The 122,908-nt window shown below is 32.2% G+C and overlaps 7 protein-coding genes, 2 long non-coding RNA genes and 2 pseudogenes across 16 annotated transcripts; 5 read left to right on the plus strand and 6 right to left on the minus strand.

The window, feature by feature from the left end:
- The first annotated feature begins 210 nt into the window (after positions 1-210).
- LOC136999251 (uncharacterized) lies at positions 211-2,725 on the plus strand (annotated as a pseudogene).
- A 4,725-nt stretch (positions 2,726-7,450) lies between these two features.
- LOC136999292 (uncharacterized) lies at positions 7,451-12,997 on the plus strand. The gene is made up of 4 exons (XR_010889662.1): positions 7,451-9,802; positions 9,920-10,349; positions 10,634-10,732; positions 11,017-12,997. It is a non-coding gene; the product is annotated as an uncharacterized lncRNA (long non-coding RNA).
- Positions 12,998-13,026: 29 nt separating this feature from the next.
- On the plus strand, positions 13,027-25,175 carry LOC136999291 (uncharacterized). Its single transcript, XM_067352929.1, has 5 exons — positions 13,027-13,781; positions 13,884-13,899; positions 16,345-16,543; positions 19,404-19,529; positions 21,576-25,175. Exon 5 carries the CDS (start codon positions 23,156-23,158, stop codon positions 24,992-24,994), a length of 1,839 nt encoding a protein of 612 aa, XP_067209030.1. The 5' UTR covers positions 13,027-13,781; positions 13,884-13,899; positions 16,345-16,543; positions 19,404-19,529; positions 21,576-23,155; the 3' UTR covers positions 24,995-25,175.
- A 6,938-nt stretch (positions 25,176-32,113) lies between these two features.
- LOC136999232 (uncharacterized) lies at positions 32,114-37,210 on the plus strand. Its single transcript, XM_067352776.1, has 4 exons — positions 32,114-32,387; positions 35,242-35,606; positions 35,697-36,302; positions 36,853-37,210. Exons 2-4 carry the CDS (start codon positions 35,258-35,260, stop codon positions 36,969-36,971), a joined length of 1,074 nt encoding a protein of 357 aa, XP_067208877.1. The 5' UTR covers positions 32,114-32,387; positions 35,242-35,257; the 3' UTR covers positions 36,972-37,210.
- A 23,304-nt stretch (positions 37,211-60,514) lies between these two features.
- Positions 60,515-62,469, minus strand: LOC136999619 (uncharacterized). The gene is made up of 3 exons (XR_010889935.1): positions 61,581-62,469; positions 60,943-61,167; positions 60,515-60,621 (listed from the first exon to the last, which is right to left on the minus strand). It is a non-coding gene; the product is annotated as an uncharacterized lncRNA (long non-coding RNA).
- Positions 62,470-68,233: 5,764 nt separating this feature from the next.
- LOC136999331 (uncharacterized) lies at positions 68,234-70,012 on the minus strand. The gene has a single exon (XM_067353043.1). It carries the CDS (start codon positions 70,010-70,012, stop codon positions 68,234-68,236), a length of 1,779 nt encoding a protein of 592 aa, XP_067209144.1.
- A 2,948-nt stretch (positions 70,013-72,960) lies between these two features.
- LOC105668590 (calcium load-activated calcium channel-like) lies at positions 72,961-78,117 on the plus strand. 2 transcript variants are annotated; one of them, XM_067354463.1, is made up of 3 exons: positions 75,042-75,930; positions 76,049-76,126; positions 76,232-78,117. In XM_067354463.1, the coding sequence occupies exons 1-3, from the start codon at positions 75,870-75,872 to the stop codon at positions 76,537-76,539; spliced, it is 447 nt and encodes a 148-aa protein (XP_067210564.1). In that variant the 5' UTR covers positions 75,042-75,869; the 3' UTR covers positions 76,540-78,117. The 2 variants fall into 2 exon arrangements, 1 of the variants encoding a protein (XP_067210564.1); XR_010890084.1 differs by lacking the exon at positions 76,232-78,117 and having other exon boundaries at positions 72,961-75,930; positions 76,049-76,125.
- A 2,506-nt stretch (positions 78,118-80,623) lies between these two features.
- Positions 80,624-84,805, minus strand: LOC136999766 (uncharacterized; annotated as a pseudogene).
- A 120-nt stretch (positions 84,806-84,925) lies between these two features.
- On the minus strand, positions 84,926-98,752 carry LOC105669270 (uncharacterized). 7 transcript variants are annotated; one of them, XM_012362161.2, is made up of 6 exons: positions 95,748-98,751; positions 94,825-95,016; positions 94,215-94,415; positions 93,049-93,435; positions 92,622-92,729; positions 84,926-85,025 (listed from the first exon to the last, which is right to left on the minus strand). In XM_012362161.2, exons 1-6 carry the CDS (start codon positions 95,761-95,763, stop codon positions 85,012-85,014), a joined length of 918 nt encoding a protein of 305 aa, XP_012217584.1. In that variant the 5' UTR covers positions 95,764-98,751; the 3' UTR covers positions 84,926-85,011. The 7 variants fall into 7 exon arrangements, with proteins under 7 accessions (XP_012217584.1, XP_067210567.1, XP_067210566.1 ...); XM_067354466.1 differs by lacking the exon at positions 84,926-85,025 and adding an exon at positions 86,838-89,121 and having other exon boundaries at positions 95,748-98,752; XM_067354465.1 differs by lacking the exon at positions 84,926-85,025 and having other exon boundaries at positions 91,634-92,729; positions 95,748-96,546; positions 98,435-98,740.
- Positions 98,753-107,163: 8,411 nt separating this feature from the next.
- Positions 107,164-107,691, minus strand: LOC136999332 (uncharacterized). Its single transcript, XM_067353044.1, has one exon. It carries the CDS (start codon positions 107,689-107,691, stop codon positions 107,164-107,166), a length of 528 nt encoding a protein of 175 aa, XP_067209145.1.
- A 118-nt stretch (positions 107,692-107,809) lies between these two features.
- LOC105669264 (uncharacterized) lies at positions 107,810-112,397 on the minus strand. The gene is made up of 3 exons (XM_012362135.2): positions 112,357-112,397; positions 109,015-110,505; positions 107,810-108,773 (listed from the first exon to the last, which is right to left on the minus strand). The coding sequence occupies exons 1-3, from the start codon at positions 112,395-112,397 to the stop codon at positions 107,810-107,812; spliced, it is 2,496 nt and encodes an 831-aa protein (XP_012217558.2).
- Positions 112,398-122,908: the final 10,511 nt, after the last annotated feature.

The raw sequence follows: 122,908 nt of genomic DNA on the forward strand, positions 1-122,908 counted from the left end.
TACATTTTGTGATTTGTGACACTGGAGACATTTTTCCTTCTCATCATTCACTGGCTCTAACTTAACGTTTCTAATGGATTATTGTTTCATTTTTGACATTCATTGATAAAGAATGCTTCTTTGTTTAAATCAATTCCTATTAATTTCGATCACGATTTATTTCATCAGTGGTAAGATCCAATCAGAACATCCGTTTTGCCAACTGTCTGTAGAGATAACTTTACCGCAAACAAATGTGTTTGTTTAATTGTACGTATTTTCAATCATTTTATACTTAACACTATTTTATTCTTAATTCACAGGTCAGATTGCTGAGATAATTACAACAAACGAGGTTTGTGTAATTTATTGCAGGTATTTTATTTTATTTTTATTTATTGAGTATATGCAATTGTTTTCCGATAGACTCCTGATATATTATTTTCTTCAATTACTTGCAAGCACATTGTTAATACATAATTTAATTGTTATTCCTTTCAAGATTTCATTACATATTATTGAGTTTTAAGTTGACTAAAAAAACTTGTCTTTTTTTTTGTTTAGGCTTTTCCACTTCAGACTTCATTTATTCTTTCTCGAGTTATTTTTTCGTCTCGTTCATTTATTTCATTCATATTTTACTTTATTGATATGTTACGTTTGGCGAACAGGCGCAGTCGCAAGTCTTATCATTTACTATCTGCAGTCTATTGTCGTCGTTTGGAAAAATTAGAAAGAACTGCACGTAATGAATATGAATGTTTACAAGAGCAGAATTTAGATATTGCTAATGCTAGAGCCGATTCAGACTTTGTCGACGAAGGTCAAATTCTTGCGGAATGCAATCAGACTGAGGAAGATGAAATTTTTGTATCTTCTGATGCATCAGCTGATGATGTGCAATTTGCTTTTAATGATGAGGCATTAAGTTCTTCAGACGTTGCTGAATCCATTTCAGATCGTGATGATGCGGTAGATATTGAGCCTCAAAGTACTATTGATAATTTTCAAGAACGCCTTGCTGAAGTCTTCGTACGCAGTAATATGTCTCATACGCAAGTAAATGCTGTTTTACAGGTTGTTCGAACGCATCCTTGTTTATCCACATTGCCAAAGGATTGTAGAACGCTTTTAAAAACTCCACGGATCGCACATCCCACACTTAACATTGCAGGAGGTGAATATCTCCACTTAGGATTTGAAGCAGGAATTCTTTCCATTCTTCAACAAACCTTTCCGGAACTGATTCCACTTGACACTTTGATGGTAGACTTTAACACAGATGGTGCCACACTTGATGGACAGGGCAAAATTCAAATGTGGCCGATACAAATTAGGATTGCAAATATTCCTCGAAATAAACCTAAAATCGTAGACGTTTGGCGAGGTTTATCGAAACCAACTAACGCGAAGGAATTATTTCAATATTTTGTGGATAAAGTTCGAGATGTATTAAATCGTGGAGGAGTTGTTTTCCATAATCAACTAAAATTGATTAAATTGAGGTGTTTCATAGCTGATTCTTCTGCACGGGCTTTTGTATTGGGTTATAAAGATCACGGTAGTCTATTTCCGTGTTTGAAATGTTGGATTCGGGGAAATTGGCTTCGTCGTGGAGTCGTAGCTTATTCAGCATAGGCCTTGTACAGACGAAGAGTACAGACATTACATTGATGGAGAACATCATACAGATTCTGACTCTGCTCTGCTTCCTTTGGGAATGGGGTTGGTAACTCAAACGGTCTTCGACTACATGCACACCGTTTGTCTTGGTGTCGTTCCCAAAATAAATAACGTTCTTGTCGATGGAAAATGTAATCCAAATTTAAAATTTTCAGCCAGATCACTTGAAATTATGACGATACGTCTACAGCAAGTTAAGAATTACTGTCCTAAGGTATTTTCGCGAAAACCGCAATTAATGAAAAAGTATGGAGGGTTTAAGGCCACGGAAAATCGCCAACTTCTTTTATATACTGCCCCAGTTATTTATTACGGACTCATAAATCCTGTTGCGTACAAACATTTTCTTTTATTACATTCCGCCATTCGAGTTCTAGTCAGTTTTTCCTTATCGGAAGACCGTCTTGATTTTGCACAGACAGCATTAAATATTTTTGTAAATAAAGCAGAAGATATATATGGTCCAGAATTTTTTTCATACATTACTCATTGTCTTTTACATCTCGTAGATGACGTGAGACGCTTTGGCTCATTGAATGAATTGTCTATGTTTCCATATGAAAATAATATGACGTATTTCCGCAATGCTTGCCGCAAGCCTCATCAACATTTGCAACAAATCGTAAATAGGCGACATGAAAAGTTACAAATTACACCAAATATAAATTTAATTAAGGAAGTGGTGCGTTTCAGTAGACCCTGGGTTAGTCCTGTAGTTTTTGATGCTCCGCTAGATAGTCGCCAGTTTCAGATCTTAGACACAGGAAAATTTCGTATATCGGTGAAGGATCAGGATAATACGATAATATTGCAGAACTCAAAGATTTGTCTCGTTCAGAACATCATTCTCTCACGTGATAATTATCAGTTGGCGGTTAAAGAATTTTGCAGAGTTGAAGATTTTTTCGATGTTGGTTTGCCATTGTCATCAGTAGGTATCTTCCGATGTTCTTTATTATCTGATAAAGTTGTTATAATAGATCTCAATAAAGTGCAGAATAAGTGTTTCCGCATGCCTTATTGGCACACTGAAGGGCAAATAGATCCAATTATTGATGTCTGAGTAGTTGCAGTCATTCTACATACTATGAATTAGGATACCATAGCTTTTATTAGGTGAATTCTCTTTAAAGCATTCTGCACAAGCTCTTCCGTAACGCGTTGCGTTACGTTAAGTACTGATCATAAACCTAAACCTAAACCCGTACATAAACTTGAACTTCAGTCAACAAACAAAAACGTAACGTAGCAAAAGCGTCACGCGTTACGATTTTCTTTGTACGTTGACTGAAGTTCAAGTTTATGTGCGGGTTTATTTTATGGTCAGTACTAACGTAATGCATTACGGAAGAGCTTGTACGGATGGCCAAATTTTTCTTAAGATGAGTCAACGAGGACGAGGAAGAGGAAAAAAAGGGACAAAACATTTAAAGCGTTGCAATTGCTGGTTAAGAATATTGAACAATATCGCAAATCTCAGTAAAAAAGGGACGACAGACACGTACAAAAACATAAAACACAAAACATGACCCACTCAAAACTACACAAAAACAGACAGCACCATTATCGCATTTCCCAGCATCATCATCATCCTTGCATGTTCGATCATCATCATTCTTATCTAAACAATCATATAAACACATGCCGCCTCCATCAGCATCATTACAATATAAACCCATCTTATCACACTCACCTTCAGTAGCCACTCAATCATTTGTACGAAACATTCCTCCAGCATCAAAACCACTATTATAACACAGACAAATATTATCACGCTCGCCTTCATCATTTAAACAATCATTCACACAAAACATTCATCCACCATCAAAACCACATAAACAAACAACATTAGGACCATCTCCTGTACAATGCAATCGCCTATCACCAGCTAGACAAGGATACGAAGAAGGGTGGACAAAAGAGGAGGGAACATCCCGTGATATAATGCGGTTTCTAAAGTAAGTTTTAAAAATGATTACAAGATAGTCGTTTATGTGCACGAATGAAGACATCAAATTTTATTTTAAAATGATCATGGCGCAACTACGTCGTATAGAAAAGCGACAAATTTCTATTAAAAATAAAACCGAGTAAGTATTAATTTTATGATTTTACTAAGGAATAGCAAGCAACTTATTAAGCAAGTACTATAAATGAATTTTTAATCCCATAATTTTATTTTTTTCCTACAGTGAAAATGCAAGAACCATTAAACGGTTATTACGAGAGTCTGCAGTGAGGAGACCAGCAAAACCACAGGGGATTTTGTTTAGAACTGTGGACGATTTCTTGGCCTTCGAAGAAGTTGACGAAGAAATTTACAATGATTTGGTAAGAATTTTTTCTAAATATGCAGGATGTCTCACCAAAAGTGACCACCCTCTTTTATCTTTTATTGTAAATTAAAAGAGATAGATCATAACAAATATATATCAAATTAAATGATTCAAACTGAACTTTATTGTGAGTATAATAATTGCTTACAAAAGCTATTCGTGTTAACGAACGGAGAGGTATGCATAATTTTTTTATAATAATGTAGATATTTTGATGTAAGAAAAGTTGTAGCGCTGTTTGAAAAGAATACAACGATGTATATATTAATATAAATATTTTCAGGGTTGGGAAAGTTATTTTGTAAAAGTATCTAGTTAAAGTTACAGTTCTTATCATTGAAAAAACAACTAGTTACAGTTACAAGTTACCGATTCTAAAAAGTAACACGTTACAGTTACAGTTACTCAAAAAGTAACGAGTCGTTACTTTTCAGTTACTTTTTTGCAATAAATGTGCACTACTATTCTAAATATACGAATCTTACATTTCAAGATTTATTAACTTATTATATACTACATAGGTACTTAATTTTATGTTTTATTATTTTATATGTAATAAATCACAATTGTTTTAAACTTAAAATAAAAATACATTTAAAATATTAAATTAATTAATAATTTAAAATATATTATTATACATTTAGAATAAAAATTATAGGATTAAGATTTTTCAGTTTAAAAATTCACGAATTTCATACAAACAGTCGTAACTTTCCGAAAAATCGTAGACTAATGTTTCAGTTCTTCTTAAAGTCTCTTTATGCTTATATGATAATCATCCTCAAAGATAATTTATTACTGAGTGGCAGTGCATTTTTTAAATGAGAATTTGTTTATTTCTGTTGAATTTTATAATTAATATCTATACGGTTATCCGTCTATTTATTTAAATATCGAATCTACACTTAATATGACAAATCCCATGACAATTTTGTTCCTTTCCTTATGCATATGTTTATGCGACTATGGAAGTTTGTCTGGATAGGCCTTAATTCTTACAATTAATACAACCGTATATAGAATATTAAATTAACTGTTAAACTAATTACTAGTTACCATAAATATGTAACTAAGTTAAGTTACAGTTATAGATGAAGAAAAAGGAACGAAGTTAAGTTAGAGTTACCGAAAAAAAATAACTGTAACTGTAACTTCGTTACAAGTAACGAGTTATTTCCCAACCCTGAATATTTTACATATACGAATTTTATTGGCTTGAAGTATTGCGGGTGACGCGACATCTACCTTTTCACTTTCGGCCTTGCGATATGGCTTACTTCTGACTCGTGCGTTAGAGATTGACGTATATCAATTGAAATTGTAGCGCTGTTAATTATTAATTAATTATTGAAGTTGGCCATATCACAGGGTCGAAAGTGAAAAAGTAGACGTCGCCCGCGATATTTCAAGCCGATAAAACTCGTATAATATGTAAAATATTTATATTAAATTATACATTGCTGTATTCTTTTCAAACAGCGCTACAACTTTTCTTACATCAAAATATCTACATTATTATAAAAAAATTATGCATACCTCTTCGTTCGTTAACACGAATAGCTTTTGTAAGCAACTATTATGCTCACAATAGAGTTCAGTTTGAACCATTTAATTTGATATATATTTGTTATGGTCTATCTCTTTTAATTTAAAAAATAAAAGGGGGTGGCCACTTTTGGTGGGACACTCTGTATATTTACAGTAATTCAGTTTGCTACAAACATTTTGTATTAGGTGGGGTACTTTATTTACCTTGGACGGGCCAATCCAGTTGATTGCGCTGCAGAATATTTTCGCAGTGTATTTCCAGAAGATGAGGAGGTTTCATCACACCTCATCTTAAATGGAAGAACTGGACCAGGGGGATGTAAACTGCGAGACAGTCGCTTCGCACAAGCATGTCAAGGTTCGTAAAAAATACTGTTAGTGTTTATATTCTATATTGATTACGTTTACACGTCAAACTTAATCGGGTTTAGTAACATTCGTAGTTCTGAGGTTGGTTAATCACAGCCACTCTTCTAAAAAAATGGAACGGTTGTCATTGACTAGCCTTGGAACAACGGATCCCAGTAAACCAGAAAGTATTAAAAGTTCAGAAATAGGATTGAAAATTATTGAGAAAATTTATTTACGATGATGCCGAATTCTGTTTAATTCTTCTCAATAATTTTCAATCCTATTTCTGAACTTTTAATATTTTCTCGTTTATTGGGATGTCATTAAATTTGATTAAGAGTGACATGTAAACGTAGTCATTGAATACATGACGATAACTAAGGTGTTTCTCATCGATTTTTCCAGATGCTATGAACTCAAATAACATTTTTCCAATCCCAACAACGTCGAATTTCATGAAGCCCTGGAAAAGACTCTAAAAAGCCTCAAAACCAGAAAATGACGTTACAATAAAAAACGACGACAAGAAAATGAGAAGGAATTCTTACCAACGCCGGCGAATGGACAACAAAGATGAGATCTGTGCTCTTTTTTTTTACTAGTTGTACTAGTTCAGAATTTATCTTTAACTTCCAATGTGGAGGGAAAAAGATAAACTCTGAACTAGTGCAGCCAGTTCAGCTAAAAAAAACAGATCTATGATCTACAGGAAACTACAGGATTCGAGGACATCCCGGAGGAAACCGAAGATGGCAACGAAATGGAAGAGACCCAGCACACGGAGGAAACTGAAGAGACCGACGAAATGGAGAACACTCAGCTCTGGTAAAAAAATGTCATATTTTCCTATAAATCTTTCAATTTTAGAAATTTTTTATAATTTAAATTTATGAAGAATTCTGAAAAAAGTATAAAAATTCAGATTTTTTAATATTTTTTAGAAAATTATAGAATAAAAAATCTACTATAGAATACGAAATTTACTATAAAATATGAAATATATTGATCTCATTATCGAAAATCTGAATGTACGAATTAAAAAGAGGAAGGAAGTTTTTTGAAGGAAGGAAAAACGAGAGAAAAAACATCAGGGCACGATATGACTAAGCGAATGACTAAAGCCGGGAATTGAACCCGGGTCTTCCGCTTTTCGGGCGACTGTTCTCTAGCCACTCGCGCCCTGATATTTTTTTTTCTCGTTCTTCCTTCCTTCAAATAACTTCCTTCCTTCCTTTAATTCGTACATTCAGATTCTCGATAATGAGATAGATGTACGCAATTTTCGTACACTTTAGTACCTCGAATCCGAGATCAGTGTACACTTAATATGTCTCTGTAGATGAATTGAAATTTCTACATGGAAAACATTAGTAATTTTCGCACTATCAACCAGCGATAGCTTGAGAAGTTCTGTAATATATATTAATTTTTTTAGAAAGTTTTAGAATTTTTATAGAAAATATAAAAAATTTTATTTTTTACCAGGGAGGACAACAACAATATCGAGGACACCCAATACATAGATGAAGATGACGCCGATGAAACCGAGGACAACGTGGACGACAACAAGATCCTAGAGGAAATGGCACAGGACGAAGATCTGCAGCTGCCATTGGAACAGCAGGAAAATTTGATAGAAGATACAGAATATTTGTGGTAAATTTTGTATTTTTTTTGGTACCTTGGAAAAGCAGTATCAAATTTGGATGTGCTTCACAGAGAACGGCGGGGTGGGGCCGTTCTCACCCTTAATTAATTTTTCTTTTTCAGGTATAAAATATGGAGGGGCAAAAGATTGGTTGTGCCTCACAGAAAAGATCAGGGATGGGGCCCTTTTGCTTTCATATTAAAGATATTTATTTTAAAAATTATAATTTTTTTATAATTTATAATTTAATTAATTTGTTAATTGTAATTTTAAATTTAAATTATAATTAACAAATTAATTATATACATTATTATATAAATATGCATATACATATATACATAATTATATAAATTAAGAAAATAAAAAAGAGATAAGTACGAAATAATAACAAAAAATAAAAATAGTGGATATTTGTGCCTAAATCGCTGGTTATTATTCGCTAATTTTTACAATCTTGTAACGATGCAGCCCGCTGCATCGTTACGGCTACGGACCGTCCATCGTCCGTAGCCCACCAAGGGCGCATCGCGCGCCGATAAATTTCCTATCAAAAACAGCGGCGGTCAACCGCCGAAAATCCCCCACACCCGACCGTTTCCGTTTTGTGGGGGACTCGCCGCCGAAACCGCCGATGCTTGCCGATTCGAAATCATTCGGCCGCCAGCCGGGTATAAAAGAGGCCCGGCTGAACGTCTTCTCACCAGACTCCGTTCGCTGATCGACAGCGAACAACCCTGCTACGAGCGTCCTCGTAGTCCCGACCGAGCATACTCGGACTCTATACCTGTGCCAGCACACGAGTATCCTCGTGTACCGCCGAGCGTCCTCGGTATTCTTTGATTCCAGGATATATATTCGTATACCCGCCAAGCGTACTTGGTTCCTCTAGGCCACCGAACTTTGTATTGCGGGCATTTCCGCATACCTAGCCAGGTCGCTGTTCTAAATTCCGTCTTCGTACGAGCATCCTCGTACTCCCGCCGAACGTAATCGGCAGCCTAAGTCCGCATACCGCGTTTATTCGCCGGGATTTCATAATTGTAATCCGTCCGGCAAGCAACACCGCGTCGACCAATCCGCGCCGCCGAATAGTCCGCATCGATCTACGATCGAACAGACTCGCGATACTATGAACGCACTCACCGACAAGCGCTCCGTCTTGTACCAACCGTTGCGACACGATCGCCCGCGCTTGCGCTCTCGCCGACCGCACCAGGACGCCTCACGTCATACTAAATAATTATTCCACCGTCGCCTCAAATAATTATTTCATTATTACGATACTTCGCATTTATTTTTACGTATACTTCGCATTTATTTTACGCCGCCTTAAATAATTATTTCACCGCCGCTCGAATAATTATTTCATTTTTGCCGATACCTCGCATTTATTTTCACGTTGCTTTCGCTTCTATTTTGCGCCGCTTTAAAATAATTATTTCACCATTGCTTAAATAATTATTTTGCCTTTGCCGATATCTTGCATTTATTTTCACGTTGCTTTCGCTTTTCTTTTGCGCCGCTTTAAAATAATTATTCCACCGTTGCTCAAATAATTATTTTACCAGTAACGATACTTCGCATTTATCTCACGCTACTTATATGTTCTTTCGAATTCGCTTCGCACACGCTTCACATGTACACACGAGCATTGAAGCAGATCATTCGAAACAAATCGTATCAACGTCTTTCTCAATAAACGCTGTTTCATTATTTTGTTATAAACGAGCATTTGGTTTATTTGACATACCCCCAACCGACCGAACCTGGATTCCGGCGAGCTACTCCGCGTCCGCCGAAGCTCACACGGTTTCAATCTTCTTGTTTGATACATGAATGTGTATAAGCAAAAAAAATACAACAAATGTCACATATAAAAAGCGTCTTAAGTAACCAAATGTTATTGCAAAATATGGTAATTCAAAATATTTTTAGCATTTACATTGTTATTACACCATTATTAAAAAAGATATTATTTTAAACAATGCAATTTTTATAGAAGAAGCAAAGCAAAACGTTAAAATAGATGTACCACATGTATTATTGGACAAACAATTTCAAATATTGGATATTATATTTATAGTTTCCATATTATTCATTATTGCTGAATAAAATTCCAAAATATTAACTATTAATGATAATAATATATTTACAGAATCTACATCTCCAATACGAAATACACATACATCCAATACGAGAGAAGAATCTCTAACTTTTAAAGATATTGAAGTTCTAGACAGCGATATTTCTTTATCTAGTAGGTAACATTTATTATATTTTGATTCAACAATAATTTAATAATATATATTTTATAATGTGAAACACATTGTTTACATTATATAAATATAATCGTTTTTCTATTTTTATATTATAGACTTACTTGATAGATCTATACCATTAAATTTAAATTGTGGCAAGAGATTAACTTTTGACAGCTTTGATATGTAAAGATTGTATTTGTATATTTGGGATATCTGAATTATTAAAGCTTGAAATGTGTGTGTGTTATTTATAAAAACAAGTTTCTTAATTTGAATGTTTATATCAAATAATATTAAATTTATAGACAATATAATAATATATTTTTATAATATTAGATAAAATTTTATATATATTTATAAATGATTATTTTTTTAATTTTTAAGATAGCTATATTTTTCTAATTGACTTATCTCATTCTGATTTTAATTTCTCAACAAATTTAGAAGAAGGAACGGTATCTGAAAATGCCTGTATCTCTAAGTGTGATAATGTGAGTCACAAGTGCAATGAAGCAAATGTTGATGCAATTTCATTACCACTTGGTATGTATACTTTAATTGATAACTATATTACACTTGAGAGTTACACTTGAGAGATGTTTAAAATATTATAGTCTACTATTATAAACAAGTGATTAAATTAAATAATGACAATGTCAAATATTAATGTGAAATTTATATACAGTATAATATTTTGATAGTAATTAAATGTTTTCATAGTATCAAATAATTGTCTTATAAATAATGGATTATTATTTAAAATATTCTTTTTTTGTTATTGATAATCTAATTTGGTTTTGATTATAACAATTTATAATTATCTACAGAAATGATGGTACCAGAAAATGTATGCATTTCTACTAACTGTGCTAATGTGAACCAAATGTGTAATGAAGAAAATATTAATGTAATTTCATTACCACTTGGTATGTATATTTTAATTATTTTGATAATTATGTTACACTTGAGTTACATTTGCGAGATGTTTAAAATATTAAAGTTTAATATTATAAACAAATGATTAATTTAAATAATGACAACATCAAATATTAATGTGAAATTTATATACAGTATAATATTTTGATAGTAATGAAACGTTTTCATATCAAATAATTGCCTTATAAATAATGAATCATTATTTAGATATTCTTTTTTTTATAATTGATAATCTAATTTAGTTTTAATTACAACAATTTATAATTATCTACAGAAGAAATGACGGTACAAGAAAATGAATGCATTTTTACTAATTGTGATAATGTGAGCCAAATGTGTAATGAAGAATATGTTGATGCAATTTCATTACCACTTGGTATGTATATTTTAATTACTATGATAACTATGTTACACTTGAGAGTTACACTTGAGAGATGTTTAAAATATTAAAATTTAATCACATATAATGTAAAGGCTCTATAAATTCAACAAATATAATAGAAGGGGCGTCCAGAGCCATCGCTGGATGTTAGTGCTACATTTTTAATTTTAATTTCTTAAAGAATTATTTTAATAAATTAATCTACAAGAGACAGTTAAATTGTACACCGATCTCACATCGAGATACGAATGTGTACGAAATTATAAGTATATTGTTCTCATATCGAGAAACATTTACTTACATATAGGAATTATTGGAGAGAAAGGAAGAGAGAAAAAATATCAGGGCGCGAGTGGCTAAGCCGGGAATTGAACCCGGGTCTTCCGCTTGCCGGGCGAATGTTCTGACCTTAAATCACGCGGGCAGCATGACGCGTTTGTCCTACAGAATTGTTGATTTCCTAATATATGAGAGATGAAATGTTAGAATCGTGGGGTCTGAGTAGTTTAGTGGTCAGAACATTCGCCCGGCAAGCGGAAGACCCGGGTTCAATTCCCGGCTTAGCCACTCGCGCCCTGATATTTTTTCTCTCTTCTTTTCTCTCCAATAATTCCTATATGTAAGTAAATGTTTCTCGATATGAGAACAATATACTTATAATTTCGTACACATTCGTATCTCGATGTGAGATCGGTGTACAATTTAACTGTCTCTTGTAGATTAATTTATTAAAATAATTCTTTAAGAAATTAAAATTAAAAATGTAGCACTAACATCCTGCGATGGCTCTGGACGCCCCTTCTATTATATTTGTTAAAATTTAATGTTATAAAAAAAGTGGTTAATTCAAACAATATAATTATACAACGTTTAAAATTGTAATTATATTGAAATAAATACATTTTTGTAGAATAACACGTAATGGATCAAGCTGATATATAAAATACTACGAAAACTTTTCTTTCAATAAATATAATTATTTTAATTTATAATTGAATATAATTATGTTCTTGACTCTTGCTGTTGACTCTTTTATCTATATATAATATATTATGCTATAAAATGTATATTAAAAATTATTGCAAATTAGATTAAAAATACATTTTTGCAAAGTAACACATGATTAATAAAAGATATAAACATATTCTTTCTTTTTAAATAACAATTTAATTTAATTTTTATTATTAAATTACTATAAATTACTATATGTATTGCAATTTTATTTGGTTATACAACAGTTGACATTTTTTTGTTAGCTTTGTACATTATTAAATTTATATATCCCATATAACATCGGACATTCTATGAATATATATTTTTGTTCCATAATATGAAAATAATATCTTGTATGTCAAATGTTTATACATTACATGTACATAATTTGGATGTATATCACAATATATGACATGTATATTTATTAATGTACTTTATATGTATATATAGTACAATGTATGTCAAATGTTCATACATAATATGTATATACTTTGACGTACATAATATGTATATATATTGCTGTACATTATATATACATACAATATGCTATTGCTAAGTACATACATTGCACATACATAATTTGTATATACTTTATTAAACGTAATATGTATATACATTAGACATACATAATTTGTATATACTTTGATGTATATAATATGTATATATATTGCTGTACATTATATATACATACAATATGCTATTGCTAAGTACATACATTGCACATACATAATTTGTATATACTTTATTAAACGTAATATGTATATACATTAGACATACATAATTTGTATATACTTTGATGTATATAATGTGTATATATATTGCTGTATATTATATATACATACAATATGCTATTGCTAAGTACATACATTGCACATACATAATTTGTATATACTTTATTAAACGTAATATGTATATACATCCCAGCAAACACAGAATATTGCAGTAACATTGCGGCAATGTTGCAACATTGTAGCAACATTACAGCAATATTGCAAAATTGCCACAATGTTGCTGCAATGTTCTGTGTTTGCTGGGATTAGACATACATAATTTGTATATACTTTGATGTATATAATGTGTATATATATTGCTGTACATTATATATACATACATTATGCTATTACATTGCACATACATAATTTATATATGCTATACTGTGTATTATGTATATTTATTAATAGATATTATAGTTTATTTTATTATTTATTATATTATTGTATATGTGTGAAGCTCTGGCAATTTTAATTAACTTTTCAACTAACAAAATGAATATTTTTTTATTGCATTAGGCCCAATGCAATAAAGAAAAATATTTAAAGATAGAAATATTAAATAATATAAGAAAAGGAAAAGAAGAATTTATTCTTTTTCTCTTATTTAATATTTATTCCTATTCCTAATATTTTCTCTGTTATGCGTTGGACCTTAGGCCGGTATTCATAGTCCGTTCTTATATTCAAGATTGTCTTAAGTACAGACTTATATTCGCTCTCTTCGTCAGACACAATCTATGTGTGACGAAGAGAGCGAATATAAGTCCGTATTTAAGACGATCTTGAATATAAGAACGGACTATGAATACCGGCCTTAGTATCAGATCACGTGTTCAATCACGCATGCACGTTTCGTCGGGCATATTAATCCCTGCAGTGACACTCCACGTGGTCTGTATTCTTTCGCGTCAAAGTTTCTGTGTAGTAATGATACATACTAATACATTTCAACATTTTACATCATATTATTAGTTTATTCTCTTCGATTATTAGACGAATCTTTCTCAGAGTAAGTACTACAATACATATATTTATAACTTAAATATTTATTTATCCTGTTTAGTCTAACCTCTAATTTTAGCCATGGATAAGTTAGAGAACAAAAATAAAATAAAGTTTCACAGAAAACTTAAAAATAAATTAAATCGATCTCTAGCACTAATTAACAATAATTCTGTATCACTTTATAATTCTCATATCAATGATAACGTTAGAAAAATTACAATTGATAATATTGCTACTGATAGTACAACATTGCATACAAACTCTTGTTATAATAATGATATTAACGTCAATGTTCCATATTACAATGAGTTATCTAATGATGCCGAATCATCAAATAATATTGAATATAATAATAATAGTGCCAAAAATGATGTATCGTTAACTTCAAAATTAGCTACATGGGCGGTAAAAGATAATATAACTTTATCGGCGTTAGGAAATCTACTTTCGATAATACGAGAAATACCGGGATGTGATAATATTCCGAAAGATCCGAGAACGCTTCTAAAAACACCTAATAAAATAATTGTAACACCTTTAGGTTCCGGAACATATTTTTATTTCGGTATAGAAAAAACGTTAAATTTATTTTGTATAAAGCATGGAATCAATATCGAACAAAATAAAGAGTTTTTATTAGCAGTCAATATTGATGGTTTACCTTTAAGCAGAAGTTCTAATAGCTCGTTGTGGCCTATTTTATGCTCGGTAAAATCAATAAAAATTCTTATAAAACAAGTATTTTTAGTTGCTTTATATCATGGTTCAGAAAAACCGAAATCTGCTAATGATTTTCTTAAAAATTTTGTAAATGAATGTATTCATCTATCAAATAATGGAATATTAATAAATTCTTTTAGATATAAATTCCGAATTTTTATGTTAGTTTGTGATTCACCTGCAAAATCATATGCTTTAGCTATTAAAAGTCATACAGGCTATTTTTCTTGCACAAAATGTGATGAAGAGGGTGAAATGTTTAATCATGTACTATGCTTTACGGAAACAGAACGTTTTTGCAAAAGAACCGATATTTTATTTAGAACTGCTGCTCAAGAGGAACATCATATTGGCAAAAGTATATTATTAGATATACCAAACTTTAATATGATAGACAGTGTACCAATAGATTATATGCATAATCTCTTATTAGGTGGCATGAAAAGACTTCTTTGCCATAAACGGTATGGATGGATTTATGGTAAACCACCTCATAAATTACGAGCTTCTAATGTAAATACAATTTCGGAAAATCTTCTAAAATTAAAGCAATATGTTCCTTATGAATTTTCAAGAAAAACACGTTCTATACTTGATTGTAAGAGATATAAAGCTACGGAATTTAGATTTTTTTTGCTCTATGCTGGTCCTATTATTTTAAAAGACGTTTTGTCATCTAAAATTTACAATAATTTTATTACATTAAATCTTGCAAGTTCCATAATGATAAGTCAATATTATTCGAGATTTGAAAACTATGTATTATATGCTCATAATTTGATGAAACATTTTATTTGCCAATCTATTAAAATTTACGGTCCAGACTTTGTATCACACAACATACATAACTTCTTGCATTTAAGTGATTGTGTAAAATTATATGGTTCACTTGATAATTTTAGCGCTTTTCCTTTTGAAAATTACATGCAACAATTAAAGAAAAAGATTCGCAAATCTGCTTTACCTTTACAACAAATCATACATCGTGTGTTTGAGGAAAGTAATATTCAACATAGTTTTTCTATTACGAACAATGATTCTGTAAAGCTATTGATAGAACATTCCAATGGTCCTTTGACAAATAATTGCACATTTCCACAATACAAAAGAATACAAATAAATAATTATTACTTAGATATTTCAAAAAAAGCTGATAAATTTGTAGAATTAAAGAATAATGTAATAGTTAAAATTGAAAATTTTGCTTCTTGTGAAAACTCTATATGTTTATTAGGCTATAGATATAGTAAGCAAGGTAATTTTTATTCAAAGCCATGTTCATCATCCTTATTTAATATCCAATATATAAAGAAGGAAAATAACTCACTTGAGGTATGGAACATTGATTTTATCAAAAGAAAATTGGTAGTGTTACCTTACAAACACAAACTTGTTTCATTTCCATTGTTACATATATAAATTATTGCTAATTTTAAATTGATTTAAAAAATGTATAACATTAATTGTGCTAAAATTTGTAATAATTTTTTTTTAATATAATATATAAATATGTGTATTATTAATTATTATTAATTATTATTAGATTAATTTTTTTCATGTTTTACGTTTTAAAATCTTTACATGCATAAAAATTTTATTCTTTATTATAAATAAGTAAAAATGTGAAATTAGTTGTATTCTATAAACTTGTTTATTTACATATTGTAATATGTAATATGTATTTCTTTTGTTGTAAAATATTCTACAATAACCTAATCGTGATGACAAGATGAGCTGGATTGTCGTAAAATTTGATGGTGAAGAAACAGTAGAAGCTGTACCGAAAACATGGTATATCGAAAAAAATTCACAATGTTATTGGCCACCTGAAGGCACTGTGAAACATGTTATAATAGACTTTATAAAAAAGAAACATCAACCTGCAGCAAATTGGATGCTCTATGAAGCAAGTGTTTTGGGCATTTATGGTAAAAACACACATTTTTATATATATATATATACACTCACCCGAAAAAAAAGCGGTACACTGAAAATGTGGGAAAAATTCATCAAATTTCAACTGACGATAACTTCGTAAATAATAAAGATAGAAAGTTCTATAAAATATGGAAATGAAGCTAAAAATCTCTACTTTAAGAATCAATTTATTTCAATGTTGCAAAATAAATTTATTGAAAATGGCGGATGACAAAGCGCGAGCATGCAAAATTGAAAAATAATGGTTCGAGTTTGCGACGGTGCACGGTATAAACAAAAAATTGTAGCTTATTGGGATCAAAAGCGTACGAAAGTACAGAGTCTCCTCTTTAAAATGCTTTTTTATGCATCTTGATACGATGATTTTTCGCCGAGAGATTCGCATTTGAAGAAAAAGGCAGATTCTTACTTCAAATGCGAATCTCTCGGCGAAAAATCATCGTATCAAGATGCATAAAAAAGCATTTTAAAGAGGAGACTCTGTACTTTCGTACGCTTTTGATCCCAATAAGCTACAATTTTTTGTTTATACCGTGCACCGTCGCAAACTCGAACCATTATTTTTCAATTTCGCATGCTTTTGCTTTGTCATCCGCCATTTTGGAGAAAGTTATCACACATTATTGCGTTATGAATTTTCGAACACTAGACATCCAAACTTTTAAAATGGTTTTTAAAAAATCCTGCTAGCTGTATTACGTGCCGAGATATTCAATTTTGAACCAGACCGAATTGCAAGAATAAGAATTCTGTGGTTATCAGCTCCGCGGTATTTTAAAACTCCAAACTCTCCTTACGGTTATAAGTGTCAATTCTGCTCTTGGCGTTACCCAGGATCAACGGCGTGGACGTGGCAGAAATCTGATCCCGTGTGCACATGTTGGCACGTGTGTATGTGTGTGTGTGTGTGTGTGTGTGTGTGTGTGCGTGCGTGTGTCCGTGCGTCCGTGTGTGTGTATGTGTGTGCGCGTGCGCGTGCGTGCGCGTGCATGCGTGTGTGTGCGCGTGCACCACTGGGATAAGGACCTCATGGCTCGTTAGATCCACGATATTTTACGACTCCAAACCCTCCCGGTGGTGCGTGTACAATTGTGTGTGCGCGCGCGTATATTAATAATGGGTATGACCTCCTCGTGCGCGTATTACCTCATTCATGCGACGAGGCATACTTCTTATTAGTGTTCTAATTTCAGTCTGCGTAATGTCATTCCACTCTATTTCAAGAACTCTTCGAAGTTCTGGCAATGACTGAGGAGCAGGTATATGATTTCGTACTTTTCTGTTAATATTGTCCCATAGGTGTTCAATGGGATTTAAATCTGGACTCATTGCTGGCCATTCGAGTCGATTTATGCCAACTTCATCGCAGAAATCAAGCACTTTTCTCGCAACGTGCGGTCGAGCATTGTCTTGCATAAACAAAAAGTCCTCTCCGATGAAGTGCGCATACGGAACAACGTACGGTATGAGTACGTCTTTCACGTATACATCTGCGTTCATGTTTGCGTCAAAAAAGTGGAGATCTGTGTGAGCATTCGCAGAAATTCCTGCCCAAACCATTACAGAGCCACCATTGTAGCTAGGCCTCTCACTTACAGTACAGTCTGCAAATCGTTCTCCAACGCGACGGTATACTCGTTCTCGTCCGTCTGAAGAATACAGACAAAAACGAGATTCGTCGCTAAAAAGAACGGTACTCCATTCTGCATATGTCCAGCCTGCATGCTCGACAGCAAAATTGAGTCGAGTTACGCGATGGCGACGCATAAGCGAAGGTACATTTGCTGGCCTGCGCGGAAAAAGACCGTGTTCCGCTAATCTGTTTCGAATAGTGTCAACGGATACATTACATTCGCGGACATCTCTTAAATTGTTTCGAATTTGAACAGCCGTTCGATGTCTGTCTCTTAATGAATTTAAAACAATAAATCGGTCATCGTTTTCATTCGTACAACGAGGACGTCCCGAACCAGGTCTTCTTTGGACAGAATTAGTCTCCAAGTACCTAGCATAAGCCCGTTGCACGGTTGACACTGATAAATCAAGTGCCTCAGCAACGTACCTTCGACTTCTCCCATCTTCAATTAACGCTACAACTTGAGCAGCTTTTTCAGGACTTATCGTCGCCATAATTGACCAATAATTTCAATGCGAAAAGATTAATTATTGTTTACTTTGACGAAGTCGTACGAATAAGTAACGCGTCTCGAAAGAAAAAGATCAAGAGAAATCAAGCACTCTTCTCGCAATGTGCGGTCGAGCATAAACAAAAAGTCAGGGCGGAGAAATCACAAAAGATCTGCAGACATCTCCTTCGGATGCAAAACAATTGATTGAAAAATAATGGTTCGAGTTTGCGACGGTGCACGGTATAAACAAAAAATTGAAGAAAAAGGCAGATTCTTACTTCAAATGCGAATCTCTCGGCGAAAAATCATCGTATCAAGATGCATAAAAAAGCATTTTAAAGAGGAGACTCTGTACTTTCGTACGCTTTTGATCCCAATAAGCTACAATTTTTTGTTTATACCGTGCACCGTCGCAAACTCGAACCATTATTTTTCAATTTTGCATGCTCGCGCTTTGTCATCCGCCATTTTCAATAAATTTATTTTGCAACATTGAAATAAATTGATTCTTAAAGTAGAGATTTTTAGCTTCATTTCCATATTTTATAGAACTTTCTATCTTTATTATTTACGAAGTTATCGTCAGTTGAAATTTGATGAATTTTTCCCACATTTTCAGTGTACCGCTTTTTTTTCGGGTGAGTGTATAATTAAATATTCATTATAATACAGCTTATATTTACACTATAAATACATATTAATTTCTTAAATTTTATTAAAGGATAAAAAAACGACGAGAAAGAGAGAGAGAGAGAGAGAGAGAGAGAGAGAGAGGAATAAAATAAAAGTGAAACAACAAAAAAAAAGAAATATAAAGAAGAAATAAGCAGAAAAAGAAAAAGAAAAAGTATGTATATAAATAAATAAATAAATGTAAAAAATGTAAAAAATAATGTAAAAAAAAATATTATACATAAGTCAAAGCGATGAAATTAAAGTACATTGATGATTTAATTTTATACAAATAACAATCTCCATTTGAGAGATCAACTGTGAGAGATATTTGCAATTGCTCGATGATATTTGTTAAAATTCATTTCTTTAAAATTTTAAATACTTAATTACATTATTTAAAAATTTTAAAGAAATGAATTTTAACAAATATCATCCAGCAATTGCAAATATCTCTCAAAGTAGATCTCTCAAATAGATATTGTTGTTTGTATAAAATTAAATCATCAATGTACTTTAATTTCATAAAAATAACAATCTTCATTTGAGAGATCGACTTTGAAAGATATTCGCAATTGCTCGATGATATCTGTTAAAATAATTTTCTCTAAAATTTTTAAATAATGTACGTATAAATAATAACAAAAGGATAGCAGATAATTTTAGCATTAATGATTTTGTGCTTTGATTTGTGTATAATATTTTTCTTTATATTGGCTGGATAACTTAATATTAAAACGGTTTCAGCATTAAAATATTATAGTAAATAGAGTATCAAATTATAATTATTAGCTCAATATTTAGCTATCCAGGCAATGTAAAAAAAAATATTATACATAAGTCAAAGCACAAAATCATTAATGCTAAAATTATTTGCTATCTTTTTGTTATTATGTATACGTACATTATTTAAAAATTTTAGAGAAATTAATTTTAACAGATATCATCGAGCAATTGCGAATATCTTTCAAAGTCGATCTCTCAAATGGAGATTGTTATTTGTATGAAATTAAAGTACATTTATATAATAACAAAATTAAAAATAAATTTTCTAGAGAAACTTATTTTAAATTTTGTTATTTGTATGAAATTAAAGTACATTGATGATTTAATTTTATACAAATAACAATCTCCATTTGAGAGATCGACTTTGAGAGATATTTGCAATTGCTGAATGATATTTGTTAAAATTCATTTCTTTAAAATTTTTAAATAATGTAATTAAGTACTTGAAATTTTAAAGAAATGAATTTTAACAAATATCATCGAACAATTGCAAATATCTTTCAAAGTCGATCTTTCAAATGAAGATTACTTTTTGTATAAAATTAAAATGCATTAATGATTTAATTTCATATAAGAATCTTTATTTGAGAGATCGACTTTGAGAGATATTTGCAATTGCTCGATGATATTTGTTAAAATTCATTTCTTTAAAATTTCAAGTACTTAATTACATTTTAATATTATAATATTTTAATGTTGAAACCGTTTTAATATTAAGTTATCCAGCCAATGTAAAAAAAAAATGTATAAATAATTACAAGAAGATAGCAAATAATTTCAGCATTAACAATTTTGTGCTTTGATTTATGTATAACATTTTTTTTTTACATTGGCTGGATAGCTTAATATTAAAACGGTTTCAGCATTAAAATAGTAAATAGAGTATCAAATTATAATTATTAGCTCAATATTAAGTTATCCAGGCAATGTAAAAAAAATATGATACATAAATCAAAGCATAAAATTATTAATGTTGAAATTATTTGCTATTCTTTTGTTATTATGTATACGTAAATTATTTAAAAATTTTAGAGAAATTAATTTTAACAGATATCATCGAGCAATTGCGAATATCTTTCAAAGTCGATCTCTCAAATGTAGATTGTTATTTGTATGAAATTAAAGTACATTGATGATTTAATTTCATACAAATAACAATCTCCATTTGAGAGATCGACTTAGAGAGATATTTGCAATTGCTCCATGATATTTGTTAAAATTTATTTCTTTAAAATTTCAAGTACTTAATTACATTATTTAAAAATTTTGAAGAAATGAATTTTAACAAATATCATCCAGCAATTGCAAATATCTCTCAAAGTCATATAGTACTTATATTAGTCTTATATTACTTTTTTTGAGTAGTGTATAATAATTTTTTATATTTTTAAAATAAATATAAATATATTAATATTTATTATTTCTTTTGTTTCAGGTACTTTGAGTAAAGTTCTAGAAAAAATTAATAAATATAAACAATAGAGAGACAGAAAAAGAAAAAGGGAAAACAAGAAAAAAGGAGAAGAAAAAAATATCTATTCATATTATAATATTATTAATTAGTTAAATATAATTATTATTATTATATTAAAATGTTTAATTATATTGTGTTGTAATATATAATTACGTTGTATATAAATAGTAATTTTAAACACATAGTTAATATTTTATTACAGTTATATTTATATTATTAATTATTGTGTTGTAATTTATTTTATGTGTAATCTATTATATGTGTAATTGATAATAAATATAATGTTAATCTTAATAAATAATAAATGATAATTGATGGCGATGGCGACGGCGACGGCGACGGCGATGGCGATCGCGATCGCGATCGCGATCACGATCACGATCACGATCACTATGATGATAATAATGTTGATATTTATCATTTTCCTACATATTTGCATGCATTAAAAAAATTCTTTATATATAATTTTTATTGTATACTAACAATTAAAAGAATAAAACAAACTAAATTTTGATAACATATTTGTTTAAATTTAATAAAAAGAATTTTATAATCAATGTAATTATATAAATATATATAATATAATATAAATAATATAAGTATAATATAAAATTAATATAGTGTATACTTATATTTTTGTCAAATGCCGAAGTGTAAGAAAGAGCGAACTTTAAACGAAGAATTTGAATTTCAACGACAATGTCGTGAAAGAATTGCAGAAAATCAACATCGTCGTTATTCAGTTGCTAAAGAAATAAAAAATAAATTAAAAACAGTTGATTATAGAAAATATGCTATAAATGTTACTGGTACAATACATGATAATCATATAACAGAACTGAACAAAGAACATTTTTTAGATATTACACTAATAAACAAACAAATTAGTTGCACTGGTAACATACATACTAATCGCATAATAGAAATAAATAAAGAAATAATTGAAGGAGGTCCTGGAAATACTATATCATTAAATCAGCAAAGTGTCATGCAGAATATCTATCTCATTATCAATCATAGAAAAAACAACCTTGTTTAAATATTAATAGTACAATATTAATTGACAACATAAATGAATACTATATTGTTCTATAGATGTGTCTTGTGTTCATTGCAATGCAAAATATTTTGCAGCCGAAAAAATATCTAATAAAGGCAATTCATTTCACGATTGTTGCAATCATGGCGTAGTATATTTGCAACCATTGCCTGAATTTCCTCAATTTATTCATAATTTATTTGATGGTAGTCATGTAAAATCTAATGATTTTTTTCAACATATTCGCAGTTATAACAGTTCATTTTCATTTGCATCATTTAATGCCAATTTAATTAATTTTCAAAATAGACGACCTGGTCCGTACTGTTTTAAAATACAAGGACAGATTTATTATCAAATTAATACAGCGTTATATGCTGCGCAAAATGAAAGTTCTTCTTACGGTCAACTTTTTATTGTGGATTTAAATGAAGCGATCGATCATCGTCTTAATCAAAATTTGTGTTTAAATTTTGAAATTGTTCAAAACCTTGAACATATAATGCGGAGATCTAATGTATTTGCTCAATCTTATCAAATGATGGGTGAAGAATTAGAAAATCAACGACGTTTGGAAATGGAATCTGGTGATTTGTTACCAGGATTACAATTATCATTTACTTTAAGATCAGGTATGGATCGACGTCGATATAATGCTCAAAGAACTAATGAAGTTGCAGCTGTTTTTCGTACTACTGCTGATGGAGAAATTCCAGAATCATATGTTACAATACGTAATAAAAATACTAAAATTTTGCAAAAAGTAAGTACTATGGATCTAAATGTTGAACCATGGATATATCCATTATTTTATCCATATGGCACTCAAGGTTGGCATCGTGATTTAACAAAATTAAATAGCAATAAACGAATAACAAGAGGACAATATATTAAATATCGTATGGCTATTCGTGATGAATTTAATGTTTTTATATTAGATCGTCGCTTATTTCAACAATGGCTTGTGGATAGTTATGTAAAAATGGAAAAGGATAGAATTGATTATTGCAAAACTTATCAAAAAGAACTACGTTCTGAAACATATCAAGGTTTAAGAGATTATATACAAACTATGGCAAATAATTTAAATGGACGTATTGGCAAAATGGTAATACTTCCTTCCACATTTATTGGATCATTACGTAATATGATGCAAAATTATCAAGATGCAATGGCAATTGTTAGTAAATTTGGAAAACCAGATCTTTTCATTACAATGACTTGTAATCCAAAATGGCGTAAAATTGAAGAAAATCTTTTGCCTGGTCAGCAAGCTTCTGATAGACCTGACATTTGTGCTTGCGTTTTTAACATTAAAAAAAATTATTTAATTGACTTGATTGTTAAGCAAAAATTTTTTGGTGAAGTAGCAGCGTTTATGTATGTTAATGAATTTCAAAAACGTGGTTTGCCTCATGTTTATATGTTGATTACTTTAAAATATAATTTTAAAATAACAACTCCACAGATTGTTGACAAATATATTTCTGCTGAAATTCCTGATCCATCTGACAATCGTATTTTACATGATATAGTTATGAAGCATATGATTCATGGACCTTGTGGTGATTGGTGTTTGGTAGATGGTAAATGTTCGAAACATTATCCGAAATCTTATTTTGAAGAGACTAAAATGGATGAAGATGCTTATCCCTATTATTGTCGACGAAATAATGGTAAAAATTTTAAACGTCCTGGTAGTTATATAGTTGATAATCGTTATGTTGTTCCATATTGTCCTACTTTATCGATTATATTTAATTGTCATATTAATGTTGAAGTAGTTTCAAGTATCAAATCGGTTAAATATCTATATAAATATATTTATAAAGGGCACGATGTTGCTGCTATAACCATTGAACCAATAACAGAAAATGTAATTATTGATCATGATGAGATACACAATTATATCGAAACTCGTTATGTTGGATCTGTAGAAGTTTGTTGGCGTATCCTTGGTAAGAAGTTACAAGATAAAAGCCATACTATAATGCGTTTACCAGTCCATCTTCCTAACGAACAAAATATTATAAATGAAAATGAATCTAATAAAGACACAATAACTTCTGCATCAAGCCAGGTTACTATGTTAATCGATTATTTTTCATTAAATTTGCGTGATGAAGAAGCAAGACAATATTTATATATTGAAATTCCACGCTATTATACATTTAAAAAAGAGAAAATTAATGATAGAAATGTGTCACACTGGGTTAAACGCAAAAGTCACTATAATTGCATAGGACGAATGTATTCTGTTAGTCCATCTCAAACAGAATTATTTCATTTACGATTATTATTACTTACAATAAAGGGGGCTACAAGTTTTAATAATTTATGAACTGTAAATGGAGAATTATATCAATCATTTACGGCAGCATGTTTGGCTTTAGATTTAATCGAAAATGATGATGAATGGAATCGAGCTATGAATGAAGCTGTTGGATGGATGATGCCACGACAACTTTGTAAATTATTTGTACGAATATTATTACATTGTCAGCCATTACATCCTGAAGAATTATGGGATAACTTTAAAACAGCTTTGTCGGAGGATTATGTTCGACATTTTGGTATGTTACAAGGACAAAAGAAAGCATGTATACAAATCAATAATATGCTTTGTACTGAAGGCAAAAGTCTTGCTGATTTTCCACAAATGGAGCAATTATTAGAAATTGAGTTGTTAGACGAAGAGAATGATTATGTGATATTTGAACAAGCTATGGAAATAGGTACCAAACAATATAAACAATTAAATGATAAACAAAAAGAAATAGTTGATCTTGTGTTAAATAAATTAGATAATAATATTTATAATAATAATTATTGTTTTTATATTGATGGTCCAGGTGGATCAGGTAAAACATTTATATATACAACTATTTATCATTTAGCAAAAATTAGAAATAAACACGTGTGTGCAATGGCTTTTACGGGTATTGCAGCGACATTATTACCTGCTGGAAAAACAGTTCATAAGACATTTGGATTGCCGGTTCCATTATTTGCTGATTCAACATCTGCTATTAAAATCCATTTAAAGGAAGCTCAATATTTGAAAAATACAGATATTTTTATCTGGGATGAAGCACCAATGTCACCACGATATGCTTTAGAAATTTTGGATCGAACATTGCGTGATATTATGAACAATAATTTACCTTTCGATGGAAAAATTGTTTTATTAGGTGGTGATTTTAGACAACTTCTGCCTATAAAAGTACATGGTACTCGAAATAAAATTGTGAATCTTTCTATTAAATTTAGTGCTATTTGGAAACATTTTGTAAATTATTCTTTAACACAAAATATGAGAGTTCTTCCAGAAGAAATTCGATTTTCAAAATTTCTTTTAGATATGGGAGATGGCATATTGAATGATTCTACTGATAACATACAAATTCCTGAATGTTGTATAGCACCTATTAATGCTGATATTGTAGAAGATATATATGGCGATTTAATACGGAAAAAATTTAATAGGAAAACATGCTTTGCATGCAAGCCTCTCTCTTTTACCTCTAATAAAAAATATATAATATTTTCAGTAATATAATAATTTATAAAGCATATATTTTGAGAACAAAGAAATCAACAAATGCAAAATAAAATGAAACAAGGCTAGCTACAGTTTTTAATTATTGATGCATTTATATATAAATTGTAACGTAAAATAATATAAAATAATTTTTTTACATTAGTAAAAAGAACAATTTAATAAAAAGATAATTCTATGTTTGCAAGAAAAATAATTTTAAAAATTTTTATAAAAGTTAATTTTATATAAATATATTAAAAATAACTTTCTTCTATATATTAAATAAAATCTTGTTTAGAAATAGATAAAATTTAATAATTAAAAAATTGTAATTAAATAACATTGTTTTATTTATACTATGTTTGTATGTGTATATATAAATATTCTATAAATATCGTTTTAATTTCATGCACAGATAACATACGAAAGGATTAATATATATTTATTATGCTATCGTATACATTTTATATACTTGCTTACAAATGTTCTTGTGCCAGTAATAGATGACATTTTGACAGATGATTGTTCATATAATTCTATAATTTTATAAAGAAAATTATAATTTATTATCATATCTGCAATAACTAAATTATAATAAGTAAATTATTTGAATTTTGTTGAACTGTAAAGAATAATTACTTTATTATTATATGCAACATTTAAAAAATTTCAAGGATATATTTATATATACCTGCAGATTTCCGGTTCTTGTATAATTTCAGATTTATTTTTTTTGTCATTACATGTTACTTCTTTATTAAAATTTGTATCATTTGATAATTTTTTATAAAATGCGCGATTAAACGCAGCAAGTAAAACTGGATAAGCTGTATAAAATAGACAAAAATATTGAAATAAAATATTTAATATTGTAAGCAATGCGGTGCAGCGCCGCCGATTGAGCGTCACTGTACCCCCTTTCCCGCGGTCCTCGCGACCACGCGCGAGTTATCTAATGCGCTGCGTCTAGCGACCTAGGCGTAGGAATATCCTTAATAAGGGCCAATCAGGATTAGCTGATGCAATAGGCGATCCTTGAGCGTGTCACGGCATGTGTGCCGGGCTATTGCCGTTTGAGCAGTTCATGTGACAACACGTCCGTCATGTTTTTCGGTGATCTGTACCACAATGTATGTACGCAAATGTTAATGATATTAATAAATTTCATTATTGTATTATTGTGTTTGCACCTAATATACCGTCCTGCCTTTTGATCCTGACAGATCCTCGATAAGTAACTTCGAGTGGACATTTATGTGATTACCGGTATCGCCATTGCTATTGTGATAATAGTGTCGGTCGTGGATGTACATGCCGTACCCATCGGTGGTGCATCGTACGTATCGCGTAATTACCTAACGTAACGCTTACAATATAATAATAATTTAATAATTTAATTCAAAATAATAGATTAAGAAAAAATCAGCAAATAAATACTGTTACGTCCTACATCCTACACGGTTCTTCTTTGCGCAACTTTCTCACGATCAGTCGGTAAAACTCAAAGAGATCCCTAATGGAAATTTGGCCTTTACAAATAAAAATAAAACCATAAAACTCACTAAGATTATTTCAGACACATATCAAAATTTCCGATAAGATAAATTGTCCTTTGAGTTTCCGGCGATGATCACGTCCGCACCGATAAAATTTTATAACGTCTACACTAAATACCACCACCAGGTACCTCGCCTTATTCCCGCCTATCCTTAAGTTCGATTTCCTATTGGAAATCTATCTTTATTACTTTCCTCCACCCTAAGATTTCCTCAAAGATCCAAAATCTTAAGGAATACCTCCCTTCCAAAACCAAAAAATCTGAGTATAAAAGGAAGGGACCCAGCGAGAGTCAGCGAGTTTTAGTTAGAGAGTCAGCGAGTTTTTAGTTAGAGAGTCAGCCAGTTAGTAGAGAGAGGTTTTTAGTATTACCCGAACAGTTTGAATATTGGAACTTAGAAATAATTCATAACATTTTTAAGTGACTGTAAGTGTTTGTAACAAAATAGATTCAGTAAAGTGTCTGTTAAAACTATTCGATCTCTTTTCTCGTGTACAACCTACACCCTACCTAACACCCAACCACCCAGTTATCTCTCTGAATCAGCACTCAGAACTATTTGCTCCGGTGCGGACCACCGCACGTTGTACTTGGTTTCTGTATCCCCGCTAATCGTGGTGCGGACCACTGCACGCTTTTAGCCTGGAATTTTCGGATTGACAACATTATCCTTCATGCCCAAATCTAAGACGCGACGTGGGGGAGTAAAATACCGTGCGCGCCAATTACTTCTCCAGTACACGAGACCGGTTACGGAAGACAATTCAGAATACATCGGTGCTCAAAGAAACTATTTTGACTACGAATACGAGGATCTGTGCACCGCCTCCGATCAGTTTTCCCGGCGCGAAGGATATAACGCTCATCGGCCGTGGCCCTTCACTCTCATCCCTCTCAGCTGCAATCAGTCTCCGATCGACCCAGTGCGGATACCACTAACTGACCCCAGGAGGATCAAGTACACCTCAAGGCCGACTACACCTGGACTTTAGAATTGGAGATCTAAATACATTTCGAAGACATCCAAGTAGTAAGTCAAATTTTCACAATAATCTCTCTCTCTCTCTCTCTCTCTCTCTCTCTCTCTCTCTCTCTCTCTCTCTCTCTCTCTCTCTCTCTCTCTCTCTCTCTCTCTCTCTCTCTCTCTCTCTCTCCCTCTCCCTCTCTCTCTCTCTCTCTCTCTCCCTCTCTCTCTCTCTCTCTAACACCTCTCCTCCTGAAAATTGCACGAGGTTCCGCCCTTGGTAAAAGGAGTTAATTCTCTTGACCAGAAAAGGGAACCACGAACGATTGGTTGAGGCCTCTAACAGCGTAATATCGATCCTTACGATCGTTGACCTGTTCTCAGCCAAGGGAAATCGTTCGGCTCGCGCGGTCGCCTCCTCTCATACCGACCAGCGAGCAAACACCACAAATTCATACTTTTATTGTTGCGTCCGTTCGTATACCTGACTCCGCCCCTTTCCCTCCTGGTTAGGACATAACATATTATATGCCCATAATTTGATGAAACATTTCATTTGCCGATCTATTAAAAGACTTTGTATCACACAGCATACATAACTTCTTGCATTTAAGTGATTGTGTAAAATTATATGATTCACTTGATATTTTTAGCGCTCTTTCTTTTGAAAATTACATTCAACAATTAAAGAAAAAGATTCGCAAATCTGCTTTACCTTTACAACAAATCATACATCGTGTTTGAGGAAAGTAATATTTAACATAGTTTTTCTAATATTACGAACAATGATTCTGTAAAGCTATTGATAGAACATTCCAATGATCCTTTGACAAATAATTGCATATTTCCACTATACAAAAGAATTCAAATAAATAATTATTACTTAGATATTTCAAAAAAAGCTGATAAATTTGTAGAATTAAACAATAATGTAATAGTTAAAATTGAAAATTTTGCTTCTTGTAAAAACTCTATATGTTTATTAGGTTATAGATATAGTAAGCAAGGTAATTTTTATTCAAAGCCGTGTTTATCATCCTTATTTAATATCCAATATATAAAGAAGGAAAATAACTTACTGAGGTATGGAACATTGACTTTATCAAAAAAAAATTGGTAGTGTTACCTTACAAACACAAACTTGTTTCATTTCCATTGTTACATATATAAATTATTGCTAATTTTAAATTGATTTAAAAAATGTAAAATATTAATTGTGCTAAAATTTGTAATAATCTTTTTTTAATATACAAATATGTCCATTATTTATGGACAATAATGGATATATAAATATATTCATTATTAAAGTATATAAATATGTATTATTAATTATTATTAATTAATAATCATGTTAATATAAAGCCAATAGAGCAAGAGCTGGGTCGAGTTGCTCAAAAATTCATTTTTATTACAAATTAATACATACGTTTCGGCCAAGGAATGTGGCCATCTTCAATGTAAATTTGACAAACAAAAAAAATAAATTTAGTACATAAGTAAAGAAGCGTTGATAATAACAATTAATAAACGTAGTTTTTGATTAAGGAAACGCATCCTGTTAATATAAAACAAAAAAACAACGATTAGGAGCATTCTCAGAGCTCAAACAAATTATTGAAAAAATTATGTGTATAAATACCTCTGATAATATGTGTCGTACAATATTTGTAGTTAGTCTAAATATATATGTGTGAAGCCACAGACCGTCTAACTTGCAAATTAGAGAAACAAACCAGATTTTAAGAAATTAATAAAAAAAAATAAATATAAAATTAGTTAAAAGACAAAATCAAAATACAAGTAAAAGATAAAAACATAAAAAATAATAAATTAATTTTGAAAAATATCTATACCTTGAACGGTTCGTCAAAACTATGTAAAAAGAAATTAGAAATGTGACATGTGTCCACAGCAGTGAGTGGGATTCGACTAGCAAAAATGTAGGACGGAAAGGAAAGAGGGGATAGGTTATAGGAGAGAATTACAGGGTGGGGAATTTTCTAAGTATTGGTAGATATGTATCTGGTAATAATTCGGTGTCCTCCTGTTTATTCAGTCCTATATTCTGTCTTTTTATATGTAGCATTTCGGAAGTTAATCTTTTACTATAGCAAGGTTCTCTGTCTAATATGTCGATTTCGTCCCATTTGAAGTCGTGATTGAATTCCATTCTGTGGCAAGAAATAACTGAGGGAGAGCCTGATTTTTTATTGATATCTGTTCTGTGTTCTTTTATTCTAGTCCGTAATTGTCTTTTTGTTTGTCCTCCGTACGTAGCGTCACAGTCTTGACATGAGATCTTATAGACAATTTCACACTGGTTTATCCTATCCAAAGAATCTTTTCCAGTTTTATTTTTACAAGAGCTGATAAGGGTAATGTCACGGTTGCATTAAACAAAAACGATTATATAAACAAAATGGAAGATATTCTTTCCTACACAGAAACTTATCACATAGTTGAGAAGGACCCAACCAGAAAGTTAACTGAAAACGTGCGAACTCTACTTTTAAGATGGAAGGAAAGGGGCTATATCGACAAGCACACATATTTTCATTTGTTAAAAACTGACGGGATTTTACCGAGAGCTTATGGTCTACCAAAGATCCACAAAACTGGTTTTCCACTTAGACTAATAGTTTCTTCTATTAACAGCCCTCTTTACAATTTAGCCAAATACATACATGAATTACTTTACAATAGTTTTAAAAAACCAAACAGTTATATAAAAAACAGTTTTAGCTTAGTCAAAAAACTTAATGGAAAACATATCAATCCTGATACTTCCCAATCAGCAGACAATGTTTTTTAAATAAATTTTTAATATTTATTTTTTATTAATTGTACATTGTATAAATAATTGTAAAAATAATATTTATCTAATCTTTATTAATAATTTATTTAACATAAAATATTCGTTAAAAATAATAATTTAGAATAAATGTTTATGTAATGTTTATGTAACATTTATTAAACATAAAATATTCGTTTAAGATAACAGTTTTAAAAAAATGTTTAAGTAATGTTTAGTTAACATTTATTAAATATTTACTTATATTTTCACATAATGAAATAATATTCGTTTAAAATAATAACTTAGAATAAATGTTTATATAAGGTTTATTTAACATTTATTTAATATTTATATATTTTCACTTTTACATGAATTATTTATTTGCATAATTGATGAATGAATATTGAAGAAACAATCTAATGTTTATTTAATCTTTATATGCATTAAATTATATAAAATAAATAAAATAACTAACTATTAAAATAAATAAAAAACCTAATAAAATAACTAACAATTATTTTGATATTTATTTCAATCATGTTATTTCCCACACAGCACATGATATCATTCGAATATTCTGTAGTCATACTGTGAATATACGTACTGTACATAATATACTGAGAATATTTCTATAACATCTCTTACAGTATATTATTTTTCGTATATTCTCAGAATAATAATAATGACATAACCTGTGCTAATTGGATGAGCGTGGTCACGTGGTTTTCTTCTCGAGATCGTGCCGACTGCAGCATGCTGCAGGCACATGTTTTGCCATTGTTAAACATTGTATGAGGTTACGTGATTCACGATCCGCTGTGTAGTTGCTGTGATTGTCGAGTAAAAAATCTTTGAAAAGTACCTGAAAATAAGAAAGGTATGTATACTTTTAATTCCTTGCATCTCATGTAAATATATATTTAAATATATTCCTATATTTGTCATTGAAGAATATGCCAAAAGATGTACCGTTTCATGAACTTTCCAAGAAAGCCAAAATACGAAGATTAAACGCTGAACATGAAGAAAAACTTAGTTCAACCGATTCTTCAAATGAATTCGATCAATCGGATATTCAACAATCATATACTTACGTTAGAAACAATAACTGCAAAATACCAGATTTTCTTCATCATCTTCAAAATGAATCAGAACTTTCTCATCATTCTGAACTTTCTCATCATTCTGAACTTTCTCGTCATTCCGAACTTGGTCATTATTATGAATTTTCTGATAACTTTGAATATTCTGAATACTCTAGTTTTGAATACGAGGCTAATGATTCTGGAGATAATATTTTACATGAGAATATCGATCCTAATGATTTCTCGCCGCATTCACCATCTAACTCAAGCAGTTTTCAATCTAGCAAAAATTCGGTTTCTGGGAACTGGAAAGTGCTTAAATTTCTTCGCAGTTGGGCTTTGAAACATAATATAACACACGAAGCTATTTCAGACTTACTTAAAGGTTTGAAAGAAAATCACGAATGTTTTGCTAATGATGAAACTCAATTACCTGTCAGTGCACGAACATTGTTAAAAACAAAAGTAAAGTTAATTAAAAAAGTTGTTGAGCCTGGCTATTATATCCACATTGGATTACAAAAACAATTATTAAAAATTGCTCCTAAGTATTTAAAAACTGTAGATTCTTTTAAATTATTAATAAATATCGATGGATTACCTCTGTTCAAAAGTTCACCTGATCAAGTATATCCTATATTATGCACTGTAGTATCCATTCCACAGTTACGTAACAAAGTGTTTTCTATAGGAATATATTACGGTAAAGATAAACCTTTAAATTTAGAAGATTATTTACAAGATTTTATTACAGAAATTAATACACTTCATGAGAATGGCCTTTCTTTTGGGAGTCGCACTGTACAGTTAAATGGTATTTATTTTGTTTGCGATGCTCCAGCAAAAAATTTAATCATGGGAACAGTATCGCATACAGGTTTTTATTCCTGCACTAGATGCACTGTTCGCGGTGTTACGTCGGACAACCGGCGAATCTTTCTTGATTTAGAAAGTCCTGCTCGCACTTGTGAAGATTTTTTACAATGGAAAGATCCAAAGTTTCGTTGTAAAAATACTCCTCTTACTAATATTGTGGGTTTAGATTTTGTGCATCATTTTGTTCTTGATTATTTACACTTGCAATGCCTTGGAGTAATGCGTTCGATGATAGTAAATATGTGGTACAAGGGAGCAATTCCTCATAGACTTTCGGCTGCTCAAATCGAATTGATGTCAACTCTTCTTGTTCGATTTCAACACTGCATTCCTGTAGAATTTGCAAGGAAACCTAGAGAACTAGACATTGTTTTGCGGTGGAAAGTAACAGAATTTCGATTATTTATTCTGTATATAGGACCAATTATTCTAAAAAGTGTTCTGAGTGAAAAGAAATATATTCATTTCTTAGAATTTAATTTTGCAATGAGAATTTTATTAAACTCAAATCTTTGCAAAGAACAAGAACTTCGTCAATTTGCCAAAGCACTTTTAAAACACTTTGTTCAGTCGACTATAATATTATATAATCAAAACTTTATTGCCCACAATTTTCATAACAATATTCACATAACTGATGATGCAGATTATTTTGTCGACAAATTAGATGATTTTATCTTACATACGGTATCTGCATTTCCCTTCGAATATTATATGCAAAATATTAAGAAAAAAGTTAGAGGACGTAATAAGCCACTTGAACAAATCGGACGACGAATTAAGGAAATAATGTCGTTTGAGTTTAATTATTTCACAGATCTAGATAATAAATTTCCAAAGTTTTTATATCCCCATAATGTTGGTCCGATATTACCAGATTGTACACGTCAGTACCGTGGTGTTGCTCTTGAAAAATTTAAAATATTTAATAAAAGTCCAAATAACTGCTGTGGTACTGCTACCGGAACTATTATTCAAATTGAAAACATAGCTTTTTGTGAGCGTTTGCAGATTCCAATTGTTATCGGTAGAGAATTTATTAACAAACGTAATTTCTATACTATATCTTCCGAGAGTTCCCGCGTAGGAGTATTTAAAGTTAATAAACTGTCTAATCTCAAAAAGTGGCCATTGTCAGAAATTAGTATAAAATATGTACAATTGCCGTACAAAAATAGCTATGTCGTATCTTCCATTTTACACTGTGACACGCTTTAATTGCTTAATTGAGCAATATATAATACATTTTCAAATGCTATATCTTACTTTTCTATTTCACTCTATTCTTTTCTCTTTTTTCTGGTATTTTGTGTATAAATATATATGCATATATAATCGTTAACATATGTAACAAGAAACATATCAGGTAAAAATTATTCATATATATATGTACATTTATATATATAAAATATTAATATTTATACACATATATGTATGTGTGTGTATTAATTTGTCTATAATATATGTATATATATATGTATATATATATATATATATATATATATATATATATATATATATATATTATTATATATAGTATTACAAAATATTATTCAGAACATTATGTATCCAAAAAGCTTATGTAATAAAATATTTTACATAAGCTTATTAGACACATAATGTTCTGAACATGTATATATTCTATACATTCATGTATTCTATACATATTATGTATAAAAAAAAATATATATTTATTTTACATTTATTCTATACATACATATATATATATATATATATATATATATATATATATTTCTTTTGTATTTTCAGAGCAGTTACGATTGCAATGAGTTATTTAATAAATTCGGCAGATACAATTCTGCTGAAAGAGGACGAGAGTTCATTACATGATGTATACGATAATGGTAGTAATGAAAAATCAGTATTTATTGCAAAAACGCATACCGAGGATGATATAGCACAGTGGTCTGTTGTTTATTTTGAAAGTGACGAAGAAGAAGATATTGAGGGTTTCAACGATCTTATTCCGTCTTCATGGATTACATCGAGTGGGACATTGAGTTGGTATCCTATGAATGAACATCAAGCAACAATACATAAATTGGTAAAACAGTGCGCAAAACCTAATTTGAAGTGGAATTGTTTTTCCATCAAAAAGATAGAAGAAAACATTGGTAAATTTTATGACGAGATAATTGTTTCGTTCATGATTTGTCTACCATTTTACGCATTTTTGTCATAACTTTTGTTTATAACTTTTACAGAAAATTATGATCGAGGAATGAAAATGCTCGTAAAAATTGCAAAAAATCCTAATGCCACGTTATATTCAGATATGGAGGAAAAGGGAAAGGGAAAACGATTAAAAAGAGCGAATATTAAATATTTTGATGATTTGGAAGAAAACAACGAAGAAAGAAGCAAAGAAAATAATTTTGAAAAGAAACGAAATATGCAACTGATGTTACCACCACTTCCAAAATTAAAGAAACCGACGCGAGAAAGTCAACCATTGTCTGACAAAATGAACAAAAAAGTGAAACAGTTATGCAGAGACAAAGCCTCATCATCTTTGGATAATAATGAACAACTGCCGAGTGTTGTCTCAGATGAGATAAACATTCCTCATACAGTACCGGAGAACAAAAGTTACATGGAACGTAAGGGATTAAAACTCTTAAAAGAAAGATCCTTTGTGACAGAAATGCATAAATCAACATCTGCAACAATTGCTTCAGAAGAAATATGCAAATTTGTGGATCAAATAAGCGGATGTAAGATACGTTCTAAAATAAATCATAAATGTGCTTACACCTTAGAAGGAACAGTTACATTAGAATCTCTTGCAGATGCAATTTGTCATTTCAATGGTATGTTGACTATCTTTGTCTATATATCAATGTAAGGTTTTATTATTGCATAGTATATATTCTATAGTAAGTCAAGATATATTTTTAATTAAAATATGCAACTCTTAGTGCAGATCACAACTAAAATTTGTTTATTTTATAATTCAATTAGCAAACGGATTGAGTGCAAATTGTAGGCAATAAAATCATTACATAAATCAACTTTAATTTTTGGCAGCTTGTTATTGATTATTCAAATTTAGTAAATGTTAATAAAATATTGTTTTATATATATCAATCCTATCCTATTTTAAAATTATTAATACGATTTTAAAAATAATTTTTTTCTAAAATTATTAATACTATAATAAAATAAATATAATAGTAAAATAATTATTAAAAATAAATCAAATATTTTAATATGTCAATATTTCATATCAAATATTAAATTAGCTTACAATCCAATATTTCATACCAATTATTGAAGTGTCACAAAATCAATAACTTTTGAATCCAATATTAATTTAATATCACTTCTTTTCTTATAATTATTATTTTGTATTATTTTCAGCTGAAATATCATCATGTAAATTAATCTTACGTAAGACGGACAAAAATGTTGAAAGTTTTCTGGAAACACAGACAATAAACAAACCTGAAACTAACAATCCCGCTCCTATTACAATATAAGATTTGGATGAATTTCCATTAACAAATTTAGATGATCTAAAGAAAATCGAGCGGAGACTTAAAAAAGACGAAACTTTTCATTTGAAAATGGTAAGATATTTGATTTTTTCTCAAACTTTATTTCAATTTTATACAATTTCAATTTTATACAATTTCAATTTTATACACAATTAAAATTTTATACCATTTGTAGGTCGAAGCTTTACATTTACAAATTAAGGGAGAATCGATTCAAAAACAAGTAAACTCCGTGCTTCGAATGATTCTACATGATACGTTGGCAAGTCTGTTTAATTGGAAAGGTCAACGAGGAACTAAATTGAAATTAGCAAAACGCCGAATCAGTAAAATAATGATCGGTAAGATCATATTATTTCACAATTAAATCTGTTGAGATTTTTTTGTAATTTATAGGTTTTATTTGTGTGTTTTAATGTTATTTATATTTCTTTTTACAGAAGCAGTGGCTAAGGAATTTCCTATAATAAATGAAACCATGTTTGGTAGGAAAGCGGGACCATGGCTGGCTCAGGCCAGCTTTCGTATAAAAAAGTAAATATTATCACATATTTTACATTATATAACATTTTTGTAATAATTTTTTATAAGTACTTAGAAGTGATCAGATTGCACAATATTGAAATGTTGCAATTTGATTACTTTTGTATGTGTGTGATAGTACTTATAAATCTTTGATTCATATATGCATGCCATTATATTTGTTATTGTTTATTAATATTAATATATTTGTAACATTAACAGATATATGAAGAAAGACAATGAAATTCATTCAAACAACGACGAGAGTTCTGAAAATGAGAGTTTTGTAAACGAAGAGAGTAATGAAGATAGCGAATAAAAAAATAATAATAATTACACGGAAAAAAGATTAATTAATATAGGGACAGCTAAAATCTTAGCTGTCCCTATATTAGCTAATATTTTGCTATAGTAACTAATCTTTTTTTTTCCGTGTAATAATATAAATATACAAAAATGATATTATATTAAAAAAAGCATTTGAATATATTATGAATAAGATGGCAGTAAAGGATTAATATAGTTATTGTGATTGTTATATTAATTAAAGAAAATATATAGATTATTAGTTTAGGATTTAAAATTAATAAGGTATATTTTTAGTTTTAGAATAAATATTAAGCAATTATTAAATTTTTGATACATAAAACATAAGAAATATATTATACATATATATGCATTATATATGTACATTTATATTTTTATATATTATATCAGAGTTATAAATTCAAATGTATAACAAAGTATGTATAACAAAGTTGTATAGCATTTGCACATTAAAAGAATATCTTTAAAATATGTTTATTAATTATTCATCTAAAGCAATTTAAAATATAAAATAAATATTTTTTACAATTATAAATAAACATTTAAAAACATTTGTTTAAATATTAAAATAAATATTTTTTAAATATTAAGAAACATTTTTCCAAATGTTAAAATAAACATTTTTTAATGAATAAAAGAGGACTTAACACATTATTTTAACGTTTTTTAGAATGTTTTAAAAAATGTTTTCCAAAAATTTTTACAAACATTTTAAAAAACATTGTTTGCTGATTGGGTTGCATCGCTTCGTTAGATGTGGTATCTTTGTTCACCAACGTACCGATTGAAAATACGGCTGATAGCATAAAAAAACGATGGGGTCAGATAATAGGTCATACTTCCATACCACTCAATGAATTGGTTATGGGTATCACTCTTGTTCTGAATTCCACGTTTTTTAAGTTTAACAATAAGATGTACAAACAAGTTTTTGGTACACCAATGGGCTCTCCATTATCCCCCATCATAGCAGACATTATTCTGCAAGACTTAGAATGTTTAGCCATAGAACGTTTACCATGCACACCGTCTTTTTATTTTAGATATGTTGACGACATCCTTATTGCAGTCCCTAACGACCTTCTAAATGAAACTTTTTCCATCTTCAATTCCATACATCCAAGATTACAATTCACACTGGAAGTTAGTAATAAAAATCAGATAAATTTTCTCAATATTTTAATTATTAATGACAACTTGAAAATTATTTTTGACATTTTTCACAAACCTACATACTCGGGAAAATATTTAAATTTCTATTCACACCACCCTTTAACGCACAAAAAAGGCGTTATTTTTGGCATGGTTGATATGGTACTATTGTTATCCCATCCACAATTTCAACAGAAGAATTTGGAAAATATATTAACAATTTTGTTAAACAATAGTTATCCAGATTTTATTTTCTCAACTATTAAAAATAGAATAAAATTTCATATACACAAGAATTTTAACAAAAAGGACAACAATAATAATGCAAATACTAATAATAATAACAAAAGAAAGATTTTTACGATTCCATATGTGAAAAATTTATCAGAACAATTTGTTCAAATTTCAAAAAAGAACGATTGCATGTTGGCTTTTTCATGCAACAATAAATTGAACAAATTCATAAAAACTGGAAAAGACTATTTGGATAGAATGAACCAGTGTGAAACTGTCTATAAGATTTCATGTCAAGACTGTGACGCTACGTACGTAGGACAGACAAAAAGACAATTACGGACTAGAATAAAAGAACACAGAACAGATATCAATAAAAAATCAAGCTGTCCCTCAGTTATTTCTTGCCACAGAATGGAATTCAATCACGACTTCCAATAAGACGAAATCGACATATTAGACCAGGGCTCGGAATTATTTCATCTTTTCGGCCGATTCTCATGGTATAAGCCTCCTTTCCTCTCTTTACCGTGCGCGCGGCAGCCGCTAGAGCCAGCGCCGCACAGTGGGGCCAAACGACATTTCGTGTTTCAAAAAAGGCTACAGTCTCGAAATGTTAACCGATTTTGATGCTTTTTTTTTTAAATGAAAGCTAACAAAATTTGCAATAACTTTGTGGAGATAGATGTTTGTTTTTTTTTTTTTTTATTAAATCACATAAAGAAATTAAATTTGTAAAATATAATGACTAAACAGTAAGTAACTCTTCAACAGTAAATATTTTCTGTAACTTAACATCGGGCACTGACATAGTTGAAATTAAACATTCAAATCTTGATTAAGGAATCATAAAGTTTGACATAACTTCACAAAATGTCACCTTAACAAATAAAATTGATATGATAAAAATAATATAAAATTTTAATAATTATTATAAAATTATTATAAATATTTTTATAAAATTATTATTAAATTTAGTGTTACTTTTAATTAATTCACTAATTTACTAATTTATTAAAATTTTATATTATCTTTATCATCAATTTTATTTGTTAAGGTGACATTTTGTGAAGTTATGTCAAACTTTATGGTTCCTAAATCAGGATTTGAATGTTTAATTTCAACTATATCAGTGCCCAATGTTAAGTTACAGAAAATATTTACTGTTCAATCATTATATTTTACAAATTTAATTTCTTTATGTGTAATTTAATAAAAAAAAAAAAAAAAAAACAGAAAATAAAAATCTATCTCCACAAAGTTATTGCAAATTTTGTTAGCTTTCATTTAAAAAAAAAGCATTAAAATCGGTTAACATTTCGAGACTGTAGCCTTTTTTGAAACACGAAATGTCGTTTGGCCCTCTATGCGCCGCCGAGCGTTAGAAGCGGCGCTATCCGATTAATATTAAAAAATTTATTAAAAATATTTTTTTCCTCAATAGCAATAGTACCTCATGGGTGACGTGGAAATCTATTGAAATATTTTCACATAATAAATTTAAAAATGAAAAAAATATTTTTAATAAATTTTTTTAACTTTTAATGATCAAGGGAGAAGAACCTAACATTTATCGGATAGCGCCGCTCCTAACGCTCGGTAGCGCTGGCCCTAGGCCTAAAGGAGAGGAAAAAAGGCGTATACCATAAGAATTGGCCGAAAAAATGAAATAAATCCGAGCCTTGTATTAGACAGAGAACTTTGTTGTAGTAAAAGGTTAACTTCCGAAATGCTACATATAAAAAGACAGAATACAGGACTGAACAAACAGGAGGACACCGAATTATTACCGGATACATATCTACCAATACTTAGAAAATTCCCCACCCTGTAATTCTCTCCTATAACCTATCCCCTCTTTTCTTTTCGTCCTACATCTTTGCCAGTCGAGTCCCACTCACTGCCGTGGACACATGTCACATTTCTAATTTTTTTTTTTTTACATTGTTTTGACGAACCGTTCAAGGTATAGATATTTTTCAAAATTAATTTATTATTTTTTTATGTTTTTATGTCTTTTACTTGTATTTTGATTCTGTCTTTCAACTAATTTTATATATTTTTTTTTTATTAATTTCTTAAAATCTGGTTTGTTTCTCTAATTTGCAAGTTAGACGGTCTGTGGCTTCACACATATATATTTAGACCAACTACAAATAATGTACAACACATATTATCAAAGGTATTTATAATTTTTTCAATAATTTGAGCTCTGAGAATGCTCCTAATCGTTGTTTTTTCGTTTTATATTAACAAGATGCGTTTCCTTAATCAAAAACTACGTTTATTAATTGTTATTATCAACGCTTCTCTACTTATGTACTCTACTTATGTATATTTATTTTTTTTGTTTGTCAAATTTACACTGAAGATAGCCACATTCCTTGGCCGAAACGTATGTATTAATTTGTAATAAAAATGAATTTTTGAACAACTCGACTCAGCTCTTGCTCTATTGGCTTTATATTAACACGATTATTAATTTAATTAAGGAAGAGCAATAACCTAATATTATTTGTAATTTTTATTATTAATTATTATAAGATTAATTTTTTTCATGTTTTACGTTTTAAAATTTTTACACGCATAAAAATTTTATTCTTTATTATAAATAAGTAAAAGTGTGAAATTAGTTGTATTTTATAAACTTGTTTATTTACATATTGTAATATGTAATATGTATTTCTTTTGTTGTAAAATATTCTACAGTAACCTAATTGTGATGACAAGATGAGCTGGATTGTCGTAAAATTTGATGGTTAAGAAACAGTGGAAGTTGTACCGAAAACATGGTATATCGAAAAAAATTTACAATGTTATTGGCCACCTGAAGGCACTGTGAAACATGTTATAATAGACTTTAAAAAAAGAAACATCATCCTGCAGCAAATTGGATGCTCTATGTAGCAAGTGTTTTGGGCACTTATGGTAAAAACACACATTTTTATATATACAACACACACACACACACACACAAATATGTGGCAAATATACAGGGTGTCTGTCATAAGATGTATCACCGAAAAGATACAAATAGATCTCGTTATTCTGAACAAAAAAGTTCTATACCATTTTGCAAACAACCACGTAAAAGTTTTGAGTAATTAATTAAAAATGATTGGCCAATAAGCGCGACAATCCCGGACACGACAGCGCGCGCGAGACAAAAAGTAATTGTTTATGCGTCGCCTTTTTGTGCCGTCTTCCGCCCGATTCGTCGTGAGCAGCAGTCGCGCGTTTCGGGCAGGCGATGAGCCGTATGCCCAGATGTGTCAACAGCGGCGCGCGTTATCGCCGCTACGGTCAGCCCACTGCCCGATCGCGTACTTATTGGCCAATCTTTTTTAATTAATTACTCAAAATTTTACGTGGTTGTTTGCAAAATGGTATAGAACTTTTTTGTTCAGAATAATGAGATCTACTTGTATCTTTTCGGTGAGATACCTTATGACAGACATCCTGTATATATACAGGGTGTATCAGAACTGGCGGAAAAGTTTTTAATGCCAGATTCTTCATAAAATTCTAAGACGAAAAGCTCTTTACAAAAAAATGATCCGATGAATAGAATTTGAATGGTGAAACATTGAAGTTCACATATGGGAGCGCAAGAAACTCCCGCGGTCAGGATCGGCACGACCGAGTTCGGCACTCGTTTCACTCATGACTCGTGTATCGTGGCGATGAGTTCTTCTCATTAATCTACATTATTCTGCTATTAATAATAATAATAATATAACGTAACGGGGGGGCGTTCCTCTTTCGAAACGCCGCCCGCGGCACCCAGACATTGTCCATTGTGCCTCCCCTCATAAACTTACTCATGAGAGACCTGTTTTTCTCCAAAAGAGAATCCAGATCCCTCCAGATCCCTCACCAGCAGCTCCCTGATCTGCTCGGGCCCAAGTAGTGCTGAGCCCAGCATCCTGTGTCTCAACCCTGCATGTGCAGGACAGTCGCTGAGTACGTGAAGGCTTGTTTCCTCGTCGTCTCCACATGCCCTGCACCTGGATGTATCGCTACGCCCAAGCTTGTACATGTGGTAGTTTAAGGTGCCATGACCCATCAGTATGTGTACCGCTGTCCTGGCATCTCTCCTACTCAAAGCCCTAATGCTCCAAACCAGTTCCCTATTAGGAGTATCTCCCATTAGAGCTCTAGCCTGTCTGCATTTGGACTCAGATTCCACTCTCCAGTGTCTTAGATGTTCTCTTCGGAGCCATTCTTTGATCCTCCCCCTTCCTAGACAAAAGGGGATTCCCAGAGCCGGCCCCGGTCCTACCATCGTTGTCTCTGAACCCGCTTTTGCCAGCTGGTCCACACATTCATTACCCTGGATGCCTAAGTGACCAGGCACCCATGTAACGGTGACTTCTCTCTCTCTCGCCAATTCGTTCAGAACGTCTCTGCACTCCTGAACCAACCGTGACGTTATTGTCGGAGCCCCCAGCGCTTTGATGGCTGCCTGGCTGTCCGTACAAATTCTGATGTGCTCTCCCGCTTCTACCTTACTCCGTACGGTCTGAGCACAGCTTAGGATAGCCACAATCTCCGCTTGGAATACCGTGGCATAACTGTCGAGAGAAATGCTCTCCTTTCATCCCTCTCGACTGCCAAAGAAGCCGGCCCCGGAGCCCGTGTCCTTCTTGGAGCCGTCCGTATACCAGACATCCCCTCCACGCACCCGAGCCCCTAAGTTTCCACCTTCCTTTTCCCATTCCTCCGGCCTCGGAATATGCACTTTAAAGCGCCTATCAGAAGCCCGAATAATAGGTATTCTGTCCTATCGCATCTCGAATATCGGATCTAACAGAACGTCTTCCTGCAGCCTCGTATGCCGGGTTCCTTTCTTCCATTTTTGTTCGCATCTTAGACGGTATGTCGCCACTGCTGTCGCAGCCACCACCACCTGATGAAACGGTTCGATGCCGAACATTACGCCCATCGCCGCCACTGGTGTCGTAACCATAGCACCTAGGGCCCCTCTCAAAATCAGAGCCCAGACATGCTCCAGCGCAATTTTGGCTGTTTTTTTTTACACCCTAGTCCACCATACTACGGCTGCGTATGTGAGTCTGGGGCGAAATATGGCTGTGTAGATCCAGTGTATCATACTCGGTTTCAAACCCCAAGTCTGGCCAAAGGTCCTTCTACACATACAAAAATACTGGCACAAGCTTTTGCAATGGTTACGAAGGTGCTCCTCCCAAAGCAGTTTCCTATCCAGGATAACTACCAAATATTTTACTGACCCGGTCGGAACTAACCTTACTCCTCCAAGAGTGGGTCCCACAATGGTGCCCACCTTGTATTTGCGAGTGAAGATAGTAAGACCGGTTTTTAGTGGATTCACCGCCAAACCCGTCCTCTGACACCACTCTTCTACCACTTCTAGTGCCCCCTGCATGAGCTCTAGAAGCGTCTCTGAAAAAGGGCCTCGCACAAGTATTGCCACGTCGTCCGCGTAGCCTTGTGCAGTGAAGCCTCTATCGTCCAGTGCCTTTAATAATCCGTCTGCTACCAGGCACCATAAAAGTGGGGAAAGTACTCCACCCTGCGGGCAGCCTCTTCCCACCCACCCACAGACTTTTGCAGTTCCCAGCGAAGTCACCACACTCCTCCCTAGCATGCCCCGGATCCACTCGACGAGCTTTATCGGGACACTTCTTCTGGCGGCTTTCCCACACACTACCTCGTGCGGTGTTGTTAAAGGCGCCCTCTATGTCCAAGAAAGCACCCACTGCATAGCCTTTCCTTTCCAGCTGCTCCTCAATAAACGCTACCGTCTGATGTAGAGCAGTCTCGGTGGAATAGCCCGAACGATACGCGTGCTGATTTTTGTGGAGAGGGTGCCTCCACAGAGTTGTCTCCCTCAAATACGCGTGCACCAGCTTCTCCAATGTCTTAAGGAGAAACGATGTTAGGCTAATTGGCCTGAAATCCTTTGCCTTGGTGTAGCTCGTTCTTCCCGTTTTCGGGATGAAAACTACCTTGGCCAGTTTCCATGCGCTGGGTGTGTAGCCCATCGCGATACAAGCCCTTAAGGTTCGAGTCAGTGGGCCCACGATCTGTTCCAGTCCCTTTTGTAGAAGAGCCGGAAAGACGCCATCCGGTCCCGCTGACTTGTAGGGCTTAAAGGTGTTAATTACCCACTTGACTTTCTCGGGCATGACAATCTTGGCCGCCATTCGCCAGTCCGCTTGTCGGGCTCTTCTGAGTGAGCCCAGCTCCTTATATGCAAATAGCTCTCCCGGCTCCCTATGGAAGCCCGGAAAGCTCACTTCCAGTAGATGCTCCAGACATCGCTCTCCAGTCACCACCGTCCCATCAGGGAGTGCGATGGCTTCCAGAGTCGCATCCGGTTCCTAGCGAGGATCCTGCAGATTCTTGCCGTTTCGGGCATTCCCTCGCAATACTTCCTCGCAATACTTCCTCCACCTTTCCAGTTTCGCCCTAACCACAGAGTCTCTATATTCCTTCTGTGCCCTGCTAGAGAGCTCCCAGTCGGATTGGCGGCCCGTGTTCCTAGCTCTGTTCCAGGCCCTACGAGCCGCCACTCTGAGACCCTGCAGTCCAGGGGTCCACCAGGAAGTTCCTCTACTATTTGTAACCGCCCTTTCGGGGCAATTCTTACTTTCGTAGCAGTTTACCAGAGACCTCTGCAAGTAGTCCACATAGGTCTCCAGTTCGTCCTCTGTCCCGTGCCTCTTAGGGAAGCCTCTGAGACTGCTGGCTAGGTCTTCCCTATAGGAGTCCCACTTGGTTTTCTTTGGGTTCCTGAATTTGACCTCCTTCCCCCTAGCCTTAGCTATCCTGAAGGTGATCTGCCTATGGTCTGAGAGCGAGGGCTCCGTCGAGACCCTCCACTCCACTACCTCTTGTATCAACTGCTTGGAACAGACAGTGATGTCGAGCACTTCTCTTCTCGCTATAGTGCAGAAGGTGGGCTCGTCTCCTGTGTTGAGAATCTCCAGATCCGTAGATGCTAAGAACTCCAACACTTTTCTTCCTCTTTCGTTGGTGTCCGAGTTTCCCCACACAGTGTGATGCGCGTTAGCGTCACATCCCATGATCAGAGGAAACCGTTTCTCCTGGCAGTATTCTGCCAGTTTTATCACCGGTGCAGGCGGCACCGCCTCCCCCTCGTCACGAGAGAAGTAGGCCGAGCAAATAACCACTTTCTTTCTGTCACCGGAGTCATCAGTGAAATCCACTTCTACAGCCGCAACGTCCCTGGAACACAGGTGAGGTATTAGTTGGGCTTCCATACCCTTGACGGCCACGCAGGCCCTAGGCCGATCCACTGATGGGGCCCTAAAGAGCCTACCGCAGGCCGCCAAGCCCCTGATGCAACCCCGGATTACCCAGGGTTCTTGCATCAGTGATATGCATGTTTGCCTCCCAGCTTGTTGCCTGGCCAAAACAGCCGAGGCCCCTTTGCTGTGATGCAGATTAATCTGGGTGAAGGCCATCCCTCTCGATCCCGCCATTTAACTACGAGACCGTTTTAGGGGGCTCCTCCTTATCTCCCCTTACCCCCCCCCCCCCTGGGCCCCACTTACCCAAAAGGCAATCTTGTCGAGCCCAAAGAATGGTTTGAAGTCCAGTGTCCTCAATTTGAGGACACTATACATATTTTTATTTAATTTTTCATGATTTTTGAAATCTTCTATGAGGATTCTTTCAATCTCTCCTGCCCGTCGTCTATTAAAAACATGAACAGAAGTTAAAGTAGTTTCTGCCAAAGAAAGCCAATGAATATAAGAAAAAGATTGCTGTAATGCCTTAAAAGCTTTAACACGCTTTTCTTTCAAATGTAGATATAACTTTTTAATATCTTCTAGTGATAGAAGATTGATTGTTTTTCGTCTCTTGTGAGTAGATTGCGTTTCCATAACGGTTCTATTAACACTGATTGCGATATCCACTATCCATAATTTTAAAAAATCTTTAACTTGTATCTTTTTTTCTGTATCTCCAGTTTTTATGCACTTTGTGATAAGAAGATTTCCAATTTGCTTTATCAATGTTGATAAATTTGCCGCTACCGCGGGAACTTCGTACATTTGATTTTCGTCATTATATCTTGCAGCTGTATTAATTGCACAAATGCAGTCATCGTAAAATTTTGGATGATAAAGTGATTCAAAATTTTCTATATTCTTGTTTGTTTCTTTTAACGCTATGAGAAAGCGATCAAGAACACGTAGTCTAGCGCGTATCATATTGTGATAATGTTGTGATTTGTACTTGATACATAAGTTATTTGCGTAAATAATTAACAATTCATCATATCGTATGAGGCGTGTAACTTCGTCTTCCCGCATTACGGAAAAAACTGTTTTTCTTAAAATATTATTTGCTGATGTATGTAATCTCGAAGAAATTTTTCTTCCCAAAACCATAATACATTTTTTTTTTTTTAATCTTTTTTAAAGCATTTTCTAGAATGATGACGTATCGTACTTTTTGCAAAAAAACCTTTGCATTTTGCGCAAGCAATAAAATCTGTAGCACATTTGTTACGTTTTTCATTGGGACGTCTGCATACAATAAGTTGTCCATCATTTAGCTTTGAGTCTGTATTAAATTTAAAATTTCCGTTTTTCCTTAAAGTTTCTATAATTTTTTTTCTTTCCGGATTACCTTTAAGTAAAACAGAAAACTTTTTTACATCTGGTTCATTGCAGTGCACTTTTTCAAGATGTCGTGCAAATTGCGATTGTAACTTTGTGCAAAAAATACAATAACTCTTTTTCCGTGATGTTTTTATATTAGAAGTTTCTACGTGCATTAATTCATCATTACATGCAGATAAACAAATTTGTGAGTTATCTAAACTGGATATTGAAGATACAGTTTTGTTTAGTGTAGATTTTTGTTCTTATAGATTTTTGCTTGTGCTCTTTTGTTCTTGCAATTCATAATCCGAATTTTGTTTATCTTCTGATATATAATCTGATGGTATATATTCTGAAGTACTACTTTGATTATCGGTTTCAACATCTAAATAAATAATAATATAAACAAAATAAATATTTATCTCTAGATTTCTTCATTTTGACAATATCAAAAATATGAATAGAAAAAATCATTACAAAATTTTTGCAAAATAATTAAAAAAATAGAGATACATTTTTATAAAATAATATTTGCAATCGATTAAGAATGTATGTATAATACTAAAAAATATTTCTTTATTTCAAAAAATACATTAAATGATCGTAAAAAATAATGTCAATGTATATAAATTAATTACTTCTTAATTAAATAACTAATAACTGTTATATTACAGACTACTTTTCAATAATTTTACAGCAATAAAATATTTATGAAAAGAAAACAAAAATATTCATAATATTTGACATAATAAGATATAAAATTGTAAAATTAAAATTAAAAAATTAGAGATATATATGTGTCATTTAAAAAAAAGAAATATTTTAAAAATAAAAAATATTACTTATAAATATTTACTTTCCAAAAAACCTGTCGTATATATCTAATTAAGTGGGACTAAAGAACTATGAAAAAAGTTGTTAACTATTTCTATAAAAAATTATAGATGTATCAGGCTCTGATGATTGTTAAAATCAATAAATTTGATAGGAGCGTAAAGAGCCAACAGCCAGATATTCGTGCGAAGGTTATCGTGTATTAATTTATAACCATTGAACAATACATTAAAAAACAAACGTTTCAGCCTGTCATCAGGCCTTTATCAATGTTATTACAAAAATCAATCAATACGCAACGCAAAAATTAAATACAAAAAACAAAATAAATTGACATAATTAACTGAAGAGTAGTTAAAACCACGTTAAACTGTAATAAAAAAGAGCCAAATGAGAAATTCCCGTTACAAATTGAGCGCAAACAGAAAAAAGAAACAATTTTTACATACTTGTGTTAAACATAGTAGAAAGCTCATCCACACAAGATGGAACGAGGTAGGAGAAAAAACTTAGAACCATATAATATGATGGTTGAAACCTCAATGTACGTGATAGAATAACGACAAATTCAAGCGATGAAAGATTAGTGAGAGGGCGGTGGAGAAGGGGGGACGGAAAGAAAAAGGAGTATGGAGGGGAGGGTATAAGTACCTAGGAGGGGAAGACAGGAATTAATATATGAAAAGAAAAACGATACAATTATAACGGGGGAAACAAATTAATAATGGGGAGATAAGAGTCTGGTAACCGTTCTGTGTCATTTTGATTGTTCAAGCCTGCACGTTGTCTTTTTATGAACACCATTTCGGATATCAATCTCTTTCCATAAGAAGGTTCTCCGTCTAGAATTCTCACATTGTCCCAGTCAAAATCGTGAGAAAAATCCAATTTATGTTTGGATATAACAGAGGGGGAACAGCTCTTTTTTATGTCATTCTTGTGTTCTTTAATTCTAGTATTAAGCTGTCTTTTTGTCTGACCCACGTAAGTTTTTTCACAATCTCGACATGATATCATGTATACAACCTGACAATGTGAAAATTTATTCAAACTGTCTTTGCCCGTCCGTATGAATTGTGTTAGATTGTTAGGAATTGAACATGATAAGTTTAAATTGAAGCTTCTGGCTATGGAGTTAAAATCTTTGTAAACCGAAGGAATGTAAGGAATAATAAAAAAAGTCTTGAAGTCATTATTGTCATAAATATTGTTTGAACAATTACTAATTAAATTAATGTCACTAGATTTTTTATGAATTAAAAACTTAAGCCTATTATGTATAGTCGAAAAAATAAAATTGATAGGAAAACAGTTATTAAGTAGGATATTGATTGCAATTGTAAAATTCTTGTTATGAAATTCAGGATGAGAAAGTAAAAAAATCCTGTCCGTTAAACTTATAATGGTCCCTTTTTTGTACAATATCGGATTTATTAATTTGTTTCCCCCGTTATAATTGTATCGTTTTTCTTTTCATATATTAATTCCTGTCTTCCCCTCCTAGGTACTTATACCCTCCCCTCCATACTCCTTTTTCTTTCCGTCCCCCCTTCTCCACCGCCCTCTCACTAATCTTTCATCGCTTGAATTTGTCGTTATTCTATCACGTACATTGAGGTTTCAACCATCATATTATATGGTTCTAAGTTTTTTCTCCTACCTCGTTCCATCTTGTGTGGATGAGCTTTCTACTATGTTTAACACAAGTATGTAAAAATTGTTTCTTTTTTCTGTTTGCGCTCAATTTGTAACGGGAATTTCTCATTTGGCTCTTTTTTATTACAGTTTAACGTGGTTTTAACTACTCTTCAGTTAATTATGTCAATTTACTTCGTTTTTTGTATTTAATTTTTGCGATGCGTATTGATTGATTTTTGTAATAACATTGATAAAGGCCTGATGACAGGCTGAAACGTTTGTTTTTTAATGTATTGTTCAATGGTTATAAATTAATACACGATAACCTTCGCACAAATATCTGGCTGTTGGCTCTTTACGCTCCTATCAAATTTATTTCTATAAAACTCTTCTATAAAACTCTTGTACATAAAGCTGTCGTATATATATTAACCAAAAAAATTGTACTTTTAAAAAAAGTTGTATATACCAAATAAAACTTCGCTATATATTCTGCCTATAAAAGAGGTGATATCAGAAAATGACGCCAAGTTTAAATAAAAAACCTTTTCAAAAAAGTTGTATATTAACCAAAAAAATTGTACTTTTAAAAAAAGTTGTACATACCAAATAAAACTTCGCTATATATTCTGCCTATAAAAGAGGTGATATCAGAAAATGACGCCAAGTTTAAATAAAAAACTTTTCCAAAAAAGTTGTATGTATATATTATTCTATAAAACTCTTCTATAAAACTCTTGTACATAAAGCTGTCGTATATATATAAAAAACAAAAAATTAAAATAAAAAAATATAAAAAATTTAATCAAAATAAAAAAATATTTATTATAAAACGCAAAAAAACTTGGCGCTGCTACACCACAAAGTATTATAAAGCAATGAAATTAACATGTAGTTTAGTGTAGCAGCGCCAAGTTTTTTTGCGTTTTATAATAAATATTTTTTTATTTTGATTAAATTTTTTATATTTTTTTATTTTAATTTTTTGTTTTTTATATACATACGACAGCTTTATGTACAAGAGTTTTATAGAAGAGTTTTATAGAAGAGTTTTATAGAATAATATATACATACAACTTTTTTGGAAAGGTTTTTTATTTAAACTTGGCGTCATTTTCTGATATCACCTCTTTTATAGGCAGAATATATAGCGAAGTTTTATTTGGTATATACAACTTTTTTTAAAAGTACAATTTTTTGGTTAATATACAACTTTTTTGGAAAGGTTTTTTATTTAAACTTGGCGTCATTTTCTGATATCATTTCTTTTATAGGCAGAATATATAGCGAAGTTTTATTTGGTATATACAACTTTTTTTTAAAGTACAATTTTTTTGGTTAATATATACGACAGCTTTATGTACAAGAGTTTTATAGAAGAGTTTTATAGAAATAGTTAACAACTTTTTTCATAGTTCTTTAGTCCCACTTAATTAGATATATACGACAGGTTTTTTGGAAAGGTTCTAAATATGTACGACAATTTTTTTGATAGATAAAGCAATAAAATATAATTTTTGTTTTGGTTAGATATATACGACAGATTTTTTGGAAAGGTTCTAAATATGTACGACAATTTTTTGGACAGATAAAGCAATAAAAGCAATAAAATATAACTTGTTTTGGTTGTAACAAGAACGTGTACTTGGCGCCTTTTTTTTTACCTTTTTTTTAAAAAGGTAATTTTTTGATAGATATCATTTTTTTTGTTATAATTTTGACTATAAATTGAAACTAATTTAGGATACTCAGAACAGAAATATTAAATTTTGAGCTATTTAATTTCATTTTATTAGACAAATCATACAGTAAAGTCTCAAAACAGTTGTCACATAAGGCATAATAATAATTGGTATAATTGTATAAATTTGTTCAATTTTACCACACATTCTGTCAAAAAAAGTACATGTTTCAAGACACTAATGTATGATTTGTCTAAAATAAATAAAATTAAATAGCTGAAAGTTTAATATTTCTGTTCTGAGTATTCTAAATTAGTTTCAACAATATTTATTTCCAGTCAATTTTATATAATTCCAGTTTAATAATTTGTGTTTATTATAATGTTTCTTATTTACTATGATAAATATTTTGTATGGATAATATTCAATAATATACCTAAAATACGATCTGAACATTTTCTTAATTCTCTGCCCACACTGTAATGTGAAAAAATTTTCTTAATTCTCTGCCAACACTGTGACGTGAAAATAATTTTGTTGTCAACCATAGCGTTAACTACAGAAGGTGACTTATGCTATATTTTTTTTAAAATATAATTTTGATTATAAATCAGAACAGAAATATTAAACTTTGAGCTATTTAAGTTTATTTATTAGACAAATCATACACTAAAGTCTCAAAACAATTGTCACATAAGGCATAATAATAATTGGTATAATTGTGTGTATAAATATAAATTTTTTTTTTTTCAATTTTACCATGCATTCTGTCAAAAAAAGTACATGTTTCGAGACATTAGTGTATGATTTGTCTAAAATAAATAAAATTAAATAGCTGAAAGTTTAATATTTCTGTTCTGAGTATCCAAAATTAGTTTTAACAATATTTATAATTTCCAGTCAATTTTATAATAATTAAAAAAAATATAGCATAAATCGCCTTTTGTAGTTAACGCTATCCACATCACAATGTGGATAGAGAATTAAGTGTAAGAGAATGTTTAGATCATATTTCAGATATATTGTTGAATTTTATTTATCCATAGACAAAAAAATTATACACATAAACTCGACAAGAAATCTTGCAATATACGAAATGAAATTGACTGAAAATGATAAATATTGTTAGAACTAATTTAGTATACATAGAACAGAAATATTAAACTTTGAATATTTAATTTTATTTATTTTTATATATTTAATTTTATTTATTTTATATATTTAATTTTACTTATTTTAGACAAATCATACACTAAAGTCTCTAAACAATTGTCACATAAGACAGTGATAAATGTTATGATTGTATTTAATTGTTGTACCATATATTCTGTCAAAAAAGCACATGATTCGAGACTTTAGTGCATGATTTGTTTAAAATAAATAATCAAAGTTTAATATTTCTGTTCTATGTATACTAAATGTTTAAAATAAATTAGTTCTAACAATATTTATTATTTGCAGTCAATAATTAAGTCGTGGCGGAATAAGCAAAAGCGGAATATCCGTAACTAATAATTATTACAATTAAATATTGCGTATTATTACATTTTTTTATATTTTTATATTAACCAGTCAAATTTTATTTGTGTATTACAAGCTTTCTTGTCGAGTTTGTGTTTATTAATATTATAATTAAAATTTGCGTATTATTACATTTTCAATTATTATATTAACCAGTCAATTTTAATTTATGTGTTACAAGATTTCTTGTCGAGTTTGTGTTTATTATTAATAATTATTATCAATTATTATATTAATTTTATGAAAAACATTAATCTGATAGTAATGATAGTAACCAAACATTTTTATATTACACCAAGCAAAGTATTGCGCAAAAATTTTTGTGTTACACCAAGCGAAGTATGCGCAAAAAATAAAATTGACTGAAAATTATAAATGTTGAAACTAATTTAGGATCTGACAAAAAGCACATTTGTATTGTCTAATATATGAAACGCGAACATTCTCTGTTGTTTCTTTATGTACTTCCGATAATTCAAGCGATGGATGATTTTTTTTCTGCCATGCTCGGAAGATCTCTTTTGCTACAAAACATGGTTCCTTGTCTGGATGATAGGTCAAAAATTTATCGAACAATTCGTGTTGCAATGCTGCTTTCTCATTTGTAGTATATGGCAACAATACATCTTCATGAGCAACATAATCTAATCCTGGAATAGCGTACAAACTGCGACTGCTCTCATAATTGCCTAAAAAAGTTACCGCTTCTGTTTGAGCACGCTAAATATATAAAAGTATTATATACATATAATGCAAGATAAAAATTATAATTTTTTGCTTCTTACTATAAAAGGACAATCTCATTGATCAATCAAAACTTGATAAAACATATGTGGCCTGCCTTTTACTTCTTTCTCACCAACATTGTTGAAATATTATCCTCTCTATATAAAAGATAAAGATTATCTATATAACATCCATATAAAAGCAAAAAAAAATAGATATAGTTATTCATACAACTACGCATACTCATCTTTTCTTTCTTATTGAATAAAGCTCTGTCATATATACTTTAGCCAACCAAGAAAATAAAATCACACCTCGATAACCAAAAACTCTGTGTAAAATCAACACATATAGGGGAGAGCGGGGTCATAATGCTCAGCGGGTCGGACCAATCATCTTAATTATGAGAATTTTAAAGAATAATATATATTACTTTTTATCTAAACTTTTACTTCATATAAAATTCATCTAAAATATTACATTATTATGCATATACGAATAATTACAAAAAAGATACATTTGACAAAAATTTTCAGTGATAATTTATATAAGAAATAATGATATTATAATAAGGTTTTTAGCATACTTAAATTCTCATGCATACCGTACTTTATGGTTACTTGTAATCTGGTTGTTTAAAGCTTTCATATAACAAAAAATGAAACATAATTATCCATGTTTTTTTATTTTCTCGTACTTTTTCAACTATGCAAGCAATCGGGGTCATGAGAATCACGGAGTGCGGATCGCGGCGCTCGGGCGTGCGGAGAAGGTTATGTCACATACTGTCATTATCTACTTACGTGGGTGGTCTTACGTTATTACCTATTACATTAATTGTTAAGTTTATTTGAAAAAATAATAAAAAATTAATAATATTATTAATAATAAATAATTAATAATATTATTATTAATAATAATAATATTCTGTTCTAATAATGTTCTAATGTTCTAATAATATATTAATAATAATTTAAAATGTTATTAAAATATTAAAAAAGAGTTTAATAAACAAATTTTTTCACACAATAAAGTAACAAAATTGATTATCATGACCCGCACCTGAAATGCATAATCAAGATAGACTCAATCGTCATGACCCCATCATGATTACCATAACCCGCAGCCTGATCGTCCTGAACCGACACAGGTAGGCTACACCGATCAAAATTATTTTATTTTTTTACATCGATAAATAAAAATTTAATATTTTTAATAATTATTTTAATAATTTTATTGAAAGCTATAATCCTATATTATATAATTTTTCAACAAATTTGATAAAAAATTAATTTAAGAAGAAAATATTAATAATTTTTCTTAGGTGAACGCCACCACCCCACTCTCCCCTATATACACTGTCGAGATATTCGTTGGATCGATATGTCGCTTTATTCTTCTATATTTCACAGTATCAGAGTACAAAACAAAGATAATAATATTCCGGATTGAAACGGATAATTATAGACACGTGGAATGTACGTCTTACACGACACACGGCGGAATGTGTGGCGTGCCGTGTGTGCACGGTACGAGTAATAATGATCCGCGGTCGATCGACTATCGAGCGCGATAAGTACCAGAAATCGATACGCGTACATATAACGCGAGAACACGCATTGTCCCGGGAAATACAAAAGTCGAAGATTTTATTCCAACATACACTAATACACTTATTTCACTTAATACGAATTTCTAACAAATTTGGTCACTCGCATTACACTGCTCTGGATAAGCAGTCTTAAGTGTGCATAGTGCGAGTGGCCAAATTTGTTAGACCGAATTCACTATTATCACTTTTTTTTTATTTTAACACTTTCTGAACTGAAAGGTTATGTAAATGTAAATAAATAAATGCCAACGTAAGCGCGCGGCGCGCGGCTTCTCAGCGCCATCAGCGCACCTAACGTCAGAAATCGGAAACTGGACATTTTAGCGGAACATCCTAGAAAAGATGTTTATTTCAACATTTCGACTTTAGACTCTTATAACTTTTTTTCTACAGCACCTACAGTAAAAACAAGCATACTTTTCTTATGTAATTTGGGTATGTGCTATCGATTGAGCCTAATAACAACTCAATCGGCCTAGCCGTTATTGAGATCCGATAATCTCGACTCGTCTCAACTTTCGGGCTCGCGTAAAGATACACGGTCGGTCTTGCGCTGCGCGTGAACTTGGCGCGAGACACTACCGTGTCTCTTGATAAATCAATTATCTAACTACTAAAAACGTTTTATTAATAAATATTACTATAAAATTATATATACGTATATAGATTTCACATTCTTATTCGATGCAATCATTATTTAAATTGAGATACTTATCTATAAATAATCTATAAATAATCAATTCTAATATTTTAGATATCTCTCAAAGAAGAATATAATCCTCGCATATCAAAGCTGTCAAAAGTTAATTTTTCATCGCAATTTACATTTGATGTATCTATCAAATTTAAATTGTGTGTCAGATCTATCAAATAATTCATCATATATCAAATATTCTATCATTGGATAACCGGCATATAAATTTTGCAGTTATCTAATATTTATTAATAAAAAAGAAAAAGTTTTTATAGTAGTTTGCGTAACTGTTTAGTCAATTATATGTCATTCTATAAAAATGTATTCTCATTTCAATATAATATAAAACAATTTTGACATGTATTTTTTGATATAATACTTCATATATAAAAATCTGAAGCGAGACGTCAAAAACATTAATTAAAAAAAAAAATTATCAAACCCAGACAGCACACATGTCCAAAATACATCCAAAGGATGCCTAGAGGATGTCCTGTCGTCCCAAAAACGTCTTCGGGATATCCTCTGGACGTCTTTTGGATATGCTGTGCTGTCAGGGAAGTACCTAATTACAAAGTTTTTTAGTCTACTTACCAAGTGATGGTTCTGGATCACCAACATTTCCTTCATTGCACATTTGGCTCACATTATCACAGGTAAAAAAAATGCATACATTTTCTGGAGCAATTAATTCTTCTGCACATAAATATAATTCATTGCAAAATCAAAAATAAATGAAAGTCAATTATAAAATAAGAATATTATATATATATATATATATATATATATATATATATAGAATTACTTATATAAAGCCAATCATCTGATATTACAAAAACGTTTTGTTATTGTTAAAATATTATAAATAAATCGTAAATTTCACATTAATATTCGATATTGTCTGTTTAAACTGTAAATTGTTTATAAATTATAAATAATTGGCTCTAATATTTTAGACATCTCTTAAATATATAAACATAATTCTCACATATTAAAGCTGTAAAAAATTAATCTCTTATAAAATATATATATATATATATATCCCATAAAACATTAAGATATACTTAGTACATACAATGTATATACATTTATGTATATTGTATATTCTATGTATATACTTCCTTATGTAATTTATATATAAAGAATATGAAATGTATGTGCAAATGAAACCGGATTAATGTACATAGGAGATCCATGATACATACATATGTATATGATAAGTACAATCTATGTACATGTATTATGTATATACATTTCCTGTATATACCATGTGTATACAAAGTGTACATACATTAGATATAAATCATAAAACATTATAATATACCTAGTATATACATTTATGTATATTCTACGTATATACTTTTTTATACGTGTTGATACATAGAATATGAAATGTATGTGCAAATGTAACCGGAACAACATACATAGAATATCCAGTACATACATATGTATGTACGTGTTATTAGTACAGTTTATGTATATACTTTATATACATTATTTTTATATATAGCATGTATACATATACTAATTATAAGGACACGCATTATTCCTTCAGTTAATAAATACTATATATTTATATTTACAAATATAAAATTATTATAAAATAAGATATTCTGTATGTTCATATGCACATTCAACATATAATATATATATCATACAAGCTCACATGTATATGTATTACAGATATATACCCTGATATGCGTTTAAATTCATTTATTAAGATATTTCTGTATGCATACATCTGTACATACATATATGTGAGCTTGTATAATATGTATTATTGTATGTTGAATGTGCATATGAACATATGGAATATCTTATTTTATAATGATTTTATATTTGTAAATATAAATATATAGTATTTATTAGCTGAAGGAATCATGCGTGTCATATACATACATGCATTATTATATGCGTTATGTGTGTGTGTGCGTGCCTGCGTGCGTGCGTGCGTGCGTGCGTGCGCGCGTGTGTGTGTGTGTGTGTGCAATAGTCATATAGAATGACAAAAGGAAAGAATTAATATAACAAACTAGAAAAAAAGACAAGTTTGGAATTGAAAAGAATACTATAATTAATAATAAATCATACATATTATTACACTTTTTTTTTCTTTCTATCTGTCTCATAAAATAAAAAAAAGGCTTACAGTATTAATTGCTTAAAGCATTCTTTTTCTTCTTTTTGTTTCATAAAATAAAAAAAAATTGCACATTTCTTCTTTGTTTTTTATCATAATACAATTAGATATAAGAATCTATCTATATAGTATTGTAACTTAACACAAAAATAAATAGAAGAACTAATGTTTCTCTATTATAATATAAAAACATAAATTTTCATTATATTAAATATATTATACACACATGTATAATCTCGAACATAGATTAAAGCTAAAGCTTAACATATTTTGAACCTTGAACATTATGCATCTGGATTTTTTATATTGTTAATGAGTTGATTCTTCAATTTCAACTCTTTGAGGAGCTATATTTTTGCCTTTGTTATTATTGTTAAAGCGATCTTTACTCCTTACAAGCCACGCTTTTATAAAACATATTATTTCTGAATCTGTACATTCTTGAGCGTTTTTATTAAGGCGTACAGCAGCTGTAAATATTTTCACAAAATATTATAAAAAATATATTTGTATATATATATATTTCAAAAATATTATAAATTTATTAATAGTGTCGATGTATATATGTGTATATATCAATAAATAAATAGTAAAATATACTATAAATATAATATATATATAATATAAATAAAAAATAAAGATAATTATTTACAATTTTTATAAATATAAATGATATTTCTTTAAACAATTCTTTAAACATTCTTTTTGTTTCCTTTGTTTTTTAATTATACATACATTAAGCAATATTATTTTACATAGTTCCATTCAAAAAATATACTTTATTATATTTATTTATGTTAAAATTGAAAAAGACAAAAATAAAAATAATTATAAAAGAATTATAAAACTTATAAAAATAATTTAATAACTTACAGAGAATAACAGATGCAACAGCTAAATTTTTGAAAACTTTCTTTTTCTTAGCTCCTTCCCAAGAATAAGACATACCAACTTCATTGGTAAACACACGATACATTATTCTCCGTACGATTTCTTTAATACAAGACCCTTCAATACGGCTTAAATTTTGAGACTAAAATAATAAATTTTGAGAATAAAATAATAAGATCATTATTTATTTATATTTTAAATATAATAGTATATAATATAATAGTATAATATAATTAAATATTATCAAATAAAATAGTATAATTTTTACAATCTTTTTAAATGTAAAAAAAGGTGACATATAGAAAATATAAAATATACAAATAAAATAAATTATTTATATTTTTATTACAAGATTTATTAATACAAATTATTTATATTTTTAAATATATTGTATATATAAGAGACATAAAGTCAAGTTAGACATAAAAATTTAAATATAATAAAAAATTGTAAAATATTAAATATGATATAATATTATTATTTTTTTAACACTATTATATATTAGTAGAAAAATATTTTGATTTCTCTTACCAAAATTGTCTTATTATCTTCTGAATTCATTAACCAGTCTTCCAATTCAGCCAAAGAATTTTTATTTAATGGAAATGATTGTATAATTTCGGGCATTTCATTACATACAGATTGTTTTTCTCCATCTGCTTTATTTTTTAATAAAGCATTCATACCTTCACAAATATCATTAATTTTTAAACTGAGAAGATTCAACTCTCTGAAAACTCGTTTTTCAAATTCTAAAATGTAAATAATTAATTCTAAGTATTGTATAGTAATATTTTTTCCAGAATTTAATTACAAAATTATATTTATTTATGTAATTATAGTGTACTATATAATAATTTGTGAAATATATCAAATACGAACTATCTCTCTCGAAAATATTTTGTTCCTAAGTCAAGCCAGATTTATATGATAATGCAGTATTAGAAGTAGGAAGAATAATACCACAAGTAGAAGTAGTATCATAAGTAATAACTTTTGACTGATTATTCTTATGAGTGTTATTTTCTACTCTCATGCCTAAAAAAGAATTAAATATATCTTTTTTATATAATTATATACTTTTTTAATAGATTAATAGCTGTTACAAATATTAAATTAGTATTAATTTAAAGAAATAAAAAAAAGTGCAAATAGAATTTTAAACTTTTCTTATATGTTTTATATATTTTTGCATTTTTTAATATAAATTATCTTTATTAAAAATACTTTTCATTAAAAATATTTAGAATACAGATAATAAATAAAATTTATAATATTTATTAAAATATTTTTTAATTTTTTTTTATTACGTAAATGTAATTTTATGTTATCATCATATTCTTTACTATTGCTTCTTACTATTGCTTGAATTTATTTGTTCAATTGGAACGTCAGGGTATACTGAATCGTCTGATGATATTTCTGTTTCAGAGGACAGTTCATATTCACTATTAGATTTATTTTGAGGCCTTCTATTCTTTTTCCTATCATGTTTCTTTTTTTGTTTCAATTCTTCATTGTTGGAAGAAAGAATGTTTGTATTTCTTGCTTTATTAGCTTTCTGTTGTGCTTTTTTATAGTTATCTAAAAAATTATTAAAAATTATTAAAATTATTAAAAAATTATTAAAAAATTATAAAAAATTATAGAATTTTAAATAAATAAAATAACTTATAATTCAATTAAAATTAGATTATTTATTTATTTCAATTAAATTAGATAAAAATGAGAAATAAATGCGGAATTTGTATTTCTCATAGTTAAATAAATTATCATAATAAGCAATAGATATCACTAATACTTATACAATACAGTTATATAAATATATACATAAAAGATTTATGAAGTGTAAAATATATATTTGCCACATATTTGTGTGTGTGTGTGTGTGTGTGTGTGTGTGTGTGTATGTGTGTGTGTGTGTGTTGTATATATATATATATATTTTTATTTATATATATATATATATATATATATATATATATATATACACTCACCCGAAAAAAAAGCGGTACACTGAAAATGTGGGAAAAATTCATCAAATTTCAACTGACGATAACTTCGTAAATAATAAAGATAGAAAGTTCTATAAAATATGGAAATGAAGCTAAAAATCTCTACTTTAAGAATCAATTTATTTCAATGTTGCAAAATAAATTTATTGAAAATGGCGGATGACAAAGCGCGAGCATGCAAAATTGAAAAATAATGGTTCGAGTTTGCGACGGTGCACGGTATAAACAAAAAATTGTAGCTTATTGGGATCAAAAGCGTACGAAAGTACAGAGTCTCCTCTTTAAAATGCTTTTTTATGCATCTCGATACGATGATTTTTCGCCGAGAGATTCGCATTTGAAGAAAAAGGCAGATTCTTACTTCAAATGCGAATCTCTCAGCGAAAAATCATCGTATCGAGATGCATAAAAAAGCATTTTAAAGAGGAGACTCTGTACTTTCGTACGCTTTTGATCCCAATAAGCTACAATTTTTTGTTTATACCGTGCACCGTCGCAAACTCGAACCATTATTTTTCAATTTCGCATGCTTTTGCTTTGTCATCCGCCATTTTGGAGAAAGTTATCACACATTATTGCGTTATGAATTTTCGAACACTAGACATCCAAACTTTTAAAATGGTTTTTAAAAAATCCTGCTAGCTGTATTACGTGCCGAGATATTCAATTTTGAACCAGACCGAATTGCAAGAATAAGAATTCTGTGGTTATCAGCTCCGCGGTATTTTAAAACTCCAAACTCTCCTTACGGTTATAAGTGTCAATTCTGCTCTTGGCGTTACCCAGGATCAACGGCGTGGACGTGGCAGAAATCTGATCCCGTGTGCACATGTTGGCACGTGTGTATGTGTGTGTGTGTGTGTGTGCGTGCGTGTGCTGTGCGTCCGTGTGTGTGTATGTGTGTGTGCGTGCGCGTGCGTGCGTGCGTGCGTGCGCGTGCATGCATGTGTGTGCGCGTGCACCACTGGGATAAGGACCTCATGACTCGTTAGATCCACGATATTTTACGACTCCAAACCCTCCCGGTGGTGCGTGTACAATTGTGTGTGCGCGCGCGTATATTAATAATGGGTATGACCTCCTCGTGCGCGTATTATCTCATTCATGCGACGAGGCATACTTCTTATTAGTGTTCTAATTTCAGTCTGCGTAATGTCATTCCACTCTATTTCAAGAACTCTTCGAAGTTCTGGCAATGACTGAGGAGCAGGTATATGATTTCGTACTTTTCTGTTAATATTGTCCCATAGGTGTTCAATGGGATTTAAATCTGGACTCATTGCTGGCCATTCGAGTCGATTTATGCCAACTTCATCGCAGAAATCAAGCACTTTTCTCGCAACGTGCGATCGAGCATTGTCTTGCATAAACAAAAAGTCTTCTCCGATGAAGTGCGCATACGGAACAACGTACGGTATGAGTACGTCTTCCACGTATACATCTGCGTTCATGTTTGCGTCAAAAAAGTGGAGATCTGTGTGAGCATTCGCAGAAATTCCTGCCCAAACCATTACAGAGCCACCATTGTAGCTAGGCCTCTCACTTACAGTACAGTCTGCAAATCGTTCTCCAACGCGACGGTATACTCGTTCTCGTCCGTCTGAAGAATACAGACAAAAACGAGATTCGTCGCTAAAAAGAACGGTACTCCATTCTGCATATGTCCAGCCTGCATGCTCGACAGCAAAATTGAGTCGAGTTACGCGATGGCGACGCATAAGCGAAGGTACATTTGCTGGCCTGCGCGGAAAAAGACCGTGTTCCGCTAATCTGTTTCGAATAGTGTCAACGGATACATTACATTCGCGGACATCTCTTAAATTGTTTCGAATTTGAACAGCCGTTCGATGTCTGTCTCTTAATGAATTTAAAACAATAAATCGGTCATCGTTTTCATTCGTACAACGAGGACGTCCCGAACCAGGTCTTCTTTGGACAGAATTAGTCTCCAAGTACCTAGCATAAGCACGTTGCACGGTTGACACTGATAAATCAAGTGCCTCAGCAACGTACCTTCGACTTCTCCCATCTTCAATTAACGCTACAACTTGAGCAGCTTTTTCAGGACTTATCGTCGCCATAATTGACCAATAATTTCAATGCGAAAAGATTAATTATTGTTTACTTTGACGAAGTCGTACGAATAAGTAACGCGTCTCGAAAGAAAAAGATCAAGAGAAATCAAGCACTCTTCTCGCAATGTGCGGTCGAGCATAAACAAAAAGTCAGGGCGGAGAAATCACAAAAGATCTGCAGACATCTCCTTCGGATGCAAAACAATTGATTGAAAAATAATGGTTCGAGTTTGCGACGGTGCACGGTATAAACAAAAAATTGTAGCTTATTGGGATCAAAAGCGTACGAAAGTACAGAGTCTCCTCTTTAAAATGCTTTTTTATGCATCTCGATACGATGATTTTTCGCTGAGAGATTCGCATTTGAAGTAAGAATCTGCCTTTTTCTTCAAATGCGAATCTCTCGGCGAAAAATCATCGTATCGAGATGCATAAAAAAGCATTTTAAAGAGGAGACTCTGTACTTTCGTACGCTTTTGATCCCAATAAGCTACAATTTTTTGTTTATACCGTGCACCGTCGCAAACTCGAACCATTATTTTTCAATTTTGCATGCTCGCGCTTTGTCATCCGCCATTTTCAATAAATTTATTTTGCAACATTGAAATAAATTGATTTTTAAAGTAGAGATTTTTAGCTTTATTTCCATATTTTATAGAACTTTCTATCTTTATTATTTACGAAGTTATCGTCAGTTGAAATTTGATGAATTTTTCCCACATTTTCAGTGTACCGCTTTTTTTTCGGGTGAGTGTATATATATATATATATATATATATACATATATATATATATATATATGTATATATATATATATATATATATATATATGTATATACAACAATAAAATTTAATTTAATTTTTAAAATTATTTGTAACGGTAAATAGAGTATAATTTTATTATTTTGTTATTTATTATTTTTTTAGTAATATTTCCAAAGCTCAAATATAAAGTTATAAAAATTAATAAAATATAAATTAGGTCGAATAAACACTAAGTTAAAGCCTATCCAGATAAACTTGCATAAACGCATAAGCATATATAGTATATAAGGTATTTAATTGGTCCATTTCTTTATGTATCTTTTTATGAACCAATCCATTTCTTTATGCATATAAAGAAACAGTTTCTTGCCATTACCTGCCACAAATGAAACTTATACTAAATGAAAACTCGCGACAAACTGAAAGATATTATGCAATACCCAAACTTGTCAGCAAAAACCTATCTTGTAAATCCTACAAATTTATGGAATTCCTAAAAATCGGTTCCAAAGCTGGTTCCCAATAGATTTAATGACAAATTTTCATACTTATATTTTTTAACATTTTATTAAATTTCTACATGTATTTTTATTAAATTATTTTATTTTATAAACAATAATAATTTGATATATTGTGCTGTAAAATAAAGTTTATAAATAATATCCAACATATCATATAATAATATATATATACATATTAGTGCATTCATATTATTTATTTATTTATCATTAACTCCTTGAACATTATAATTACTTATTTTATATTGTCTTTGTAATTATATAATGAGATTTGCTAGATATCTATACTTATATTTCTGAAATTTAAACCACAACTAAACATAACTAAATTCTATTTGTAAATCAAATATTCTCTATACAGAATCCGTTTATAAAATTTAAAAAACTTGTACTTGTAATGGTTAATTTAAGCAAATATAAAACACTAGCTTGATTTCAATTTATATTCTCTGAGAAAAGAAATAAAATAATATATCCAATAAAATAATATATAATATATAATATATATAATAATATATCCAATAAAATAATATATAATATATCCAAAGAATTCACGTTGCAATAAACATGAAAAAATGGAAAAATGAAAAGCAAATAATCAAAAAGCGGGTAAATAAGAGAATATGAAAATCTCGTAAAATAAAGAAATCTAAAAAAAGCGAGAAAGCGTGAAATAAAAAAAGTAATAAAATAAAAGTATGTGAAAAAAAAAGAAAAAAAAGAGAGAATTGCAGATAATTACTTTGTACTTTAAAAAAAAAATATATGTTAAGGCTTGTGCATGAGTGGAAAAGATTTTTTTAAATAGAAAGTAAACACAGCTCTGAATAAATATTAATAATATTCATAAAAGGGCCCGAAGGTAACTATAGAGCGGTGACATTATCAACTGGTCCAACTGTACTGGAAGTACACAAGTATTGTAATTTATCACTGTACTGTTTTATAATAGCTTCGTCGGTGATAGTGTCGGTCAACCGTCGACGCTCTCACCCGCTACTGCGCATGGCGCGCACATATGAGTCATTTAGACTCCGCATACTTACCGATAATGAATCGAGCCGGCGTCATTAGCATACTGGCGGTTTAAGAAATAAGATCATACCATTGTATCATTCAGAAATAAAAGTTTTATTCTTTAATAGGAACCTTACATTACGACATAAATGGTGGCAGCTGTGCGGGATATTGACATTTGTCGAAAGTGAAGGACAATCTACTAGTGTTTTCTAGTTATCTCTTTGAGAATCTTCACGATATCCTGTATATTAACGAACCTGCGATCCAACAAAGCGATCTGCGAAGTCACGACTAAATTCGACAGCTAGGACAGCAAAACTGGATCGGAACAATTCTTGGACATCTTGGAGACAAGGCAGAACAAACGTAAGTCTTACGGACTCAACTCTGAGCGAAATCCTGCAGAGAGATTTCACGACTGCTCCAGAAATGTCGCGACCACAATCTCCCGCAATGACACAAACAGAAATTGTATTACACAGCCTGTGTGAGAAATTAATTAAAGTCAATGATAAATTACAAAATCTTGAAGCACGATTAGATAACAAACCAATTCCTCCGGCGAGTAGAATAACAGAGCGAATCTACCCTCAATTACCGGAAGAATTACTGACAGAAGCGCAAGAAATAGATAAGATAGACAAGTATGAAAAATGCCTACCTATGATCCCTGAATTTGACGGAACCAACGCGGAACAATTTATTAACATGATTCTACGCGTGCAAACAATATTAATCCAGAATCAACATCAATATTTGCTACTCGGGATCCTTTCACAAAAACTCAAAGGAAAAGCTTTAGCAGTACGTGCCGATACTGTTTCATCAATTCCTAAATTGATAGAAAAAGTCAAATTTCTTTATGGAAAAACCATCGATGTAAGCGCATTATCAGTGAAGCGAGATCTTTGTAAACAACGTCTAAACGAAGCAACAGATGACTTTATTGAAAGATTCAGCAAAATTCACGATGACATTATAACTGCAATAAATACCAATACTTATGCCTTTGGCGGAACCACGATGTCGGAAATACGCGAAAATTTTGTACGAGAAGAATCCATTAGAGCTTTTAAACGCAATATAAGAAAAGACATTTCAATATTTCTCCACTGCAAACAAATCAACACGATACAAGAAGCCTTTGAATACGCTCGTATGTATGATCTCGAAACCCGATACAGCAATATGTTTCGAGGCGATAATCAACCTAATAAAGAACGATACCACGGACAAGGAAGACAAGAATGGAAGAAAAAAGAATTCAAAACCAACGTGCAATGCGATTTCTGCAAACGCTATGGACATAAAGAAGAGGAATGCTGAACCAAGCAATGGAAGCAGAAAAATATGGATTTTCAACGGGGACAGCCAACAATCAATCCGCCAGGCACATCGTCAACGCTTGCTCAAATAGCGGCAGAAGAGAAACAATCAGGCCAATGGTTCGACTAAAATTCGACGAACTACTGGAAACTGGATTTTTAATCGACACCGGCAGCGAAATTACAATCGTAAGTGAAAAACATCTAGATAAGAACAAAAAATATGAAAAGGGGCCAGGAATAGAAATAATAGGCGTTAACAGTACTATGCGCAAAACCCTTTATTCAATTAATGTAACTTTACAAAACAAAGAACACGAAATACAAGTAGTGCATGACGAATTTTTGCGTGATGATAATGGAATTCTCGGAACTGATGTACTTTTTTCCCACGATTTCTCATTAACAAATAATAAGTTTAAACTAGGCAACGTTGAAAAAACGCGACGTAACTCGACCCCAGACAAATATGTATTAGTAATTTTTAAAAACGACACTGGAGCATTCGCGAAACTTGACGTAAATAATAAACCATTAATACCAAATCATTTATTAAATGAAATAAATACTATAGAAAATTATGATGAGAAACTAACTTTCCAAATTGAACCGAAGCAAGCTAATCAACAAAGAATAAAAGATTTAATGAAGAATGTTAGACTGGATCATTTAAAAGAAAATCAACAAGAATTAATAGAAATAATACAAAATTATAATGATATATTTACACTACCTGAAAATCCTTTACCGCTATCTCCAATCCTGCGGCATGAAATAAAAACAACTGATAATATTCCTGTACAGACTAAACAATATCGATATCCTCCTATAATAATAATAATAATATTATTGTAACGGGGGGGCGTTCCTCTTTCGAGGCACCGCCCGCGGCACCCAGACATTGTCCATTGTGCCTCCCCTCATAAACTTACTTATGAGAGACCTGTTTTTCTCCAAAAGAGAATCAGATCCCTCATCGGCAGTTTCCTGATCTGCTCGGGTCCAAGTAGTGCTGAGCCCAGCATCTTGTGTCTCAACCCTGCCTGTGCAGGACAGTCGCTGAGCACATGAAGGCTTGTTTCCTTGTCGTCTCCACATGCCCTGCACTTGGATGTATCGCTACGCCCAAGCTTGTACATGTGGTAGTTTAAGGTGCCATGACCCGTTAGTATGTGTACCGCTGTCCTGGCATCTTTCCTACTCAGAGCCCTTATGCTCCAAGTCAGTTCTCTAATAGGAGTATCTCTCATCAGAGCTCTAGCCTGTCTGCATTTGGACTCAGATTCCACTCTCCAGTGTTTTAGATGTTCTCTGCGGAGCCATTCTTTGATCCTCCCCTTTCCTAAACAAAAGGGGATTCCCAGGGCCGGCCCCGGTCCTACCATCGTTAATTCTGAACCCGCCTTTGCCAGCTGGTCCGCACATTCATTACCCTGGATGCCCGAGTGACCCGGCATCCAGGTAACGGTAACTTCTCTCTCTCTCGCTAGTTCGTTCAGAACGCACCTGCACTCCCGAACCAACCGCGACGTTATTGTCGGAGCCCCCAGCGCCTTGATGACTGCCTGGCTGTCCGTACAAGTTCTGATGTGCTCTCCCGCTTCTACCCTACTCCGTACGGTCTGAGCACAGCTTAGGATAGCCACAATCTCCGCTTGAAATACCGTGGCATAACTGTCGAGAGAAATGCTCTCCTTCCATCCCTCTCGACTGCCAAAGAAGCCGGCCCCGGAGCCCGTGTCCGTCTTGGAGCCGTCCGTATACCAGACATTTCCTCCACGCACTCGAGCCCCTAAGTTTCCACCTTCCTTTTCCCACTCCTCCGGCCTCGGTATATGCACTTTGAAGCGCCTATCAGAAGCCCGAATAGTAGGTATTCTGTCCTGTCGCATCTCGAATATCGGATCCAGCAGAACGTCTTCCGGCAGCCTCGTATGTGGGGCTCCCTTCTTCCATTTTAGTTCGCATCTCAGACGGTATGCCGCCATTGCTGCAGCAGCCACCACCACCTGATGAAATGGTTCGATGCCGAACATTACGCCCATCGCCGCCACTGGTGTCGTAACCATAGCACCCAGGGCCCCTCTCAAAATCAGAGCCCAGACATGCTCCAGCGCAACTATGGCTGTTTTCTTTTGCACCCTAGTCCACCATACTACGGCTGCGTATGTGAGTCTGGGGCGAAGTATGGCTGTGTAGATCCAGTGTATCATGCTCGGTTTCAAGCCCCAAGTCTGGCCAAAGGTCCTTCTACACGTCCAAAAATACTGGCACAAGCTTTTGCACCGATTACGAAGGTGCTCCTCCCAAAGCAGTTTCTTATCCAGGATAACTCCCAAATATTTCACCGATTCGGTCGGAACTAACCTTACTCCTCCAAGAGTGGGTCCCACAATGGTGCCCACCTTGTATTTGCGAGTGAAGACAGTAAGACCGGTTTTCAGTGGATTCACCGCTAACCCTGTCCTCTGACACCACTCTTCTACAACTTCCAGTGCCCCCTGCATGAGCTCTAGAAGCGTCTCTAGGAACGGGCCTCGCACAAGTATTGCCACGTCATCCGCGTAGCCTTGTGCAGTGAAGCCTCCGTCGTCCAGTGCCCTTAATAAACCGTCTGCTACCAGGCACCATAAAAGTGGGGAAAGTACTCCGCCCTGCGGGCAGCCTCTTCCCACCCACCCACAGACTTTCGCAGTTCCCAGCGAAGTCATCACACGCCTCCCTAGCATGCCCCGGATCCACTCAACGAGCTTTATCGGGACACCCCTTCTGGCGGCTTCCTCACACACTACCTCGTGCGGTGTGTTGTTAAAGGCGCCCTCTATGTCCAAGAAAGCACCCACTGCGTAGCCCTTCCTTTCCAGCTGCTCCTCAATAAACGCTACCGTCTGATGTAGAGCAGTCTCGGTGGAATAGCCCGAACGATACGCGTGCTGATTCTTGTGGAGAGGATGACTCCACAAGTTGACTCCACAGAGTTGTCTCCCTCAGATACGCGTCCACCAGCTTCTCCAATGTCTTAAGGAGAAACGATGTTAGGCTAATTGGCCTGAAATCCTTTGCCTTGGTGTAGCTCGTTCTTCCCGCCTTTGGAATGAAAACTACCCTGATACCCTCCTATACACCAAGAAAAAATAAAAAAACAAATTAAAAGCATGTTAGAAAAAGGGATAATACGCGACAGTGACAGTCCTTATAACAGTCCGCTCTGGATTGTACCGAAAAAACCTAACGCATTAGGAGAAAAAAATTGGAGATTAGTAATAGATTACAGAAAATTAAATAAAAAAACAATACAAGATAATTACCCACTACCTAATATAGACGAAATTCTCGATAAATTAGGTAACACTAAATATTTCAGCGCTTTTGATCTTACCTCAGGCTTTCACCAAATCGGGATGAAAGAAGACGATATTTGCAAAACAGCTTTTTCAACGAATGAGGGTCACTATGAATATACCAGAATGCCATTTGGTCTCAAAAATGCCCCTCCTACATTTCAACGTATGATGAACCGCGGATTAAACGGATTAATCGGAAATAACTGCTTTGTGTATATTGACGACATAATAGTATATGGACGAACAATCGAAGAACATAATAAAAATTTAAAAATGTTATTTGAACGACTCAGGCAATGCGGATTAAAGTTGCAACCTGACAAATGCGAATATATAAAACCGGAATTAGAATATTTAGGACACATAATATCCTCGGAAGCAGTAAAGCCTAATCCAGATAGAGTTAACAAAGTAAAAAATTATCCTACTCCTAAAAATCAAAAGGAAGTCAAACAATTCTTAGGACTTTGTTCATACTATCGTAAATTGATACCAAATTTCAGTAAATTAGCAAAACCAATGACAAAATTATCGCAAAAAGATAAAAATTTCGAATGGACAAATAAACAGAACAACGCGTTTGAATCTTTAAAAAATGCATTAACTAGTGAACCATTATTGCAATTCCCTAATTGGAATGAGTCTTTTATTCTAACTACAGACGCTAGCAATGCGGCATTAGGAGCTGTATTATCACAAGGAATTATAGGAAAAGATAAACCAATTGCCTACGCATCACGAACATTAAACTCAGCGGAAACTCGATATACGACTACGGAGAAAGAATTATTGGCAATAGTGTGGGCCACTAAGCATTTTCATCAATATCTTTACGGATGCAAATTTAAAATTTTGACAGATCACCGACCTTTAGTGTGGTTAATGAATGTTAAAGACCCTAATTCGCGTTTAATGAGATGGCGACTTAAATTGCTTGAATACAATTATGAAATAATATATAAACAAGGAAAGATAAATACAAATGCCGATGCGCTTTCTAGAGTACAAATCAATACCGCCGTAAGAGAATTGCAAGGCAAACTTGAAGAATATTTAAAATTCTACAAAAATAAAGATAAATTGAATTTGGAAGACAAACAATTTTTAAATATTATAAACGAAACATTAAAAGAAATCAAGGAAGAAAAAAAATAAAGGAAAACCTCAAATAAAAACCCAATTAAAAATCATTAGAGGCAAATCACGTTTAGCTCCAACGTTAATATACACGCAAAACCCCCCTGAAATTCAAGAGAAAAATGTAACTTATTTAAACCCTAATGAAACCGACAAATACAAACGACAAGTCATAAACTCAATTCTCGATGATTCAAAAAAATTAAACATTATTATGGATCGAAATTACGATTCAGAATTTTTTTGGCTTTTGCAAGACGAATCAGATCTCACGATTTTGAAATCAAAGTCTGAACCGCTCGACAAGAAACAGATCATACAAGATGCACATAATTCGGAATTTGGTGGACATTACGCTCTTGACAAAACACTAACTAAAATAAAAAAAATATTACAACTGGAGCAATATGGGACGTGACGTTAAAGACTACATCGACACATGCGAAACTTGTCAACGAAATAAAGATACTAAGCGACAAAAGTATAAACCGCAAGTGACCGACATTCCCAATAAACCAAATGAAAAAATATCAATGGACATAATTGGACCATTAGAGCCGACGCCAAACGAGAATAAATATATACTAGTAATTCAAGATTACTTAACTAGATATTTAATCTGCGAACCTCTGATTGATAAATCAACAGCCGCGATAATAAAAGCGTTCTGGAAATCATGGTTAAGAATTTTTGGTAAACCTAGAGAAATATTAACTGACAATGCAAAAGAATTTTTATCTGAAGAATTTGATTCATTTCTAAAACAAATGAAAACTAAACAAACTTTAACTTCAATTTATCATCCTCAATCAAACAGAAAAAATGAACGATCGCATGCGATACTAAAAGAATATCTTAGACATTACTCTAACGAACAAGAGCCGTGGGATATAGTATTACCTAAAGCTACCTTATCTTATAACACGACAATCAATCGTACCACGAAATATACACCCTTTGAATTACAACTCGGATATGAGCCGAACTCGATCCTAGAGGAAATGGACGAAGACGAGACATACGAACAGATAATCCAGAATAAAAAATATAAACACGAACAAATTTTAGAGGAAGCGAAAGAAAACATAACTGACTCACAACCCTCTACCTCATATGAAAATCTCGAACCAATCTTACCCAACTCCAAAGTCCTAACTAGAAATTATACATCCTCAGGACTTCAAGCTAGATGGAAAAGACCATATAAAGTAGAAAGGATTCTTCCAAATCAATCTATTATCGTGAATGAACACGGAAGGTTGGTTACTCATCATAGAACTAATGTAAAAATATTTAGACATAGAGATTTAATAATTTCAAAAGATGAAGGAGATGAAGAAGGATAAAAGAACGAACTTACTGCTAACTCCATTATTGCTCATTTTTATAATCATTTTCATAATCATGACTTTAACGGCTAACGGAACACAAGATAACAAATATAATATACAAAAACTCGGTGCTACGGAAACAATCTTCTTCGAATATTTAGGCAAAACGCGAATCTTTCACAAAGAATGGAAAATTGTAATAGGTTACGACTTTGCTCGTATTGTAGAAGAACTAGAAACGATAAACAATTTATATCTCAAAACAATCACTGACTTATGTTTACGTCAACAACAGGTGTCTCATATTAAGTTTGCATGCTCCTCTTATCAGAGACTATTAAAACGAATAAAAAATCTTAGCAACGTCAGGGGAGAGTTACGCAACGCTTTCTATTTAGCGGGCATAAGACTTAACAACTCCTCACGCGTAAGGCGCGGGATTTTCGATTTCGTAGGGGAAGTAAGCAAAACATTGTTTGATACTTTGGATATCTCAGATGCTACCTATTACGATAATGAGTTAGATCGTCTTTATAACGATCAAAAATCAATAATTCATTATGTTAACAATCAAACAAGCATCATCTTAAATGCGATTAATGCAAATAATGCAATGTTAAACAGATCAAGAGATCAAATTGTACGTATAAATGAACAATTTAATAAAGTACGAGATTTATCAAAAACTAACGAGTTAAACATAAGAATTGATGAAATTATGCTAGACTTAGAAATTGCCCTTAACGAATTACGAGAAAAAATACATAACGTAGAAGACTTGATATTCGATGCTAAACGTGGTATCATTAAACCATATGTCTTAACACCTGAGAGACTATTTTCAATACTAAGAGAACACGAACATGTAGATAATTTCCCAGTTAAACTGGAAGAAACTAATTATTTAGCATTAATAAATATTTGTACTATCAACATAGCGTTAAATGACAAACGTGCGTTAATAGAAGTTAAGATACCATTATTAGAAGATAAGTATTTAGAATTAACAAGAATTATATCGTTACCCTTGCATGGATGGATCTTTCATTCTATCATATCTAATAAAAATCCTTTAGTCTTCTTAGATCCAATGCGGCTACATTTTATTCCGATATCTCAAAGCGAAATAGATAATGCTAAAATACTAAATGGTCAAAAATTAATTAAGCAAAATCAACCTGATTATTCTACTCATTATCGAGATAATTGTTTAAGTAACATACTTACTAAACATAGCGATGAGTCGTGTGAAAGAAAATATGCAACTATTCAAAACACAGTATGGATTCAATTACAGTCGGGTAATCAATGGATCGGAATAGCTCCCAAAATTGAAACTCTACATATACTCTGTAAAGATAATTTTCCAACGCACGAAGATATATACGGAAATATAATATTAACCATAGCCCCTGACTGTGAAGGAATATCACTTTTAGCTACAATGAGACCGAGCAATATAATAAATAACAATTCGAAATCTTATGAGATAATCAATGCTAGAATTAACCTGCCAAATTTAACTATTCAAGAAACTGATATTCCTAAAGATTTATTTACCGTGAATATATTAGATAAAGAAAGTATGCAGCATATGGGTAAGACACTCGGAGAGTTGCAAGATATTGCTGATAAGATATTGCATCACCAAAGAATAAAAACATGGAAAGAAAAATTTTATGAATACCTGGCATATGCTGGATACATCGCCCTTGCAGGCATGCTAATTGTATTTCTATATAAAATAGGGTTATTTAAAGTAATTGTTAAAATACTACGATCATTATGCGGACACTGTTATCACAATTGTAGCTTTGGAAATAGCGCACCTACGCAACATGTAACATATACTCATAAGCCAAGCGACTCCCAAGCAAAACCAGATCGTCTTTTATTCAAACTCAATAAAATTTGAGACGACTGTTTTGTTTAACCCGGGGAGGTGTCGGTCAACCGTCGACGCTCTCACCCGCTACTGCGCATGGCGCGCACGTATGAGTCATTTAGACTCCGCATACTTACCGATAATGAATCGAGCCGGCGTCATTAGCATACTGGCGGTTTAAGAAATAAGATCATACCATTGTATCATTCAGAAATAAAAGTTTTATTCTTTAATAGGAACCTTACATTACGACAATAGTCATCGGATTGAAAAGAGGTTATTTGATCTGAAAATCCTAATGTCTGCATGTGATAGCAATGTGCAAGCTTGTTAAAAAAAAGACTGATTTCACGCTATGTCCGATATTCTGAATTAACACGAATGTATTTAATACCATCGTGAAGTGCATAATTTAATTCTGATACAACGTGACTTATATATTGTACAGTGCATACGTAGTCACTTTTAACGGAAAAGAAATTCAATGAATTAACAATAATCCAACTGTACTGGAAGTACACAAGTATTGTAATTTATCACTGTACTGTTTTATAATAGCTTCGTCAGTGATAGTCATCGAATCGAAAAGAGGTTATTCGATCTGAAAATCCAAATGTTTGCATGTGATAGCAATGTGCAAGTTTGTTAAAAAGAAGACTGATTTCACGCTATATCCGATATTCTGAATTAACACGAATGTATTTAATAGCATCGTGAAGTGCATAATTTAATTCTGATACAACGTGACTTATATATTGTACAGTGCATACGTAGTCACTTTTAACGGAAAAGAAGTTCAATGAATTAACAATAATTCTTGGTGTTAATTGTTGAATTATATAAACTTCGAATAAAAAATTTATTCCCAAATATGTGGGCAGACACCATCCTTATTGTATTTATCAGTATATGTACAGCGTTATTGGGTAAAGGTAAAAAACATAAAAAGCAATATTTTTATAAATGTATTTATAAGTTGAAAAAAAAACAAAATAATTTATTTAATTTATTTATTTGTTCTAATATATTTATTTTATATATATTGTTTAGGTTTGACATGGTTAATGGTGTATAGAACTGAAAAATATCAAAAATTAAAGGCTGAAGTTGAAAAGCAGAGTAAAAAATGTAAGTCTACAAAATATCTATGAGGTATTCAAGATATTTATGAGGTATTATATGAGGAATTGTATATACAAAAAAATATCTGCATAAAGTGATTTTGTTTGCCAGTGGAAAAAAGAAAAGAGGCTCATGGAGACTCTTTGGACAAGCAGCAGAAGAAGAAGATAGAACGCGAAGAGGAAAGATTAAAGAATAATAATCGAGACTTATCTCTTGTAAAAATGAAATCCATGTTTGCTATTGGATTTGCGTTTACGGCACTGTTAAGTATATTCAATAACATATTGATGGACGAGCTGTTGCGAGATTACCGTTTGTTCCAATCAGCTGAATACAAGGTTTATCCCATAGAAATCTTCCAGGCGATGATTATACGGAATGCTCATTTATATTTTTATACATATTATGCACCATGAGTATCAGACAGGTAAATTTAATTTGTTTCTTTGAATACATTTGGTTATGTATTAAACATATTTAAAAATAATAATAATTTTAATTATTTTAATAATTTGGTTATGTACATATTTAAAAATAATAATAATTTTAATAATTTTAATAATATCTCAAATAAAGATTTTTATTTGTATTTGTTAAAAGTTTATGATGCAAATGATCAAAATGTGGATCCATTAAAAAATGAAATTATTTAAGCATTCGAACACCTAAAAGCGCAACTCATATTAATAAGAGTTTACGATGCTGCGTACAAGAATACAACTATGCATTGAACAAGAATTCCAGTATTGTATTTGTTAATAAAATGATAAAAAATGAATACATTATGTACAAAAACAAAACAGAAAGTAATAATTCATAGTAGGTTTCCGATCCATATGATAGAGATATGAGTGCGTGCGCTCATATGTTACGTTTGGCTCTTCAAAGGAACGGCAATTGCTCAGAACGTCACATTAGCTATTAATTTATTGCTGGTAAAAGTATATATTTTATTTCACGATGTTTTCTGTGCTTTTGCATTTTTTAATATTTACATTTTTTATAATTTTTTTGTGCCATCTTTTTTATTTGGTAATTCTTCTGCTTCCGTAAAAAAAATTATGTATTATTATGTAAATATTAAAATTTGTTTTAAAAAATAATAAAATTATAATAATAATAATTGTAATTTTATACCATCCAGTTTTCTTTTTCTAGGAGTATTTACTCCTTTTAATAGCAGAGGAATCGACATACGTCCTTCTTTCTTTTTTATATTCTTTCTTTTTTATATTCTTTCTTTCAAATCATTAATTATTAAATATGGCGGATCAGCTATAAAATCATCATAAAATTATCAAAATTATGTGAACACATACGTACGTGCGCAAATAATTTTATAAAAATAATTATTTTAAATTAAAAGTAATTAATAAAAAATATCAATATTTTTATCGTTACTTTGCATGCATCCTATTTTTTTAATTTTATCTCCCTTTATCAAATCTAGATCGCTATACATATCATCGGTAAATTCCAGAATATGAACTTCCAGCTTAAATAAACCATCTGTTATCGACCCACAACCAATAATTTTATTCAACTTATTATTAAAAATTTCAGAAAAGTTGGTTTTAACATATTTTTCCAAAATTGAAACATGTAAATGCATGATAGTGAAAAAAATGTAAAAAGCTTGAATTTTATTAGTATTATCATAATGTAAAAATAAAATAATTATTAAAGAAATAAAATTTATAAAATATTTTGCGTAAAAAAAATTTTTTAAGTAGCATTTTTGGAGCATTTAGATATAAATAAAAATATAATTAACTAATGCGATCGGTGCTATTCAAAACGTCTTTTATTTGGATTGCTTTAGATTTACCACTTAATGTTTTTATTGGTTCGAAATATCCAAGATTGGATACAATCGTATTGCTACGGATTGATAACTTGTATTGAACGTTTCCATTATTAAATAGATTATTTTTTGGTAATCTTGCCTGTGCACCATCTATGTGAATTATCTAACAAAAACATTTAAAATTTAAAACATAAATTAAAAATTTTTTTTTTGAGAATTTTTTTTTATTTAGAACATTTTTTTTATTTCGAACATTTTTTTTATTTAGAACATATTCTTTACTTTATTTCTTATAATAATAATTTTATTTAGAACATATTTTTTACTTTATTTTTTATAATATGCCCCCCCCCCCAAAAAAAAAAAAATTTAATAATGTGTCCTTAATTTCTATTATTATTTAATTTTATTATTATTATTGAAATTATCCCAATAAAGAAAATGAAGCAGTGCCAATTTATTATATTTACACTTCCCCATTCGAAATTGACAAAATTGACAAATAAATGTGTTCAAAAAGTTCCAGGCTTGATAAATAAAACATATTGTATTTATTTTTAATATTTATTCTATACGATCTTCTTAAAAGTAGTTCCCTTTCTGTACAATGCACTTATGCTAACGCTTTTTCCAGCTTTGGAAACACTTTTCATAGGCTGATTTTGATTTTGAGAAAGAAGAATAGTAAAAGAGGAAGTAGATGATCAACCTATAAAAAATGTTTCTGAAGCTAGAAGAAGCGTTGGTATATACAGGGTGTCTGGCAATAATCGCCCCACCGGTCATATACAGGTAGAGGAGGTCAAATCGAGTAGAAAAGTCCTTTACCATTTTTTGATTTTTGTAATAAGTACTAAGTAATTAACGAAAAAAGATTGGTGAATCCGTGCAAGTAAAGCGCGCGCAGCGAGAAGGACATCCCACTGCTATGCGATCACTAGGCGCGCGATGAAGCGTTGGGAGGAGCGCTCTACAAATGACAATGGCAACATACGAGCGGCGCGTAACGCTAGATCCTTGTGTCCTAGTGATCGCGTAGCAGTGGGACGTCCTTCTCACCGCGCGCGCTTTACTCGCGCGGATTCGCCGATCTTTTTTCGTTAATTACTCAGTACTTATTATGAAAATTAAAAAATGGTAAAGGACTTTTCTACTCGATTTGACCTCCTCTACCTGTATATGACCGGTGGGGCGATTATTGCCAGACACCCTGTATACATACATATAATGTATGTGTGATTAAAAAATTCCAGGCCTTGATAAATAAAACAGGTTGTATTTATTTTTAATATTTATTCTATACGATCTTCTTAAAAGTAGTTCCCTTTCTGTATAATGCACTTATGCTAACGCTTTTTCCAGTTTTGAAAATACTTTTCATAGGCTGATTTTGATTATATTAATAAAGTTATTTATCAAAGCCTGGAACTTTTTAAACACACGTACATTACGGATACATTTTTATATATACGTAGGTATGCATGTATGTACATTTGGTCACAGGAATACCTTAACACATGAATTTGCATGAGTATCAAGGCACATTCAAATTGCCTGCTTCGATTCTACATACTTCTTGCATCATGACTGTGATTATGCCTCACGTGTGACATATATCAAAAAGTATGATTATTTGTTTAATAATATGTCACAATAAGTATATCATTTAATTATATTATTTACTTTTTATAACTGTATTTTGATATATTATTTAGCGGATAATTATTGCCTTTGACATATGTCATACAAGAGGAATAATCATAATTATGATGCAAAAAATATGTAAAATCAGAAAACACCGTTTGAATGTGTCTTGACTTTCATGCACATTTATGCGTTAAGGCATTTCTATGACCGAGTGCACATTGTGTACATATAGTGTATATATAAATATTTACATGGTTGGACATCACATGGTGTTCCACATTTTTTATATCATCATTCCATGTAACTATTTGTACTCTTCGTCCTGAATTATTATTAAGATAAAATTTGTAAAATTTATATTGTTGGTTGTTTCCTACTAAACGTGGAGATTCTATGCCGTCCACATAGCCTACAATTTCACTGTAAAATAAATCAAAAAATTATCTTTTTAAAAAAAAGGTAAAAAAAAAGGCGCCAAGTACACGTTCTTGTTACAACCAAAACAAGTTATATTTTATTGTTTTTATTGCTTTATCTGTCCAAAAAATTGTCGTACATATTTAGAACCTTTCCAAAAAATCTGTCGTATATATCTAACCAAAACAAAAATTATATTTTATTGCTTTATCTATCAAAAAAATTGTCGTACATATTTAGAACCTTTCCAAAAAACCTGTCGTATATATCTAATTAACTGGGACTAAAGAACTATGAAAAAAGTTGTTAACTATTTCTATAAAACTCTTCTATAAAACTCTTGTACATAAAGCTGTCGTATATATATTAACCAAAAAAATTGTACTTTTAAAAAAAGTTGTATATACCAAATAAAACTTCGCTATATATTCTGCCTATAAAAGAAATGATATCAGAAAATGACGCCAAGTTTAAATAAAAAACCTTTTCAAAAAAGTTGTATATTAACCAAAAAATTGTACTTTTAAAAAAAGTTGTACATACCAAATAAAACTTCGCTATATATTCTGCCTATAAAAGAGGTGATATCAGAAAATGACGCCAAGTTTAAATAAAAAACTTTTCCAAAAAAGTTGTATGTATATATTATTCTATAAAACTCTTCTATAAAACTCTTGTACATAAAGCTGTCGTATATATATAAAAAACAAAAAATTAAAATAAAAAAATATAAAAAATTTAATCAAAATAAAAAAATATTTATTATAAAACGCAAAAAAACTTGGCGCTGCTAGAAATTATATCTGTTTTGGATTTGTGTATTCGTTTTAATCGATTATATTCAACAATAGCTTCACTAGCTTCTATAGAGGAAGGGTCAAAATTGATCAAATGCAATCCATCTGAAGATGTTACTCATGACAATGCAACATAAACTTGGCCGTGACTAAATACAGAATTACCTATGTCCATAATAGCATTCTGCAAACTCAGGCCTTGGCTTTTATGAACAGTAATTCCGTAACTTAGACACAATGGAAATTGTTTTCGAATAACATATGCTTTCTCCATCACCGCAAATTTGACATTTACTCTTTCAATTAAATATTCTAAACCTGATGGCAAAAGAAGCTTAATTTTTTCTATATAACCGTTAGAAATATCTTGTACAACTGAAATGACTTTAGCAATTGTACCATTAACAAGACCCAAACTAGCATCAATATTACGCCTTATCATAACTTTTGCCCCAATTTTTATAACAATTTGTTTCGAAAGCCCAGCTGTTTTAGAATTATCATCATCATTATTTTCCAACACTTTTAATATTTTCTTTTTTATATATGGAATACATTCGATTGTATCTTCAGCAATTAATGGCCGGTTTATGCTTCGGTCTTAATCTTAATATTAAGAGTTAATAGTATAAACGTAGAATGCCATAAGGGCGTTTATACTTCCCTAGTCTTAATCTTAGTCTTAATCTTAATCTTGGAAAGATCCCATCTTTTAACTTTAGTCCCTAATGTCCTAAGGCCGGGCCAATGAGGTAAGTCTGACGTCCGACGCAGCACGAAACCGCGCGAAATAATGGTTTTCGATTCTTGTAAAATACGAAAATGAGTGATGCTGATTTAATTAAATGTGTCCAACAATTCGATGTTGTTTGGAATAAAAAAAATCCAAATTATAAAAATAAATTAGTGGTGAAGAATAGTTGGAACGCTATTGGAGAAGTGCTAAATTTAAGTGGTAAGTTAGTATGTAGAATCTAACCTCTTAAATTGAAAGAACAAAAACTGTGTAGGAGTGTTTTTATAGTTTTTCTATTACAATTTGTGGTTAGGTTAGGTTTTGTTACATTTGCACATGCGTAGTCCGAATTTCCAGGGAAGCATAAACGAGTCCTTAAGATTAAGTTAAGACTAAGACTAAGATTAAGATTAAGACCGAAGCATAAACCAGCCATAATATTTCTTTCGAAGCAATACGACTTAACATTGCAGCATTCAAAACGTCACACATGTGACAAGTGGGCAATAAACAAACGGTATCTGATGGCAAATTGTTAATAAAATCACATAATTCATTTAATCTAGATTCGAAGGAATCTTCTGTAAAAAATATTTTCCTATTTTCCAAAATTTCATAATCAGACTTTGTTAATAAACCAATACGAATTCTTGACAATAATTCACGATAAGACTCATCTTCTTGCTGGCGCATATTAATTGTCAACTCATCGTAATCAAATAATGTAGTCTACAAATTTACAGTCTGTAGGCAACCGATATATTTGTTAACTTTTTCATTTGACAAATCTTTAAAGACAGAATCTTCATGTACAGGAGGCAATTGAAGCAAATCTCCAAACAAAAGAATATGCTTTTTACCAAACCAGCCATCATCACAATCACTTGAATCAAATATTTCAGACAATCGAAGATGTATGTACATTAAAGTCAAATTAGATATCATTGATACTTCATCGATTATAAAAAGAATAACATCTTTAAGTTCCGCTCGTAAAAGTTTTAACACATGATCAGACAATCGTTTATATTTAGGAGTATTACCATGTTCAACAGGTAATTGAAGCAATCTATGAACTGTCAAACCGTCTATATTAAACGCTGCTATGCCAGTAGGTGCTGCTACAGCAGTATCTTTTTTGAGATTTTGTTTTATCCAGCACTTAACAGTTTTAATTAAATAACTTTTTCCAGTACCACCTTCTCCACTAACATATAATCGCAATATTGATTTATCTGACCCTATAATAGTAATAACTCTATCGAATACTCTTTTTTGATCTATATTTAATTTTGCAATCATTTCTGATACATCAATATCTTTAATATTTTTATCACCGAGATCCTTAAAATCTTGCATCGCTTCACCAGCTTCTATATTTTGAACACCTATTAGATTGTCAGGATCATCTTGCGACTCATGTTTTTGTACTTCATCTAAATGTTGCTGCACTAACTCTTTAACATTTTCAAATGCTTTTTGCAATTCTTCTAGTTTTTCGTGATATTGTAATGCTTCTGTTAAATGTAGTTTTACCTTGTGAAATGATTCTGCATAAGTATCACATCCATTTCTAAGCTCTTCTAATTCTCTCCACGGTTCGAACAGAAGTAATAACGCAAAGAAATACTTTTCCGGTTGTGTATTAACATTATATCTATAATGATTAATAAGATATCCACGCTGTCGTCGTCTAAGATATCCATTTTTAAATTTATAGAATTCAACAAACTTATTTTGTGGTTTGATTTTTGTAATATCATACCATTTTGCAAACTCATAAAGAGACATACATTCTAATTCTTTTGGTCTCTGTGGATAGTGGTTATCTATCAAAGATTCACAAAATATATCTGTCGATTGATCATCAAGTACTTCAATCTCTTTACAAGTTTTCAATTTTCTACATCTTATTCGATTAACATCTAACCATCTAATAGTTGTATTTGGATCAGTTCCATATAAAGCAATACCCAGTAATGTATCAGCAGCTTCAAGAGCTCCACATTCTCTATTACTCGTGAATCGCAAGGCAATACTCCAAAGATAGCTCATCAATGATTTATTCGTATTATTTTTAGTATTAATAATAGTATCAGACAACTCACATTTTCCCGCTTTATTCATATATTTAGTAATGTACCAGGTAAGCAGTGACGACTTTTCGCCAATAAATTGTATATCCATATTTCCTTCCCATGCAGTAAGAAGAACAGGATTATAATCATTTATATTACTTTCATCTTCAGTTCGCGGAAGATCATAAAGCCTGCTTCTATGTTTTAATTGCTTTCTACCTGCTATAGCAGTTGTGACATCTCTTATACTTAACGTTTCAGTGACAGGACGAGGAAATCCAAAACGACATCTCCGAACAACTTTACGTCCAACTTTTTTAGAACGGAGACAGTAATCATTATGTTTGTGTCGTTGATGCGTATTAACACGTCTGTACAATAATGGTGAAATATTTTTATCTGGCATTTTACAGCTTATATATTGTAAAATAAATTTGGAAACTTCTTCAATAGAAGATTCACCAAGAATTGGAGCATTTTTTATCCAAATTAATAAATGAAAATGTTGTATGCCTCTACCTTGGTATTCTCGTTGCCAAAAATAATGAGTGACTTCTCCGATCGGATGATCTTTGGAACAAATAAAGTCAAGCATCACACGAAACGTATTATCGAGAAATCTCGATGTTGACACAGGATCTCTAGCAACAAGTACACTGGTGCATGCCGAAGAATCGCACCATCCATTTACTTCACGAATATATTCACCTAACTCTTCCCATAACCATTCAGCGGGACTTAATGTTAGAAACCATGTTGCAGGTCCGTAATGTTGTGTCATACAGTTTAAATTATTTCGCGGTTTACTCCAGAATTGTTCCGTATTCCTTAGTGTCGAAAATATTGTGGTTAAATCGGATTCTAACAATTCTTTGGACATTGCTTCTAAATATTCCGCAGCCGTATAACGAACTTGTGGATTAGTTACATTCATCTTATGAAAAATTCCACGATTTAATTGACGGATATTCGTATTATTTAACAAAAAGAATAGGTATTGTTGATTTAATCTATACTGTGGATGTTTAGACATCAAACGACATTTAACAAATTCATGATCATGAAGCTTGACCTGCCTAGTTTCGTGCTGTCCATTAATACCAAAAGAATATAAATCTGGAAAACATAACAAATCCAAACATTTCTCACGATTATCCAAAGGTAAATCATAGACTTTTAACATTTGATATAAAGCTGTTGCAGTTTTATTTGTTCTCTTTTCATATAATGGATATATAGTATATTACTCATAATAACCATCATTTTCATCATTAATAACCTGAGTTAGCATTGCCTCATGCTGATTGAATGCAGCATCTCCAAGATTTTTTGTTCCCTGTATTTCGGTTTCTAAATTATTACTTAATGACACATGCTCCTCATCCAATACATCTTTTGCAACATTTTCATCCTCTTGCATCTGAAATTCCAGATTATTTAATTTTTCCAAAGATAATTCATTATGACTATTTGGTAATATTATTTCAGAATACAAAGGATTATTATTCTTTAACCATATTAATGCATCAAATACTTTTTTAACATTTACCATCTCTTCCCATATAATTTTTGATTTTATGGGAATACCTCTGACTAAGATATATAATTCATGATTAATATTTATCGCATCGGTATTAGAACATAATTTGTTTAATGTCTCTTGTATAGGAAGTGGTAAATGAAATGTTCTATCTTTAACTTTTTGTATCATTTGCCTTTCAGGTAATTTTTTGTTCATAACAGTTGTCATTTTAACAACAGTTTGAAATGCTTTAGCTCTCTGTATAAGAATCTTTTCAAATGTATTAAGAGATGATATTACTTCAGGCACATTATTTGTAAAAAGATTATTCAAAATGCAATACGCAGGCATTAAACCTTGACAAAATTTTTGTTTACAATAAATACATATATATTGTGCATTAATTTGTTGTGTCTTCACATGTACCATTAAATCTTTCCAAACTGGATTATCTATTTTTGCTTTAATGATTTCAGAAACATTTTTTTTATAACAAAGCGTTTTGCATGATACACAAGCATAACGCGGTGTATCCATTAGACGTTTTTTCAAGGCTTTAAACGCATTCTATACTTAAAAAAGATATCATCATCACTTATAATTGCATCGGTTTGTTGATGTTTGTATATATCTGCTTTCTCTTGTGCAGCAATAACAGTTTTATTTAATGCTTCCAAATCAGCACAATTTAATGCTTCATCTAAATTCAACATTTTTTGATACAAATTTATAAGTTGATAAATCAAACGCCTTATATTTCTCACTTTCGGAAAATGGGGCGATAACAATAGAATTGGTAGAAACATCGCTCCACAAATAGTGAAATTAATATAGCAACTCTGTGCATGACCAAGTTTCGTATTTGATGTTTTTACTGTACATGTACGAATACTTTCTATCAATCTAGGAACATTCTTTACAGTACATGTACTAACAGTTTCAAAAAATTTTTCATATCGTTCAATCAAAACTGGATTGTCAATTTTACATGAGGTACTGCACGACCACGATTTTTTTGCTAGTGCTGTTATCAAAGGTAACACATTTACAATTTGCCCTTCCATGTTCATTACTAAAGATTCTTCCAAAATTGCATTACGATATGTAGACTCTACAAAATAATTTTCAGATGATGCTGTGTGTCTAGATATCCCACATAACACATCTAATTTTTCATTAATTCCACAACACTTATCAACAAGAGTCAAACATACTTCTGATTTCTTTTTAAGTACAGCTAATATATTATACATCTTGCGAATATAACTGTTCCTAATATGTATACACCAACGTATTATTTTCTCGGCTTCTAATTGTTTTTCGATCTGACCTGTAATATTTAATTTATTTGAAATATTTTTAATAATTATTGTCAAAGAAGTATGAAGTTTTATTGTTGAATTCTGACACCGAAAATTTTTATATTTTTTAATAATTTTATTTGCAACATTGCATTTATTTATTACAAATTTGCTTTTATTCTCTTTTCTTCTTTCTTCTCTTTTCTTCTCGTAATATTGTCTGTTACAACATTTACGCTCTAATATTTTTTGTTTACTTTGTTTGTTTTGCGAGCCTATAGCATAAAATATGCATTGTTGTGTGCTTTTTTCAACAAAATCTTTTTCATATCGCAATCTTTTTTTAGTGCAATCATTTTTTAAATCACTTTCATCTTGAGACCGTTTTTCAGAGCAACATCTTTCTAAATTATTTTTCTTTTTTTTATATAAACGTCGTTTTTTAGCGCAATTTTCTTCCAAATTATTTTCAAATTGACGCCGTTTTAAGACATTTTCTACATTTTGTTTATACCGATCTTGATTCTTATATTCATTTTCATTTTTCTTTCGTAATTCTTTAAATTCAAGATTTTTTTGCAATCGATTTGCTTTTTGTTGTTCCGTCTCTTTTTGACGTTTCATACGTGCACGAGTTGCTGAAGCTTCTCTCTTTTTAATTATTGCTAATGGAAGCACTTTTTGAACAGTATTATTATTTAAATCTTGAGGGAAGTGTTCAATCATATTAGATTCAAAAATTTTTATTAAATGAGAACGCATTAAACTATGATCATATCTTACTTTTTCAGGTTTAATATTAAATAATAATGAAATAGCAAAAGCTATAGCAAAAACACCGCAATCATTACCATTTGGTTGTTTTTGTACAGTAGGAAATTTGACAGGCCGCTCATTAAAAGGATAAGTTGGAAATAATTGTCTTAAGAACTTTTCATGATCACTGTGCAACTCTTTCTTATTTAATGAATCATAAATAAATAAATTTTTTCTATCATAATAGCTGCATATCCAATGTTCTGTGCTATGTAATATCTGTATATGTTTTTTGTCTTCTGGTATAGGTTTTATATATTCGAGACGTTGCAATTTCCATGTCTCTTCAGGTTTATAATCTGAACAATTTTTTAAAAATTGGTTAAAATAATCCATATGTTCATCGTTTAACCAACCGCCTTGAACAATAATTTCTTTCTGATCTAATGACAGCATAATCTGTTCTATTTCCGTAGATTTTTTTATCTTACTAACTTCTTGATTCTCATGTTCATTTTTATTATTTTTCATTTGTAATTCTTTAAATTCACGATTTTTTTGCAATTGATTTGCTTTTTGTTGCTCCTTATCTTTTTGACGTTTTATACGTACACGAGTTGCTGAAGCTTCTCTCTTTTTAATTATTGCTAATGGAAGCACTTTTTGAACAGTATTATTATTTAAATCTTGAGGGAAGTGTTCAATCATATTAGATTCAAAAATTTTTATTAAATGAGAACGCATTAAACTATGATCATATCTCACTTTTTCAGGTTTAATATTAAATAATAATGAAATAGCAAAAGCTATAGCAAAAACACCACAATCATTACCATTTGGTTGTTTTTGTACAGTAGGAAACTTGACAGGCCGCTCATTAAAAGGATAAGTTGGAAATAATTGTCTTAAGAACTTTTCATGATCACTGTGCAACTCTTTCTTATTTAATGAATCATAGATAAATAAATTTTTTCTATCATAATAGCTGCATATCCAATGTTCTGTGCTATGTAATATCTGTATATGTTTTTTGTCTTCTGGTATAGGTTTTATATATTCAAGACGTTGCAATTTCCATGTCTCTTCAGGTCTATAATCTGAATAATTTTTCAAAAGTTGGTTAAAATGATCCATATGTTTATCGTTTAACCAATCACCTTGAGCAATAATATTTTTTTGATCTGATTTTAACATCATCTGTTTTTCTATTTTTATAGACATTTTTGTTTTATTAATATTATTAAAATTCAATATTTTCTATATCCTTACAGGCACACAACAGTTACAGACGCACAGTAGTCGATTTTTGTAGGCGCACAGCAACCCTCCTTTTTATGTCAAGTGTTTAAAGACGCACAGCAGTCACTCTTGAAGGTGCACAGCAACCTTTCTTTTTATAAGCGCACAGCGCAGTGTTCTTTTTATACGGTGCACAGCAACCGTTCTTTTTTATAAGCGCACAGCAGCTCTTGTATAAAAAATATTTATACGGTGCACAGCAACCGTTCTTTTTTATAAGCGCACAGCAGCTCTTGTATAAAAAGTATTTATACGGTGCACAGCAACCGTTCTTTTTTATAAGCGCACAGCAGCTCTTGTATAAAAAGTAAAAAAAAAAATTTTTTTATACGGTGCACAGCAACCGTTCTTTTTTATAAGCGCACAGCAGCTCTTGTATAAATAAAAAAAAAAAAATACTTACACCCAAACTCCTCTGGAAATCCAAGAATCTACAATAAACATTTAATACAGTAATAATGGCTATACAATCTTTTATTTCAATTTTTAATACACATACAATTCTTTTTAATGTTACACTAATTATACAATTTTGTATTATTTACTTAATAAATTATTAAAATTTTTAATTTTCCAATTTTAAAATACCACTTACACTTTCTCACTGTCTTTCTCTGTTCTTCAAATAATAATAGTATCTGCAATAAAAATTAATAAAGTAAACATATATTGTTGTATTTAACACAATAAATATTGAATCGAAATATTGAATACTTTAAAATGTTAATATATTTACTATAAATATCATGTAGTATTATCCTGAAATAGATAAAGTTGTGTAAAAACGTTTCATTTTTAATATAAAATATTAACATATTTACTATAAATATATTCAATATTTGTTTCTTGATCTAAGAGTCGTTTATCTTTACTCTTTAATTTATGGTATTCATAGTAATATATGTATATTTTATTTATATTAAAAATTAAACGTCTTTACACGACTATCTATTTCAGGATAATACTACATGGTATTTATAGTAATATATAGTAATATATATTAACATTATAAATATATATTAACATTTTAAAATAAATATAAAAGCTTCATTTTTATTAAAGAAATATATGTTAAAAGTCAATATAATAATAATTTTAATATAATGATATTAATTAATAAGTTAACATATATAATAAAGCACAAAAACCCAAAGCCAGATGTAATAACATTTATTACTCTTGGGTAACACGTTTTGAAGAGCCGAAACGTATGTTAAACAAGAGTAATAAATGTTAAAAAGTATAGCAAAATTAGCAAATTACATCTGGCTTTGAGTTTTTGTACTTTACTTTTATTATATGTAAATTTATTATTAAATATTATATTAAAAATCAGACGTTTCTAACACGGCTGCTATATTTAGAGATACAATACTATACTATATATATAAAATAAATAACGGAAACAAACCTAAGGTAATATACTGAGCAATTTCTATCACAAGAACACTGTAAATATCCACCACTTAACTATGAACACATAAAACACATATACACAATAAACACGGCAGACATTTTGTCTCATCTGTCAGTCGACAGCCATAGAGTCACATTTATATAAATGACATAAATGCTACGCCTCAAAAGTATTCAATTGGTGTTTTCCGTTAACCAATCGTTTCTAATGACAGCTGACAAATCACAATGCAGCATTTCCATTTCTCTTTATGACAATGGCCGGTATTCGTAGTCGGTCACAACACTCAATATTCTGTGATTAGTGGACAGAGAACAGAAAGTGTACTTTGTGCACATAGTGGAATCTGCAGCTAAGTAAGCAGGTATGTAATGTTATTATGTGAAAATTTCACAACTGTAAAACTAAAATAATATTTATTTGTTTGTCTAAGCGCTGTCACAAGTATCTCTGCCCTTACTGGTTTTGCCAGAGCAGTGTCATCATCAGTGTCATCAGTGTCATCAGTGGCTATTATTTTTTTTCGATATGCCAAATCTAAGCGCTGTCACAAATATCTTAGCCCTTGCTGGTTTTGCGAGAGTACGCCAAATTTTCAATCAAGATCTTATCTAGCTAGCTGGAGATTAATTGCAAATAACGTGCAATATATGGTGCTTTACATCTGACGTGGACTAATAATAATGGTGCTTTACATCTGACGTGGACTAATAATAATGCGAAGGAACGTGAATTTAAGCGACAATATGTTGCGCATGCAATAATAAATAAACAATATAAATATAAACAAGCTACGATAAATTTTGTAGATCTGCAAATAGCAGTCATCATCAAATACAACATTAAGTTATATATAAAATATATATATATAATTTTTATGTAGAATATATATATTTTTTCTAAAATATTTTTTATGATTATGTAGAGAACTCTCCAGCACATTTGCGCGTCTGTCATCATTTAGTGGATGAAGCAACATCTGAAATGGACACTGAACTTAAAATATTTACATCTGACGTGGACTAATAAATAATAATAATGCGAAGGTTTAAGGGACAATATGTTGCGCATGCAATAATAAATAATAGTGCTTTATGGTGCTTTACATCTGACGTGGACTAATAATGCGAAGGAACGTGAATTTAAGCGACAATATGTTGCGCATGCAATAATAAATAAACAATATCATAAATATAAACAAGCTACGATAAATTTTGTAGATCTGCAAATAGCAGTCATCAAGTACAACAGTAAGTTATATAATATATAAAATTTATATATATAATTTTGATGTATAATATTTCTTATTTCTTATAATTATGTAAAGAGTTCTCCAGCACATTTACGCGTCTGTCATCATTTAGTGGATGAAGCAACATCTGAAATGGACACTGAACTTAAAATATTTACATCTGACGTGGACTAATAATAATAATGCGAAGGTTTAAGCGACAATATGTTGCGCATGCAATAATAAATAATGGTGCTTTATTGGTGCTTTACATCTGACGTGGACTAATAATAATGCGAAGGAACGTGAATTTAAGCGACAATATGTTGCGCATGCAATAATAAATAAACAATACCATAAATATAAACAAGCTGCGATAAATTTTGTAGATGTGCAAATAGCAGTCATCAAGTATAACAGTAAGTTATAATTTAATAAACGAAGTTGGAACATTCGACGCAGCTTATATGAAACTAATTATTATTTTAAGTAAACAATGTAATAACAGATATAAATAATTTTATTAAGTAAACAATGTAATAACAAACGCGAGACACTACCGTGTCTCTTGATATCATATAGTAATAAGAACCTTGTGTACATAGAAAATTTATTATAATTTTATTAAGTAAACAATGTAATAACAGACGCGAGACACTACCGTGTCTCTTGATATCATATAGTAATAAGAACCTTGTGTACATAGAAAAAAAATTTATTAAATAGATTCTTTGAGATAAAGTTGTTGTTAGCTCTTTCCATGCTTTTTCTACTTGTTCCAGTGTATTTTTATATTATACAGGGTGTCTGGCAATAATCGCCCCACCGGTCATATACAGGTAGAGGAGGTCAAATCGAGTAGAAAAGTCCTTTACCATTTTTTAATTTTCATAATAAGTACTGAGTAATTAACGAAAAAAGATCGGCGAATCCGCGCGAGTAAAGCGCGCGCGGTGAGAAGGACGTCCCACTGCTACGCGATCACTAGGACACAAGGATCTAGCGTTACGCGCCGCTCGTATGTTGCCATTGTCATTTGTAGAGCGCTCCTCCCAACGCTTCATCGCGCGCCTAGTGATCGCATAGCAGTGGGATGTCCTTCTCGCTGCACGCGCTTTACTTGCACGGATTCACCAATCTTTTTTCGTTAATTGCTTAGTACTTATTACAAAAATCAAAAAATGGTAAAGGACTTTTCTACTCGATTTGACCTCCTCTACCTGTATATGACCGGTGGGGCGATTATTGCCAGACACCCTGTATATATATAAACACTTAGGACCATTTTGATCAAATTCCGATTAAACTAATCGACGATTAACTTTCAGTGTTACCAATAACATTTCTGCTAATGTAATCGTTTTTCTCTTTTTTTTCTAATGTAAAATGTGTTTTATTTGTCATGTTGGCAACACTGTAATCGTTAATTAGTTTTACCAGAGTTTGGTCGATGTAACTGTTTATTGTATCAAAATAATTAAATATTTTACCAGTTTCACCGATACATGTTGACTGAAATTTTATTTTAGTAGTCAACGGTTCCGCTCGTTTTTCTCTTTGAAGATTATCCCACATGCTGCATCCTAGACGAGTATTGTCTAAAATGAAAAAAGAATTAACTGGTTTTTTTTATGCAGTTCAATAGTTCTAATACTTAAATATTTCAAAAGAAGCAGTTTAAATTTCTTTTCAAAAACTGATTATTTTTAAAATAATTTACAGATTTTGTTAATTTGCAGATTTTATAATCATTTTTTGATTTTGTAAAGAAATTTCTGCGCTTGATTCATAATAGTTATCAATCCATTATCAATTTATAAAATATTACTTTTTCAAATATTATGTTGTCAGTAAATTTTGAACTTATTATGCCTTACGTGAATAGTTAATTTAATAGTAATTCAATTATATTTTTACCTTCATCGTCTTTACGGTGATTTTGTGGTGATGAAAAAGGTAACTTTGTAGATAAAGTTACACTCCTTTTTGTCGATGCTTCATTAAGAATTGCCTTCTGAACTCGTTTATATTTATCTTCGAAAGCTTTGGGTAATTGAACATTTGATTTTTGAGGTTCTCTATTTTCTTTTTCTTCGTTTGATGAACTGCTTGAATCTGATACATATGTGGAAGGCTTGGTAGCCGAACTATACAAAAAACCTTTTCTTTTCTTTTTAGTGTTTACTGCATCATGAGTACTGCTCGATGAATCATCGTCATCAAAATATCGGGGATTACGTTTATGTAATCGTTTACCAAGTATTTTAACATTTTTCGACGGGAAATCTGATGAAATTTCTGCATCTATTAAATTCAAACGAGCTGTGTCAATCATCTGAAAAATTGGTTATGATAGTGTTATTTTATTGAAAGAATGAATCAATTAGTCCAATATTAATAATTAGTACTAATAAACCATATGCTAATAATATGCTTCAATATACTGTCATTAAAATAACAATATTTAGAGTAGATGTCCGAGTAGATGTCAGAAAAGGGAAGACGAAACCCTTCTTACTTTTTTATTTTTGTAGATGAGAGAGCATGTACATTTACCATTTTTCATTTACATTAATTTGTTAATACAGTTTTTTTTTTTAATAACTCGAGTGAATTTTATCGGTTTTTATAAAATCCTCAATGATAATTTATGATATTTTCTTTTAAAATAACTTTATATCCTGCTCCTGATAATAAGCGATAAACTAGCAATTAAAAGTTTTAAAATTAGCATGTATTTTCGAATTTCTTTGAACATTAAAAGTATATGTATAAATGCATATAATTCATAAATCGCATAATTAATATCAAAAATTGAATTGAGTTATACAAAATCAAAATTTTTCTGAAAGTTCTGTGAAAGCTATTAAACAATTTTATATACCATTAAACGATTTGTATTTTTTAAAGAAATTGGAATAAAACTGTTTGAAAATAATACATAACTACACAATGTCCAATTCTCATGTAAATGAATGCAAAAATAACTGCTTGTATACTCACAAAAGTAAATTTAGTGAACATATATTCCAAAATTTTTTCTGTAAGATGAAATATTGTAAATTGTATTCTGAATTGCGTACCAAATGTGCCGAGAACTCTGCACTTGTAGGTTGGCCAATTTTGATGAGGAATTGTCCTTCGAACGACATTCTTTGCTGGAAAAGATGTATTGGGCCACTGACATTGAAATGTTCCACCTGATTCCCTAATCCAGAAATCCGGTACAACTTCTACAGTTTCTTCTTCCATAAAATAAATGATGCAAAATTTTGAAGTCATTTCTATAGAAAACCGTATATTAACATATTAAACATTTTAAAATTACTGACTGTGAATAAAACTGGAAAAACTATAATATTGTTGTGACGGTGTTTAGATCGGTAACATTTATCGAAAGTAGATAAAACGACGGCTTTTTGTTTTTTATGTCATCAATTGAAAATGCTCGCAGGGGACTACATGTACTGAAAATTTATATAATTCCAAAACAAGTCGAAGGTGCGGGAGAAATAAAAAAGGTATTGCATTTTTCAACATTTTTCCAAACTACAATATCATTATTCCGATGACATATATTTTTTATCATAACATGCTCTCATTAATCATAATACAAGTAAATTTAGTAAGCATATATTTTAAAAACTTTTTCTTTAAGATTAAATATTGTTAATTATATTCTGAATTGCGTACCAAATGTGCCGAGAACTCTGCACTTGTAGATTGGCCAATTTTGATGAGGAATTGTTCTTGGAATGATACTCTTTGCTACAAATGGTGCATGGGGCCACTGCCATTGAGATGTTCCAACTGGTTCCCTAATCCAGAAATTTGGTACAACTTCTTCTTCCATAAAATAGATGTTGCAAAGTTTTGAAGTCATCTCTGTAGGGAGCCGTATATTAAAATATTAAGCATTTTAAAATTACTGACTGTGAATAAGTGGAAAAACTACAATATTGTTATGGTGGTGTTTAGATCGATAACATGCATCGAAAATAGGTAAAACAACGGCTTTGTTTTTTATGTCATCAATTGAAAATGCTTGCAGGGAACTGTATGTACCGAAAAATTGCGCAATTCCAAAACAAGTCGAAGGTGCAGGAGAAGTAAAGAAAGGTGTTCCATTTTTCAATATTTTTCCAATAACTACAACATCATTATTTCGATTACATATATTTTTGACCATAACAATGCTCTCATCACTCATAATGCAATAGTTATTAGAAGCTTCTGTAGTGATTATAAAATGTTTAAATTTGATGTTCTTGTACATAGACGATCTGCATTCATTTATCAAACATCCATTGTAACATTCGGCACCTAATTTGTACGTATTAATGGTATTATCGATAGTGTAAACATTGCTTCAAATATTTCTTATTTCAAATATTTTATTGCTCAATTGTTCAAGAGGTTTATCGTTTTTTCTGACCATTTTCTTTATTTGCTGCAATTGATTTTCAAAAATAAAAGCTGAAAATTCATCTAATGCTCCCCATTTCAAAACATCATCAGCGAGGTGCAGCAAACCATGAGTATTATATGTAACGTTATTTTCTCCGTATAATTTTATAAAATCGATAAAATATGCTTCCAATAAGTTTTTTGCATACCTGTTTTGTTCCACATTTATTCCAGGCGTTGCTAAGATACGTATTGCGACAAACAGTTTAAGAAAATGTTCATATACATCCTGTCGTATAATTTTACGCAATACGATTGGTCCAGTGTATAAGGTAAATTCTCGATATTCAGTCGCTTTCATACGATCAAGCTCATCTAATGCTCTTGGTTTCCGAGCAAAATCAAACGGGATATGCTTTCTTAAAGCAATCTGTCTCTCTGAAATATCATTAACTTGTTGCGCTCCTAGTTTCGTTGGATTTAGTTTTCCTGTCATCAGCTTTAGCATTTTTTTCGTTTGCCCCAATAAAATTAAATGCATATAGTCGTGAGGTATGTCCAAAATCATGTCCGTGATAATATTTAATAAAGGACTTACTCCACTGTGATGTTGTTTCTGAGTTTGATTGACAAATGATTCAGTGGTACGCAATGGAGCATTCATTTCTGGAAACACTATTTTTCCTTTGTAGATGCCTTTAGTTTCACATTTGGGACATCCATAATATCCGCTGTGGCCTTTTGTGCAAGAAATATAAGCCTTTGCAGGCGCATCACATATGAAGTTAGCGATAAAAAATTTCATATTATTGCCTTTCCAATTGAAGCCATTTTGTATTAGTTTTTGAGCTTCTTCAACAAAGTCGTGTAAAAATATAGCAGCAGCTGGTGGCTTTTCAAATCCGTGAAATGTTCCAACCAGAAAAGGTGTCTTGTTGACAAAGTTACGAAAACTTACAAGAATGGTCCACAGTTGGCTCTTGGAACTTTTTACAAGCGGTAATCCATCTACATTAACAGACAAATGTATTTCTTCAGGTATGCGTCTTTAATATACGCAAAAGATTAGTTACGGCGGATATACATATATTGTTGTCCTGAATCCATTGCACTAAATTTTGTTGTAATCTAGTGATGTTAATTCCATTATTGATTTCGTGTTCTGACTCAACTGAAGCTTTACTATCATAATCATCTGATGGTATGCCAGGTTCAATTACATTAACTTCTTCCTCCTCTTCTATTTTTTCTTCTTCTACTACTACTTCTCGTTGTATTAATTGATAACATGTATTTTTTTCGTGTAACTTGAACGAAGAATCTAAGTTTTGTTGCAACTGTCTATAATTGACAGTGTTTGACTGTGCCGTGTCAGGTTCAGCTAAATAATCCAGTTCATCAGGATCAAAGATTTGCATATTATTAACTTCAAAATCGTGTATTGCATGTCTTACAAGTCTATTTCTATGCTGATGACTATATAACTTGCGTTTTCTTGGTTTTGACATGTTTGCGCCAAAGGGATTAAACTGCAGAACATAATAAATAAATACACAAGACAAATTTGTTTGAAGAACTGCACACTTAAGACTTCTCTTAATATGTTGACTACCACGTCAGACCACATCAGTCGCGCGACTTCAAAACCAAACCTAACATGAAGTTATATGTAACTCACATGACGCTCGGATCATGGCATTGTGCGAGTTGCATTTAACTCATGTGGCAGTCAATGTGTTAAAGATTATATTTACAAATTGATCATTTCAATAATAATTAATTAATTAATAAAAATAGGTTACAAAAATATGTGCCTTCGAAGTTGAGTTAGTTTTCAACATGCTTGTAAGCATATATTCATTAATTTTCATATTCCTAGCCAAGAAATACAAAATCAGCTGTGCCATTTAGTAGAGCACATAAGAACCGGTGGCTCGTGAATAACCTGCTAGCGAATAAACTGCTAGCTTTAGCGTCATAGAAAATGTGCATTTAATTTTATAAAAACAGTTAACTTTTAATTTAATTACAAATTAATAATTTATGGTTAACTTTAATTTAATTGGCAATACATAAATTAAAGCATTTTGTATATTGTTTAAAATAAGCAAACAAAAATTTACATTATTTACCAAATGATATAAGTACAAAATAAAAAATACAAAATGTATTAAATTAAATGTATCAAATTAATTTTGTGAAAATTGTGTACAAATTGTTGGTATAGTAAAAAATCAATCGCAAGCCTAATTTTGTTTTTAATGAATGCTATAGAGGTTTGAATTTTTATTTATAATTAAATGTTATTGACTATTACAATATATACCTATATCTTATACTAATAAAGTGGAACATCTGTCCTTGCATTAACAATTTGTACCATATTCATTTATAGGAAAAAAACATTTATAGGAAAAAAATCTTAAAAATCGACAGTGACTCTGGCATATATTTGAAACGCAAAGAGTCAGTAAGAGATGTACTGATAAACAAAAAAATAAGCCCTTAACCCTTTTTGGAAAAAACCAAAACTACATTTACATGTCACCCTTAATTGGGTTTAATAACATCCGTAATTCTAGGATTGGCCAATCACAGTCATTCCATTCTTCTGAGGAATAGCTGTGGTTGACCAATTCTAAAACTATCAATGTTATTAAACCCGATTAAGGATGATGTGTAAAAATAGTTAAAGTTAACAAATGTATTTCAATTCGTCTGATTGTTTAATTGTTCGCGACAGCGTAACTTTTTGTCGGACAAACGAATGTTCAGACGATTGAACTGTCGGACAATCGAATATTCGGACGATTGAAATACATCAAAATTAACTTTATAATCCGGTATTACACACGAAACCACAAAATGCAGATAAAATGCTAATAAATGTACTTACCGCTTGATCAACACGTTGTAAAATCCGAGGTTATGATTGTCGTCGCCGTTCAGTAGTTTATATTGGCGGCACGTCACTGATCTCTACACAAAATCGCTACCGATATTTACAATCAGGTTTTTAATTTTCGATTGGTTTTGTGTAATACGTTTCTTTATTTGCTGACACAAGGCACGAGTGAGAAGACAGTGCGAGTACGAGGAACGAAGAGACATTTTGGAATGCCACAAAGGGTGTGGAGATTTAGCTGATTACAGGGCATGCACACGCCCAAAAAGTTATTAAGACTAAAATTTTCTAGGGAAATTTTAACGTGGAAACGTAGAACACACGCTCTTATTGGTTGGCGCGCTGCATACGGTGTCACGGCATACTAATTAATTATTAATTTCCCAAATTAATTGAAAATTTCTATGCTAATAACTATATATTTGTATATCAATAAAATTAAAATTTTTTTAAATTTGTATAATTATATTTTTATATTTATTTCTTTTAAATTATATATAATTATATTTATATATATATTAATTTCAAAATTAAGAAATGTTTTACTTACTGTTTAAATAATTTCAATTCATATTTTACGGACTAATATAAAAAACTTTTTAATTATTAATTATAAAGAATAAAATTGTTTAAAACAAGAAAATTATTCAAATATATATCAATATTATGTTATTGTAAAAATTGGACATAGCCTATTACAAATAATGCGTTTTAAACAATATAAAATTTATTCTAAGAATATTATAATTACATATATGTATAATAATAGAATTTAAACTTACAGAGAATAACTTCAGGACATACAATATACATTTTCCAGACATAAAAGAAACACAACCGAAATTTACATGTATATATTTAAAAAATGTTATATCGACATAATGCTCGATTTCTAGCTATACAGGCACATTATACATATTTCATTATTATTGTATACTCAATATCAATATTATGCAATGTCTGGAATATCCTTTATAAGTCCTACAATCATCCTATTGCAGTTGCGATTTTAATAAGATGTCCGAATAACGTACTTTGGACGTATCGCGGACGGGGGACATAAATAGGACTTATGAGGATATATATCGGACGTCCAAAGGACGTCCATGTGTTGTGTGGGAATATTCAATTTTCTCAACAAGAGAATCAAAAATCTCTAAATAAAGTAAATTTAGGATTCGAATGTGAGGAATATCTCGATAAATTAATGAAAGAAGGACACACAGACATAGTTGCAAATGTTCGAAAAAATTGTTTGCAATTTTGCGTCACTGCTGCAGAAGAAATTAGTAAAAGATTACCAATTAATGACAAATTTTTGTCTAAATTGAAAGTTTTAGAAGCAAACGTAGCTTTATCGGATAGTGACAGAGAAATATCATTCATTGATGTCTCTTTTATCGCTCAAACTTTTGGTGGTTTTGACGAAGATGGTTTAAAGAAAGAATGGTATCTTTTATATCATGATTTTTTACAAGTAGAAAAAGAAAATCTTTCAAAATTAAATTTTGATGACATGTGGAAAGAAATCTTACAAAGTCAGAACTATTAACATTGCAAAATATCCCAATCTAAAATCTTTTTTGAATGCTGTTAGATCACTTCCAAATTTGAATGCTGAGTCAGAAAAAGTGTTTTCTGTTTTATCAGATATAGAAACAAAAAAACGCAATAAACTTTCGGTTACCAATGTAAATAATCTTTGTGTTTTAAAATCGGCTTTAAAATCTAGAAAAGAAACGGTTCTAAACATGGTGATTGATGAAAACCATTTATCTCTCATGTCGGCAAAGACATTATAAGCTAATAGCCCCATGAAAAAAAAAAATAATATAACGCTACATGCTGCAGATATTGATGATGTTGCTGTTCTATAAATACAAAATATATTTTGTATTTATAGAAAATTATAAAGTAAGTAATTTTCCCAAGTCGCCAATATACGCGCAACGCGCAAAAGTACAAGTATAGTGAGTATACGAAGTACAGTAAGTATATAGATACAAAGATACAGTGTCAACTACTGTAAATTATTTTAACCTGTAAATAACAGGTGTAAAAAAGTGGTACAATAGGGCTCCAAACGACGATCCACTTAAAAAAAATCGAACGCGCCATAAGTGGAACCTCAAAGGTGGTGCGGAAGACTACTACTTATTAATAATACTAATAAAATTACTAATCTTACATCTATTTGACTGCATTTTTAATATGTTACTGTGTTCCTCCACTAATCTCCACAGTACATGTATATGTAGTTACTGCAGTAACTCTTGCTAATATGCAGTAGTTTAAAATAAATAATTAAAAGCTTTGCAGGTGTATAATCTTTCATGTTGACAAATGTAAAATAGCAAGCATGGCTAAACGAGTAAGGCAAATGGCAAGAATATTAAAAATCTCGTGTTTAAAAACTGTGATTTTGTAACTTTTTTCCTTTTTCGATATTTGTTTTATATAAATTATTAGATAATGTTATTAGCTAAAAGAAATTATTTTATCTTTATTAAAAATATTCGCATATATTAAATTAGCACTTTGTTGCAACATTGTAAAATAACTTTTCATTTTTCTATTAACAATAGCAGATCTGTATTATTTCTAAAATTGTTAGTTTAACATATGCAAATATTATTAATAAATAGAAAATATTATTTTTTTTGGCAAAAAAATATTATCTGATGATTTACTATGTTAGAAACAAATGCGGAAAAAAGAAAAGAAAGTTGCACGAAGCAGGTCTCGAACCAAGATCTATAGAGAGAAGGTTACCTCAGGAAAACCAATTGTGGGCGAGGGACGATGAAGTAAAGGGGGAGCTAGAAACAGCTTGGAGGCGAGGGGCGATGAAGGAAGGGGAGAGCATGATGATCTCATCGACAAACAGTAGCTGTCTCTCTCTTTCAAAGTTCTTCCTTTTCTAACTGTTTCTAACTCTGTCACTCGCTTGCATTTATTCTCCAAAGAACTTATGTACGCATTAAATTTTATAATACTGCCAAAAAAAATCGCAAGCACGTAGGTAATAAGAGGAAAGCTGAAGATAATCAAAAAAGAGTCGCCAATAAATATAAAAAAATTATTAATTAATTTAACGCAATTAACAGATTAATACAACATATATGTATTTTTATTATTATAGATACTTATAAAAATGTTATTATTATACTTGTATACTTATTATATTTATTATACTTAATTTTTATTATAGATACTTATAAAATTTTTTAATCACAATGTTGCCGCATATTTAATGGTCCCAAATATATACCTCATCATATTTGTTTTAAAGAATTATTTTAAGATTTCAACAGAAACATTTCAATAATATTTCATTAGCAAATATTTGAAAATTGTTAACACTTTGTAAATTTTATCATATAAATATTCACATTTGCAATGTTGAAACATATATTACAATTTCATTATTTAAGTTTGTATCATAATAAATTTGTGTATGATGCTTTTTATATTACCCTAGAATTGTACTTACATTTATGAATTTCAGTTACAATTTCTTGACAATTTTTTCACAATTAAATATAAAAAATAAATTTCTTTATAGTATTTCTTTTGTAAATAATGCATATAAACAGTAAATATTATTTTAAAAATAATTTTTAAATATGTACTATTTTTTCTTTTATTTTACTACTTTACAAATGATGTTTTTTGTGTATATCCCCAAATTATATTTTATTTTCATTGATATTACAGTCTAAATACAAGTACAAAGCAATTTGTATTACAAATGCATCTGTTGCAGCGATATTTAACACTATAAACGTTAAATATCTAGCGCTATAATTTGCAATATATGTAATTTATAGCGCCTTTCTAATTTACTTTTCAATTATTATTACGCAATTTCCAGTGCTATCAATATTTTACAAAATAAAAGTATTTTTTCGATAAAAACTCAAAGCATTTCTATATTAAAGGAGCGAGAGAGAAAACACTAAAGCGTGCGAGAGAGACAGCTACTGTTTGTCGATGAGATCATCATTGTCCCTCTTGCCGCTCGCCCCGCTCAGCATTTGCCCCTCTTGCCGCTCGTCCCTCTTTGCGCGTGAGGTAACCTTCTCTCTATAGATCTTGGTCTCGAATAGGTGATCTCTAATATTCCAGCCACTCGCTTCAGAATTTCTTTTCTAAATCAGAAACGCTTGCTTTTAACATACAAGTGTAAGATTCAGGATAATCGATAGTTTCGGTAATAGAAAATGAAAGATCTTATTGAAAAACACTAAAGATATATTTAACAAACAAATTAGTTCACACGAGTTTCTATTAAAAGGTACACTCACCTTTTTAATCAAATAATGCACGCTCGCATCGAATGTTACTAGATGCACGCTCGCACCGTTCACTTATAAATTGTTTTGTCTTTTAATTTGCGAATTCTCCGAAACAAACGCACACTTGCGCGGTCGAAAGAACTCTCTTTTTCCGTGTTTGCCTCTCTTTGCTTGCTCAATTCAAACTGACTCCGAATCAACGGCTTATTTATTTTGCCTTCTTTTATACTCTAGATGGCCTTTTATGTTTTCGATATACAGGTGGCCTACCGACTAGCTTACCACATATGTATTTACATATCTCTATTACCTATACTCTTACACAAGTAGCATCCATTTACCGTCTGTTGTGTCGGCTCGGTGGAAGGGAGACGTTCGCTCTCTTCCATTTGTTGAACGGCCGAGCTCACACGGATACATGACGTAGCGCTTCTGGAGGTTGTGTGAGGCAGCGAAGCCGGGACCGCGGTGGAAAATATCGCATCACTGATGCTACGCAATGGAGGTATAAATATTTCTGCGAGAACAGTAAGATACCGTTTAAATGCTGCACATATTTACTCACATCTTGCAGCAAAAAAAATTGAATTAAAACCGGAACATAGAATGCAAAGGACGCAATTTGCCAGAGAATATTTGGACACAACTCAAGAAGAATGGAATGCTGTCGTATGGATGGATGAGAAAGTTTTTTCATCTACAGAAAATGGGCGATATTGCGTCCAGATGGAGAACGTTTGAATCCTAAATACGTTCTTCCATCAGGATATAGTGGAAGAATATCAATAAGATTTTGAGGAAGTATGACTTCTACTGGATTACTAGATCTTGCAGAAATAACACCAAGAATGAATGCCGAAGAATATGTAGAAATATTAGAAGAAGTATTAAAATCCGGTATCAGACGCGTCTACCCAGAAGAACAATACCTGATAATAAAAATAGTACAAGACAATACAGAAGATTCGATGTCCAGCAAAATCTTCGAATTTAAACTCGATAGAAAATGTTTGGGGCCAGATGAAGTCTTGTAGATAGCTGGTTAATAACTAGAGAAGCCTTAAGAAATGTGCACAAAAGAACCAATTATCTTTGTGACCAGACTGTTTCCTGAAACAAAATAAGTATCAATATTATTAAAACATGTATTTAATATTTACACTTTCTTTTTCTCTTATTTTTATTTATATACTAACACTTACTATATTCAATATTTCATCAACATGTTGATACACGTTTACTGATCAATAGAACCTATTTTAATCAGCAAATAGTGTTTCTGAAATACAAAATAAGAATTAAAATTATTAAAACATATGTATTTATTTATATTTCTCTTTGATTAATTTTATACTGCTATACTTACTAATATGGTATCCAGTATCCATCGCTTGCGATGACTAATTCTAATCGTCTTCGCATTGAGTTTATTAAATTTTGCGCATAGTCCGGTTGCAAAGATAGTTCGTTCCACACTTGCTGCACATGATTCCTTAACGCTTCTCTAGTTTGTAATTGGCCAGCTATCCACTTTCCTTCATTTGGGCCCAAACATTTTATATCGGATTTAAATTCAGAGATTTTGCTGGCCATGGCATCTGCTAGATATCCGGATTTGCATCAAATGATGCTTGGACTAATCTGGAGGTATGAACGGCACTATTGTCTTGTATTGTACTATTTTTATTATCGGGTACTGTTCTTATGAGTAGACGTGTCTGATACCGGGTTTTAATACTTCTAATATTTTTACGTATTCTTCGGCATTCATTCTTGGTGTTATTTCTAAAAGATCTAGTAATCCAGTAGAAGTCATACTTCCCCAAAATCCTATTGATATTCTTCCGCTATATCCTGATGGAAGAACGTATTTAGGATTCAAACGTTCTTCATTTAGACGCCAGACGCGAAATCGCCCATCTTCTGCAGATGAAAAAACTTTCTCATTCATCCATACAACAGCATTCCATTCTTCTTGAGTTGTGTCCAAATATTCTCTGGCAAATTGCATCCTTTGCATTCTACGTTTTGGTTTTAATTCAATTTTTTTTGCTGCAAGATGTGAGTGAATATGTGCAGCATTTAAACGGCGTTCTCGCAGAAATATTTATACCTCCATTGCATAGCACTGTAGCTGCTGCATCAAACGGATTTTCGTCTATTCTTCTAACAATTTTTTGATCTTGTTCTGGTGTTGTTTTCTGCGGACCCTTGTTGTTTTTTCGATAATCTTCTAAATTATTTACTCCTCCTTCTTCATATTTTCTTATCTATAATGCAACCGTTCGACGGTTACATTCCATAATGCGCGCAATTTCTGTTCTATTATGGCCTGCATGGTAAAATCTAATTATCTTGCCCCTGTCTGCTGGTTTTAAATTTTCAAAGATATTTCGCTGCATTATAAATTTTTTGCTCAAACTTTAATTATTTGTATGTGTTACTATGACAACATATAATTACACAAGGTGTCTACATGAAATGTATATATAAAAGATGTATAAAAGATAAAATATTATTGTATTTAAAATTTTTTATTTGTATTAAAATTGTGTTAATAAATGTTTTATTATATATATAATATTGTTTTATTAACTTTAATATTATAAATAATTATATATAAATAATTATAAATATAATATAATATAATAATTATACATTTTCCTGTCTGTCCACATTTTTCTGAATTAGATGAATCTGTGTCCATAAAAATTCATATCATAGTTAATAACAAATTATGAATAATGTTAGAATCTGATATTGTGAAAGTTCTTTATTGATTAAAAGACAAATAAGGAAATAGTAATACAAAATAAACGCTTGTGTACGGAGACCCGAACTATTTAGACCGAAGGACGCGAACAGACTAACTACGCGACGACGCATAACTGAAAATATAACGCTGTCCGAAAAACAAAAGAATGTATCAGTAGTAGCTCGCTCTCGTGATACTTATCGATAACTTAATACCTCGCGCTTCGGCAAGCTCTAATAGAGATTTGTAAAACTTACTTTAACAAATAAATTACATTAATTAAATCAATTAATTAATAAAAGTAATTAACAAATTAATTGGTGCAAAGAAAACGCATTAAGTCTTTAAGAAAAAGTATGCAATTTGCAATGTGCAGCTGCGTACTTTTTCTTAAAGTCAACTATACGTTTTCTTTTCACCAATTGATTTGTCTCATTATTCTGTGCATAAAAGTATTACGGTAAGATTATTGAAAACTAATATGCAGTAGCTTTTTTAGCATGAAGCAGTTTTTCTAAATAATAACAGTTTTGTGATTAAATTTATTTTAGTTTTATATTGCCATATGTTAAAATGTAATTAATTTTTACTTACTGTAGCAGACTGCGCGATTTTGCAGTGAGCAAGCGGTGAGCTTTATCGACAAGTAGGATGGCGGTAGGTCCCGAATTGAGCCACGCGAATTGAATCACAACTGACTTATTTTATTTTTCGACAATTACAAAAATTAACACAAGCTACACTGAATACAACTTATTTCTCTTCTCGCAGGCAACGAGAATCGGCCGTGGCAGAATATCGGCAGTGGGCCGGGCAGAGCGCGACCGACGTATTCTTTTTACGAGCGAAATTCGCGTTACGTTCGGCGGTTATCTCGAAGTGAGAGCGCGCGCTTCTCGCACGCTGCTTTTATAGCGCGGGATCCTTCGAGAAGGATCCAGATTTCTTGCGAAGCCGGCGAGTTTCCGGTGACCGTTTTTATTTTTTCTGTCGCTTGTTTTGAAAGTGGCTTGTGTGATCAAAATATTATCACTGACCACTTTCAAGCGACCGTTTAGTGGCCGCCCGCGATTAGGCGCCGGCTGCGTGACGTTGTCGAGCGCGGTTTTTTCAAGCTCACTCAGGCGTATGCGCGTGTACGCAGCATGTGAGGTCTCGAACATCCCGCCCGTCTCGCCAGGTGCGCTTGGCGAGTTCCGATAACCAGCGTGGCGCGGATCTTGATTGATAGTGAGATTTATCCGAGTTCACGAGGGTGGCTAGTGATGTACCCGGCGGGCGAAATGACGCGTCGTGATGTGAGGCTCCACGGCTGTTGACCAGGCAGAAAGGGGGAAGGAATTGGGCCGAGCTAGTGTGAGTACAAGATTACCTTTCACACCGAACCTAGCTTACTAATGCGCTGTCTTGCCTTTGATGTTGTGGTCAGCTGTTCCCGATGCGGTGAGGGGGTGAGTCAAGGCGATCAGCGCGTGCGCGGTCTACCAATATCGCGTGGCTGAGTCGCGGTGAATTTGGCTGTCAAATGATGCTTTCTCGCAAAGCGTCGGCAAGAGTCCGACTTGCGCCCGGTGGTACGTGTTAATTTTCAGTACGCAAACGCGCGGAGCCCCCTTTTGTACATTGATAGCCAAATGGTTTTTTTTTCTCAGGATGCTCTTATGTTTCTACGAGCGCGATGGACGCAAGAACGCCTCGCGAGACGGCTCTAGCGCATCGTCGCCGGCCGTGGCATCGCAACTCGGCAAGAGAATGAGTTTGGTGATCGGCCGGATAAGCTCGGATGCGGCAGTGCGGATTGTGACGACGCGAACCCGACCATCCTCCCCCGGATGAGTGCGGACGATGCGAGCGAGGGGCCATCTTGTTGGTGGCGTGTTCTCGTTCCGGATGAGGTACAGTCGTCCGAGCTCGAAGCCGGCCGCTTCTCTCCACCACTTTGGCCGATGGACCAGGGCGTGGAGGTACTCCTTGGACCACCGATCCCAAAAATGATCCCGTATCTGTTGCAACAGCTGCCATCGTGCTAGCCTGTTACTTGGCAGGTTCAGCGTCGGCTCGGGTACAGCGGTCATGGCTGATCCGATTAGGAAATGCCCCGGTGTGAGGGCGGCGACGTCGTCAGGATCATTGGAGAGCGCCTGGAGTGACCGTGAATTTAGGCACGCCTCGATTTGGGCAAACAGCGTGGCCATTTCCTCGTAGGTCAGCGTCGACTCTCCCAGTACGCGTTCGGAGATGGTGCTTGAGGGACTTTACGGCCGCCTGCCATAGGTCCCCAAAGTGGGGGGCTGCCGGCGGGTTGAATCGCCACTAAATTTGGTCCGCGGTCAGCTGTCCGACTATTCGTCGTCGCTCCGGGCTACTGGCGGCGAACAACGCTCTCAGCTGCGCATCGGCTCCGACGAAGTTTGTCCCGCAGTCGTTATGGATGGTGCGGCACAATTCGCGCCTTGAGACAAACCGTCGAAGGGCCGCCAGGAAAGCATCGGCAGTGTAGTCCGATACGACCTCCAGATGCACAGCCCTTGTGGATAGGCAGACGAATACGGCGATAAACGCCTTGTACGCCTGGCGTCCGCGCCCTTTGCTCGTCCGCAATTGAATAGGGCCGGCGTAGTCGACCCCTGTGTTGAGGAAAGGTCTAGCCGGCGTCACCCGCAGCCTCGGGAGATCGCCCATGAGTTGCTGAGGAACGGCCGCCCGCCATCGCACGCAAGTAACGCAACGCAGGATCAGCTGCTTGACCAGGGATCGCCCGCGAGGGACCCAGTAGCGTTGCCGGACCAGCCCCAAGGTCATCTGGACTCCATCGTGCAACGATCGATGGGACGCCTCAACGATCAGCCGGGTGAGGTGAGAGTCACCAGGGAAAATGATCAGGTGCCGCTCATCGTAGGCGAAGATAGCGTGCTTAATTCGACCTCCTACTCGGAGGATGCCCTGCGGATCTAAGAAGGGACTAAGACGAGTCAAGGTATTGGATTTAGCGAGAATACGACTTTGTTTAATGATGTCTAATTCTGCCTTGTATTTTTCAGCCTGTACCCGAAGGATCCAGGCCGTCTGAGCAGCGTTGATCTCGGCTACTGACAGGGTGTCGCCAAGTCGATTAGAGTCTGCCTTCGGTGCCGTGATCGTCTCGGTTGTTGGTCTCGACCGTAGCCACCGTCGATGCCAAGCGGTCACACGGAGTAACCGTTGGAGGGAGGAAAAACGCAGCAGCTCCTCCGGTTCCTTCGACGGTGGGGGCCCAGGTCGAGCCGCGTGAGTTTGGCTTCAAGCGTTGGGCAGGTCGGCATCAGGAGACAAGCAGTCCAGAGCCGGCCACGACGAAGGTGTCGTGCGAATCCAGAAGGGACCCTGCCACCAAAGCTGATGAGTCACCAGCTGTCCCGGCGAGACGCCTCGTGAGGCGCAATCGGCTGGATTCTCTCGGCCCTGGACGTGATGCCACAGCGCGTGAGGCGCGGTGGTCTGTATCTCGGCCACGCGGTTAGCGACGTAGGTCTTCCAACGAGACGGGTGCTTTCGAATCCAGCCTAGAGCGACGGTGGAATCCGACCACAGATGGACTAGGGTCTTGGCAGGCAAGCTCGAGCGTAGCTTGGAGGCCGGATGCGAGGCGCATGAGCAACGCGGCGGCACAGAGCTCCAGGCGGGGTAGCGAGATTTGCTTGGTAGGAGCAACCTTGCTTTTTGCCGCTATGATGCTGGTGTGCCAAGACTCACCGATTGCTGTCCGTAAGTAGACGACGGCGGCGTAGGCGCGCTCGGAAGCGTCCGCGAAACCATGAATCTCCACCCGGGCACCGGGATCGCAAGAGGTCACCCACCGAGGGACGCGAAGACCCTCCAGCAGCGGGAGCTCGGCCTGAAAGTCAGCCCACTGACGGGAGAACTCCTCATCGAGTGGCGTGTCCCAGTCGAGACCCTGAAGCCAGGTGGACTGAAACTCGATCTTGGCTATCACTACTGTGGGGGCCAACCAGCCTAGTGGATCGAACAGCTTAGCGATGAGTGACAAGACTGACCTTTTTGTGATAGTGCCAACTGTAAGTCTTCGAGTAGCGAAAGAAAACTCATCGCTGCTGGGGTGCCATTGCAGGCCGAGAGTCGAGTGGCTTTCATGTGGTCGCCAGTCGCGCTGCTCACGCTGCATCCTGTGTTCGGCAGGAACGTCAGCCAGGAGCGAGGGTTTATTTGCCGACCACTTTTGCAAGGGGAACCCGCCCGCCGTACAGAGGCCTGTTAATTGGCGTTGGAGATCTCGCGCCTCGTCGAGGGTGGCCGCGCCTGAGAGGACGTCGTCCATGTAGACGTCGCACCGAAGGGCGCTCGCTCCCAGGGGATATTGCCCAGCCTCGTCCTCAGCGAGCTGTCGAAGTGTCCTCATGGCGAGGAAGGGGGCGCACGCCAGACCGTAAGTCACAGTGTTTAATCGGAAGTCCCCCATGTTGCCTTGCTCGTCATCTCGCCAAATTATTCGCTGCAGGTCGCGATCCTCGGGATGCACAAGGATTTGCCGATACATCTTCTCCACGTCGGTGGCAAGGACGTACCGGTGCAGTCGCCACCGCAACAGCACATTGGCGAGAGGGGGGAGCAGGTTCTGCCCCACCAGTAGATGTTGGTTTAGTGATGTACCGGAGGGGATCGTCGTTGAGCCGTTGAATACGACTCGAATTTTGGCGGAGGCGCCAGACGCGCGCATGACCCCATGATGCGGGAGGTAGCTCGTACACTCCGCGTTGGGATCGGCCGGGTCCACCTTCGTCATGTGGCCCAGCTCCTCGTATTGCCGCATGAAGTCGCCGTAGAGCTGACGCAACTGTGAGTCTCGGGCAAACCGCCTCTCCACGCCATGTAGGAGCCGCACGGCTGCTCGGCGCGTGGCCGACAAATCGGGCAACGGAGCCGCGATGGGGAGCGGAAGACCCGGGTTCAATTCCCGGCTTAGCCACTCGCGACCTGATATTTTTTCTCTCTTCCTTTCTCTCCAATAATTCCTATATGTAAGTAAATGTTTCTCGATATGAGAACAATATACTTATAATTTCGTACACATACGTATCTCGATGTGAGATCGGTGTACAATTTAACTGTCTCTTGTAGATTAATTTATTAAAAAAATAATTCTTTAAGAAATTAAATTAAAAATGTTGCACTAACATCCTGCGATGGCTCTGGATGCCCCTTCTATTATATTTGTTTATTTTTTATATTTAATTGTGAAAACCTCAAAAATTGTCAAGAAATTGTAACTGAAATTCATGAATGTAAGTACAATTCTAGGATCCACTCTTAAAAAAGGCATGAGAAGTCGATAGTCGAATATATCGAAATCTCGAAAGTATCGAAGTGTATTGTTGCAGTTTTATCGCGACGCTGATTGGTTATCTCAATGTCATATGCAAAAAATATATTTTGACAGTTTATATTTAAATGGTTGTCAAAACAATATTGATCATGTCCAAAAAATATATTTTGACAGTTTATATTTAAATGGTTGTCAAGGCAATATTGATTAGCAATTTATAAATGTTTCTATGACAATTGTTTACATTACCTCAAGCTGTCAAGTTGTATCCAGTCTTAAAAAAGGCATAATAGATCGATACTCAAATGTATCGAAAGTCTCGAAGTTTATTGTTGACACTTTTCCGCGTCGCTGATTGGTTATCTCGAGAACCATGAGAACTAAATAACTTCGTCCTGGTTACCAAATATTTGGTGATGGGAACTAAATAATTTCGTTCTGATTACCAAATATTTGGTGATGGGAACTAAATAATTTTGTCCTGATTACCAAATATTTGGTGATGAGAACTAAATAATTTCGTCCTGATTACCAAATATTTGGTGATGGGAACTAAATAATTTCGTCCTGATTACCAAATATTTGGTGATGGGAACTAAATAATTTCGTCCTGATTACCAAATATTTGGTGATGGGAACTAAATAATTTCGTCTTGATTACCAAATATTTGGTGATGGGAACTAAATAATTTCGTCCTGATTACCAAATATTTGGTGATGGGAACTAAATAATTTCGTCCTGATTACCAAATATTTGGTGATGGGAACTAAATAATTTCGTCCTGATTACCAAATATTTGGTAATGGGAACTAAATCATTTCGTCCTGATTACCAAATATTTGGTGATGAGAACTAAATAATTTCGTCCTGATTACCAAATATTTGGTGATGGGAACTAAATAATTTCGTCCTGATTACCAAATATTTGATCCAGTAATTTGGGAACGCTTCTCCAGTGCAGTATCCAGCAAAATAGCGGCCACTGGATACTGCACTGAGTGAGACTAAATGGGAACGCAGCCATAGTTTGATAGCTTGATAGCAAAGGTTATTTTGACGGTTATTTAAAATAAAAAAAATTTATCTAAATATTTAGATTTCCTAATTATTAAATTACTATAATAAGTGTGCGCGCGCAGCGCGCGCCTGTATTGTTCTAGTCCACTCTTAAAAAAGGCATGAGAAGTCGATAGTCGAATGTATCGAAATCTCGAAAGTATCGAAGTGTATTGTTACAGTTTTATCGCGACGCTGATTGGTTATCTCAATGTTGTCATGTGCAAAAATATATTTTGACAGTTCATATTTAAATGGTTGTCAAAGCAATATTGATTAGCAATTTATTGATTAGCAATTTATAAATGTTTCTATGACACTTGTTTACATTTTCAAAAGCTGTCAAATTGTACTGACGTATTCTCTGAAAACGCATTTTTTTAAAAAGAGTGAAAAAAGAGTGAAAAAGTGAAAAAAGGAGAAGGAAAGGATAAAAGGGAAAAGTAAAAAAAAGGTAAGTAATAATTTTAAAAATTCTCATACCTATAGCGCGCACCACTTCCAGTACATGCTTTCTTCTCCATGCACGCTGTTCTTTATGCTTCTTATTAATACTTTTTGTCTCTCTCAAATTGACTTTAGAAAAAAATTTTTAAATTTAAAACTACATTTTCTTGAAAATAATATTTATTTATATTCATCTACGTAATTTACGTACTCTGTACGTTTTAAATTTTAAAATATGTTATTTTTATCCCAAAATTACCATGAATAATGTCGCATAGCGCGGATACATATACTATTGTTTCACGTCTATCTCAGAATTCGTGATGCTTATCTACGAATGTGTTTAATACTGTTTGTTGACGTAATTTATCGGCGCACAGATAAAATTTTTTCATCAATAATGTAAGTGATTTTCCAAGGTAATGTATGTTTTAGGCAACTGCGTTTAAATTCTTCAAACATATGTTTTAAATTAAATAGTAGGAATTAAATATTTTAATAAATATTATATTAATAATTTTCACACACTAAATTTTAGTTAAATTTTTCAAGATAAAGTCTATATTGAATATTAGGAATATAATTAATCAATTTAAACATTGTTAACTTTATCTATATGCAATTTGTGAAATGTAGTGTATTAATGACTACGCAAAATGAAAATATTACGTAAAAATGGAAAATAAGATAAAATTTTAAATTGATCTCAATTCTCATTAGTATATTACACGGTTCTTATTTCCCGTTAAAAAAAAACATTAGTCTAATTATGCATATTGCTGAGGTCATCATAATGTTGCAATTTCAAGTATCATGCTAATGAAGAAAGATAATTACTAGAGATTATCTTGTAATACGTTTATATATCAACTTTTAATTTTATCGAATTTATATTATTGTTTAAAATAAAAAAATATGTGGAGTAATTCTTTTTATGTGCACTGGATAACTATTAAAACATCACAATAAGTATAATATAATATAAATATGTGAAGTGTATTGCAATATGTAGCTTTAATGCAGCAATGAAACATATAATTTCCACGATAGCTAATGAGAATTAATAGATAACATAAATTCATAACTACATTGAACATATATTCTGTGCTGTACGTGCGTGAATGCATACTTACATGCAATTAAATTTTCTTAATAACTCTTAATAAAAAAAGGAAATATTTTTGACTAACTGAATACAATATAACATGAAAAAATTGTTTATTCATATAACTCATTTTCGCGATTGGTTGGTTTTTATATATATACATATACATTGCAAAATGGACAATATTTAAGATATTGCATTTGTTAAAACTAATATTTTATTTTTTGCTAAAGTTTTAGTAATTTTAACAGAAAAATTTGCTAAAGTTTTAGTTTTTTTAACAGAAAAATTTAAAAAATTAAAAATTAAAATTTTTAAAAAATGAATTTTAACAAATATTATCTAGCAATTGCAAATATCTCTCAAAGTCGATCTCTCAAATGGAGATTGTTGTTTGTATGAAATTAAATCATCAATGTATTTTAATTTCATACAAATAAGAATCTTTATTTAAGAAATCGACTTTAAAAGATATTTGCAATTGCTCGATGATATCTGTTAAAATTAATTCCTCTAAACATTTTAAATAATGTACGTATAAATAATAACAAGAAGATAGCAAATAATTTCAGTATTAACGATTTTATGCTTTGATTTATGTATAATATTTTTTTTTACATTGGCTGGATAGCTTAATATTAAAACGGTTTCAGCATTAAAATAGTAAATAGAGTATCAAATTATAATTATTAGCTCAATATTAAGCTATCCAGGCAATGTAAAAAAAAATATTATGCATAAGTCAAAGCATAAAATCATTAATGCTGAAATTATCTGCTATTTTTTTGTTATTATTTATACGTACATTATTTAAAAATTTTAGAGAAATTAATTTTAACAGATATCATCGAGCAATTGCAAATATCTTTCAAAGTCGATCTCTCAAATGAAGATTGTTATTTGTATGAAATTAAAGTACATTGATGATTTAATTTCATACAAACAACAATCTCCATTTGAGAGATCGACTTTGAGAGATATTTGCAATTGCTCGATGATATTTGTTAAAATTAATTTCTCTAAAATTTTTAAACAATGTACGTATAAATAATAACAAAAAAATATTATGCATAAGTCAAAGCACAAAATCATTAATGCTGAAATTATCTGCTATCTTTTTGTTATTATTTATACGTACATTATTTAAAAATTTTAGAGAAATTAATTTTAACAGATATCATCGAGCAATTGCAAATATCTTTCAAAGTCGATCTCTCAAATGAAGATTGTTATTTGTATGAAATTAAAGTACATTGATGATTTAATTTTATATACAAATAACAATCTCCATTTGAGAGATCGACTTTGAGAAATATTTGCAATTGCTCGATGATATTTGTTAAAATTCATTTCTTTAAAGTTTTTAAATAATGTAATTATGTACTTGAAATTTTAAAGAAATGAATTTTAACAAATATCATCGAGCATTTGCGAATATCTTTCAAAGTCGATCTCTCAAATGGAGATTGTTATTTGTATGAAATTAAATCATCAATGTACTTTAATTTTATACAAAAAATTAATAAAAAATATTTACTTGAATCAAATAAATATTTACTTGATTTTAATAAATATTTACTTTAATCAAAGAAATATTTATTTGAATCAAAAAAATATTTATTTGATTCTAATAAATATTTGCTTGATTTTAATAAATATTTACTTAAATCAAGAAAATATTTACTTGTATCAAATAAATATCTATACTTGATTCTAATCAAGAGACACGGTAGTGTCTCGCGCCAAGTTCACGCGCAGCGCAAGACCGACCGTGTATCTTTACGCGAGCCCGAAAGTTGAGACGAGCCGAGATTATCGGATCTCAATAACGGCTGGGCCGATTGAGTTGTTATTAGGCTCAATCGATAGCGCATACCCAAATTATATAAGAAAAGTATGCTTGTTTTTACTGTAGGTGCTGTAGAAAAAAAGTTATAATAGTCCAAAGTCGAAATGTATAAAATAGTACGATAAAAATGTCCAGCTAAAATGTCCTGCTAAAATGTCCATGTTCCGATTTCTGACGTTAGGTGCGCTGATGGCGCTGAGAAGCCGCGCGGCGCGCGCTTACGTTGGCATTTGCATTTATTTATCAAGAAACACGGTAGTGTCTCGCGCCAAGTTCACGCGCAGCGCAAGACCGACCGTGTATCTTTATTACGCGAGCCCGAAAGTTGAGACGAGCCGAGATTATCGGATCTCAATAACGACTGGGCCGATTTAGTTGGTAATAGGCTCAATCGAAAGCGCATACCCAAATTACATAAGAAAAATATGCTTGTTTTTGCTCTGTGTGCTTTATAAATCAAGATATATGCATCCAAAGTCGAGAAATCTAAAAAATCATCATTTTTCTCGGATGTCACGCTAAAATGTAACGCATGTCTTATTGGTCAGCGTCGTCAGCACGCAACCAATCAGAACGCACTCAACTCAGATTTCTAATATGGCGGCGCTCAGACCTGTCAGCTCGCAGCTTTGATGATATTAATTAACGTTGATATAATTAATATCGGTCGTAAAATGTATATATAACGTGTTGTGGAGACGAATAAAGATAGTGTATATAAAAATAATAGTATTATTTATGAAAAAAATTTTTTTCAATCTTAAAGTGCAGAAGTGTAGCAAGACATGTTGACAACACTCTCAGTATTCTGTGGTTAGTGGACAGAACAGAACAGAAAGTGTACTTTGTGCACATGGTGAAATCTGCAGGTAAGTAAGCAGGTATGAATATTTCACAACTGTAAAACTAATAATATATTTGTCTGTCTAAGCGCTGTCACAAGTATCTCTGCCCTTACTGGTTTTGCCAGAGCAGTGTCATCATCAGTGTCATCAGTGTCATCAGTGTCATCAGTGTCATCAGTGTCATCAGTGTCATCAGTGGCTATTATTTTTTTTCGATATGCCAAATCTAAGCACTGTCACGAATATCTTAGCCCTTGCTGGTTTTGCGAGAGTACGCCAAATTTTCAATAAGATCTTATCTAGCTAGCTGGAGATTAACTGCAAATAATGTGTTATATATGTTGGTGCTTTACATCTGATGTGGACTAATAATAATGCGAAGGAACGTGAATTTATTTAAGCGACAATATGTTGCGCATGCAATAATAAATAAACAATGGTGCTTTACATCTGACGTGGATTTGGTACTTTACATCTGACGTGGACTAATAAAATGGTGCTTTACATCTGACGTGGACTAATAATAATGCGAAGGAACGTGAATTTAAGCGACAATATGTTGCGCATGCAATAATAAATAAATATAAACAAGCTACGATAAATTTTGTAGATCTGCAAATAGCAGTCATCAAGTACAACAGTAAGTTATATAATATATATAAAATTTATATATATAATTTTTATGTATAATATTTCTTATGATTATGTAGAGAGCTCTCCAGCACATTTACGCGTTTGTCATCATTTAGTGGATGAAGCAACATCTGAAATGGACACTGAACTTAAAATATTTACATCTGTTTACATCTGACGTGGACTAATAATAATAATACGAAGGTTTAAGCGACAAATGTTGCGCATGCAATAATAAATAATGGTGCTTTACATCTGACGTGGACTAATAATAATGGTGGTGCTTTACATCAGACGTGGACTAATAATAATGCGAAGGAACGTGAATTTAAGCGACAATATGTTGCGCATGCAATAATAAATAAACAATATAAATATAAACAAGCTACGAAAAATTTTGTAGATCTGCAAATAGCAGTCATCATCAAATACAACAGTAAGTTATATATAAAATATATATATATAATTTTTATGTAGAATATATATATTTTTTCTAAAATAATATTTCTTATGATTATATAGAGAGTTCTCCAGCACATTTGCGCGTCTTTGTCATCTAGTGGATGAAGCAACATCTGAAATGGACACTGAACTTAAAATATTTATTTACATCTGACGTGGACTAATAATAATGCGAAGGAACGTGAATTTAAGTGACAATATGTTGCGCATGCAATAATAAATAAACAATGGTGCTTTACATCTGACGTGGATTAATAATAATGCGAAGGAACGTGAATTTAAGCGACAATATGTTGCGCATGCAATAATAAATAAACAATATCATAAATATAAACAAGCTACGATGAATTTTGTAGATCTGCAAATAGCAGTCATCATCAAGTACAACAGTAAGTTATACAGGGTGTCTGGCAATAATCGCTTTACTCGCGCGGATTCGCCGATCTTTTTTCGTTAATTACTCAATACTTATTATGAAAATTAAAAAATGGTAAAGGACTTTTCTACTCGATTTGACCTCCTCTACCTGTATATGACCGGTGGGGCGATTATTGCCAGACACCCTGTATAAGACTCTTAATTATCCTGAAGGATTAATTAGTTAGTTAACTCAGTTGTGTTGCTCTGTAAACAAAGTTCTTTTATTAACACCAATTATATTAGCACGATTTACATTATTTACATTATTTACAAATACCCTCACCTGTAAACAAAGAAACGACAATTAAAGTTTATATTTTCTGTAACGACGATATAATTTTACAATGACAAACAGCTTCTCAAATTCTAACTGTCACACGTGTCAGCGGTTATCCAGCTGTATAGTTTTGTTCTACCGTTCGAAGCGGTCTCTATTTTATCTACGCGTGTACGCAAGAGTATTTAAGTAAGGAAATATATTTTCTTTACATCTCCCCTCCTGGGGAAGAAAATTTGCAAAAATTTTCATTGTAGCTAAATCTAATTCAGTCTTTTTCTTCTATGCTTCTTATAGGTATCGGAACTAGCTTTGTGATGTGAAAAAAATTGGATTCTTTCTTCTTGTGACCAATGTTTAATTTGTATATGGAGTCCAAAATCTTCTCTGTAATCTCGTATGGTCCAATATTTAGTTCGTGCAATTTTTTCCTATTTAATTTATGGCCGTTTTCCACGTATACCATGTCTCCTATTTTATAGTTATAGTTCTTGCGATCTTTGTCAAATAGACTTTTGTTGTATGTGTTGGATTTCAGACGAATAGTTTGAGAAATATGTTGGTCGTGGTAAATAAGTAGAACGATGTGATTGATTTTGATCTTACTTTACTTTAACACTTATTACAACTACGTGATTTCCACTATCTGTCTGAATAACTATGTGAATCTGTAAGACTCAAATTGACGCTAATAGAGATCTGATTGACTGTAAGTCTTACAAAAATGACTGCAGTTTTGATAATCTCTCGCCTTTTATAATGAGACCATCGTTCCCCTCTTGAGGATTTTTCTCAAATTTTAATACGCTTGCGCGACGGCTCAGGCGCTCGCTTCGCAGCTGTATCTGGACCTATGCCCATACGGTTCTATACAGTATGCGTGTGATTTTTTTGTATTCTCAATGGCTGTTTCTCGGTCCTTAATCCAGTTTTCTTTTTGTACATCTTGTTTTAACTATTTTGGTATCAATGTAACATCTGTCCCATATAACAGATATCTTGGAGCGAAACCCGTGACTGTATGCTCCGTATCATTGTATTTATTTACACACTCTTGAGCTATCGTAGTCCATGCTTTCTTATTTCCTCTCTCGTTTATTTTGCATCTGATTTTGTTGACTAGTGTCTGGTTCAATCTTTCGTTCAGACCATTGGAGAACGGTGCATTGACTGCTGTGAAAATCATTGTTATTGACTTTTCTTCTAAGAATTTTTTATTGCTACTAAGTTGTCCTTTACTGGTTTAATTGAATTATTCTGGATAATGTGACCAAGGTATTTTACTGAGTCCGAGGCAAACGTACATTTTTTAAATTTTATTCTGAAACCTTCTGTTTTTATAGCTTGTAGCAATTGTGTTAAGTGATTAATGTGTTCTGAGAAAGACTTCGAGAAAATTAAGATGTCGTCTATATAATTTACTGCAAAACTAGTTAATTTATATTTTCTTAATATGTTACTGAGTATTCTCTGAAAGATGGCTGGGGCTGTCTTTAGGCCAAAAGGGAGACATGTCCATTGATAATGCCCCTCCTGCGTTACAAATCCGGTTTTTCTTCTGTCTTCGATTCTCAGAGGGATCGACCAAAAGGCTGAGTTAATATCCAGCGTTGTGAAAAATATGCAGTTTCTTGTTTTTGCCGTCAGGTCCTCCATTAGTGGAAATGGCTGGGCCTGAGGGACAACTATTTTATTTAGGTCTCTAAAATCCACACATAGCCTAGATCTTTTGTTTTCTTCTTTTTTAAGCGCGAGAGTTACTGGTGCCGAAAATGGGCTATAAGATTCTTCTATAAGATTTTTTTCTAGTAATCTAGATATTTGATCTTCAATTTCTTTTCTGTCCTCCATAGTGCACCTATATGGTCTCTTACTACAGTATGTATCAACTAGTAAGTCTATTCTTGCTTCATAGTTTTTCACTGAGCCAATATCGTATTTATCTCTGGCAAATACTGACTTATATATTTCTAATATTCCGTTTATTTTATTTCTTTGATATGGAGTTAAGTGTTCCATATTTATGACAAAATCTTCTTCTTTTATATGCTCATTGAAATTTACTAAAAATTCTTTTGTATTTTTGTTTTCTTTTTTTATATCTGATACCTCAGACCTCATTTCCTCTGAAATTTTCTCTGTTTCATTATTGTTTGTCCTTTTTTCCATATCAATTTTTTGTATTATATTTAAATTTTCGTCTTGACATAATTTAAATTTTGTTATCATGTCGAGTCCGATTAAAAAGTCATATTTAAAGTTTTCATCGTCAACAATTACCACATTTGTTTTTTCTTCTATGTCAAAGATCTTAATTTTTAGGTTTGTTGAACCACTTGATTTTTTAACACCATTAATTGTCATTAAATTTTCATTATTAAGGTTATTTTCTTCTTGTTTCAATCTTAGTAGTTTATAATTGATTATAGAAACATTGGATCCTGAATCGTATATTCCAAATATTGTCCACTTATCATTTATCTGTAATTTGATTCTTATTAATGGTGTTATTGGTCGTTTTTTTGATCCGTGTTATTTAATTCTGCCTCTATTTCCGAATTATTAACATGTTTTATCGAAATGTTCTGTCCTTGATCATGTTTTTTTTTGTTTATACCAGCATTTTTCCTCCGGATGATAACGATTGGTTTTTCCTAGTTTCTCACAATTTTTACACGGTTTATGTTCTTCATTGTCTTTCCTTGTATTTATTGTGTCACTTCTTTTTGTAAAGACCTTTTTTTTATTAACTATGTGCTCATATTTGCTAATTTCATTATGCAGATCTGTTGTATCTTTCAATGCTTCTCTATCAATTTTGTTGATTATTACCTGTGGTAATCCAGCTGCAATAAGATCTATTAATGTTCCTGCATCTATAGAATTTCTCATATCTAGCAATAGTTTTTCTTTTCTTATCGCATAGTCAAGTAGTGATCCTTCCTTATATTTAAATAATAGTGCGTATATCACTGGACTCCAGCCTTTATTAGCAAATGTCTCGCAAAATTTTTGTTTCCATACTGACCACTCTGAGTTTAAAGATAATTTTATTATCATAGAGCTGTACCAGTCTGTAGTTGACTTATCCATGAAGAGTCTAAGAATTTCAATTTTTTTTTTCATCCCTGGTTATATCAAAGCGTAAACACTCTTTTTCAAATATCTCCATCCACTGATTTGCATTAGTATTTTTGCTTGTAAATTTTTCTATTATAAATTGTTGTGAAATTTTCTGTAAATTTTCTTGCTTAGCCGTTTGAGTATTTTCTATTAATTTTTCTAAAAGTTTGTTCAAGGTGCTGCTTTCTTCTTGTGTTTTAGCTGTTCCAAGTTCCTCAGTGACTTCTTCTAAAAATTCCTCTCCAAATTTCATGTTCCCCATTTGATCCATGTAAATTTTGGCTAAATCGTCAGTTAATTCTAACCAAACCTTTCTAAATTGATGTCTTTTCTTTAAGCTTTTTTTTATCATATCATATGTAGTTGTTCTTACTATTTCTTTATGATTACCTGCTGTTTGATATTCCTCTGGTATTAAGAACGTTCTATCGTCCTCAGTAGTAATTGAGGTTATGCAGATAATATTTGACTTGCCATCATTCCCTGGCTTCACTTTGAACTCAAATTGTAACTTCTTCATATTTTCCATTTGATAAACAAGATTGTTGTTTTATAAGACTCTTAATTATCCTGAAGGATTAATTAGTTAGTTAACTCAGTTGTGTTGCTCTGTAAACAAAGTTCTTTTATTAACACCAATTATATTAGCACGATTTACATTATTTACATTATTTACAAATACCCTCACCTGTAAACAAAGAAACGACAATTAAAGTTTATATTTTCTGTAACGACGATATAATTTTACAATGACAAACAGCTTCTCAAATTCTAACTGTCACACGTGTCAGCGGTTATCCAGCTGTATCGTTTTGTTCTACCGTTCGAAGCGGTCTCTATTTTATCTACGCGTGTACGCAAGAGTATTTAAGTAAGGAAATATATTTTCTTTACATATATATGTAAATGGGACATTTCATGTCAAACCGATCACCCTACCTACACAAAAATTGATTTGACCGATGTAGACGTATTAGGTCTTAAAATGTTCGTCTGTTAGGAGGCTTTCAAAAGAAAAGTGGCGTTTTGAGAAATTCAAAATGGCGGATCAAATATGGCGCCTACAAAGTTCACTCTTCATGGTTAATTTAGGAAAAAACATTGACAAAATTTTCAAAAGTGGGGGAATATATCCCCAATGCATATATTAGACTGTTTTTGGGTCCGCTGATTACGAATCTATCATCGGAAATTCGGTTATTTTCATTAGGTATTCTCCAATACTTTCTTGTTATCTTTCTTACTGTAAACTCGCTCACCAACTATCCTAAAAAGGACTGTTGGAAAACGCGGATGGAAATTGGCACCGAAAGACTTGCTCACCAACTATCCTGAAAAGGACTATTGGAAAACGCGGATGGAAATTGGCACCGAAAGACTCGCTCACCAATTATCCTGAAAAGGACTATTGGAGAATAAGTCGTCGATGAGAATAGCCGTTGTAAATTTTTTCTTGCTTATCTTCATCTTTTACAGTTATGTCTTCTCCTGCTAAAAAGTATCGTACGGATAGGTGTATAAATCCATTTAATGTCTCAGGACATATAGGCAATACTCTTAGGAAGATCCCCAAAAACATGAAAAAAGATTTTCCTGAATTATCGAATGCATCAGTAGTTTGTGAATCTTGCAGAAAATCTTATAAGGAACAATCAGATCCTACTTATAATAAGGAAGCAGATATAATTGATAATGAAAACAATAATATGAGTTTAAGTTTTGATTCCGAACCAGATGATACTGACTCACCTTCTGCTGAGGATACAGTTGAAGTTATGCCAGTTGATCATTTAGAGATTTTCAATGGTCTTAGAGACAAATTCAATGCTCTGCCGAAAAACGATCCGTTACGTGTGAGTATTCTTACTGTTGCT

The sequence above is a fragment of the Linepithema humile genome, chromosome 4 (genome assembly GCF_040581485.1).
Source record: "Linepithema humile isolate Giens D197 chromosome 4, Lhum_UNIL_v1.0, whole genome shotgun sequence".
NCBI lineage: Eukaryota > Metazoa > Arthropoda > Insecta > Hymenoptera > Formicidae > Linepithema > Linepithema humile.

What these genes read in the sequence shown, in the direction of transcription:
- LOC105668590 (XM_067354463.1), top strand. Translation starts at nt 75,870, where the DNA reads ATGTGGGCAGACACCATCCTTATTGTATTTATCAGTATATGTACAGCG. An exon ending in TACAGCGTTATTGGGTAAAG is followed by an intron (nt 75,931 to 76,048) that starts GTAAAAAACATA and finishes TATATTGTTTAG; the next exon opens with GTTTGACATGGTTAATGGTG. An exon ending in TGAAAAGCAGAGTAAAAAAT is followed by an intron (nt 76,127 to 76,231) that starts GTAAGTCTACAA and finishes TTTGTTTGCCAG; the next exon opens with TGGAAAAAAGAAAAGAGGCT.
- LOC136999232 (XM_067352776.1), top strand. Translation starts at nt 35,258, where the DNA reads ATGAGTTATTTAATAAATTCGGCAGATACAATTCTGCTGAAAGAGGAC. An exon ending in AAAGATAGAAGAAAACATTG is followed by an intron (nt 35,607 to 35,696) that starts GTAAATTTTATG and finishes TAACTTTTACAG; the next exon opens with AAAATTATGATCGAGGAATG. An exon ending in TGCAATTTGTCATTTCAATG is followed by an intron (nt 36,303 to 36,852) that starts GTATGTTGACTA and finishes TATTATTTTCAG; the next exon opens with CTGAAATATCATCATGTAAA.
- LOC105669264 (XM_012362135.2), bottom strand. Translation starts at nt 112,397, where the DNA reads ATGGAGAAGAAAGCATGTACTGGAAGTGGTGCGCGCTATAG. An exon ending in GGAAGTGGTGCGCGCTATAG is followed by an intron (nt 110,506 to 112,356) that starts GTATGAGAATTT and finishes ACTTACATATAG; the next exon opens with GAATTATTGGAGAGAAAGGA. An exon ending in GATTCGAAAGCACCCGTCTC is followed by an intron (nt 108,774 to 109,014) that starts GTTGGAAGACCT and finishes CAACGCTTGAAG; the next exon opens with CCAAACTCACGCGGCTCGAC.
- LOC136999332 (XM_067353044.1), bottom strand. Translation starts at nt 107,691, where the DNA reads ATGGCCACGCTGTTTGCCCAAATCGAGGCGTGCCTAAATTCACGGTCA.
- LOC105669270 (XM_067354465.1), bottom strand. An exon ending in CAGAGTTCTCGGCACATTTG is followed by an intron (nt 94,416 to 94,824) that starts GTACGCAATTCA and finishes GGTTTTCTATAG; the next exon opens with AAATGACTTCAAAATTTTGC. An exon ending in TCACCGTAAAGACGATGAAG is followed by an intron (nt 92,730 to 93,048) that starts GTAAAAATATAA and finishes TTTTCATTTTAG; the next exon opens with ACAATACTCGTCTAGGATGC.
- LOC136999331 (XM_067353043.1), bottom strand. Translation starts at nt 70,012, where the DNA reads ATGACTTCGCTGGGAACTGCGAAAGTCTGTGGGTGGGTGGGAAGAGGC.
- LOC136999291 (XM_067352929.1), top strand. Translation starts at nt 23,156, where the DNA reads ATGCGGAGATCTAATGTATTTGCTCAATCTTATCAAATGATGGGTGAA.